The sequence below is a fragment of the Drosophila miranda genome, assembly GCF_003369915.1.
Source record: "Drosophila miranda strain MSH22 chromosome Y unlocalized genomic scaffold, D.miranda_PacBio2.1 Contig_Y1_pilon, whole genome shotgun sequence".
In the NCBI taxonomy this organism is placed as follows: domain Eukaryota; kingdom Metazoa; phylum Arthropoda; class Insecta; order Diptera; family Drosophilidae; genus Drosophila; species Drosophila miranda.
In genome coordinates, this window is record NW_022881603.1 from 42,508,536 (window position 1) to 42,620,586 (window position 112,051).

Below are 112,051 nucleotides of genomic sequence, written 5' to 3' on the forward strand. Positions count from 1 at the left end.
TATGGCATCGGAGAGGCGAATTTTCTGCTACCGGTGTGGAAAGCCCGATGCATATTGTCCAACCTGTCCGAATTGCGCGGGAAACGTGAAGAGGGGTGCGATCCAAGCAGGCGAATCACGCTCACAGAAGGGGCCTGCGCAGAGAAAGTAGATGAAAATAAAAATGAGTTAGATAGACGTAAATTGCATGCTAGGTTAAGGAACTTATCATATGAAGAGCGCTTAAGAAATTATTTAGAAACCAGAAATAGAATATTTTCTGAACTACGAGTGGATGGTATGCGAGCACTGTCGGTGCGGGTAAGAAAGGCGAGATCCCGTTTTAAGCAAAGGCGAGCTATGAGGAGGCAGGTGATTGCTTCAGTAAAGCGTTGGTGCAAGAAAGACCCGAGAGTTTTCGCAGAAATCTCGATAATGGGCGAGTCCGTGCGAGGCCTGTTGGATTCAGGCGCTACACACAGCATGCTAGGGTGTAATGGTCAGGAATTCCTGGAGAAGCTGGGCGTGGAGGCTCGTCGATATTCTTCTATAGTGAAGGTAGCGAATGGGGAAGATCGCGCAATCGTTGGCCGAGTAGAATTACCGGTGAAATACAAGGGAGAGGTAAAAAGATTAACGTTTTTCGTATGCTCTTTCTTGGAACAGGAAATTTACTTGGGGGTAGACTTTTGGCGGGTATTCTCATTGGCTCCTGAGGTGATTGGAGAAGGTCCAGTGAGGGCATCTCACAGATTAGTGGAAGAAGTGCTGGCTGATCAAGTCGCTCACTATGTGGAAGGCCCGGAGAAGGAGATAGTGCAGGAAGAATGGGAGTTGTCAGAAGAGCAAAGGGCAGCCTTGGATCAGGTGAAGGCAGAGTTTCTGACTTTCGAAGCCGTAGACCTGGGGAGGACGTCGAGAGAGACTCACAAAATTCAGTTGGTGGAGAAGGCCGAGCCTGTGAAGGATCGACATTACCCACTGTCGCCAGCGATGCAGGAAGTGGTGTGTGGTGAGGTGGACAAAATGTTGGCTTTGGGAGTCATCGAGTACAGTGATAGTCCGTGGAGCAACCGTACCACCGTGGTGCGAAGGCCGGGCAAAAATCGTTTTTGCCTCGATGCCCGAAAGCTCAACAAAGTAACCATCAAGGACGCTTACCCACTTCCTAGCATCGAGGGGATCTTGTCGCGTCTCGATCAGACGATATATATCTCCAGCGTCGACTTAAAATTCGCTTTTTGGCAAATCGAGCTGGACGAGCAGAGTCGACCATATACGGCGTTCACAGTGCCGGGACGGCCTCTGTACCAGTTCCGTATGATGCCCTTTGGCCTCTGCAACGCCGCACAACGCCTATGTAGACTGGTCGATAAGGTGATTCCGGTTGAGATGCGTTCAAACGTCTATGCGTATCTCGACGACTTGCTGATTATAGCTGAGGACTTCCAAACGCACGTGAAGATTCTGCGACAGGTTGCCGAGCGTCTACGAGAAGCAAATTTAACGATAGGGCTGAGCAAATCTCATTTTTGCTATAAAAACATTAAATACCTGGGATTTATAGTGGGAGGAGGAGCGCTGAAGATGGATCCGGATCGTGTGTCGGCCATTTTGCGCATTCCCGAGCCGCGATCTGTTCGAGAATTGCGTATTTTCCTGGGAACTGCGGGCTGGTACCGGCGCTTTATGAAAAACTATGCTGAGATGGCCGGTCCGCTCACAGACGCCCTGAAAAAGTCGGGAAATGGAAAGTTTAAATTGACGGAGGAGGCAAAACGAGCCATGGGGGAGCTAAAAGCTGCACTCACCTCGGCACCAGTCCTGGTACACGCGGATTTCAAGCGGCACTTCTACATACAGTGCGACGCCTCACATTATGGAGTAGGAGCCGTACTCTTCCAAAGGGATGACGAGCAGAACGAGAGGCCCATAGCGTTTTTCTCTGCCAAACTGAATTGCCACCAAAAAAACTACTCGGTGACAGAGAAGGAGTGTCTGGCAGCCCTCATGGCGATCCTTAAGTTCCGTCCTTACGTAGAGCTTATGCCGTTTACAGTCATAACTGACCACGCCAGTCTCAAATGGCTCATGACCATGAAGAACCTGGATGGTCGCTTAGCTCGTTGGTCCCTTCAACTGCAGGCCTTCGATTTCGGCATAGAACACCGGAAAGGAGCGGACAATGTAGTGGCAGATACATTGTCACGCAGTATTGAAGAGCTGGAAGTGGATCCGAGTAGTATCCTGGGTTTTGAAACGGTGGAGTTTGAATCTGGAGAATATCAGGAGTTAAGGAAGGAAATAACAGAGAACCAAGACCGCTTACCTGATCTTCAGATTGTTGACGGCATGATATTCAAGCGCATGCGCTTTGAACGATTGGATGATCAACTGGAGGGCGCCGTCTGGAAATTGTGGGTTCCGAGTTCGCTGACGGCCGCGTTGATAGACAAAGCACATTCGGAAGAGAAGACAGCGCACGGAGGAATCGCGAAAACCTTACACTTATTGCGTAGGCAGTTTTACTGGCCGAACATGGCGATAGAGGTGCGGGATTATATCCGACGGTGCACCGTGTGCAAGGAGTCGAAAGCGCCGAATTATCGGATGCAGGTCGGGATGGGGCAAGAAGTGGTCACTGAGCGCCCGTTCCAAAAACTTTATATTGATTTTTTGGGCAAATATCCGCGGTCAAAGAACGGTCAGGCGTGGATATTTATTGTAGTTGACCAGTTCTCTAAGTTCACATTCCTAAAGACCATGACCAAGGCCACAGCAAAGGAAGTTGTAAGATTCCTCGTTCACGAGGTGTTTTACAAGTTTGGAGTGCCGGAGATGATTCACTCGGACAATGGGGCTCAGTTCGTCTCGAAAACTTTTAAGGAGATGACCGATGCATTCGGAGTCACTCATATGAGGACGCCAGTGTATTCTCCGCAGAGTAACGCAGCCGAACGCGTGAATCGCACAGTACTCAGCGCGATTCGGGCGTATCTGGAAGACGATCACCGGGACTGGGATGTGCATCTGCCGGAGATAGAACTGGCTATTAGGAACTCGGTTCACGAGGCAACAGGCGTAACACCATTCTTTGCAGTCTTCGGGCACCAAATGTATTTGCATGGGTCATGCTACAAGCTGGCAAAGCGACTGCGGTCAATCGGCGAGCATGACATATCGCTGCTGGAGGGTCAGGACAAGCGACAACTCATCCAAGAGAGGATTCGCGCTAGTTTACATCAGGCATACGAGCGTAGTAGGGTAAGATACAACCAGCGAGCTCGGGTGTTTTACGCGAGGCCGGGACAAGAGGTATTCCGCCGAAATTTTGTCCTTAGTGACTTTGGAAAAGGCTTTAATGCCAAGTTCGCGCGCAAATTCATCCGATGCCGGGTAGTGAAGCCAGTAGGAGAGAACGCGTATGCTCTGGAGGACCTTAACGGCCGTCCCATAGGAGTGTACCACGCCAAAGACCTGAGAATGTAGAGAGGTGTGGGTGTGGCCTACGTTGGGCGCGGCAGAAGAATGGAGGGCACGCCGGCGTGTGCTCAATAGTGTTCCGGAATCCGGTGGGCATGCCCACGCGTATGTTGTCCCTCCTGGGACTGACGACATACTCGTGGTGGTGTTCCAGTCCCACCTGAACGATAGGTGGCCAGGGCTGAGGGCGACGCGCCATCTAGCGGAAGTCCAGGGAGGCTCGATGGTGTATGGTGACATCGGGGGGAGCTGGAGCCGTTACTGGGGATATAAGGAAGAGAATAGGATTAGATATATGTATTAGTAAGGGAAAAAGGGATAAATAGGAGTGAAAATATTAGAAAACGTGGATTGGATTATAGAAATCGTGGAGCGTGGACGGAGTAACGTCGAAATTGGAAATTTTGTGCTTAAAACAGAAAGTTTGAAGTGAGTACAGAAAAGGCGGGCGATAAAATAGGTTGTAATGCAGAAAATTTTACAAACAGCCGGCAAGGAATATAGCCACCAGAACCGGGCCAGAAGGTTTCCTGGAGAGGGACACTGGAGTTCAAGAAAGTCGACTGCAGAGAAGAAGACTGCCCAACGGAACCTGAGTGAGTTCGTTCCAGTTGCGCGTGTGTGAGCCAAGTAGCGCGGGACGTGTGAAGGGGGAGGGTGAAAGAGAACGATTTAGCTGCCAGGGCGATTCTAGCCACACCGCACGATCGTTGCATCGCCTTCCAGTGCGTGCCACACGTTTGGTCTCATTCACCAGGTAACGACCCCGAAACCCTATTCACACACACACACACGCGCACACGTATACTCGGACCTATATAAATTTAGGGCTGACCGGCCACGGCCAGCGATCGCCCACGTCGTTTGAACTTAAAGAAAAAAAACATAATCCGCACTCCAAACACCGTTCCACATTAAATGTCATTTTGTTCCGTGTGTTGTCCTTTATTTAGTAATTAGTATTAGCTTAAACCGTTTAACGTACATTGAAAAAAATTTTGTAAAAACACCAACACCTTTCACGAACCTAAATCTGCGATCAGCTGTTCAGTGCCAGAAGATTAACCCTTAGTGGGTGACGCGGGGGTCCCATCAGTCCACCGTATTTGGTCGAGCGATTTGTGAAAAAAATATTGTTCATTGTTTATGTCCCGGGGACCCTTAACAAGAGCTCTTGGTAGGTTAAGTCTCCGTAGGGGCCCGAGTTAAATTAACTCCCGTAAAACTGGATCCAGTCAACTACACATATTCCATTACGTATGGGTGAGGGTATCCCTGTTGGTTGAACGAAATTTCAGCAGTTATTTCCTTGTTTGCCTTTGTGTCGAACGTTTTGGTGTTTCTTAGTGGTTAGTGATAATTTTGAGTATAGCTATTTATTAATGAGAAAGATAAAATTGTCAATTTACGATTATTAAAGCTTGGATATATATTGAAGCATGATGCCTTAAATTTAAAATAGAGGGAGGACGCGTGGCGTAAGCCATGGATTAGGCCAGCCGTTACCGTTCCAGCAGAGGGTGGCCAAAATGAACGTTGTGTTTGGTCGCAGGTAGGGCGGGCGCGCGAAGTGATAACACCCAAGCTTCACCCACTTGATAGCCGTCTGTTTATGATTTTCTTTGTTGTTGTTAGGTTGTTGTTAGTTTTGATGTCCCGAGAAGTAGTATGTCTCCTTTTTTGTCTACATTTGGCGGGCAAGAGGAACTACCCAGCCCTGGGGTCGACAGCTAGCCGGCATTGCCCTCTGGGAAACAAGCCAAGTGTAACAAATGGCGCCCAATGTTATTTTCGAATTCGCATGCATCTGGACTGACGCAGGTTCGGGTGGTATTACAACAAATGTCACTCGTGCTGGTAAAGGCAGATGCGGGGAATGAAAAAAATAAATAAATGTTGTGGAGAAGACGACAGCTCGCGAAGTGCAGTTTAGCTGTCCCGGCAGAAGTCGCTGCTGCAGGCTTAAGGTGAGCGTAAAGCTGGTCCTTAATGGCGCGGGGTGATTGAGGCTAGGGATGGATAGACGGAGGCAGTTAACGGATATATAAAATTTGTGATAGGGACTTACGAATTACAGTTGAACATTTTGTCGCTATTCGATGTCGCAAGTGAACGTAAGTCACTGCCGTTCAACAAAAAAATGGACAGGGAGTTTGCGACGGACACATTGCCTGGTGGACTGTGATATCGAATAAATCTGTGATGGAATGTGATATTGGAATAAGTTAGAGTAAGTCAAGTAGGTAAATGTTCATTGTAGTTTCGCACCTGTTTGTTTAAAACAAAGCCGCTTTCGTGTTTTTGAACCTGTTGTCTGTCTGCCGAGAGGTGGTGAGGAGTAGGTGGCCCGGGAGTCGTAAAGACAACCCGCGATGCATCTGTTGTCATGGCAGATCGGTATGATGGATGACAGGAACAAATCACAAGCAAAGTGAGCTCATGCACCGTGAGGCTTCTCGTTTATCGGCCATCGCTTAGAGCGATGACTAGAGTAGATGACAGGCCACACAAAGGTGGTGTTCGTAATTGTAGGATATCCGTAGGGCGACTGTCAAGTGGAGCGCAGAAACTGGAGCGGTTGCTGGTCCCGGCTAGTCACGTGTCCCCCTCTTAATGAATCTTGTAAGAAGAAGAAGAACTGTTAGGAATTTTTGTTGTTAGGTTTTGTGTTGTGTTGAATGTGTTTGAAGTTTGAGTGTCTTAGGTGTCGATCGAATATACATGTATGTTATTATTTATTTATTCAAATATTTAATTGCATATATCTCGTTAACGGCGCTAGTTGGCGCAATATTTATATCGGTATTTATTTATTTATTTATCGGAGTATTTATTGGTCCGAAGCGTGGTGTTATTTATTCTTACTAGTTATTTCTTTGGGTATTTATTTCTTTATTTATATATATTATCGTAGTTTAGGAGTTTCCCTTTTTTTTTTTGTAATATTGGTGTTGCTCGGTGCATATGCCACAAGAAGGGGGTAGTCGACAGTATCATACGCGATCACGCGTACACAAAACAGGGGACCAGATAGGAGAAGTGTCAGGGGCGATGTTTGATCAAGATCGGGAGGAACTTGGAGCTGTGGGTGGGTTGCCAAGAACACCGGTCCAGGCCAGGTCAGAAGAATGGCCAATGTCCGATCCTACACCCACGCTTGCTTCCGAACTGGCATCAGCGCGACCTCGCTGACGTTCGCATTCGGCCCGCGACCATAGTTTGTGGCTTTGGGTGCTCCTCGCCACGAAGATCGAGCCTTCCTCTTCAGATGTGCCTCTATTTCCACGCACTCATCCCGCAGTTGGTCTAAGGAATAAACCCGTAAGCCGTAGACGAAACTCGCTATCTCATCTGTGAGTGCCTTTTTGACGATTTTTACCATCTCCTTTTCAGGTGGTGGCATCTCCAACCTCGACGCGAGCTTTCTCATGACATGGAAAAAGTCTTCCACACTCTCGTTTGACCGCTGCATTCTTTCTCGCAGTTCTCTCATGCGGTCGAACTCGGACGCCGTGCCTCGGAAACGAGCAATTAAGTCGCCCCTTAGTTCCTGCCAAACACCACCGCCATGATCACGGATGTACTGCCAGTACCATTCCCGCGCGTTTCCTGTAACCAGGTGATGAAATCCCTTTAGAACTTCATCCCACGGACAGCGGCATTGGGCTTGTAGGAATTCAATTCGGAACACAAAATCCTCGACTGTCATTTTGTTGCTGTCTCCGTCGAACGTCACGTCCCATTTTTCGACTCGGCCCCACCGTGGCCAAGGTCTATAACCCGGGGGATTTGGATGCGGATCTTCTCGAGGAATCCCACCAGCTCTCCTACCCTCGCCACGACCCTGACCCGAGTGTCTGAGTGCTATCGGGTTTCGCCAATTTCACGCTTGATGCCCACCCCGTTGATGCTGCTCACTAGATGCGGTCGGTCCTCCTCCTGAAGACGGTTCAGGACCAATACCACCTCGAGGTCGATTGGCGATGAAGAGGCAGAGGTCATTGAGGAAGCGCAAGTGACACAGCGAGTTCCACAGAAGTTGATTTGCTGGAACTGCGGGCAGACCGATCATGGCTTTAGGGACTGTATGGCATCGGAGAGGCGAATTTTCTGCTACCGGTGTGGAAAGCCCGATGCATATTGTCCAACCTGTCCGAATTGCGCGGGAAACGTGAAGAGGGGTGCGATCCAAGCAGGCGAATCACGCTCACAGAAGGGGCCTGCGCAGAGAAAGTTGATGAAAATAAAAATGAGTTAGATAGACGTAAATTGCATGCTAGGTTAAGGAACTTATCATATGAAGAGCGCTTAAGAAATTATTTAGAAACCAGAAATAGAATATTTTCTGAACTACGAGTGGATGGTAGCGAGCACTGTCGGTGCGGGTAAGAAAGGCGAGATCCCGTTTTAAGCAAATGCGAGCTATGAGGAGGCAGGTGATTGCTTCAGTAAAGCGTTGGTGCAAGAAAGACCCGAGAGTTTTCGCAGAAATCTCGATAATGGGCGAGTCCGTGCGAGGCCTGTTGGATTCAGGCGCTACACACAGCATGCTAGGGTGTAATGGTCAGGAATTCCTGGAGAAGCTGGGCGTGGAGGCTCGTCGATATTCTTCTATAGTGAAGGTAGCGAATGGGGAAGATCGCGCAATCGTTGGCCGAGTAGAATTACCGGTGAAATACAAGGGAGAGGTAAAAAGATTAACGTTTTTCGTATGCTCTTTCTTGGAACAGGAAATTTACTTGGGGGTAGACTTTTGGCGGGTATTCTCATTGGCTCCTGAGGTGATTGGAGAAGGTCCAGTAGGGGCATCTCACAGATTAGTGGAAGAAGTGCTGGCTGATCAAGTCGCTCACTATGTGGAAGGCCCGGAGAAGGAGATAGTGCAGGAAGAATGGGAGTTGTCAGAAGAGCAAAGGGCAGCCTTGGATCAGGTGAAGGCAGAGTTTCTGACTTTCGAAGCCGTAGGCCTGGGGAGGACGTCGAGAGAGACTCACAAAATTCAGTTGGTGGAGAAGGCCGAGCCTGTGAAGGATCGACATTACCCACTGACAAAATGTTGGCTTTGGGAGTCATCGAGTACAGTGATAGTCCGTGGAGCAACCGTACCCCCGTGGTGCGAAGGCCGGGCAAAAATCGTTTTTGCCTCGATGCCCGAAAGCTCAACAAAGTAACCATCAAGGACGCTTACCCACTTCCTAGCATCGAGGGGATCTTGTCGCGTCTCGATCAGACGATATATATCTCCAGCGTCGACTTAAAATTCGCTTTTTGGCAAATCGAGCTGGACGAGCAGAGTCGACCATATACGGCGTTCACGGTGCCGGGACGGCCTCTGTACCAGTTCCGTATGATGCCCTTTGGCCTCTGCAACGCCGCACAACGCCTATGTAGACTGGTCGATAAGGTGATTCCGGTTGAGATGCGTTCAAACGTCTATGCGTTTCTCGACGACTTGCTGATTATAGCTGAGGACTTCCAAACGCACGTGAAGATTCTGCGACAGGTTGCCGAGCGTCTACGAGAAGCAAATTTAACGATAGGGCTGAGCAAATCTCATTTTTGCTATAAAAACATTAAATACCTGGGATTTATAGTGGGAGGAGGAGCGCTGAAGATGGATCCGGATCGTGTGTCGGCCATTTTGCGCATTCCCGAGCCGCGATCTGTTCGAGAATTGCGTAGTTTCCTGGGAACTGCGGGCTGGTACCGGCGCTTTATGAAAAACTATGCTGAGATGGCCGGTCCGCTCACAGACGCCCTGAAAAAGTCGGGAAATGGAAAGTTTAAATTGACGGAGGAGGCAAAACGAGCCATGGGGGAGCTAAAAGCTGCACTCACCTCGGCACCAGTCCTGGTACACGCGGATTTCAAGCGGCACTTCTACATACAGTGCGACGCCTCACATTATGGAGTAGGAGCCGTACTCTTCCAAAGGGATGACGAGCAGAACGAGAGGCCCATAGCGTTTTTCTCTGCCAAACTGAATTGCCACCAAAAAAACTACTCGGTGACAGAGAAGGAGTGTCTGGCAGCCCTCATGGCGATCCTTAAGTTCCGTCCTTACGTAGAGCTTATGCCGTTTACAGTCATAACTGACCACGCCAGTCTCAAATGGCTCATGACCATGAAGAACCTGGATGGTCGCTTAGCTCGTTGGTCCCTTCAACTGCAGGCCTTCGATTTCGGCATAGAACACCGGAAAGGAGCGGACAATGTAGTGGCAGATACATTGTCACGCAGTATTGAAGAGCTGGAAGTGGATCCGAGTAGTATCCTGGGTTTTGAAACGGTGGAGTTTGAATCTGGAGAATATCAGGAGTTAAGGAAGGAAATAACAGAGAACCAAGACCGCTTACCTGATCTTCAGATTGTTGACGGCATGATATTCAAGCGCATGCGCTTTGAACGATTGGATGATCAACTGGAGGGCGCCGTCTGGAAATTGTGGGTTCCGAGTTCGCTGACGGCCGCGTTGATAGACAAAGCACATTCGGAAGAGAAGACAGCGCACGGAGGAATCGCGAAAACCTTACACTTATTGCGTAGGCTGTTTTACTGGCCGAACATGGCGATAGAGGTGCGGGATTATATCCGACGGTGCACCGTGTGCAAGGAGTCGAAAGCGCCGAATTATCGGATGCAGGTCGGGATGGGGCAAGAAGTGGTCACTGAGCGCCCGTTCCAAAAACTTTATATTGATTTTTTGGGCAAATATCCGCGGTCAAAGAACGGTCAGGCGTGGATATTTATTGTAGTTGACCAGTTCTCTAAGTTCACATTCCTAAAGACCATGACCAAGGCCACAGCAAAGGAAGTTGTAAGATTCCTCGTTCACGAGGTGTTTTACAAGTTTGGAGTGCCGGAGATGATTCACTCGGACAATGGGGCTCAGTTCGTCTCGAAAACTTTTAAGGAGATGACCGATGCATTCGGAGTCACTCATATGAGGCCGCCAGTGTATTCTCCGCAGAGTAACGCAGCCGATCGCGTGAATCGCCGAACGCGAATCAGCGCGATTCGGGCGTATCTGGAAGACGATCACCGGGACTGGGATGTGCATCTGCCGGAGATAGAACTGGCTATTAGGAACTCGGTTCACGAGGCAACAGGCGTAACACCATTCTTTGCAGTCTTCGGGCAGCAAATGTATTTGCATGGGTCATGCTACAAGCTGGCAAAGCGACTGCGGTCAATCGGCGAGCATGACATATCGCTGCTGGAGGGTCAGGACAAGCGACAACTCATCCAAGAGAGGATTCGCGCTAGTTTACATCAGGCATACGAGCGTAGTAGAGCGTAAGATACAACCAGCGAGCTCGGGTGTTTTACGCGAGGCCGGGACAAGAGGTATTCCGCCGAAATTTTGTCCTTAGTGACTTTGGAAAAGGCTTTAATGCCAAGTTCGCGCGCAAATTCATCCGATGCCGGGTAGTGAAGCCAGTAGGAGAGAACGCGTATGCTCTGGAGGACCTTAACGGCCGTCCCATAGGAGTGTACCACGCCAAAGACCTGAGAATGTAGAGAGGTGTGGGTGTGGCCTACGTTGGGCGCGGCAGAAGAATGGAGGGCACGCCGGCGTGTGCTCAATAGTGTTCCGGAATCCGGTGGGCATGCCCACGCGTATGTTGTCCCTCCTGGGACTGACGACATACTCGTGGTGGTGTTACAGTCCCACCTGAACGATAGGTGGCCAGGGCTGAGGGCGACGCGCCATCTAGCGGAAGTCCAGGGAGGCTCGATGGTGTATGGTGACATCGGGGGGAGCTGGAGCCGTTACTGGGGATATAAGGAAGAGAATAGGATTAGATATATGTATTAGTAAGGGAAAAAGGGATAAATAGGAGTGAAAATATTAGAAAACGTGGATTGGATTATAGAAATCGTGGAGCGTGGACGGAGTAACGTCGAAATTGGAAATTTTGTGCTTAAAACAGAAAGTTTGAAGTGAGTACAGAAAAGGCGGGCGATAAAATAGGTTGTAATGCAGAAAATTTTACAAACAGCCGGCAAGGAATATAGCCACCAGAACCGGGCCAGAAGGTTTCCTGGAGAGGGACATTGGAGTTCAAGAAAGTCGACTGCAGAGAAGAAGACTGCCCAACGGAACCTGAGTGAGTTCGTTCCAGTTGCGCGTGTGTGAGCCAAGTAGCGCGGGACGTGTGAAGGGGGAGGGTGAAAGAGAACGATTTAGCTGCCAGGGCGATTCTAGCCACACCGCACGATCGTTGCATCGCCTTCCAGTGCGTGCCACACGTTTGGTCTCATTCACACACACACGCGCACACGTATACTCGGACCTATATAAATTTAGGGCTAACCGGCCACGGCCAGCGATCGCCCACGTCGTTTGAACTTAAAGAAAAAAAACATAATCCGCACTCCAAACACCGTTCCACATTAAATGTTATTTTGTTCCGTGTGTTGTCCTTTATTTAGTAATTAGTATTAGCTTAAACCGTTTAACGTACATTGAAAAAAATTTTGTAAAAACACCAACACCTTTCACGAACCTAAATCTGCGATCAGCTGTTCAGTGCCAGAAGATTAACCCTTAGTGGGTGACGCGGGGGTCCCATCAGTCCACCGTATTTGGTCGAGCGATTTGTGAAAAAAATATTGTTCATTGTTTATGTCCCGGGGACCCTTAACAAGAGCTCTTGGTAGGTTAAGTCTCCGTAGGGGCCCGAGTTAAATTAACTCCCGTAAAACTGGATCCAGTCAACTACACATATTCCATTACGTATGGGTGAGGGTATCCCTGTTGGTTGAACGAAATTTCAGCAGTTATTTCCTTGTTTGCCTTTGTGTCGAACGTTTTGGTGTTTCTTAGTGGTTAGTGATAATTTTGAGTATAGCTATTTATTAATGAGAAAGATAAAATTGTCAATTTACGATTATTAAAGCTTGGATATATATTGAAGCATGATGCCTTAAATTTAAAATAGAGGGAGGACGCGTGGCGTAAGCCATGGATTAGGCCAGCCGTTACCGTTCCAGCAGAGGGTGGCCAAAATGAACGTTGTGTTTGGTCACAGGTAGGGCGGGCGCGCGAAGTGATAACATCCAAGCTTCACCCACTTGATAGCCGTCTGTTTATGATTTTCTTTGTTGTTGTTAGGTTGTTCTTAGTTTGATGTCCCGAGAAGTAGTATGTCTCCTTTTTTGTCTACATTTGGCGGGCAAGGAGAACTACCCAGCCCTGGGGTCGACAGCTAGCCGGCATTGCCCTCTGGGAAACAAGCCAAGTGTAACAACAAGTGAACCACAAAGAACAAGTGAACAAAAAAGAACAAGTGAACAACAAAGAACAAGTGAACAAAAAAGAACAACTTGGAAGGAACATGTTCAGTTGCTCACTTAAGTGAACAACTCTTTTTTGTTCACTCACTCATGAGCAACACAACACTACTCATGATACCCACCAGGATTTCATCTTGAAGATATGATTTATGCTTTCCCCTCGAAATAAAGAACAAAGCGAACATTCAAAAATTATTTTGTTGCTTTTACATTTTGAAGTCTGAATTAAATGGGGCGGGAAACGTCCGTCGTTACCCATATGTTCTGTTAAGCCACTAACCATACAGTATATAGATGTGCCAGTTCATACAACGAAAGCGTCACACACTGGCTAGCGCGATGCGTACCCCAGAGTGACGCAGAGTGACCCAGAGAGAGCGCAGAGAGAACATCTATGCATGTGTTAGTACACACGCAATATCCCAGCAAACCAAACGCTCACAAATGATATCGCGGGGGGATAACCCGACAAGACGCTCGCATTCGGACCCGCATATGATAGAAATATGATTCTTATGTCGTTCAGTTTGTGGCAGTGAAAGTATCATTTATGATAGCTCGCAAAGGAATCGTTTGCGAGCCTTTTGCGATATCATTTATGAGCCTTTTGCGATATCATTTGTGAGCCTTTTGCGATATCATTTATGAGTCGTTTTTGATATAAAATAATATCAAAAGAAATATTTGTTTCGAGCCCATAGCAGTATCAAAAAAGACTCATAAATGATATCGCAAAAGGCTGACAAATGATTCCTTTGCGAGCTATCATAAATCATATCGCAAAAGGCTCGCAAACGATGTCGCAAAAGGCTCGCAAGAAATAGTTTTTGCGAGAGTTTTTTTTTGACCCGTTCCCATTTTCTTCCGTAATAAAAAATATTTTTAAATTGTAATATGAAATGAATTTAATGTATATATGTAATATGTATGAACTATGTACTAAAATTTAAGTTTTTTTGCATTACTTTTTTCTAATCTGGCCTTCCGTTCCTGAGCATACTGGAAATATTTTTGAGTTGTATGGTCGAAATCCTGATCGTCGAGCGCAAACTTCTGTTTAAATGCATCTGTAGAAAATATAAAATATATTAAAAATTGGGGAATTACATGTTCGATATATGTTCGGCTTTTTCTTTTGTAAGACATTTTATTTCTTTTATTAATAATGTACTTACCGATTGGCAGAAATTTCTTTTAAATGCGTAAGAGATGGTAGAGATTTTTAACTTAGCACTGCACAGTTCGACGAAAATAATTGAAATGACGGCGCAAGGAACGCACGCTTTATTTGCACTTGTTTCTAATGCTCGACACATGTAAAAAAAGAAAAACACGAATGACTTTTCGACCACTAATCTGACGACACGTCATCTGTCGAGACGTGAACACAAAGCCGAAGGAGAATTGCCGGACCGAAGGCACACGAAGGCTTGCTTTGTTTTTGCTTTCGACCGGCAGCACAGTCGAAGCGCACTTTCCTATTGTAATACTCCCGCTCGCGAGCTCGTTTGCGAGCGTCTTGCGACACAAGAAGTAGAGCTCATTTTTGGCTCGCTTGAGAGCTCGTTTGCGAGCGTTTTGCGACACAAAACCATATCGCTCGTACACAAGCTCGCTTGCCAGCTCGTTTGCGAGCATTTTGCGGAACTCTCGCAAAAGGCACGTTAGTTGGTTTGCTGGGATGTTTCGACAAAAATATGTGATTGTATGCTTTTTCAGATTTTTTGAACTCTCTCAGGTCTGGTTCTGTTTTGCCACCAGCATGTTTTAGTGTATGGGTGCACATGCATTCTTTGCGTACTTTGCGTGTGTGTGTTTAGTATTGCTGGCCGCTAGAACTGAAATTTGAGTTTGGTTCTTGTTTTGGGTCTTTTGATGGACTGACCTACCCCACAAAATAAATGAAGAATGGGCAGGGGGTGGGGGTATGGTACACTAGGGCGCGGGAAATAAAATAAAAGCTGTTATTTGTTTGATTTATACCACAAAATATAAAATATTACAATAAAACGAGGGGGAACGTTGTGAGTTGCTGCGGACACCGCAACTCTACGGTTATATCCGATACTAAGTCAGTATGGCTCTCCTCCGGCAGACGCCGCTAATATTAAACGACACGACAAAGAGTGCGTGCGAGAGAGACAGAAAATCAGTCTGAGCGTGACGTCGGGCGCTGCGTAGCCACTGAAATTTGATTTCTTGCTTTTACAAAAATGATCCGATCTGATCCAGATTCAGCAATCTGATAGATATGGTCATTATCTATGATTCTGCGTTCTTAGTTTTCTCGAATGTGCAATATTGTGGATGCAACAGATTTTCGTCCTTTGTGTGGGCGGAAGGGGGTGGGGCGAAATTTTGAGATACACGTTTTATAGTTAGATCTAACAGGAGTGCGGATACCAAATTTGGTTACTCTAGCCTTAATAGTCTCTGAGATTTTTGAATATCCCCAGATTTTCGTCCTTTGCGGGGGCGGAAAGGGGTGTGGCGAAATTTTGAAACAAACTCGTCTCGGTCCGATATATTAGGAGTGTGGATACCAAATTTGGTTGCTCTAGCTTTTGTAGTCTCTGAGATCTAGGCGCTAATGTTTTACTCTAAGCAAAGCCGCCTATGCTACGTGTGTGTTAGAGAGAGACAGGGCGAGAAAAAATGAAATTGTTTTCTTGATGCTGGCTATAATAATAATACGATCCAATTCAGATTCCGCAGTCTTAAAGATATGGTCATTCTCTACAATTCTACGTTTCTGTTTTTCTCATATCTTTAAAATTGTGGATGCCACAGATTTTCGTCCTTTGTGGGGGCGGAAGGGGGTGGGGCGAAATTTTGAGATACACGTTTTATAGTAAGATCTAACAGGAGTGCGGATACCAAATTTGGTTACTCTAGCCTTAATAGTCTCTGAGATTTTTGAATATCCCCAGATTTTCGTCCTTTGCGTGGTCGGAAGGGGGTGTGGCGAAATTTTGAAACAGACTCGTCTCGGTCCGATATATTAGGAGGGTGGATACCAAATTTGGTTGCACTAGCTTTTGTAGTCTCTGAGATCTAGGCGCTAATGTTTTACTCTAAGCAAAGCCGCCTATGCTACGTGTGTGTTAGAGAGAGACAGGGCGAGAAAAAATGAACTTGTTTTCTTGATGCTGGCTATAATAATAATACGATCCAATTCAGATTCCGCAGTCTTAAAGATATGGTCATTCTCTACAATTCTACGTTTCTGTTTTTCTCATATCTTTAAAATTGTGGATGCCACAGATTTTCGTCCTTTGTGGGGGCGGAAGTGGGCGGGGCGAAGTTTTGAAATATTTTTGTAGCAGTGACATATCACAGAAGTCTGGATCCAAAACATCGTTGCTCTAGCTCTTATAGTCTTTGAGCACTAGGCGCTAATAGGGACGGACAGACGGACAGACGGACGGACGGACAGACGGACAGACAGACAGGGCTCAATCGACTCGGCTATTGATGCTGATCAAGAATATATATACTTTATGGGGTCGGAAACGATTCCTTCTGGACGTTACACACATCCACTTTTACCACAAATCTAATATACCCCAATACTCATTTTGAGTATCGGGTATAATAATAACACATTTATTTCCTTATCTTAAGCAGGTTGATTATAAATTATACAAATTATGCAAACGCCGTCGGTTCTCGACTTTTTTGTTTATTATAACTAAAACAATGATGTATCTAAATATGTATACAAAATAAGAAAAAATATATATGTATGTATATACTTAAATAAATATGCATAAATATAAATAGAATTGGTTTTACATACATACATATATTTCAAATCAATTGTCAATCGCGCGCATTCCGACGGGAATCTGCAAAGCAAAAATTTAGATGCCGGTCGCACCTTGAATACTCTCAAGGACAATACCCATAAATTTTCTAATTTAATTATAAAATATCTTATGTACATACATATGTACTTTAGATGCCGGTCGCACCTTGAATACTCTCATGGACAATACCCATAAATTTTCTAATTTAATTATAAAATATCTTATGTACATACATATGTACATAAATATTAAAGTTTATTACATTCGTATATTGCATGAGGGTTTTCAAAATTACTGTTGCTTTGATGTCTTGGTGGCAAGCTTCTTAGAAAAGTGTTAGTACTCTTAAAGGGCACGTAAGTGTGTGTGAGTATGAATGCGTGGAATGATGGATAGACAAAAAGCGCGCGCGAAGCTTGTGAGAAAGACAGGTGATACGTTTTTCCGCTGGTACGTGGCGTTTATTCCCCATTAATTACATTAATTATATTAGATTGCTTGTTTTTTTATATCTAAGTGGGTGTGAGTGTTTGTTAAGCAAGGCATTCTAGTAGAACTAAGAGGCCTGCAGAGTAAAACTCTACGTTTGGGTGGCTAGCCCGTTATCCCCGTTATCCCCGTTATCCCCGTTATCGGCCAGTGAATGCGTTGAGTGTGTGTGTAAAGTCAGTGCGCAGTGAAGTGCATTATATTAGCCATTATATTAAAATTAATATACTATTATAAATATTATTATTAACCTACATAGTTGGATTATTATAAAATACTATGTCGTCCGCTAATCAAAAAGATAACCGGAAAACCGGTAGAAAATGCATTATTTCTTCCTGTCTCAGTGGGTATAGAAAAAGTTCGTCCGATTTCCCTGTTAGATTATTTAAATTTCCACAGAATTTGTTAATGTTTAATAAATGGGTTGAGGTTTGTGATTTGGATAGCAATTTGCTGAAAAAAACTGCACGAATTTGTGACCGGCATTTTGATGTTAAGTATTTAGGAGTTTGTAAATTAAAGGCAAATGCAGTTCCAACATTAAACTTGTCTGAAAATACCTTATTAACTGCATTCAATGCAGATCTTTGTAATGATTACGAATTTTCAGAAAATAAACAAGATAATTAACCAATAGGACAATTTTTGCAGGCTAAGAGAATTAAACTGGCAGATTTGCATAAGATGATGATAAGAGGCCTATTTGAAAACTGGAAATACGTTTTAAGTTATACTGTAACTGCAAACGGTATAAAACACGAAGCCCTTTTAACTAAAGTGACAGCTAATATTGAACAAGCACAAGCCTTAGGACTTAATGGCCGAGCAGCTATTTGCGACCAGGGCTCAAATAATAGAGCTGTTTTCAGAAGACTGGGAGTCGAAATTAAGAACCCCAGCTTTAAAGTTCAAGATAAAGAAATATTTGCGATTTACGATGTTCCACATTTGAATAAATCGATAAGGAACATTGTCCGAAATATAAATCTTTATACCCCTGATGGCGTTGTTTCATGGAAAATAGTTGAAGAACTGTATGAAATCGATTCCAGAAATTCAACGCGACTCTGCCCGAAATTAACAACAAAGCATATACATATATCCAAATAGCTTTGAAAAAATGAAGGTCAAATATGCCACTCGAGTGTTTAGCCATAGTGTGGCCGCTGCTCTTCGAACAATGATTAGTTCTGGAGGCTTCTTAAAGTGCAAAGAAAATGCAGAAGCGACGGCTGTTACCATTAATTGAAAAAATGAATAGATTATTCGACTGTCTAAATAGTCATGTCCTCCACGATAGAAACCCATTTAGGAGTGCACTGCAAGACAAAAATCTTGTCAATGAGACCTTGTCAGATATGCGAAAATATTTAAATATCCACAGGAAGTCTTCTGCATAAAGGGTATGATTTTAACAATCAACTCCATACTATCATTGGCCCAAAATGTATGGAGTGAAAGTGCTGAAGTTTTTTATATTGCTACATCCAAATTAAACCAAGACCCATTAGAAAATTTATTTTATTTAATCAGATCTCGCGGTGTTACCAACAATAATCCAACTATGTATGAATTTAATGTAATTATTAGTAAAATGCTTTCTATGAAAGTTCTAACTTCCACTACAGTATCTGGGAACTGTTCGCCCGATGAAGATACGATGTTAATTAACATTATAAAAGATAATGTGTCAAGTGAGTCGGCATCAGAGTCTAAAACTTTTGATGACGATATCTTGACTTCCACTAACGAAAATGCTGAGTTAGAACTTTCGATAGAAGCAACAGATTTAAGTATCCAAGCCGCATTTAATGAGAATGCATTAAGATATTATGCAGGGTATTTATTGCATAAGCTGCTGAAAAAGTATGACTGCAATAAATGCTCTGAACTTTTAAAATCGTCCGATGAGGTCCGATGTTCTTCCGAGTATTTAATACTCAATAAAAATGTTGGCTATGTCAGCAGTAGTTTGAAACTTAAAGCTCCTTCTGAAGATTTTTTTTACATTAGTTAAAATTTATTTTGATATATTTAATCGGCATTTCGAGACAAAGTCTCACAAATTCAATTTAAAAAGAAGCATAGTCCAAAAATGTATAATTTTAACGTCAAAAATAGATAAATATGCAGACTGGTTTAAATTTTCCGATCCGTGCTTTGTACACCGAAATCATCTGCTCAATCAGTTTGTATTGATTTTGGTTAGAAAAAATTGTAAATGGTTAACAGATAGGATGATAGGGAATCAAAATGCAAAATCATACGAGAAGAAGCTCAAAATTTTGCGGCAGTAGGATTTTTTATTTCATTTTATAAAATGTATGTATAAGTTTATTATATTTTGCTTATTTTTTATTTTCATTTATATGTACATATATCTAACAGATTTAATTTTAGGCGGGGAACATGGATGTGACTTAATGATTCCTTTGCGAGCTATCATAAATGATATCGCAAAAGCCTCGCAAACGATGTCGCAAAAGGCTCGCAAGAAATAGTTTTTGCGAGAGTTTTTTTTTGACCCGTTCCCATTTTGTTCCGTAATAAAAAATATTTTTAAATTGTAATATGAAATGAATTTAATGTATATATGTAATATGTATGAACTATGTACTAAAATTTAGGTTTTTTTTGCATCACTTTTTTCTAATCTGGCCTTCCGTTCCTGAGCATACTGGAAATATTTTTGAGTTGTATGGTCGAAATCCTGATCGTCGAGCGCAAACTTCTGTTTAAATGCATTTTTAGAAAATATAAAATATATTAAAAATTGGGGAATTACATGTTCGATATATGTTCGGCTTTTTCTTTTGTAAGACATTTTATTTCTTTTATTAATAATGTACTTACCGATTGGCAGAAATTTCTTTTAAATGCGTAAGAGATGGTAGAGATTTTTAACTTAGCACTGCACAGTTCGACGAAAATAATTGAAATGACGGCGCAAGGAACGCACGCTTTATTTGCACTTGTTTCTAATGCTCGACACATGTAAAAAAAGAAAAACACGAATGACTTTTCGACCACTAATCTGTCGACACGTCATCTGTCGAGACGAAGGAGAATTGCCGGACCGAAGGCACACGAAGGCTTGCTTTTTTTTTGGCTTTCGACCGGCAGCACAGTCGAAGCGCACTTTCCTATTGTAAAACTCCCGCTCGCGAGCTCGTTTGCAAGCGTTTTGCGACACAAGAAGTAGAGCTCATTTTTGGCTCGCTTGCGAGCTCGTTTGCGAGCGTTTTGCGACACAAAACCATATCGCTCGTACACAAGCTCGCTTGCGAGCTCGTTTGCGAGCATTTTGCGGAACTCTCGCAAAAGGCACGTTAGTTGGTTTGCTGGGAATGCATGTGCACCCATACACTAAAACATGCTGGTGGCAAAACAGAACCAGACCTGAGAGAGTTCAAAAAATCTGAAAAAACATACAATCACATATTTTTGTCGAAACATACCCTCTAGTACCAGGAAACTAGTTCCGCACTGGTGCCGCACTAGCTACCCTCTAGTACCAGGCAACTAGTTCCGCACTGGTGCCGCACTAGCTACCATTCTCACCTCCCTGGTTCCAGATCGATTACCCGCAATGTATTTCAGCGGAGAATTTAACACATGCAAGTTAACGTACCCAATTCTATTGAGCTCTTATACGAGTTGTAAAAAATCTTTGGCTTTCCAAAACGAAAACAATTTCAATCTTGGGCCTCCGCCTAATTGATTTCTAAGATGTACAATCTCAAGGGCCCCCGCCGCAATCCCAATCTTTGACACTCGCCTAAATGGAAAACCAATGTTTGCCCGCACCCGGCTTCTCATAAACAATGTCACTACCGGCTTTCTGCAGATCCTGCACTTTAGGCATTTTACAGTTCTCTCTTTGGATGACGAAATCCAATACTCGGGATGGCGAAATCAATTGAAATTTTTATAGAAAAACTATTCCCGAAAGGGATCAACGATGCAAAGATCAGAAAGTTCAAGTCAGTCTTGATCCAGAAGCGACACCGCAAAGTCGAGCTAAAAATTAAGATCGCGCAAACCCTTTGTCCGGAATCCTTTGTGACCCTCTACTTAAATCTATATCAGTGAAGTTAGAAGTAAAATAAAAACTTTTTAAAAACACAATCCGCTACCGCAGTTATTTAATTGGCGCCCAACGTGGGGCGACGTTGTATAAAAAGCACCGAATAATAAAAGTGTTGCGTCGTGCCGAAACCCGAAGGACAATTAATTAATGGAATAAATCCTTCAGATATAAAAACGCGGAGTGACTGTGAGATATAAGATAAGAAAAAGTGAGATAAAAAGGAAACAAACCGGAGCTTAGGGTGTGCAAAAATAAATAGAATATACAATAAAAATACAAATACAAATACAATACAAAATACAAATAAATACAAAAGCTAATCAAGACAATTCAAAAATACAAAAAAACCAAAAAAACCAAAGTTTTTAAACAAAACCAACCAAACCAAAACACAAAGAAAGTGAAACTATCAGCTAAACCAAAGAAGGAAGACCCCCAGAAGATCCAATTAAACAAAGAAATTTAAGAAGGAAGACCCGTTCGAAGACCTGTCAGCCAAATCAAGAAGGAAGACCCGTTCAAAGATCTGTCAGCCAAACTAAGAAGGACGACCCCTACCGGATAGTTCGTGAGCAAAAGTTGTATTAATAAATATACAAGTTCAATTAGGTTATATTAGATTATAAAAACAAACATATAAGAAAAATTTAAGGTGGATCAACTAACTTTAGATTTTGAAAAACTAAAAATGATTAACTCACAAACAAGGACCGATCTCACTGCAGATCTGGTCAAACAATTGATAGCACTTCAAATTTCACAAGTACAGGAGCAAATTGTAAATTTAAAACAACAAATAGAAACTAAATCCGATCAGGTATCAGATTATCAGGCAGAAACAATAGACGAGACAATAAAAGATGACACCACATTAAAGGTAATAGAATCCCTACCAATTTTCAATGGTGGATTAAACCAATACGTAGGATGGAGGGAAGCTGCAGAAACTGCAGTGAAGTTATATAAGAAAGGAAGTAAGCAATATTATATTGCCTTAACAATTTTGAGAAACAAAATAACAGGACCAGCACATGACGCACTGACCAACCACGGGACAGTTTTAAATTTTGATGCCATACTTTCACGACTTGACTTTGTTTACAGTGACAAGAGACCAATTTACATAATAGAACAGGAGTTAAGCGTTCTCCGACAAGGGAACCTTTTAATAATAGATTTCTATAACGAGGTTAACAAGAAAATGACCTTGTTAATAAATAAGACAATAATGACTCACGGAAAGGACAGTGAAATCACGAAAGAATCAAATAAGAAAATTAGAGACAATGCCTTACGCATTTTTGTCACTGGCCTAAACGGCGGCATTGCAGAAATCCTATTTTCATTGAATCCCCCAGATTTACCGAATGCCTTGGCAAAGGTACAGGAATTGCAATCAAATAACATTCGGGCCCAATTTGCCTACCAATTCAGTGGCCCCAGAAATTCAGGGAATAATAACTACAATACATTAAGATTCAACCAATGACAACCAAGGACTAATAGTTCACCATTCGACCACAAAAGGGATCTTCAGAGGAATAACATGTCATGGGGACAACCCTATTTCTTGGGTAATAGAAAACAAAATCAGGCCCCAGAACCAATGGATGAAGACGAATCGATACAAATCAAGAACCGACAGAACAGCAATCAATTCAGGGGAAATAATAATAATAGAAATTATCGGGAGAATACTAACGGTTATTATAGGAGAAATAATAACAATTATAACCAAGCTCAGCATTTTAGGGCAAACGTAGTACCGAATAATCAGTATAACGAAAATCAGGCGCAGAAACGAAAGCCAAACGAAATGTCGGAACAACCGGCTAATAAAGCAATGCGGATAAATAACATTGAGGATGACCATTTTTTAGATCAGCCCCCGAAGTAGGTCTGCCCTACTTAAAAAGAGTAGATAAAAAAATAAACAGAGAATTAAAAGTTTTGATAGATACGGGAGCAACTTCCTGTTATATAAAAAAGGGAATTTACGAAAATAAAAAAGAATTATCAATTTATAAGAAAGTTGCTACAGTGAATGGGTTTTCAATAATTAAATATTTCCATAATATAACTATTTTCAACACAAAACAAGTGTTTTATGAAATAGATGGAATGGAGGCAGATTTACTAATAGGATTTAACCTATTAAAGAAAATCGGAGCTGTTATTGATACAGGAAAGGGGACTTTAAGTTATAAAGACAATGAGGAGAAACTAATATATGACGAGGTCCTTTCTTTAAACAAATTAACCTTTATAGAAGGAAAACCCATCCTTCCGTTGAAGGAAAATATAATAAAAAAATATTTTGAAGAAGAAAAAGAAATGAAAAGTGATTCAGTAAAGGTAGAAGGAAGTTTATATAGCTTGGGATCAAAAAATCCTGAGCACGCCGACGAAGAATTATCCGTCAATAGTTTGGGATTCAAATATCCTGAACCCGCCGTCGTTGAATTATCCGACATCCAAAGTTTTAATAGTTTGGGATTAAAATATCCTGAGCACGCCGTCGTTGAATCATCCGACACTAAAAGTTCGAATAGTTTGGGATTAAAGAATCCTGAACACGCCGTCGCTGAATTATCCGACAATGAACAATTTAAAAGTTTGGGATGCAAAAATCCTGAACGCGCCGTCGTAGAAATATCCGACATTCAAAATTATGCAAATTCTGAATTGAAAAAAATGAAATTATATAACACAATAACCTACAAAGAGGACAATTTAGAAAATCTCAGAGAGAAAATGGTATCTATCATCGAAGAAGACCATGCCAATATAAATTTACAGTTACCGTTCAGAACGGATATAAAAGGAGAGATTAACACTAAACATGATAGACCGGTATATGGCAAGCAGTATCCATACGCTTATTCGGTTAACGATTTCGTTAATAACGAAATAAGTAAAATGTTAGATGAAGGTATAATCAGACCTAGTAAAAGCCCATATAATTCACCGGTAATAGTAGTACCAAAGAAGGTAGTAAATGAGGACGGAACTCCTAAGCATAGATTAGTAATAGACTTTAAGAAACTTAATGAAAACACCATACCGGATAGATACCCTATGCAAGATCCTTCAGTAATCCTTGCCAATTTAGGTAAGGCAAAGTATTTCTCGGCCATTGACTTAGAGTCAGGTTTCTATCAGATTTTAATGAGGGAATCAGATATTGAAAAAACATCTTTTTCCATAAATAACGGCAAATATGAATTTCTAAGAATGCCTATGGGATTGACGAACGCTCCCAGAATTTTCCAAAGGTCAATGGACGATATACTTAGAGAACAAGCTGGGAAAACTTGTCACGTCTATATGGACGACATAATAATATTTTCAAAAACTATAGAACAACATTATAAAGATCTAGTTCATATAATACAGATATTGCAAAACGCTAACATGAAAATTTCCCTAGAAAAGTCTAAATTCTTTCAATTGGAAACCAAATTTCTGGGATGCATTGTTTCCCAAAATATCATTAAAACAGATCCAGACAAAATCTCCACAATACAAAACTATCCAATTCCTAAAAATATCAGAGAGCTACGTAGTTTCTTAGGACTAACAGGGTATTACAGAAAATTTGTTCGAAATTATGCTACAATTGCCAAACCATTAACCAAATATCTGAGTGGAGTAAATGGGAAAGTTTCAACGAAGGGCATCCAAGAAAACATTAATACAGCTGGATGAACCAGCAATGGGAGCATTTAATAATTTAAAGGACAGTTTAATAGCACATATTGAATTAGTACAACCAGATTACAATAAAAAATTCACATTAACCACAGATGCATCGGACATAGCAATAGGTGCAGTTTTGTCGCAAGATAGGAATCCCATAACATTTATTTCTAAAACTTTAAGTAAAACCGAGCAATTATATGCTACTAATAAAAAGGAATTATTAGCTATTGTATGGGCATTAAAAAATTTGCGAAATTATTTATACGGAGTGAGTGGAATTGAAATACATACAGATCACCAACCTTTGTCCTTTGCAATGTCGCAAAAAAATCCAAATGTTGAAATGAAACGTTGGTATTAGTTCATAGAAAGTTTCACACCGAAAATCATTTATAAACCAGGCTCAATTAACGTAGTAGCGGACGCTTTATCTCGGATTAAAATAAATCATATGACAGATAGTGATGTCAACCAGACAGATTCAGAATCAGACATAAATACTCAGCATTCAGCTGAGAGTAGTTTTGAAAACGTCATTCAAGAGACTAGCAAGCCTCTAAACCAATTTAAACAGCAGCTACTATTAGCGCAAGGGAGATTCACAGTTCATGAGTTAGTAAGAGTTTATGAAAATACCCGACATATTATTGAATTTGATACGGTAGACAATCTGCTAATCATTTAAAAAAAATTTATTCAGCCTCACTTAACCACAGGAATACACTGCACTTTACCTTATCCAAAATAAGCTAAAGGAAAACTTCATAAATAAATTTCTCTTCACGAGAAAGTTCCTCCAAGATGTAGTAAATCCAGAAGATAAAGCTATAATTATAGAAGAAACACATTGCAGAGCCCATAGAGGACTAGACGAAAATTACAAACAAATAACTAAGCTGTATTATTGGCCAAACCTGCACAAAAAATTAAAAGAATATATAAAAAATTGTGAGATCTGTAACAAAAACAAATATCACAGACACCCTGTAAAAATTCCAATTGGGGAAGCTCCCATTCCAGCAAAAGAAGGAGATCAATTACACTTAGACATATACTGTGCCCAAAACCTAACATTCATAACTTGTATAGATTCTTATTCCAAATACTTGGTGGTTAAGGAAATTCAAAGTAAATTAAACATTGAAAATAAGGTAATGGAAATTTTGCAACACTTTCCGTTAGCAACATCTTTAATGACTGACAACGAACCAAGCTTTACTTCAGCACAATTTAGATCATTCACACAAAGAAGTAACTTAACTATTTATTATGCTGATCCCAGACACAGCACCTCAAATGGTCAGGTAGAAAGGGTACATTCTAACAGAAATAGCGCGGTGCATCAAGGATGAACTAAATCTAACAGATTATTCAGAAATAATAATAAGGGCGGCACTGAAATATAACCTGACGATACATTCAACGACCAATCAAATGCCATATGACATATTGTATAACAAAATAGAACACAAGCATAATCCAATATTACTTAAGGAAGCTCAGACCAAAATGCTTAAGCTACATAACAAAGATAGAAGAGAAAAAGATTATAAAATAGGAGAAGTAGTTTATGAAAAGAAATTCGGGGAAAGAAATAAACTTCAATCCCGATACAAAAAGCAGGTAGTTAAGGAAAATCGACCGAATAAAATTATAATCAACAATAGAAACAGAATTATACATAAAGATAACATCAAATATTAAATATTTTTTTTTCCTGAAAATGTATGCGAATATACTAATACTGACTTTTGTTATATTGACGACTTCGGAAGTAATTGACTATACGCATAGTGACTATCTATTGCTCAAAGACGACAGAGACGTTTACACTTATGAAACATACGCTGAACTTTTCCATATTACTAATTTGAGTTTTTATAGAGAGATAATTGATAAAGAATCCAAATATGTCAACAAATCAATTAATTCAGACGATGATTGGGAAATATCAATGGACTTAAGTCTATTAAAATAATTGATTTCAGAATAAGTTCCAAAACGGAATGAAAGGGGAATAAATGAATTAGGTACCATTTGGAAATGGATAGCAGGCAGCCCTGATCATGACGACTTTTTGAAAATACAAAATAAAGTAAATGAATTAACTGAAAATAATAATAAACAATTTGTAATAAATTCCAAATTTTTCAAAGAAATTGAATTGCTATCAAATTCATTAAAAATGTCATCTTCAATGAAGAAACGATATTGAGAAAGCATCGTTTAAAATTAATAACTTTTGACCTACTAAATTTAGTTGACCCTCTTAAAAGTAAACATTTTCAATACAAAAATTTTAAATAAAAACGAAATAGAGGACATTTATAAGCATGAAAAACATCCTGTTGAACTGTCTGATCTGCTGGACATTGCAACAGGTAAAATAATTCGAAATGCTGATTTAATAATCATTTACATAAAATATCCTCAAATTGAAGATATTTGCAAGTTTTACCATGCAAGAGCCATCTCACAAAATGATGGAATGTTAGTTATAAGTGAAAAAGTTTGTGAATGTAAGGAGTAATACTATTTAATGAATAATTTTAAAAGTGAAACTTTTAACAATTACGCACAAATAAATTTAAAGAAGACCTGTTTCACCAATTTACTTAATGGCTTTAAAGCCAACTGCACTAAAAAAAGGGAAAAAAACAAAGAAATAGACATCATTCAGGATGGTGCCATATTAGTTTCAGGCAAAAATATCGTAGACAATACTACTTTGTTAGGATCGTATCTCCCTATATTCAACAACACAATTGTAATAAATAATATAACCCACATAAATGATAAGGGTAAAATTCTAAGATATATATCGCATCATAGATATAGCGATTTTGAATTAGTTGATTATATACAATCGAATGATAAGCAATTTTCTTTTGATAATGTTAATATTTTAAATCCCCTTATAACATTAGGTAATACGGCCTTACCATTAACAACATTATTCTTAATCATTTTGATATTGATAATGTTATTTTACTTCGGCTATAAATTAACCAAATTTGTACTTATTAAATCAATAAGATTACCGTCAGAAGAAATAGTGGAAAGCAACATTCAAATACTGTCAGAAGAAATTAGAGCTCTATCAGAACTTCAAAATGTATCGGGTCGAAACATTTAAGAAAGGGGGGAGTTAACGTACCCAATTCTATTGAGCTCTTATACGAGTTGTAAACAATCTTTGGCTTTCCAAAACGAAAACAATTTCAATCTTGGGCCTCCGCCTAATTGATTTCTAAGATGTACAATCTCAAGGGCTCCCGCCGCAATCCCAATCTTTGACACTCGCCTAAATGGAAAACCAATGTTTGCCCACACCCGGCTTCACATAAACAATCTCACTCCCGGCTTTCTGCAGATCCTGCACTTTAGGCATTTTACAGTTCTCTCTTTGGATGACGAAATCCAATACTCGGGATGGCGAAATCAATTGAAATGTTTATAGAAAAACTATTCCCGAAAGGGATCAACTATGCAAAGATCAGAAAGTTCAAGTCAGTCTTGATCCAGAAGCGACACCGCAAAGTCGAGCTAAAAATTAAGATCGCGCAAACCCTTTGTCCGGAATCCTTTGTGACCCTCTACTTAAATCTATATCAGTGAAGTTAGAAGTAAAATAAAAACTTTTTAAAAACACAATCCGCTACCGCAGTTATTTAATTTGCATGTCCTAGGGCGGAACCACCCCTGGTTCCCGCTCGATTACCCTTCGATTACCCGTAGCTAGTTGCTCAGGTGTACTACTCCGAACTAGTTACCAGTAGAAAGCCAGCAACTAGTTCCCCACTCGACTACCCTTCGATTACCTGTAGCTAGCTCTGACCTAGTTACCAGTAACTAGTTCCGAACTGACTATTGGTAGAAGTCAATCTGGCAGTCTGGAATAATAAAAAAATAAAAACACAATGTCTTTCATTATAACGAATAATTTTTAATTATATGATGCTTAGCCTCCTCCTGGTTTTTGGCAAGACACTTCTTCTTAAACACCCTTTTCTTCATCCTTTGCATTGCCTTCCGCACAGTGTTTTCGGGGGCTCATCGCCAGGCGGAATACATTCTGTAATTAATATTTGTTTTAATTTATATGAAAAATTTTTAAATCTCTAGAAGTGGAAATGGTATTTTACCTAGCAAAGCTGCAAAAAATTCTTTGTGGGTCCTAAGGGCCTTCTTCCCTTACGTTATAGGCTAGAACAATTTCCTCACTCAAAATAAAGTTTAAGCCGCTCAAAACGCCAGCTGGCTGGAGAATCGATTTCATTGCTGTTATCTGTTATCTTTCCTGCACAACGCTAACTTTGCAATGTTAGCTTCCCTTTCACTCTTACGGAGTCTACGCAAATGCCTTTTGCTCATCATTTTATTTGAAATATATAATATATATTTGCACGTACCTGTTTATATTAATTTGATTTATTTATTAATTCTTTTCCACTTTTTTAATAAATGTTTACACAAAAGACTCTTCCAGCGATTAGATGTTGTACAGAAGTGAACAAAATCAACGCATAAAGCAAACGAGGAAAACAAATGCATTTTGTTTGTGTAAATTCTTGTCTCTTTCATTCCACGAGCGCAACTACAGTAAAATATCACGATTAACTTACCATTTCGGTGCTTATTGCACGTCGTGGCTCGGTAAAAACTAGCTGAGTGGGCACTGTAACTCCACGGAATTGCGGTTATTTGCCGCCTTCAAAATCAAACCGAAGGCGGCTTCGTTTTTCGGTTCTTTTTCGACTGGTCCGCGTTCGCTTCCCGCGTAACTAGTTGCAGAACTAGTACATTGTAGTCGACGCAGACCTGGTCCGCGTTCGCTTCCCGCGTAAGTAGGTGCAGAACTAGTACATTGTAGTCGACGAAGACCTGGTCCGCGTTCGCTTCCCGCGTAACTAGTTGCGTAGCTAGTTGCCTAGTAGCCTACTCCTGGTTTTTGGCAAGACACTTCTTCTTAAACACCCTTTTCTTCATCCTTTGCATTGCCTTCCGCACAGTGTTTTCGGGGGGCTCATCGCCAGGCGGAATACATTCTGTAATTAATATTTGTTTTAATTTATATGAAAAATTTTTAAATCTCTAGAAGTGTAAATGGTATTTTACCTAGCAAAGCTGCAAAAAATTCTTTGTGGGTCCTAAGGGCCTTCTTCCCTTACGTTATAGGCTAGAACAATTTCCTCACTCAAAATAAAGTTTAAGCCGCTCAAAACGCCAGCTGGCTGGAGAATCGATTTCATTGCTGTTATCTGTTATCTTTCCTGCACAACGCTAACTCTGCAATGTTAGCTTCCCTTTCACTCTTACGGAGTCTACGCAAATGCCTTTTGCTCATCATTTTATTTGATGTACCTGTTTATATTAATTTGATTTATTTATTAATTCTTTTCCACTTTTTTAATAAATGTTTACACAAAAGACTCTTCCAGCGATTAGATGTTGTACAGAAGTGAACAAAATCAACGCATAAAGCAAACGAGGAAAACAAATGCATTTTGTTTGTGTAAATTCTTGTCTCTTTCATTCCACGAGCGCAACTACAGTAAAATATCACGATTAACTTACCATTTCGGTGCTTATTGCACATCGTGGCTCGGTAAAAACTAGCTGAGTGGGCACTGTAACTCCAAGGAATTGCGGTTATTTGCCGCCTTCAAAATCAAACCGAAGGCGGCTTCGTTTTTCGGTTCTTTTTCGACTGGTCCGCGTTAGCTTCCCGCGTAACTAGTTCAGAACTAGTACATTGTAGTCGACGCAGACCTGGTCCGCGTTCGCTTCCCGCGTAACTAGTTGCAGAACTAGTACATTGTAGTCGACGAAGACCTGGTCCGCGTTCTTTTCCCGCGTAACTAGTTGCGTAGCTAGTTGCGCGGTAAACAGCGCAGGACTAGTTCGAGAGGGGTCAATTGACCCCTTTGGTTCTACAGGGTACCATTCTCACCTCCCTGGTTCCAGATCGATTACCCGCAATGTATTTCAGCGGAGAATTTAACACATGCATGTCCTAGGGCGGAACCACCCCTGGTTCCCGCTCGATTACCCTTCGATTACCCGTAGCTAGTTGCTCAGAAGGTAGTTCCGAACTAGTTACCAGTAGAAAGCCAGCAACTAGTTAGCCACTCGACTACCCTTCTATTACCTGTAGCTAGCTCTGACCTAGTTACCAGTAACTAGTTCCGAACTGACTATTGGTAGAAGTCAATCTGGCAGTCTGGAATAATACAAAAATAAAAACACAATGTCTTTCATTATAACGAATAATTTTTAATTATATGATGCTTAGCCTACTCCTGGTTTTTGGCAAGACACTTCTTCTTAAACACCCTTTTCTTCATCCTTTGCATTGCCTTCCGCACAGTGTTTTCGGGGGGCTCATCGCCAGGCGGAATACATTCTGTAATTAATATTTGTTTTAATTTATATGAAAAATTTTTAAATCTCTAGAAGTGTAAATGGTATTTTACCTAGCAAAGCTGCAAAAAATTCTTTGTGGGTCCTAAGGGCCTTCTTCCCTTACGTTATAGGCTAGAACAATTTCCTCACTCAAAATAAAGTTTAAGCCGCTCAAAACGCCAGCTGGCTGGAGAATCGATTTCATTGCTGTTATCTGTTATCTTTCCTGCACAACGCAAACTTTGCAATGTTAGCTTCCCTTTCACTCTTACGGAGTCTACGCAAATGCCTTTTGCTCATCATTTTATTTGAAATATATAATATATATTTGCACGTACCTGTTTATATTAATTTGATTTATTTATTAATTCTTTTCCACTTTTTTAATAAATGTTTACACAAAAGACTCTTCCAGCGATTAGATGTTGTACAGAAGTGAACAAAATCAACGCATAAAGCAAACGAGGAAAACAAATGCATTTTGTTTGTGTAAATTCTTGTCTCTTTCATTCCACGAGCGCAACTACAGTAAAATATCACGATTAACTTACCATTTCGGTGCTTATTGCACGTCGTGGCTCGGTAAAAACTAGCTGAGTGGGCACTGTAACTCCACGGAATTGCGGTTATTTGCCGCCTTCAAAATCAAACCGAAGGCGGCTTCGTTTTTCGGTTCTTTTTCGACTGGTCCGCGTTCGCTTCCCGCGTAACTAGTTGCAGAACTAGTACATTGTAGTCGACGCAGACCTGGTCCGCGTTCGCTTCCCTCGTAACTAGTTTCGTAGCTAGTTGCACGGTAAACAGCGCAGGACTAGTTCGAGAGGGGTCAATTGACCCCTTTGGTTCTACAGGGTACCATTCTCACCTCCCTGGTTCCAGATCGACACATGCATGTCCTAGGGCGGAACCACCTCTGGTTCCCGCTCGATTACCCTTCGATTACCCGTAGCTAGTTGCTCAGAAGGTAGTTCCGAACTAGTTACCAGTAGAAAGCCAGCAACTAGTTAGCCACTCGACTACCCTTCTATTACCTGTAGCTAGCTCTGACCTAGTTACCAGTAACTAGTTCCGAACTGACTATTGGTAGAAGTCAATCTGGCAGTCTGGAATAATACAAAAATAAAAACACAATGTCTTTCATTATAACGAATAATTTTTAATTATATGATGCTTAGCCTACTTCTGGTTTTTGGCAAGACACTTCTTCTTAAACACCCTTTTCTTCATCCTTTGCATTGCCTTCCGCACAGTGTTTTCGGGGGGCTCATCGCCAGGCGGAATACATTCTGTAATTAATATTTGTTTTAATTTATATGAAAAATTTTTAAATCTCTAGAAGTGTAAATGGTATTTTACCTAGCAAAGCTGCAAAAAATTCTTTGTGGGTCCTAAGGGCCTTCTTCCCTTACGTTATAGGCTAGAACAATTTCCTCACTCAAAATAAAGTTTAAGCCGCTCAAAACGCCAGCTGGCTGGAGAATCGATTTCATTGCTGTTATCTGTTATCTTTCCTGCACAACGCTAACTTTGCAATGTTAGCTTCCCTTTCACTCTTACGGAGTCTACGCAAATGCCTTTTGCTCATCATTTTATTTGAAATATATAATATATATTTGCACGTACCTGTTTATATTAATTTGATTTATTTATTAATTCTTTTCCACTTTTTTAATAAATGTTTACACAAAAGACTCTTCCAGCGATTAGATGTTGTACAGAAGTGAACAAAATCAACGCATAAAGCAAACGAGGAAAACAAATGCATTTTGTTTGTGTAAATTCTTGTCTCTTTCATTCCACGAGCGCAACTACAGTAAAATATCACGATTAACTTACCATTTCGGTGCTTATTGCACGTCGTGGCTCGGTAAAAACTAGCTGAGTGGGCACTGTAACTCCACGGAATTGCGGTTATTTGCCGCCTTCAAAATCAAACCGAAGGCGGCTTCGTTTTTCGGTTCTTTTTCGACTGGTCCGCGTTCGCTTCCCGCGTAACTAGTTTCAGAACTAGTACATTGTAGTCGACGCAGACCTGGTCCGCGTTCGCTTCCCGCGTAACTAGTTGCGTAGCTAGTTGCACGGTAAACAGCGCAGGACTAGTTCGAGAGGGGTCAATTGACCCCTTTGGTTCTACAGGGTACCATTCTCACCTCTCTGGTTCCAGATCGATTACCCGCAATGTATTTCAGCGGAGAATTTAACACATGCATGTCCTAGGGCGGAACCACCCCTGGTTCCCGCTCGATTACCCTTCGATTACCCGTAGCTAGTTGCTCAGAAGGTAGTTCCGAACTAGTTACCAGTAGAAAGCCAGCAACTAGTTAGCCACTCGACTACCCTTCTATTACCTGTAGCTAGCTCTGACCTAGTTACAAGTAACTAGTTCCGAACTGACTATTGGTAGAAGTCAATCTGGCTAGCGCAACTACAGTAAAATATCACGATTAACTTACCATTTCGGTGCTTATTGCACGTCGTGGCTCGGTAAAAACTAGCTGAGTGGGCACTGTAACTCCACGGAATTGCGGTTATTTGCCGCCTTCAAAATCAAACCGAAGGCGGCTTCGTTTTTCGGTTCTTTTTCGACTGGTCCGCGTTAGCTTCCCGCGTAACTAGTTGCAGAACTAGTACATTGTAGTCGACGCAGACCTGGTCCGCGTTCGCTTCCCGCGTAACTAGTTGCAGAACTAGTACATTGTAGTCGACGAAGACCTGGTCCGCGTTCGCTTCCCGCGTAACTAGTTGCGTAGCTAGTTGCGCGGTAAACAGCGCAGGACTAGTTCGAGAGGGGTCAATTGACCCCTTTGGTTCTACAGGGTACCATTCTCACCTCCCTGGTTCCAGATCGATTACCCGCAATGTATTTCAGCGGAGAATTTAACACATGCATGTCCTAGGGCGGAACCACCCCTGGTTCCCGCTCGATTACCCTTCGATTACCCGTAGCTAGTTGCTCAGAAGGTAGTTCCGAACTAGTTACCAGTAGAAAGCCAGCAACTAGTTAGCCACTCGACTACCCTTCTATTACCTGTAGCTAGCTCTGACCTAGTTACCAGTAACTAGTTCCGAACTGACTATTGGTAGAAGTCAATCTGGCAGTCTGGAATAATACAAAAATAAAAACACAATGTCTTTCATTATAACGAATAATTTTTAATTATATGATGCTTAGCCTACTCCTGGTTTTTGGCAAGACACTTCTTCTTAAACACCCTTTTCTTCATCCTTTGCATTGCCTTCCGCACAGTGTTTTCGGGGGCTCATCGCCAGGCGGAATACATTCTGTAATTAATATTTGTTTTAATTTATATGAAAAATTTTTAAATCTCTAGAAGTGTAAATGGTATTTTACCTAGCAAAGCTGCAAAAAATTCTTTGTGGGTCCTAAGGGCCTTCTTCCCTTACGTTATAGGCTAGAACAATTTCCTCACTCAAAATAAAGTTTAAGCCGCTCAAAACGCCAGCTGGCTGGAGAATCGATTTCATTGCTGTTATCTGTTATCTTTCCTGCACAACGCTAACTTTGCAATGTTAGCTTCCCTTTCACTCTTACGGAGTCTACGCAAATGCCTTTTGCTCATCATTTTATTTGATGTACCTGTTTATATTAATTTGATTTATTTATTAATTCTTTTCCACTTTTTTAATAAATGTTTACACAAAAGACTCTTCCAGCGATTAGATGTTGTACAGAAGTGAACAAAATCAACGCATAAAGCAAACGAGGAAAACAAATGCATTTTGTTTGTGTAAATTCTTGTCTCTTTCATTCCACGAGCGCAACTACAGTAAAATATCACGATTAACTTACCATTTCGGTGCTTATTGCACATCGTGGCTCGGTAAAAACTAGCTGAGTGGGCACTGTAACTCCACGGAATTGCGGTTATTTGCCGCCTTCAAAATCAAACCGAAGGCGGCTTCGTTTTTCGGTTCTTTTTCGACTGGTCCGCGTTAGCTTCCCGCGTAACTAGTTCAGAACTAGTACATTGTAGTCGACGCAGACCTGGTCCGCGTTCGCTTCCCGCGTAACTAGTTGCAGAACTAGTACATTGTAGTCGACGAAGACCTGGTCCGCGTTCTTTTCCCGCGTAACTAGTTGCGTAGCTAGTTGCGCGGTAAACAGCGCAGGACTAGTTCGAGAGGGGTCCATTGACCCCTTTGGTTCTACAGGGTACCATTCTCACCTCCCTGGTTCCAGATCGATTACCCGCAATGTATTTCAGCGGAGAATTTAACACATGCATGTCCTAGGGCGGAACCACCCCTGGTTCCCGCTCGATTACCCTTCGATTACCCGTAGCTAGTTGCTCAGAAGGTAGTTCCGAACTAGTTACCAGTAGAAAGCCAGCAACTAGTTAGCCACTCGACTACCCTTCTATTACCTGTAGCTAGCTCTGACCTAGTTACCAGTAGCTAGTTCCGAACTGACTATTGGTAGAAGTCAATCTGGCAGTCTGGAATAATACAAAAATAAAAACACAATGTCTTTCATTATAACGAATAATTTTTAATTATATGATGCTTAGCCTACTCCTGGTTTTTGGCAAGACACTTCTTCTTAAACACCCTTTTCTTCATCCTTTGCATTGCCTTCCGCACAGTGTTTTCGGGGGGCTCATCGCCAGGCGGAATACATTCTGTAATTAATATTTGTTTTAATTTATATGAAAAATTTTTAAATCTCTAGAAGTGTAAATGGTATTTTACCTAGCAAAGCTGCAAAAAATTCTTTGTGGGTCCTAAGGGCCTTCTTCCCTTACGTTATAGGCTAGAACAATTTCCTCACTCAAAATAAAGTTTAAGCCGCTCAAAACGCCAGCTGGCTGGAGAATCGATTTCATTGCTGTTATCTGTTATCTTTCCTGCACAACGCTAACTTTGCAATGTTAGCTTCCCTTTCACTCTTACGGAGTCTACGCAAATGCCTTTTGCTCATCATTTTATTTGATGTACCTGTTTATATTAATTTGATTTATTTATTAATTCTTTTCCACTTTTTTAATAAATGTTTACACAAAAGACTCTTCCAGCGATTAGATGTTGTACAGAAGTGAACAAAATCAACGCATAAAGCAAACGAGGAAAACAAATGCATTTTGTTTGTGTAAATTCTTGTCTCTTTCATTCCACGAGCGCAACTACAGTAAAATATCACGATTAACTTACCATTTCGGTGCTTATTGCACATCGTGGCTCGGTAAAAACTAGCTGAGTGGGCACTGTAACTCCACGGAATTGCGGTTATTTGCCGCCTTCAAAATCAAACCGAAGGCGGCTTCGTTTTTCGGTTCTTTTTCGACTGGTCCGCGTTAGCTTCCCGCGTAACTAGTTCAGAACTAGTACATTGTAGTCGACGCAGACCTGGTCCGCGTTCGCTTCCCGCGTAACTAGTTGCAGAACTAGTACATTGTAGTCGACGAAGACCTGGTCCGCGTTCTTTTCCCGCGTAACTAGTTGCGTAGCTAGTTGCGCGGTAAACAGCGCAGGACTAGTTCGAGAGGGGTCCATTGACCCCTTTGGTTCTACAGGGTACCATTCTCACCTCCCTGGTTCCAGATCGATTACCCGCAATGTATTTCAGCGGAGAATTTAACACATGCATGTCCTAGGGCGGAACCACCCCTGGTTCCCGCTCGATTACCCTTCGATTACCCGTAGCTAGTTGCTCAGAAGGTAGTTCCGAACTAGTTACCAGTAGAAAGCCAGCAACTAGTTAGCCACTCGACTACCCTTCTATTACCTGTAGCTAGCTCTGACCTAGTTACCAGTAACTAGTTCCGAACTGACTATTGGTAGAAGTCAATCTGGCAGTCTGGAATAATACAAAAATAAAAACACAATGTCTTTCATTATAACGAATAATTTTTAATTATATGATGCTTAGCCTACTCCTGGTTTTTGGCAAGACACTTCTTCTTAAACACCCTTTTCTTCATCCTTTGCATTGCCTTCCGCACAGTGTTTTCGGGGGGCTCATCGCCAGGCGGAATACATTCTGTAATTAATATTTGTTTTAATTTATATGAAAAATTTTTAAATCTCTAGAAGTGTAAATGGTATTTTACCTAGCAAAGCTGCAAAAAATTCTTTGTGGGTCCTAAGGGCCTTCTTCCCTTACGTTATAGGCTAGAACAATTTCCTCACTCAAAATAAAGTTTAAGCCGCTCAAAACGCCAGCTGGCTGGAGAATCGATTTCATTGCTGTTATCTGTTATCTTTCCTGCACAACGCAAACTTTGCAATGTTAGCTTCCCTTTCACTCTTACGGAGTCTACGCAAATGCCTTTTGCTCATCATTTTATTTGAAATATATAATATATATTTGCACGTACCTGTTTATATTAATTTGATTTATTTATTAATTCTTTTCCACTTTTTTAATAAATGTTTACACAAAAGACTCTTCCAGCGATTAGATGTTGTACAGAAGTGAACAAAATCAACGCATAAAGCAAACGAGGAAAACAAATGCATTTTGTTTGTGTAAATTCTTGTCTCTTTCATTCCACGAGCGCAACTACAGTAAAATATCACGATTAACTTACCATTTCGGTGCTTATTGCACGTCGTGGCTCGTTAAAAACTAGCTGAGTGGGCACTGTAACTCCACGGAATTGCGGTTATTTGCCGCCTTCAAAATCAAACCGAAGGCGGCTTCGTTTTTCGGTTCTTTTTCGACTGGTCCGCGTTCGCTTCCCGCGTAACTAGTTGCAGAACTAGTACATTGTAGTCGACGCAGACCTGGTCCGCGTTCGCTTCCCGCGTAACTAGTTTCGTAGCTAGTTGCACGGTAAACAGCGCAGGACTAGTTCGAGAGGGGTCAATTGACCCCTTTGGTTCTACAGGGTACCATTCTCACCTCCCTGGTTCCAGATCGATTACCCGCAATGTATTTCAGCGGAGAATTTAACACATGCATGTCCTAGGGCGGAACCACCTCTGGTTCCCGCTCGATTACCCTTCGATTACCCGTAGCTAGTTGCTCAGAAGGTAGTTCCGAACTAGTTACCAGTAGAAAGCCAGCAACTAGTTAGCCACTCGACTACCCTTCTATTACCTGTAGCTAGCTCTGACCTAGTTACCAGTAACTAGTTCCGAACTGACTATTGGTAGAAGTCAATCTGGCAGTCTGGAATAATACAAAAATAAAAACACAATGTCTTTCATTATAACGAATAATTTTTAATTATATGATGCTTAGCCTACTCCTGGTTTTTGGCAAGACACTTCTTCTTAAACACCCTTTTCTTCATCCTTTGCATTGCCTTCCGCACAGTGTTTTCGGGGGCTCATCGCCAGGCGGAATACATTCTGTAATTAATATTTGTTTTAATTTATATGAAAAATTTTTAAATCTCTAGAAGTGTAAATGGTATTTTACCTAGCAAAGCTGCAAAAAATTCTTTGTGGGTCCTAAGGGCCTTCTTCCCTTACGTTATAGGCTAGAACAATTTCCTCACTCAAAATAAAGTTTAAGCCGCTCAAAACGCCAGCTGGCTGGAGAATCGATTTCATTGCTGTTATCTGTTATCTTTCCTGCACAACGCTAACTTTGCAATGTTAGCTTCCCTTTCACTCTTACGGAGTCTACGCAAATGCCTTTTGCTCATCATTTTATTTGAAATATATAATATATATTTGCACGTACCTGTTTATATTAATTTGATTTATTTATTAATTCTTTTCCACTTTTTTAATAAATGTTTACACAAAAGACTCTTCCAGCGATTAGATGTTGTACAGAAGTGAACAAAATCAACGCATAAAGCAAACGAGGAAAACAAATGCATTTTGTTTGTGTAAATTCTTGTCTCTTTCATTCCACGAGCGCAACTACAGTAAAATATCACGATTAACTTACCATTTCGGTGCTTATTGCACGTCGTGGCTCGGTAAAAACTAGCTGAGTGGGCACTGTAACTCCACGGAATTGCGGTTATTTGCCGCCTTCAAAATCAAACCGAAGGCGGCTTCGTTTTTCGGTTCTTTTTCGACTGGTCCGCGTTCGCTTCCCGCGTAACTAGTTTCAGAACTAGTACATTGTAGTCGACGCAGACCTGGTCCGCGTTCGCTTCCCGCGTAACTAGTTGCGTAGCTAGTTGCACGGTAAACAGCGCAGGACTAGTTCGAGAGGGGTCAATTGACCCCTTTGGTTCTACAGGGTACCATTCTCACCTCCCTGGTTCCAGATCGATTACCCGCAATGTATTTCAGCGGAGAATTTAACACATGCATGTCCTAGGGCGGAACCACCCCTGGTTCCCGCTCGATTACCCTTCGATTACCCGTAGCTAGTTGCTCAGAAGGTAGTTCCGAACTAGTTACCAGTAGAAAGCCAGCAACTAGTTAGCCACTCGACTACCCTTCTATTACCTGTAGCTAGCTCTGACCTAGTTACAAGTAACTAGTTCCGAACTGACTATTGGTAGAAGTCAATCTGGCTAGCGCAACTACAGTAAAATATCACGATTAACTTACCATTTCGGTGCTTATTGCACGTCGTGGCTCGGTAAAAACTAGCTGAGTGGGCACTGTAACTCCACGGAATTGCGGTTATTTGCCGCCTTCAAAATCAAACCGAAGGCGGCTTCGTTTTTCGGTTCTTTTTCGACTGGTCCGCGTTAGCTTCCCGCGTAACTAGTTGCAGAACTAGTACATTGTAGTCGACGCAGACCTGGTCCGCGTTCGCTTCCCGCGTAACTAGTTGCAGAACTAGTACATTGTAGTCGACGAAGACCTGGTCCGCGTTCGCTTCCCGCGTAACTAGTTGCGTAGCTAGTTGCGCGGTAAACAGCGCAGGACTAGTTCGAGAGGGGTCAATTGACCCCTTTGGTTCTACAGGGTACCATTCTCACCTCCCTGGTTCCAGATCGATTACCCGCAATGTATTTCAGCGGAGAATTTAACACATGCATGTCCTAGGGCGGAACCACCCCTGGTTCCCGCTCGATTACCCTTCGATTACCCGTAGCTAGTTGCTCAGAAGGTAGTTCCGAACTAGTTACCAGTAGAAAGCCAGCAACTAGTTAGCCACTCGACTACCCTTCTATTACCTGTAGCTAGCTCTGACCTAGTTACCAGTAACTAGTTCCGAACTGACTATTGGTAGAAGTCAATCTGGCAGTCTGGAATAATACAAAAATAAAAACACAATGTCTTTCATTATAACGAATAATTTTTAATTATATGATGCTTAGCCTACTCCTGGTTTTTGGCAAGACACTTCTTCTTAAACACCCTTTTCTTCATCCTTTGCATTGCCTTCCGCACAGTGTTTTCGGGGGGCTCATCGCCAGGCGGAATACATTCTGTAATTAATATTTGTTTTAATTTATATGAAAAATTTTTAAATCTCTAGAAGTGTAAATGGTATTTTACCTAGCAAAGCTGCAAAAAATTCTTTGTGGGTCCTAAGGGCCTTCTTCCCTTACGTTATAGGCTAGAACAATTTCCTCACTCAAAATAAAGTTTAAGCCGCTCAAAACGCCAGCTGGCTGGAGAATCGATTTCATTGCTGTTATCTGTTATCTTTCCTGCACAACGCTAACTTTGCAATGTTAGCTTCCCTTTCACTCTTACGGAGTCTACGCAAATGCCTTTTGCTCATCATTTTATTTGATGTACCTGTTTATATTAATTTGATTTATTTATTAATTCTTTTCCACTTTTTTAATAAATGTTTACACAAAAGACTCTTCCAGCGATTAGATGTTGTACAGAAGTGAACAAAATCAACGCATAAAGCAAACGAGGAAAACAAATGCATTTTGTTTGTGTAAATTCTTGTCTCTTTCATTCCACGAGCGCAACTACAGTAAAATATCACGATTAACTTACCATTTCGGTGCTTATTGCACATCGTGGCTCGGTAAAAACTAGCTGAGTGGGCACTGTAACTCCACGGAATTGCGGTTATTTGCCGCCTTCAAAATCAAACCGAAGGCGGCTTCGTTTTTCGGTTCTTTTTCGACTGGTCCGCGTTAGCTTCCCGCGTAACTAGTTCAGAACTAGTACATTGTAGTCGACGCAGACCTGGTCCGCGTTCGCTTCCCGCGTAACTAGTTGCAGAACTAGTACATTGTAGTCGACGAAGACCTGGTCCGCGTTCTTTTCCCGCGTAACTAGTTGCGTAGCTAGTTGCGCGGTAAACAGCGCAGGACTAGTTCGAGAGGGGTCCATTGACCCCTTTGGTTCTACAGGGTACCATTCTCACCTCCCTGGTTCCAGATCGATTACCCGCAATGTATTTCAGCGGAGAATTTAACACATGCATGTCCTAGGGCGGAACCACCCCTGGTTCCCGCTCGATTACCCTTCGATTACCCGTAGCTAGTTGCTCAGAAGGTAGTTCCGAACTAGTTACCAGTAGAAAGCCAGCAACTAGTTAGCCACTCGACTACCCTTCTATTACCTGTAGCTAGCTCTGACCTAGTTACCAGTAGCTAGTTCCGAACTGACTATTGGTAGAAGTCAATCTGGCAGTCTGGAATAATACAAAAATAAAAACACAATGTCTTTCATTATAACGAATAATTTTTAATTATATGATGCTTAGCCTACTCCTGGTTTTTGGCAAGACACTTCTTCTTAAACACCCTTTTCTTCATCCTTTGCATTGCCTTCCGCACAGTGTTTTCGGGGGGCTCATCGCCAGGCGGAATACATTCTGTAATTAATATTTGTTTTAATTTATATGAAAAATTTTTAAATCTCTAGAAGTGTAAATGGTATTTTACCTAGCAAAGCTGCAAAAAATTCTTTGTGGGTCCTAAGGGCCTTCTTCCCTTACGTTATAGGCTAGAACAATTTCCTCACTCAAAATAAAGTTTAAGCCGCTCAAAACGCCAGCTGGCTGGAGAATCGATTTCATTGCTGTTATCTGTTATCTTTCCTGCACAACGCTAACTTTGCAATGTTAGCTTCCCTTTCACTCTTACGGAGTCTACGCAAATGCCTTTTGCTCATCATTTTATTTGAAATATATAATATATATTTGCACGTACCTGTTTATATTAATTTGATTTATTTATTAATTCTTTTCCACTTTTTTAATAAATGTTTACACAAAAGACTCTTCCAGCGATTAGATGTTGTACAGAAGTGAACAAAATCAACGCATAAAGCAAACGAGGAAAACAAATGCATTTTGTTTGTGTAAATTCTTGTCTCTTTCATTCCACGAGCGCAACTACAGTAAAATATCACGATTAACTTACCATTTCGGTGCTTATTGCACGTCGTGGCTCGGTAAAAACTAGCTGAGTGGGCACTGTAACTCCACGGAATTGCGGTTATTTGCCGCCTTCAAAATCAAACCGAAGGCGGCTTCGTTTTTCGGTTCTTTTTCGACTGGTCCGCGTTCGCTTCCCGCGTAACTAGTTGCAGAACTAGTACATTGTAGTCGACGCAGACCTGGTCCGCGTTCGCTTCCCGCGTAACTAGTTGCGTAGCTAGTTGCACGGTAAACAGCGCAGGACTAGTTCGAGAGGGGTCAATTGACCCCTTTGGTTCTACAGGGTACCATTCTCACCTCCCTGGTTCCAGATCGATTACCCGCAATGTATTTCAGCGGAGAATTTAACACATGCATGTCCTAGGGCGGAACCACCCCTGGTTCCCGCTCGATTACCCTTCGATTACCCGTAGCTAGTTGCTCAGAAGGTAGTTCCGAACTAGTTACCAGTAGAAAGCCAGCAACTAGTTAGCCACTCGACTACCCTTCTATTACCTGTAGCTAGCTCTGACCTAGTTACCAGTAACTAGTTCCGAACTGACTATTGGTAGAAGTCAATCTGGCAGTCTGGAATAATACAAAAATAAAAACACAATGTCTTTCATTATAACGAATAATTTTTAATTATATGATGCTTAGCCTACTCCTGGTTTTTGGCAAGACACTTCTTCTTAAACACCCTTTTCTTCATCCTTTGCATTGCCTTCCGCACAGTGTTTTCGGGGGCTCATCGCCAGGCGGAATACATTCTTTAATTAATATTTGTTTTAATTTATATGAAAAATTTTTAAATCTCTAGAAGTGTAAATGGTATTTTACCTAGCAAAGCTGCAAAAAATTCTTTGTGGGTCCTAAGGGCCTTCTTCCCTTACGTTATAGGCTAGAACAATTTCCTCACTCAAAATAAAGTTTAAGCCGCTCAAAACGCCAGCTGGCTGGAGAATCGATTTCATTGCTGTTATCTGTTATCTTTCCTGCACAACGCTAACTTTGCAATGTTAGCTTCCCTTTCACTCTTACGGAGTCTACGCAAATGCCTTTTGCTCATCATTTTATTTGATGTACCTGTTTATATTAATTTGATTTATTTATTAATTCTTTTCCACTTTTTTAATAAATGTTTACACAAAAGACTCTTCCAGCGATTAGATGTTGTACAGAAGTGAACAAAATCAACGCATAAAGCAAACGAGGAAAACAAATGCATTTTGTTTGTGTAAATTCTTGTCTCTTTCATTCCACGAGCGCAACTACAGTAAAATATCACGATTAACTTACCATTTCGGTGCTTATTGCACATCGTGGCTCGGTAAAAACTAGCTGAGTGGGCACTGTAACTCCACGGAATTGCGGTTATTTGCCGCCTTCAAAATCAAACCGAAGGCGGCTTCGTTTTTCGGTTCTTTTTCGACTGGTCCGCGTTAGCTTCCCGCGTAACTAGTTGCAGAACTAGTACATTGTAGTCGACGCAGACCTGGTCCGCGTTCGCTTCCCGCGTAACTAGTTGCAGAACTAGTACATTGTAGTCGACGAAGACCTGGTCCGCGTTCTTTTCCCGCGTAACTAGTTGCGTAGCTAGTTGCGCGGTAAACAGCGCAGGACTAGTTCGAGAGGGGTCAATTGACCCCTTTGGTTCTACAGGGTACCATTCTCACCTCCCTGGTTCCAGATCGATTACCCGCAATGTATTTCAGCGGAGAATTTAACACATGCATGTCCTAGGGCGGAACCACCCCTGGTTCCCGCTCGATTACCCTTCGATTACCCGTAGCTAGTTGCTCAGAAGGTAGTTCCGAACTAGTTACCAGTAGAAAGCCAGCAACTAGTTAGCCACTCGACTACCCTTCTATTACCTGTAGCTAGCTCTGACCTAGTTACCAGTAACTAGTTCCGAACTGACTATTGGTAGAAGTCAATCTGGCAGTCTGGAATAATACAAAAATAAAAACACAATGTCTTTCATTATAACGAATAGTTTTTAATTATATGATGCTTAGCCTACTCCTGGTTTTTGGCAAGACACTTCTTCTTAAACACCCTTTTCTTCATCCTTTGCATTGCCTTCCGCACAGTGTTTTCGGGGGGCTCATCGCCAGGCGGAATACATTCTGTAATTAATATTTGTTTTAATTTATATGAAAAATTTTTAAATCTCTAGAAGTGTAAATGGTATTTTACCTAGCAAAGCTGCAAAAAATTCTTTGTGGGTCCTAAGGGCCTTCTTCCCTTACGTTATAGGCTAGAACAATTTCCTCACTCAAAATAAAGTTTAAGCCGCTCAAAACGCCAGCTGGATGGAGAATCGATTTCATTGCTGTTATCTGTTATCTTTCCTGCACAACGCTAACTTTGCAATGTTAGCTTCCCTTTCACTCTTACGGAGTCTACGCAAATGCCTTTTGCTCATCATTTTATTTGAAATATATAATATATATTTGCACGTACCTGTTTATATTAATTTGATTTATTTATTAATTCTTTTCCACTTTTTTAATAAATGTTTACACAAAAGACTCTTCCAGCGATTAGATGTTGTACAGAAGTGAACAAAATCAACGCATAAAGCAAACGAGGAAAACAAATGCATTTTGTTTGTGTAAATTCTTGTCTCTTTCATTCCACGAGCGCAACTACAGTAAAATATCACGATTAACTTACCATTTCGGTGCTTATTGCACATCGTGGCTCGGTAAAAACTAGCTGAGTGGGCACTGTAACTCCACGGAATTGCGGTTATTTGCCGCCTTCAAAATCAAACCGAAGGCGGCTTCGTTTTTCGGTTCTTTTTCGACTGGTCCGCGTTAGCTTCCCGCGTAACTAGTTGCAGAACTAGTACATTGTAGTCGACGCAGACCTGGTCCGCGTTCGCTTCCCGCGTAACTAGTTGCAGAACTAGTACATTGTAGTCGACGAAGACCTGGTCCGCGTTCTTTTCCCGCGTAACTAGTTGCGTAGCTAGTTGCGCGGTAAACAGCGCAGGACTAGTTCGAGAGGGGTCAATTGACCCCTTTGGTTCTACAGGGTACCATTCTCACCTCCCTGGTTCCAGATCGATTACCCGCAATGTATTTCAGCGGAGAATTTAACACATGCATGTCCTAGGGCGGAACCACCCCTGGTTCCCGCTCGATTACCCTTCGATTACCCGTAGCTAGTTGCTCAGAAGGTAGTTCCGAACTAGTTACCAGTAGAAAGCCAGCAACTAGTTAGCCACTCGACTACCCTTCTATTACCTGTAGCTAGCTCTGACCTAGTTACCAGTAACTAGTTCCGAACTGACTATTGGTAGAAGTCAATCTGGCAGTCTGGAATAATACAAAAATAAAAACACAATGTCTTTCATTATAACGAATAATTTTTAATTATATGATGCTTAGCCTACTCCTGGTTTTTGGCAAGACACTTCTTCTTAAACACCCTTTTCTTCATCCTTTGCATTGCCTTCCGCACAGTGTTTTCGGGGGGCTCATCGCCAGGCGGAATACATTCTGTAATTAATATTTGTTTTAATTTATATGAAAAATTTTTAAATCTCTAGAAGTGTAAATGGTATTTTACCTAGCAAAGCTGCAAAAAATTCTTTGTGGGTCCTAAGGGCCTTCTTCCCTTACGTTATAGGCTAGAACAATTTCCTCACTCAAAATAAAGTTTAAGCCGCTCAAAACGCCAGCTGGCTGGAGAATCGATTTCATTGCTGTTATCTGTTATCTTTCCTGCACAACGCTAACTTTGCAATGTTAGCTTCCCTTTCACTCTTACGGAGTCTACGCAAATGCCTTTTGCTCATCATTTTATTTGAAATATATAATATATATTTGCACGTACCTGCTTATATTAATTTGATTTATTTATTAATTCTTTTCCACTTTTTTAATAAATGTTTACACAAAAGACTCTTCCAGCGATTAGATGTTGTACAGAAGTGAACAAAATCAACGCATAAAGCAAACGAGGAAAACAAATGCATTTTGTTTGTGTAAATTCTTGTCTCTTTCATTCCACGAGCGCAACTACAGTAAAATATCACGATTAACTTACCATTTCGGTGCTTATTGCACGTCGTGGCTCGGTAAAAACTAGCTGAGTGGGCACTGTAACTCCACGGAATTGCGGTTATTTGCCGCCTTCAAAATCAAACCGAAGGCGGCTTCGTTTTTCGGTTCTTTTTCGACTGGTCCGCGTTAGCTTCCCGCGTAACTAGTTGCAGAACTAGTACATTGTAGTCGACGCAGACCTGGTCCGCGTTCGCTTCCCGCGTAACTAGTTGCAGAACTAGTACATTGTAGTCGACGAAGACCTGGTCCGCGTTCTTTTCCCGCGTAACTAGTTGCGTAGCTAGTTGCGCGGTAAACAGCGCAGGACTAGTTCGAGAGGGGTCAATTGACCCCTTTGGTTCTACAGGGTACCATTCTCACCTCCCTGGTTCCAGATCGATTACCCGCAATGTATTTCAGCGGAGAATTTAACACATGCATGTCCTAGGGCGGAACCACCCCTGGTTCCCGCTCGATTACCCTTCGATTACCCGTAGCTAGTTGCTCAGAAGGTAGTTCCGAACTAGTTACCAGTAGAAAGCCAGCAACTAGTTAGCCACTCGACTACCCTTCTATTACCTGTAGCTAGCTCTGACCTAGTTACCAGTAACTAGTTCCGAACTGACTATTGGTAGAAGTCAATCTGGCAGTCTGGAATAATACAAAAATAAAAACACAATGTCTTTCATTATAACGAATAATTTTTAATTATATGATGCTTAGCCTACTCCTGGTTTTTGGCAAGACACTTCTTCTTAAACACCCTTTTCTTCATCCTTTGCATTGCCTTCCGCACAGTGTTTTCGGGGGCTCATCGCCAGGCGGAATACATTCTGTAATTAATATTTGTTTTAATTTATATGAAAAATTTTTAAATCTCTAGAAGTGTAAATGGTATTTTACCTAGCAAAGCTGCAAAAAATTCTTTGTGGGTCCTAAGGGCCTTCTTCCCTTACGTTATAGGCTAGAACAATTTCCTCACTCAAAATAAAGTTTAAGCCGCTCAAAACGCCAGCTGGCTGGAGAATCGATTTCATTGCTGTTATCTGTTATCTTTCCTGCACAACGCTAACTTTGCAATGTTAGCTTCCCTTTCACTCTTACGGAGTCTACGCAAATGCCTTTTGCTCATCATTTTATTTGAAATATATAATATATATTTGCACGTACCTGTTTATATTAATTTGATTTATTTATTAATTCTTTTCCACTTTTTTAATAAATGTTTACACAAAAGACTCTTCCAGCGATTAGATGTTGTACAGAAGTGAACAAAATCAACGCATAAAGCAAACGAGGAAAACAAATGCATTTTGTTTGTGTAAATTCTTGTCTCTTTCATTCCACGAGCGCAACTACAGTAAAATATCACGATTAACTTACCATTTCGGTGCTTATTGCACGTCGTGGCTCGGTAAAAACTAGCTGAGTGGGCACTGTAACTCCACGGAATTGCGGTTATTTGCCGCCTTCAAAATCAAACCGAAGGCGGCTTCGTTTTTCGGTTCTTTTTCGACTGGTCCGCGTTCGCTTCCCGCGTAACTAGTTGCAGAACTAGTACATTGTAGTCGACGCAGACCTGGTCCGCGTTCGCTTCCCGCGTAACTAGTTGCGTAGCTAGTTGCACGGTAAACAGCGCAGGACTAGTTCGAGAGGGGTCAATTGACCCCTTTGGTTCTACAGGGTACCATTCTCACCTCCCTGGTTCCAGATCGATTACCCGCAATGTATTTCAGCGGAGAATTTAACACATGCATGTCCTAGGGCGGAACCACCCCTGGTTCCCGCTCGATTACCCTTCGATTACCCGTAGCTAGTTGCTCAGAAGGTAGTTCCGAACTAGTTACCAGTAGAAAGCCAGCAACTAGTTAGCCACTCGACTACCCTTCTATTACCTGTAGCTAGCTCTGACCTAGTTACCAGTAACTAGTTCCGAACTGACTATTGGTAGAAGTCAATCTGGCAGTCTGGAATAATACAAAAATAAAAACACAATGTCTTTCATTATAACGAATAATTTTTAATTATATGATGCTTAGCCTACTCCTGGTTTTTGGCAAGACACTTCTTCTTAAACACCCTTTTCTTCATCCTTTGCATTGCCTTCCGCACAGTGTTTTCGGGGGCTCATCGCCAGGCGGAATACATTCTGTAATTAATATTTGTTTTAATTTATATGAAAAATTTTTAAATCTCTAGAAGTGTAAATGGTATTTTACCTAGCAAAGCTGCAAAAAATTCTTTGTGGGTCCTAAGGGCCTTCTTCCCTTACGTTATAGGCTAGAACAATTTCCTCACTCAAAATAAAGTTTAAGCCGCTCAAAACGCCAGCTGGCTGGAGAATCGATTTCATTGCTGTTATCTGTTATCTTTCCTGCACAACGCTAACTTTGCAATGTTAGCTTCCCTTTCACTCTTACGGAGTCTACGCAAATGCCTTTTGCTCATCATTTTATTTGAAATATATAATATATATTTGCACGTACCTGTTTATATTAATTTGATTTATTTATTAATTCTTTTCCACTTTTTTAATAAATGTTTACACAAAAGACTCTTCCAGCGATTAGATGTTGTACAGAAGTGAACAAAATCAACGCATAAAGCAAACGAGGAAAACAAATGCATTTTGTTTGTGTAAATTCTTGTCTCTTTCATTCCACGAGCGCAACTACAGTAAAATATCACGATTAACTTACCATTTCGGTGCTTATTGCACATCGTGGCTCGGTAAAAACTAGCTGAGTGGGCACTGTAACTCCACGGAATTGCGGTTATTTGCCGCCTTCAAAATCAAACCGAAGGCGGCTTCGTTTTTCGGTTCTTTTTCGACTGGTCCGCGTTAGCTTCCCGCGTAACTAGTTGCAGAACTAGTACATTGTAGTCGACGCAGACCTGGTCCGCGTTCGCTTCCCGCGTAACTAGTTGCAGAACTAGTACATTGTAGTCGACGAAGACCTGGTCCGCGTTCTTTTCCCGCGTAACTAGTTGCGTAGCTAGTTGCGCGGTAAACAGCGCAGGACTAGTTCGAGAGGGGTCAATTGACCCCTTTGGTTCTACAGGGTACCATTCTCACCTATTTCAGCGGAGAATTTAACACATGCATGTCCTAGGGCGGAACCACCCCTGGTTCCCGCTCGATTACCCTTCGATTACCCGTAGCTAGTTGCTCAGAAGGTAGTTCCGAACTAGTTACCAGTAGAAAGCCAGCAACTAGTTAGCCACTCGACTACCCTTCTATTACCTGTAGCTAGCTCTGACCTAGTTACCAGTAACTAGTTCCGAACTGACTATTGGTAGAAGTCAATCTGGCAGTCTGGAATAATACAAAAATAAAAACACAATGTCTTTCATTATAACGAATAATTTTTAATTATATGATGCTTAGCCTACTCCTGGTTTTTGGCAAGACACTTCTTCTTAAACACCCTTTTCTTCATCCTTTGCATTGCCTTCCGCACAGTGTTTTCGGGGGCTCATCGCCAGGCGGAATACATTCTGTAATTAATATTTGTTTTAATTTATATGAAAAATTTTTAAATCTCTAGAAGTGTAAATGGTATTTTACCTAGCAAAGCTGCAAAAAATTCTTTGTGGGTCCTAAGGGCCTTCTTCCCTTACGTTATAGGCTAGAACAATTTCCTCACTCAAAATAAAGTTTAAGCCGCTCAAAACGCCAGCTGGCTGGAGAATCGATTTCATTGCTGTTATCTGTTATCTTTCCTGCACAACGCTAACTTTGCAATGTTAGCTTCCCTTTCACTCTTACGGAGTCTACGCAAATGCCTTTTGCTCATCATTTTATTTGAAATATATAATATATATTTGCACGTACCTGCTTATATTAATTTGATTTATTTATTAATTCTTTTCCACTTTTTTAATAAATGTTTACACAAAAGACTCTTCCAGCGATTAGATGTTGTACAGAAGTGAACAAAATCAACGCATAAAGCAAACGAGGAAAACAAATGCATTTTGTTTGTGTAAATTCTTGTCTCTTTCATTCCACGAGCGCAACTACAGTAAAATATCACGATTAACTTACCATTTCGGTGCTTATTGCACGTCGTGGCTCGGTAAAAACTAGCTGAGTGGGCACTGTAACTCCACGGAATTGCGGTTATTTGCCGCCTTCAAAATCAAACCGAAGGCGGCTTCGTTTTTCGGTTCTTTTTCGACTGGTCCGCGTTCGCTTCCCGCGTAACTAGTTGCAGAACTAGTACATTGTAGTCGACGCAGACCTGGTCCGCGTTCGCTTCCCGCGTAACTAGTTGCAGAACTAGTACATTGTAGTCGACGAAGACCTGGTCCGCGTTCGCTTCCCGCGTAACTAGTTGCGTAGCTAGTTGCACGGTAAACAGCGCAGGACTAGTTCGAGAGGGGTCAATTGACCCCTTTGGTTCTACAGGGTACCATTCTCACCTCCCTGGTTCCAGATCGATTACCCGCAATGTATTTCAGCGGAGAATTTAACACATGCATGTCCTAGGGCGGAACCACCCCTGGTTCCCGCTCGATTACCCTTCGATTACCCGTAGCTAGTTGCTCAGAAGGTAGTTCCGAACTAGTTACCAGTAGAAAGCCAGCAACTAGTTAGCCACTCGACTACCCTTCTATTACCTGTAGCTAGCTCTGACCTAGTTACCAGTAACTAGTTCCGAACTGACTATTGGTAGAAGTCAATCTGGCAGTCTGGAATAATACAAAAATAAAAACACAATGTCTTTCATTATAACGAATAATTTTTAATTATATGATGCTTAGCCTACTCCTGGTTTTTGGCAAGACACTTCTTCTTAAACACCCTTTTCTTCATCCTTTGCATTGCCTTCCGCACAGTGTTTTCGGGGGGCTCATCGCCAGGCGGAATACATTCTGTAATTAATATTTGTTTTAATTTATATGAAAAATTTTTAAATCTCTAGAAGTGTAAATGGTATTTTACCTAGCAAAGCTGCAAAAAATTCTTTGTGGGTCCTAAGGGCCTTCTTCCCTTACGTTATAGGCTAGAACAATTTCCTCACTCAAAATAAAGTTTAAGCCGCTCAAAACGCCAGCTGGCTGGAGAATCGATTTCATTGCTGTTATCTGTTATCTTTCCTGCACAACGCTAACTTTGCAATGTTAGCTTCCCTTTCACTCTTACGGAGTCTACGCAAATGCCTTTTGCTCATCATTTTATTTGATGTACCTGTTTATATTAATTTGATTTATTTATTAATTCTTTTCCACTTTTTTAATAAATGTTTACACAAAAGACTCTTCCAGCGATTAGATGTTGTACAGAAGTGAACAAAATCAACGCATAAAGCAAACGAGGAAAACAAATGCATTTTGTTTGTGTAAATTCTTGTCTCTTTCATTCCACGAGCGCAACTACAGTAAAATATCACGATTAACTTACCATTTCGGTGCTTATTGCACATCGTGGCTCGGTAAAAACTAGCTGAGTGGGCACTGTAACTCCACGGAATTGCGGTTATTTGCCGCCTTCAAAATCAAACCGAAGGCGGCTTCGTTTTTCGGTTCTTTTTCGACTGGTCCGCGTTAGCTTCCCGCGTAACTAGTTGCAGAACTAGTACATTGTAGTCGACGCAGACCTGGTCCGCGTTCGCTTCCCGCGTAACTAGTTGCAGAACTAGTACATTGTAGTCGACGAAGACCTGGTCCGCGTTCTTTTCCCGCGTAACTAGTTGCGTAGCTAGTTGCGCGGTAAACAGCGCAGGACTAGTTCGAGAGGGGTCAATTGACCCCTTTGGTTCTACAGGGTACCATTCTCACCTCCCTGGTTCCAGATCGATTACCCGCAATGTATTTCAGCGGAGAATTTAACACATGCATGTCCTAGGGCGGAACCACCCCTGGTTCCCGCTCGATTACCCTTCGATTACCCGTAGCTAGTTGCTCAGAAGGTAGTTCCGAACTAGTTACCAGTAGAAAGCCAGCAACTAGTTAGCCACTCGACTACCCTTCTATTACCTGTAGCTAGCTCTGACCTAGTTACCAGTAACTAGTTCCGAACTGACTATTGGTAGAAGTCAATCTGGCAGTCTGGAATAATACAAAAATAAAAACACAATGTCTTTCATTATAACGAATAATTTTTAATTATATGATGCTTAGCCTACTCCTGGTTTTTGGCAAGACACTTCTTCTTAAACACCCTTTTCTTCATCCTTTGCATTGCCTTCCGCACAGTGTTTTCGGGGGCTCATCGCCAGGCGGAATACATTCTGTAATTAATATTTGTTTTAATTTATATGAAAAATTTTTAAATCTCTAGAAGTGTAAATGGTATTTTACCTAGCAAAGCTGCAAAAAATTCTTTGTGGGTCCTAAGGGCCTTCTTCCCTTACGTTATAGGCTAGAACAATTTCCTCACTCAAAATAAAGTTTAAGCCGCTCAAAACGCCAGCTGGCTGGAGAATCGATTTCATTGCTGTTATCTGTTATCTTTCCTGCACAACGCTAACTTTGCAATGTTAGCTTCCCTTTCACTCTTACGGAGTCTACGCAAATGCCTTTTGCTCATCATTTTATTTGAAATATATAATATATATTTGCACGTACCTGCTTATATTAATTTGATTTATTTATTAATTCTTTTCCACTTTTTTAATAAATGTTTACACAAAAGACTCTTCCAGCGATTAGATGTTGTACAGAAGTGAACAAAATCAACGCATAAAGCAAACGAGGAAAACAAATGCATTTTGTTTGTGTAAATTCTTGTCTCTTTCATTCCACGAGCGCAACTACAGTAAAATATCACGATTAACTTACCATTTCGGTGCTTATTGCACGTCGTGGCTCGGTAAAAACTAGCTGAGTGGGCACTGTAACTCCACGGAATTGCGGTTATTTGCCGCCTTCAAAATCAAACCGAAGGCGGCTTCGTTTTTCGGTTCTTTTTCGACTGGTCCGCGTTCGCTTCCCGCGTAACTAGTTGCAGAACTAGTACATTGTAGTCGACGCAGACCTGGTCCGCGTTCGCTTCCCGCGTAACTAGTTGCAGAACTAGTACATTGTAGTCGACGAAGACCTGGTCCGCGTTCGCTTCCCGCGTAACTAGTTGCGTAGCTAGTTGCACGGTAAACAGCGCAGGACTAGTTCGAGAGGGGTCAATTGACCCCTTTGGTTCTACAGGGTACCATTCTCACCTCCCTGGTTCCAGATCGATTACCCGCAATGTATTTCAGCGGAGAATTTAACACATGCATGTCCTAGGGCGGAACCACCCCTGGTTCCCGCTCGATTACCCTTCGATTACCCGTAGCTAGTTGCTCAGAAGGTAGTTCCGAACTAGTTACCAGTAGAAAGCCAGCAACTAGTTAGCCACTCGACTACCCTTCTATTACCTGTAGCTAGCTCTGACCTAGTTACCAGTAACTAGTTCCGAACTGACTATTGGTAGAAGTCAATCTGGCAGTCTGGAATAATACAAAAATAAAAACACAATGTCTTTCATTATAACGAATAATTTTTAATTATATGATGCTTAGCCTACTCCTGGTTTTTGGCAAGACACTTCTTCTTAAACACCCTTTTCTTCATCCTTTGCATTGCCTTCCGCACAGTGTTTTCGGGGGCTCATCGCCAGGCGGAATACATTCTGTAATTAATATTTGTTTTAATTTATATGAAAAATTTTTAAATCTCTAGAAGTGTAAATGGTATTTTACCTAGCAAAGCTGCAAAAAATTCTTTGTGGGTCCTAAGGGCCTTCTTCCCTTACGTTATAGGCTAGAACAATTTCCTCACTCAAAATAAACTTTAAGCCGCTCAAAACGCCAGCTGGCTGGAGAATCGATTTCATTGCTGTTATCTGTTATCTTTCCTGCACAACGCTAACTTTGCAATGTTAGCTTCCCTTTCACTCTTACGGAGTCTACGCAAATGCCTTTTGCTCATCATTTTATTTGAAATATATAATATATATTTGCACGTACCTGTTTATATTAATTTGATTTATTTATTAATTCTTTTCCACTTTTTTAATAAATGTTTACACAAAAGACTCTTCCAGCGATTAGATGTTGTACAGAAGTGAACAAAATCAACGCATAAAGCAAACGAGGAAAACAAATGCATTTTGTTTGTGTAAATTCTTGTCTCTTTCATTCCACGAGCGCAACTACAGTAAAATATCACGATTAACTTACCATTTCGGTGCTTATTGCACGTCGTGGCTCGGTAAAAACTAGCTGAGTGGGCACTGTAACTCCACGGAATTGCGGTTATTTGCCGCCTTCAAAATCAAACCGAAGGCGGCTTCGTTTTTCGGTTCTTTTTCGACTGGTCCGCGTTCGCTTCCCGCGTAACTAGTTGCAGAACTAGTACATTGTAGTCGACGCAGACCTGGTCCGCGTTCGCTTCCCGCGTAACTAGTTGCAGAACTAGTACATTGTAGTCGACGAAGACCTGGTCCGCGTTCGCTTCCCGCGTAACTAGTTGCGTAGCTAGTTGCACGGTAAACAGCGCAGGACTAGTTCGAGAGGGGTCAATTGACCCCTTTGGTTCTACAGGGTACCATTCTCACCTCCCTGGTTCCAGATCGATTACCCGCAATGTATTTCAGCGGAGAATTTAACACATGCATGTCCTAGGGCGGAACCACCCCTGGTTCCCGCTCGATTACCCTTCGATTACCCGTAGCTAGTTGCTCAGAAGGTAGTTCCGAACTAGTTACCAGTAGAAAGCCAGCAACTAGTTAGCCACTCGACTACCCTTCTATTACCTGTAGCTAGCTCTGACCTAGTTACCAGTAACTAGTTCCGAACTGACTATTGGTAGAAGTCAATCTGGCAGTCTGGAATAATACAAAAATAAAAACACAATGTCTTTCATTATAACGAATAATTTTTAATTATATGATGCTTAGCCTACTCCTGGTTTTTGGCAAGACACTTCTTCTTAAACACCCTTTTCTTCATCCTTTGCATTGCCTTCCGCACAGTGTTTTCGGGGGCTCATCGCCAGGCGGAATACATTCTGTAATTAATATTTGTTTTAATTTATATGAAAAATTTTTAAATCTCTAGAAGTGTAAATGGTATTTTACCTAGCAAAGCTGCAAAAAATTCTTTGTGGGTCCTAAGGGCCTTCTTCCCTTACGTTATAGGCTAGAACAATTTCCTCACTCAAAATAAACTTTAAGCCGCTCAAAACGCCAGCTGGCTGGAGAATCGATTTCATTGCTGTTATCTGTTATCTTTCCTGCACAACGCTAACTTTGCAATGTTAGCTTCCCTTTCACTCTTACGGAGTCTACGCAAATGCCTTTTGCTCATCATTTTATTTGAAATATATAATATATATTTGCACGTACCTGTTTATATTAATTTGATTTATTTATTAATTCTTTTCCACTTTTTTAATAAATGTTTACACAAAAGACTCTTCCAGCGATTAGATGTTGTACAGAAGTGAACAAAATCAACGCATAAAGCAAACGAGGAAAACAAATGCATTTTGTTTGTGTAAATTCTTGTCTCTTTCATTCCACGAGCGCAACTACAGTAAAATATCACGATTAACTTACCATTTCGGTGCTTATTGCACGTCGTGGCTCGGTAAAAACTAGCTGAGTGGGCACTGTAACTCCACGGAATTGCGGTTATTTGCCGCCTTCAAAATCAAACCGAAGGCGGCTTCGTTTTTCGGTTCTTTTTCGACTGGTCCGCGTTCGCTTCCCGCGTAACTAGTTGCAGAACTAGTACATTGTAGTCGACGCAGACATGGTCCGCGTTCGCTTCCCGCGTAACTAGTTGCAGAACTAGTACATTGTAGTCGACGAAGACCTGGTCCGCGTTCGCTTCCCGCGTAACTAGTTGCGTAGCTAGTTGCGCGGTAAACAGCGCAGGACTAGTTCGAGAGGGGTCAATTGACCCCTTTGGTTCTACAGGGTACCATTCTCACCTCCCTGGTTCCAGATCGATTACCCGCAATGTATTTCAGCGGAGAATTTAACACATGCATGTCCTAGGGCGGAACCACCCCTGGTTCCCGCTCGATTACCCTTCGATTACCCGTAGCTAGTTGCTCAGAAGGTAGTTCCGAACTAGTTACCAGTAGAAAGCCAGCAACTAGTTAGCCACTCGACTACCCTTCTATTACCTGTAGCTAGCTCTGACCTAGTTACCAGTAACTAGTTCCGAACTGACTATTGGTAGAAGTCAATCTGGCAGTCTGGAATAATACAAAAATAAAAACACAATGTCTTTCATTATAACGAATAATTTTTAATTATATGATGCTTAGCCTACTCCTGGTTTTTGGCAAGACACTTCTTCTTAAACACCCTTTTCTTCATCCTTTGCATTGCCTTCCGCACAGTGTTTTCGGGGGCTCATCGCCAGGCGGAATACATTCTGTAATTAATATTTGTTTTAATTTATATGAAAAATTTTTAAATCTCTAGAAGTGTAAATGGTATTTTACCTAGCAAAGCTGCAAAAAATTCTTTGTGGGTCCTAAGGGCCTTCTTCCCTTACGTTATAGGCTAGAACAATTTCCTCACTCAAAATAAAGTTTAAGCCGCTCAAAACGCCAGCTGGCTGGAGAATCGATTTCATTGCTGTTATCTGTTATCTTTCCTGCACAACGCTAACTTTGCAATGTTAGCTTCCCTTTCACTCTTACGGAGTCTACGCAAATGCCTTTTGCTCATCATTTTATTTGAAATATATAATATATATTTGCACGTACCTGTTTATATTAATTTGATTTATTTATTAATTCTTTTCCACTTTTTTAATAAATGTTTACACAAAAGACTCTTCCAGCGATTAGATGTTGTACAGAAGTGAACAAAATCAACGCATAAAGCAAACGAGGAAAACAAATGCATTTTGTTTGTGTAAATTCTTGTCTCTTTCATTCCACGAGCGCAACTACAGTAAAATATCACGATTAACTTACCATTTCGGTGCTTATTGCACGTCGTGGCTCGGTAAAAACTAGCTGAGTGGGCACTGTAACTCCACGGAATTGCGGTTATTTGCCGCCTTCAAAATCAAACCGAAGGCGGCTTTGTTTTTCTGTTCTTTTTCGATTGGTCCGCGTTAGCTTCCCGCGTAACTAGTTGCAGAACTAGTACATTGTAGTCGACGCAGACCTGGTCCGCGTTCGCTTCCCGCGTAACTAGTTGCATAACTAGTACATTGTAGTCGACGAAGACCTGGTCCGCGTTCGCTTCCCGCGTAACTAGTTGCGTAGCTAGTTGCGCGGTAAACAGCGCAGGACTAGTTCGAGAGGGGTCAATTGACCCCTTTGGTTCTACAGGGTACCATTCTCACCTCCCTGGTTCCAGATCGATTACCCGCAATGTATTTCAGCGGAGAATTTAACACATGCATGTCCTAGGGCGGAACCACCCCTGGTTCCCGCTCGATTACCCTTCGATTACCCGTAGCTAGTTGCTCAGAAGGTAGTTCCGAACTAGTTACCAGTAGAAAGCCAGCAACTAGTTAGCCACTCGACTACCCTTCTATTACCTGTAGCTAGCTCTGACCTAGTTACCAGTAACTAGTTCCGAACTGACTATTGGTAGAAGTCAATCTGGCAGTCTGGAATAATACAAAAATAAAAACACAATGTCTTTCATTATAACGAATAATTTTTAATTATATGATGCTTAGCCTTCTCCTGGTTTTTGGCAAAACACTTCTTCTTAAACACCCTTTTCTTCATCCTTTGCATTGCCTTCCGCACAGTGTTTTCGGGGGCTCATCGCCAGGCGGAATACATTCTGTAATTAATATTTGTTTTAATTTATATGAAAAATTTTTAAATCTCTAGAAGTGTAAATGGTATCTTATTGCGTACATCTGCAAAAAATTCTTTGTGGGTCCTAAGGGCCTTCTTCCCTTACGTTATAGGCTAGAACAATTTCCTCACTCAAAATAAAGTTTAAGCCGCTCAAAACGCCAGCTGGCTGGAGAATCGATTTCATTGCTGTTATCTGTTATCTTTCCTGCACAACGCTAACTTTGCAATGTTAGCTTCCCTTTCACTCTTACGGAGTCTACGCAAATGCCTTTTGCTCATCATTTTATTTGAAATATATAATATATATTTGCACGTACCTGTTTATATTAATTTGATTTATTTATTAATTCTTTTCCACTTTTTTAATAAATGTTTACACAAAAGACTCTTCCAGCGATTAGATGTTGTACAGAAGTGAACAAAATCAACGCATAAAGCAAACGAGGAAAACAAATGCATTTTGTTTGTGTAAATTCTTGTCTCTTTCATTCCACGAGCGCAACTACAGTAAAATATCACGATTAACTTACCATTTCGGTGCTTATTGCACGTCGTGGCTCGGTAAAAACTAGCTGAGTGGGCACTGTAACTCCACGGAATTGCGGTTATTTGCCGCCTTCAAAATCAAACCGAAGGCGGCTTCGTTTTTCGGTTCTTTTTCGACTGGTCCGCGTTAGCTTCCCGCGTAACTAGTTGCAGAACTAGTACATTGTAGTCGACGCAGACCTGGTCCGCGTTCGCTTCCCGCGTAACTAGTTGCAGAACTAGTACATTGTAGTCGACGAAGACCTGGTCCGCGTTCGCTTCCCGCGTAACTAGTTGCGTAGCTAGTTGCGCGGTAAACAGCGCAGGACTAGTTCGAGAGGGGTCAATTGACCCCTTTGGTTCTACAGGGTACCATTCTCACCTCCCTGGTTCCAGATCGATTACCCGCAATGTATTTCAGCGGAGAATTTAACACATGCATGTCCTAGGGCGGAACCACCCCTAGTTCCCGCTCGATTACCCTTCGATTACCCGTAGCTAGTTGCTCAGAAGGTAGTTCCGAACTAGTTACCAGTAGAAAGCCAGCAACTAGTTAGCCACTCGACTACCCTTCTATTACCTGTAGCTAGCTCTGACCTAGTTACAAGTAACTAGTTCCGAACTGACTATTGGTAGAAGTCAATCTGGCAGTCTGGAATAATACAAAAATAAAAACACAATGTCTTTCATTATAACGAATAATTTTTAATTATATGATGCTTAGCCTACTCCTGGTTTTTGGCAAGACACTTCTTCTTAAACACCCTTTTCTTCATCCTTTGCATTGCCTTCCGCACAGTGTTTTCGGGGGCTCATCGCCAGGCGGAATACATTCTGTAATTAATATTTGTTTTAATTTATATGAAAAATTTTTAAATCTCTAGAAGTGTAAATGGTATTTTACCTAGCAAAGCTGCAAAAAATTCTTTGTGGGTCCTAAGGGCCTTCTTCCCTTACGTTATAGGCTAGAACAATTTCCTCACTCAAAATAAAGTTTAAGCCGCTCAAAACGCCAGCTGGCTGGAGAATCGATTTCATTGCTGTTATCTGTTATCTTTCCTGCACAACGCTAACTTTGCAATGTTAGCTTCCCTTTCACTCTTACGGAGTCTACGCAAATGCCTTTTGCTCATCATTTTATTTGAAATATATAATATATATTTGCACGTACCTGTTTATATTAATTTGATTTATTTATTAATTCTTTTCCACTTTTTTAATAAATGTTTACACAAAAGACTCTTCCAGCGATTAGATGTTGTACAGAAGTGAACGAAATCAACGCATAAAGCAAACGAGGAAAACAAATGCATTTTGTTTGTGTAAATTCTTGTCTCTTTCATTCCACGAGCGCAACTACAGTAAAATATCACGATTAACTTACCATTTCGGTGCTTATTGCACGTCGTGGCTCGGTAAAAACTAGCTGAGTGGGCACTGTAACTCCACGGAATTGCGGTTATTTGCCGCCTTCAAAATCAAACCGAAGGCGGCTTCGTTTTTCGGTTCTTTTTCGACTGGTCCGCGTTAGCTTCCCGCGTAACTAGTTGCAGAACTAGTACATTGTAGTCGACGCAGACCTGGTCCGCGTTCGCTTCCCGCGTAACTAGTTGCAGAACTAGTACATTGTAGTCGACGAAGACCTGGTCCGCGTTCGCTTCCCGCGTAACTAGTTGCGTAGCTAGTTGCGCGGTAAACAGCGCAGGACTAGTTCGAGAGGGGTCAATTGACCCCTTTGGTTCTACAGGGTACCATTCTCACCTCCCTGGTTCCAGATCGATTACCCGCAATGTATTTCAGCGGAGAATTTAACACATGCATGTCCTAGGGCGGAACCACCCCTGGTTCCCGCTCGATTACCCTTCGATTACCCGTAGCTAGTTGCTCAGAAGGTAGTTCCGAACTAGTTACCAGTAGAAAGCCAGCAACTAGTTAGCCACTCGACTACCCTTCTATTACCTGTAGCTAGCTCTGACCTAGTTACCAGTAACTAGTTCCGAACTGACTATTGGTAGAAGTCAATCTGGCAGTCTGGAATAATACAAAAATAAAAACACAATGTCTTTCATTATAACGAATAATTTTTAATTATATGATGCTTAGCCTTCTCCTGGTTTTTGGCAAGACACTTCTTCTTAAACACCCTTTTCTTCATCCTTTGCATTGCCTTCCGCACAGTGTTTTCGGGGGGCTCATCGCCAGGCGGAATACATTCTGTAATTAATATTTGTTTTAATTTATATGAAAAATTTTTAAATCTCTAGAAGTGTAAATGGTATTTTACCTAGCAAAGCTGCAAAAAATTCTTTGTGGGTCCTAAGGGCCTTCTTCCCTTACGTTATAGGCTAGAACAATTTCCTCACTCAAAATAAAGTTTAAGCCGCTCAAAACGCCAGCTGGCTGGAGAATCGATTTCATTGCTGTTATCTGTTATCTTTCCTGCACAACGCTAACTTTGCAATGTTAGCTTCCCTTTCACTCTTACGGAGTCTACGCAAATGCCTTTTGCTCATCATTTTATTTGAAATATATAATATATATTTGCACGTACCTGTTTATATTAATTTGATTTATTTATTAATTCTTTTCCACTTTTTTAATAAATGTTTACACAAAAGACTCTTCCAGCGATTAGATGTTGTACAGAAGTGAACAAAATCAACGCATAAAGCAAACGAGGAAAACAAATGCATTTTGTTTGTGTAAATTCTTGTCTCTTTCATTCCACGAGCGCAACTACAGTAAAATATCACGATTAACTTACCATTTCGGTGCTTATTGCACGTCGTGGCTCGGTAAAAACTAGCTGAGTGGGCACTGTAACTCCACGGAATTGCGGTTATTTGCCGCCTTCAAAATCAAACCGAAGGCGGCTTCGTTTTTCGGTTCTTTTTCGACTGGTCCGCGTTAGCTTCCCGCGTAACTAGTTGCAGAACTAGTACATTGTAGTCGACGCAGACCTGGTCCGCGTTCGCTTCCCGCGTAACTAGTTGCAGAACTAGTACATTGTAGTCGACGAAGACCTGGTCCGCGTTCGCTTCCCGCGTAACTAGTTGCGTAGCTAGTTGCGCGGTAAACAGCGCAGGACTAGTTCGAGAGGGGTCAATTGACCCCTTTGGTTCTACAGGGTACCATTCTCACCTCCCTGGTTCCAGATCGATTACCCGCAATGTATTTCAGCGGAGAATTTAACACATGCATGTCCTAGGGCGGAACCACCCCTAGTTCCCGCTCGATTACCCTTCGATTACCCGTAGCTAGTTGCTCAGAAGGTAGTTCCGAACTAGTTACCAGTAGAAAGCCAGCAACTAGTTAGCCACTCGACTACCCTTCTATTACCTGTAGCTAGCTCTGACCTAGTTACCAGTAACTAGTTCCGAACTGACTATTGGTAGAAGTCAATCTGGCAGTCTGGAATAATACAAAAATAAAAACACAATGTCTTTCATTATAACGAATAATTTTTAATTATATGATGCTTAGCCTACTCCTGGTTTTTGGCAAGACACTTCTTCTTAAACACCCTTTTCTTCATCCTTTGCATTTCCTTCCGCACAGTGTTTTCGGGGCGCTCATCGCCAGGCGGAATACATTCTGTAATTAATATTTGTTTTAATTTATATGAAAAATTTTTAAATCTCTAGAAGTGTAAATGGTATTTTACCTAGCAAAGCTGCAAAAAATTCTTTGTGGGTCCTAAGGGCCTTCTTCCCTTACGTTATAGGCTAGAACAATTTCCTCACTCAAAATAAAGTTTAAGCCGCTCAAAACGCCAGCTGGCTGGAGAATCGATTTCATTGCTGTTATCTGTTATCTTTCCTGCACAACGCTAACTTTGCAATGTTAGCTTCCCTTTCACTCTTACGGAGTCTACGCAAATGCCTTTTGCTCATCATTTTATTTGAAATATATAATATATATTTGCACGTACCTGTTTATATTAATTTGATTTATTTATTAATTCTTTTCCACTTTTTTAATAAATGTTTACACAAAAGACTCTTCCAGCGATTAGATGTTGTACAGAAGTGAACAAAATCAACGCATAAAGCAAACGAGGAAAACAAATGCATTTTGTTTGTGTAAATTCTTGTCTCTTTCATTCCACGAGCGCAACTACAGTAAAATATCACGATTAACTTACCATTTCGGTGCTTATTGCACGTCGTGGCTCGGTAAAAACTAGCTGAGTGGGCACTGTAACTCCACGGAATTGCGGTTATTTGCCGCCTTCAAAATCAAACCGAAGGCGGCTTCGTTTTTCGGTTCTTTTTCGACTGGTCCGCGTTAGCTTCCCGCGTAACTAGTTGCAGAACTAGTACATTGTAGTCGACGCAGACCTGGTCCGCGTTCGCTTCCCGCGTAACTAGTTGCAGAACTAGTACATTGTAGTCGACGAAGACCTGGTCCGCGTTCGCTTCCCGCGTAACTAGTTGCGTAGCTAGTTGCGCGGTAAACAGCGCAGGACTAGTTCGAGAGGGGTCAATTGACCCCTTTGGTTCTACAGGGTACCATTCTCACCTCCCTGGTTCCAGATCGATTACCCGCAATGTATTTCAGCGGAGAATTTAACACATGCATGTCCTAGGGCGGAACCACCCCTGGTTCCCGCTCGATTACCCTTCGATTACCCGTAGCTAGTTGCTCAGAAGGTAGTTCCGAACTAGTTACCAGTAGAAAGCCAGCAACTAGTTAGCCACTCGACTACCCTTCTATTACCTGTAGCTAGCTCTGACCTAGTTACCAGTAACTAGTTCCGAACTGACTATTGGTAGAAGTCAATCTGGCAGTCTGGAATAATACAAAAATAAAAACACAATGTCTTTCATTATAACGAATAATTTTTAATTATATGATGCTTAGCCTACTCCTGGTTTTTGGCAAGACACTTCTTCTTAAACACCCTTTTCTTCATCCTTTGCATTTCCTTCCGCACAGTGTTTTCGGGGCGCTCATCGCCAGGCGGAATACATTCTGTAATTAATATTTGTTTTAATTTATATGAAAAATTTTTAAATCTCTAGAAGTGTAAATGGTATTTTACCTAGCAAAGCTGCAAAAAATTCTTTGTGGGTCCTAAGGGCCTTCTTCCCTTACGTTATAGGCTAGAACAATTTCCTCACTCAAAATAAAGTTTAAGCCGCTCAAAACGCCAGCTGGCTGGAGAATCGATTTCATTGCTGTTATCTGTTATCTTTCCTGCACAACGCTAACTTTGCAATGTTAGCTTCCCTTTCACTCTTACGGAGTCTACGCAAATGCCTTTTGCTCATCATTTTATTTGAAATATATAATATATATTTGCACGTACCTGTTTATATTAATTTGATTTATTTATTAATTCTTTTCCACTTTTTTAATAAATGTTTACACAAAAGACTCTTCCAGCGATTAGATGTTGTACAGAAGTGAACAAAATCAACGCATAAAGCAAACGAGGAAAACAAATGCATTTTGTTTGTGTAAATTCTTGTCTCTTTCATTCCACGAGCGCAACTACAGTAAAATATCACGATTAACTTACCATTTCGGTGCTTATTGCACGTCGTGGCTCGGTAAAAACTAGCTGAGTGGGCACTGTAACTCCACGGAATTGCGGTTATTTGCCGCCTTCAAAATCAAACCGAAGGCGGCTTCGTTTTTCGGTTCTTTTTCGACTGGTCCTAGTTTTCGACTAACTAGTTGCAGAACTAGTACATTGTAGTCGACGAAGACCTGGTCCGCGTTCGCTTCCCGCGTAACTAGTTGCGTAGCTAGTTGCGCGGTAAACAGCGCAGGACTAGTTCGAGAGGGGTCAATTGACCCCTTTGGTTCTACAGGGTACCATTCTCACCTCCCTGGTTCCAGATCGATTACCCGCAATGTATTTCAGCGGAGAATTTAACACATGCATGTCCTAGGGCGGAACCACCCCTGGTTCCCGCTCGATTACCCTTCGATTACCCGTAGCTAGTTGCTCAGAAGGTAGTTCCGAACTAGTTACCAGTAGAAAGCCAGCAACTAGTTAGCCACTCGACTACCCTTCTATTACCTGTAGCTAGCTCTGACCTAGTTACCAGTAACTAGTTCCGAACTGACTATTGGTAGAAGTCAATCTGGCAGTCTGGAATAATACAAAAATAAAAACACAATGTCTTTCATTATAACGAATAATTTTTAATTATATGATGCTTAGCCTACTCCTGGTTTTTGGCAAGACACTTCTTCTTAAACACCCTTTTCTTCATCCTTTGCATTGCCTTCCGCACAGTGTTTTCGGGGGCTCATCGCCAGGCGGAATACATTCTGTAATTAATATTTGTTTTAATTTATATGAAAAATTTTTAAATCTCTAGAAGTGTAAATGGTATTTTACCTAGCAAAGCTGCAAAAAATTCTTTGTGGGTCCTAAGGGCCTTCTTCCCTTACGTTATAGGCTAGAACAATTTCCTCACTCAAAATAAAGTTTAAGCCGCTCAAAACGCCAGCTGGCTGGAGAATCGATTTCATTGCTGTTATCTGTTATCTTTCCTGCACAACGCTAACTTTGCAATGTTAGCTTCCCTTTCACTCTTACGGAGTCTACGCAAATGCCTTTTGCTCATCATTTTATTTGAAATATATAATATATATTTGCACGTACCTGTTTATATTAATTTGATTTATTTATTAATTCTTTTCCACTTTTTTAATAAATGTTTACACAAAAGACTCTTCCAGCGATTAGATGTTGTACAGAAGTGAACAAAATCAACGCATAAAGCAAACGAGGAAAACAAATGCATTTTGTTTGTGTAAATTCTTGTCTCTTTCATTCCACGAGCGCAACTACAGTAAAATATCACGATTAACTTACCATTTCGGTGCTTATTGCACGTCGTGGCTCGGTAAAAACTAGCTGAGTGGGCACTGTAACTCCACGGAATTGCGGTTATTTGCCGCCTTCAAAATCAAACCGAAGGCGGCTTCGTTTTTCGGTTCTTTTTCGACTGGTCCGCGTTAGCTTCCCGCGTAACTAGTTGCAGAACTAGTACATTGTAGTCGACGCAGACCTGGTCCGCGTTCGCTTCCCGCGTAACTAGTTGCAGAACTAGTACATTGTAGTCGACGAAGACCTGGTCCGCGTTCGCTTCCCGCGTAACTAGTTGCGTAGCTAGTTGCGCGGTAAACAGCGCAGGACTAGTTCGAGAGGGGTCAATTGACCCCTTTGGTTCTACAGGGTACCATTCTCACCTCCCTGGTTCCAGATCGATTACCCGCAATGTATTTCAGCGGAGAATTTAACACATGCATGTCCTAGGGCGGAACCACCCCTGGTTCCCGCTCGATTACCCGTAGCTAGTTGCTCAGAAGGTAGTTCCGAACTAGTTACCAGTAGAAAGCCAGCAACTAGTTAGCCACTCGACTACCCTTCTATTACCTGTAGCTAGCTCTGACCTAGTTACCAGTAACTAGTTCCGAACTGACTATTGGTAGAAGTCAATCTGGCAGTCTGGAATAATACAAAAATAAAAACACAATGTCTTTCATTATAACGAATAATTTTTAATTATATGATGCTTAGCCTTCTCCTGGTTTTTGGCAAGACACTTCTTCTTAAACACCCTTTTCTTCATCCTTTGCATTGCCTTCCGCACAGTGTTTTCGGGGGCTCATCGCCAGGCGGAATACATTCTGTAATTAATATTTGTTTTAATTTATATGAAAAATTTTTAAATCTCTAGAAGTGTAAATGGTATTTTACCTAGCAAAGCTGCAAAAAATTCTTTGTGGGTCCTAAGGGCCTTCTTCCCTTACGTTATAGGCTAGAACAATTTCCTCACTCAAAATAAAGTTTAAGCCGCTCAAAACGCCAGCTGGCTGGAGAATCGATTTCATTGCTGTTATCTGTTATCTTTCCTGCACAACGCTAACTTTGCAATGTTAGCTTCCCTTTCACTCTTACGGAGTCTACGCAAATGCCTTTTGCTCATCATTTTATTTGAAATATATAATATATATTTGCACGTACCTGTTTATATTAATTTGATTTATTTATTAATTCTTTTCCACTTTTTTAATAAATGTTTACACAAAAGACTCTTCCAGCGATTAGATGTTGTACAGAAGTGAACAAAATCAACGCATAAAGCAAACGAGGAAAACAAATGCATTTTGTTTGTGTAAATTCTTGTCTCTTTCATTCCACGAGCGCAACTACAGTAAAATATCACGATTAACTTACCATTTCGGTGCTTATTGCACGTCGTGGCTCGGTAAAAACTAGCTGAGTGGGCACTGTAACTCCACGGAATTGCGGTTATTTGCCGCCTACAAAATCAAACCGAAGGCGGCTTCGTTTTTCGGTTCTTTTTCGACTGGTCCGCGTTAGCTTCCCGCGTAACTAGTTGCAGAACTAGTACATTGTAGTCGACGCAGACCTGGTCCGCGTTCGCTTCCCGCGTAACTAGTTGCAGAACTAGTACATTGTAGTCGACGAAGACCTGGTCCGCGTTCGCTTCCCGCGTAACTAGTTGCGTAGCTAGTTGCGCGGTAAACAGCGCAGGACTAGTTCGAGAGGGGTCAATTGACCCCTTTGGTTCTACAGGGTACCATTCTCACCTCCCTGGTTCCAGATCGATTACCCGCAATGTATTTCAGCGGAGAATTTAACACATGCATGTCCTAGGGCGGAACCACCCCTAGTTCCCGCTCGATTACCCTTCGATTACCCGTAGCTAGTTGCTCAGAAGGTAGTTCCGAACTAGTTACCAGTAGAAAGCCAGCAACTAGTTAGCCACTCGACTACCCTTCTATTACCTGTAGCTAGCTCTGACCTAGTTACAAGTAACTAGTTCCGAACTGACTATTGGTAGAAGTCAATCTGGCAGTCTGGAATAATACAAAAATAAAAACACAATGTCTTTCATTATAACGAATAATTTTTAATTATATGATGCTTAGCCTACTCCTGGTTTTTGGCAAGACACTTCTTCTTAAACACCCTTTTCTTCATCCTTTGCATTGCCTTCCGCACAGTGTTTTCGGGGGGCTCATCGCCAGGCGGAATACATTCTGTAATTAATATTTGTTTTAATTTATATGAAAAATTTTTAAATCTCTAGAAGTGTAAATGGTATTTTACCTAGCAAAGCTGCAAAAAATTCTTTGTGGGTCCTAAGGGCCTTCTTCCCTTACGTTATAGGCTAGAACAATTTCCTCACTCAAAATAAAGTTTAAGCCGCTCAAAACGCCAGCTGGCTGGAGAATCGATTTCATTGCTGTTATCTGTTATCTTTCCTGCACAACGCTAACTTTGCAATGTTAGCTTCCCTTTCACTCTTACGGAGTCTACGCAAATGCCTTTTGCTCATCATTTTATTTGAAATATATAATATATATTTGCACGTACCTGTTTATATTAATTTGATTTATTTATTAATTCTTTTCCACTTTTTTAATAAATGTTTACACAAAAGACTCTTCCAGCGATTAGATGTTGTACAGAAGTGAACAAAATCAACGCATAAAGCAAACGAGGAAAACAAATGCATTTTGTTTGTGTAAATTCTTGTCTCTTTCATTCCACGAGCGCAACTACAGTAAAATATCACGATTAACTTACCATTTCGGTGCTTATTGCACGTCGTGGCTCGGTAAAAACTAGCTGAGTGGGCACTGTAACTCCACGGAATTGCGGTTATTTGCCGCCTTCAAAATCAAACCGAAGGCGGCTTCGTTTTTCGGTTCTTTTTCGACTGGTCCGCGTTAGCTTCCCGCGTAACTAGTTGCAGAACTAGTACATTGTAGTCGACGCAGACCTGGTCCGCGTTCGCTTCCCGCGTAACTAGTTGCAGAACTAGTACATTGTAGTCGACGAAGACCTGGTCCGCGTTCGCTTCCCGCGTAACTAGTTGCGTAGCTAGTTGCGCGGTAAACAGCGCAGGACTAGTTCGAGAGGGGTCAATTGACCCCTTTGGTTCTACAGGGTACCATTCTCACCTCCCTGGTTCCAGATCGATTACCCGCAATGTATTTCAGCGGAGAATTTAACACATGCATGTCCTAGGGCGGAACCACCCCTGGTTCCCGCTCGATTACCCTTCGATTACCCGTAGCTAGTTGCTCAGAAGGTAGTTCCGAACTAGTTACCAGTAGAAAGCCAGCAACTAGTTAGCCACTCGACTACCCTTCTATTACCTGTAGCTAGCTCTGACCTAGTTACCAGTAACTAGTTCCGAACTGACTATTGGTAGAAGTCAATCTGGCAGTCTGGAATAATACAAAAATAAAAACACAATGTCTTTCATTATAACGAATAATTTTTAATTATATGATGCTTAGCCTACTCCTGGTTTTTGGCAAGACACTTCTTCTTAAACACCCTTTTCTTCATCCTTTGCATTTCCTTCCGCACAGTGTTTTCGGGGCGCTCATCGCCAGGCGGAATACATTCTGTAATTAATATTTGTTTTAATTTATATGAAAAATTTTTAAATCTCTAGAAGTGTAAATGGTATTTTACCTAGCAAAGCTGCAAAAAATTCTTTGTGGGTCCTAAGGGCCTTCTTCCCTTACGTTATAGGCTAGAACAATTTCCTCACTCAAAATAAAGTTTAAGCCGCTCAAAACGCCAGCTGGCTGGAGAATCGATTTCATTGCTGTTATCTGTTATCTTTCCTGCACAACGCTAACTTTGCAATGTTAGCTTCCCTTTCACTCTTACGGAGTCTACGCAAATGCCTTTTGCTCATCATTTTATTTGAAATATATAATATATATTTGCACGTACCTGTTTATATTAATTTGATTTATTTATTAATTCTTTTCCACTTTTTTAATAAATGTTTACACAAAAGACTCTTCCAGCGATTAGATGTTGTACAGAAGTGAACAAAATCAACGCATAAAGCAAACGAGGAAAACAAATGCATTTTGTTTGTGTAAATTCTTGTCTCTTTCATTCCACGAGCGCAACTACAGTAAAATATCACGATTAACTTACCATTTCGGTGCTTATTGCACGTCGTGGCTCGGTAAAAACTAGCTGAGTGGGCACTGTAACTCCACGGAATTGCGGTTATTTGCCGCCTTCAAAATCAAACCGAAGGCGGCTTCGTTTTTCGGTTCTTTTTCGACTGGTCCGCGTTAGCTTCCCGCGTAACTAGTTGCGTAGCTAGTTGCGCGGTAAACAGCGCAGAACTAGTTCGAGAGGGGTCAATTGACCCCTTTGGTTATACAGGGTATTGTGTGTGTACTAACACATGCAAAGATGTTCTCTCTGCGCTCTCTCTCTCATGATGACGTCACTCTGGGGTATTGATCGCGCAAGCCAGTGTGTGACGCTTTTGTTGTATGAACTGGCACATCTACATACATATATACTGTATGGTTAGTGGTACAGTGTTAGTAAATTTTGAATATCAAGTGAATAATTTGGAAATTCTTGGCACAGTCTAATTATAAACAAATAATTATTTTTTTTCTTACAAGAATGGGCCGAAAGTCTTATTGTACAGCCCAATTGGCTCTTAGTCTGAAAAAAGAAGGCCAATCTCGTCGGGCCATTGCCAAATTAATGAAAAGGTCTCATAATTTTGTTGAAATGCTTTAAAAATTAAAACCTAGTTTGGAAACTCGCGGAAAGCCACAGAAAACAACTATAACACTGGACCACTACATACTTTTCTTTGAGGAAAAAGAACCCATTTAAGTCGTAAAAGGCTATTGCATCAGAAATCGGACTAGAAGTTAGTTAGACTCCAACGATCCGTAGACGGCTACAACAAGCAAACCTTCCAAGGAGAATAGAAAGAAAGGTCCCACTTACGCGTCAACAAAATTTAGCCATGGGGCAAACTTTTGCTAAAGATCATAAAGACGGCGTAGGATGCGGCGGAGAGAAAAAGTGGAGAAGCCTTTTATGGAGCGACGAAACTAAAATAAATTTATTAGGGAATGAATGTGAAAGCAATGTATGAAGCCCTAAACGAAAGAATTTTGATCCATGTTTTACAAAAAGAAATTGTCAAACATGGAGGTGCCAGTTAAAGATATGGGTCTGCTTATCCTGGTACGGCGTAGGTCCATTTTTCCTGACAACGAACAGAATGGACGCTGAGCAATACATACCCAGATTGGAGACAGTTATGTTACCTTATGCTGAAGAAAACATGACTTTCCATTGGGTATTTAAGTAATATAACCACCCAAGGCACACATCCAAGCTTTTGACCAAATTTGTTTAGGACTAAACAATAGGCGTTTTAAAGTTGCTTCTTAAATTTTCCGACTTAAATCCAATCGAAAACTTGTGGGGAGATTTATCTAAGTTTTCATTTTCAAATAATCAAAAATTATGCGAGGCGTCCAAAAATTGTGGTATGAGACACCTGCCAGACGCTTATTAAAAGTACGCCAAAAATAATTATAAAGGTGACACAAAATAAAGATGGATACATCGGATATTAACTATTGAATCCCATTTAGGCAACAAAAAAATAATAATAATCAGTTAACAAACTTTTTTCATGACAATACTTGAAGTGTACCTATTATTTTGAGCAGCCAGATATTGACTTTGAAGTACAAATGGATCTATTTTCTTTTATAACATTATCTTAGAATACAATCAAGTTGATTTGATTGAAAACAAATACTTAAGGAATAATTGAGAACTTCAGGGGCCTGAAATTTTTATGAAATATTCATTAATTTTGCGTACAATGATTGAAAATGTTTAAAGTGACCGCCACGATAATTAGATATTGATCTCTAACAACACTGCGCATGTGCCCTGCTGCATATCGATGTTCTCATATCGATGTTCTCATATCGATATTCTTCTTTCGGCGTCTGTCTCTTGCGTACTCGGAAGCACATATAATTCTGTATACTAATCTTCTGCTGTCTTACAAATAAAATAACTTTAACAGGTTATGGGCCCAGACACCAATTCACCCAGAAACAGTATAAAACAGAAACAGTGAGAAACAATAAACATTGTTTGGTGCTTAGTGAAAAGCAGTGCTAAAAAAATGGCATAGACTCATTAGTGTATGTGTGTACATAGAAAGGCAAAAGAACAAGTTGAACAAATTCGCATTGTGTTTTTTTGATTAGATTTTTGCAGCGAATCGGACCGTTGCCGTGGTTTAAAGTCCAAAATAAAGCAGTCCCAACGGATCAAGAAACACAAAAGCGAACGGAGACTCAAGTGTGTATACCAAAAAGTGCGTATGCCAAGCCGCACAAGACCGCGAGTGTGTATACCCAAAAGTGTGTATACCAAGCCTTAGAAAATCCCGAGTGTGTGTGTGTAAATAGCAACTCGGAGGGATACTTAAAAGAAAACGAAAAAACAAAAGAAAGACACGGACAACAGTATTGTCGTCGTAGTTGCTTTGTGCATGAGACGATCGACAGTTACAAATTTTGCACTGTGGGACAATAAGTATAAAAAATGAGTGGAAATATGAATTTCAATATTGAGAAACTGGACGAAAAGAATTATAGCACATGGGAAGTTTTGATGAGAAGTGTTCTCATACAAAATGATTTGTGGCCAATCGTCAGTGGTAAAATTGAGCTTAGTGAAAGTGCAACAAATGAGCAACGTGCAGCTTTTGAACTAAAGGATCAAAAGGCGTTGGCGTCAATTTTACTTTGTGTTAAATCGACCCAACTAAACAATAAAAATTGTGTATCGTCGTCACAGGCATGGCAAAAGCTAAATAAAATTCACAGGGCAAGCAGACCAGCAAGGGTAGTGCTTTTAATTAAACAATTGTTGACGTTAAAAATGTCGGATGGTATAATTGCACAGGAATATTTGCGGAAATTCCAGGTGGTACACGAGGCTTTAGCAGAGGTCAACATAAAGGTTGATGAAAAGATCTTATCAGTTGTGTTGCTAAATGGTTTGCCTAAATCGTATGAAAGTTTTGTTGTTGCGATTGAGACGCGAGATGATTTGCCGAGCCTGAGCATGCTAAAAATAAAAATTTCTGAAGAAGCGAATAGGCAGGAAGATAGCATTAGCAAGGAAATTACAAGTAGCGCGGAACTACACGTCAGTTATGACAACAACAATTTTAAGAAAAACTTGAAGAAGGGCAAAAAGTGTTTTAAGTGCGGAAAGGAAGGGCATTTTAAATCGGAATGCCGTGCTAAAAGCAAGCAGGAAGGAGCAAACAACAAGGGCGCAAACAGTAAAAGCGGGGAAAGATTGGGTACAATGCTTTGCGTAACCGAATATGCCAAAGTGGAACCAGAAAAATATGTACCAATCCTAAGTTTAGCTAAGCCAAATGACCAGATGTTAAATGCATGGTGCATAGACAGTGGCGCAACGGCGCATCTATGTTGTGACAAGGAGCGCTTTGTGTCGTTCACGGAAGATAATCAAAAAGTATTTTTAGCCGGCGGTAAATCACTTATTGCTGAAGGGCATGGAACTGTTCAAGTAAAGTTCGGTGATAGATCCGTTACGCTGGAAAAGGTTATCTTGGTACCAGATTTGCAGTACAATTTTATATCGGTCACAAAACTATTAAAACATGGAAAAAAAGTTGTGTTTGAGAAAAATCAAGCGATGATTTTTGAAAACGGAAAAATAGTTATAAAGGCACATCTGGAAAATGGATTGTTTATGTTTCAGGACAATCAGGAAAAGTGTATGAACATTGTAAATGTTGAGGCATATGCATTCAAATGGCACAATAGGTTCGGCCACGTACATTTTGACGCATTAAAGGAAATGGTTAACAAGGAGATGGTAATAGGTCTCAAGGGCATATACAAGCCAAAACAAGTGTGTGCAACATGCGCAAAAAGTAAAATTTGCGTGCAACCATTTCAATCGAGCACAAACAGGTCAAAGGGCGTTCTAGACTTAATATATACTGATGTATGCGGTCCAATGCAAAAGCAGTCAATGGGAGGCAATCGATATTTCGCCACATTTATTGATGATTGTTCAAGATATGTATCAGTAAGTTTCCTAAAAACCAAAGATCAGGTTTTCGAGGCTTTTAAAGAATTTAAAAGTCAAGTTGAGTGCCAAACTGGGAGAAAAGTCAAGGTTTTACGAAGCGACAATGGCCGAGAATACATATCAAACGTTTTTGATAATTACCTAAACCAAAATGGAATAAAGCGAAACTTAACAGTGCCATATACACCTCAACAAAACGGAGTTGCAGAAAGGGCCAACAGAACATTGGTAGAAATGGCAAGAAGTATGCTGCTGCATGCTGGGTTAAGTGAATGCTATTGGGCAGAAGAAATTCGAAATGCCACGTATTTGCAAAATATAGTGTCAAGCAGCTGCTTGAGCGGGGTGACACCTTTTGAAATATGGACAGGTAGAAAGCCAGTGGTATCGCATTTAAGAGTTTTTGGCTCAGTAGATAAAACAAAGAAATCAAAGTTCGCACAGAAAGGCTTAGAGTATATAATGGTGGGCTACTCGGATACGGCAAAAGCATACCGTTTGGTCAATAAAGAAACCAGGAAACTCGTAGAGAGTAGGGATGTCATTTTTGTAGAACCTGAAGGGGGCAAACTAGATGCATCATGTTCCAATGACATGGCATCAATTGAGGTTCAACAAAACCAGGACTCTGAACCCGAAATGGATAGCGAGCAATTTAAAGATCCAGAAAATGAGCCAGAAAATCAGGAGGAGATTAGGTCTAGTAATGACATTCTTGTAATTCCAGAACCAATAAGAGGACCAGGACGCCCAACCATAGTACGGACGGGCAAACCAGGACGACCAAGGAAGCAGTATCATATGCTCAATGCGATACTGGCAGCAGACGTACAAGTTCCACAAAACTACGCACAAGCTGAACGGTCTACTGAAGGCGAGATATGGAAAGCATCAATGAAGGACGAGTACGAATCTCTCGTGAAGAACGGCACGTGGTCGCTTACTAAATTGCATAGCGGGAAAAAGTCCATTGGATGCAGATGGGCTTATGCAGTTAAGTCCAATCCGGATGGAAGCGTGAACAGGCTCAAATCACGTCTGGTGGCGAAAGGTTGTAGCCAACGCTACGGGATCGACTACAAGGAAACATTTACACCAGTTGTACGCCACGCAACTATCAGGTTCATAATTGCACTTGCAGTCGAACATGGTCTCCACCTACATCAAATGGATGTTGTCACGGCGTATCTCAACGGCGAATTGGAAGATGAGGTTTTTATGAGACAACCTGAGGGCTTCATCAGCGAAGTTCACCCAAATCACGTTTTGAGGATTCACAAAAGTATATATGGCCTAAAACAATCAGGAAGAGTGTAGAACTCTACGTTGGATGCAACGCTGAGACGCATTGGTTTTATACCGACTGTCAACGAACCCTGTCTGTATTGTAAGCCAGGTAAAAATATGTGTCTAATAGCTGTCTACGTAGATGACATTATTTTGGCGTTTAAGGACCTAGATGATATATCAGATATCAAGATAAAGATCGCAGCAGAATTTGATGTGGTTGACATCGGGCCTATGCAATACTTTTTAGGTATTGAGATGAAACGTGAAGGCAGTACGGGTGCGATTTCAATCAGCCAACGGAAGTATATTAGAGAGTTGCTCGAACAGTACAATTTGAAAGATTGTCGACAGACGTCCACGCCTCTTGAAGCTGGTTACCAGGTGGCATGCAACAAAGAGGACTGCCGCAGGGTCGACATCACATCGTTCCAAAAGCTAACTGGAGAGTTATCGTATCTTGCTGTTATGACTCGTGCGGACATTGCGCATTCAGTGAACAAATTAGCACAACGTAACAAGGATCCTCATTCCGAGCATGAAGCGGCAGCCAAGCACATCCTTCGATATTTGGCAAAAACTATCGACTGGGAGATATGCTACACAAAGCAAGGAAAGGCAATTGAGTGTTTTGTTGATGCAGATTGGGCAAGTGATATGACGAACCGAAAGTCATTCACTGGCTATGTATGCATGTTGGCAGGAGGAGCGGTTTCTTGGGAGTCAAGAAAGCAATCGACGGTTGCCCTCAGTTCCACGGCGGCAGAGTACATAGCCTTATCATCTGCAGCAAAAGAGGCGATATACTTTCGCAGCCTACTGATTGACTTGAAGCTGATGTCCAAGGAGTCAGCTATTCAGATGTACGGCGACAACATTGGAGCACAGCAGCTTGCTAGAAACCCCATGTTTCATGCACGTACAAAGCACATCGACGTCAAGATACATCATATTCGAGAGGTTCTCAAGAGAGGTGAAGTCAACATTGCGTATCTGCCAACCGATGAGATGATAGCAGATGTCCTCACAAAGAACTTAGCCAAGGTTAAGCACCATAAATTTGTATTCGCATTTGGTTTAAAAGATCGTTTATAAGTGCTTGACATGTTATTGAATATTAGTTAAGTATATTTAAAGTTTGTAAACATGCGTTGTGTTGAGGAGGAGTGTTCAAAATGAGAGCCACGATAATTAGATATTGATCTCTAACAACACTGCGCATGTGCCCTGCTGCATATCGATGTTCTCATATCGATATTCTTCTTTCGGCGTCTGTCTCTTGCGTATGTTACTCGGAAGCACATATAATTCTGTATACTAATCTTCTGCTGTCTTACAAATAAAATAACTTTAACAGAAAAATACATTTTTCTTACCCCAATTTTAATCCATAGCGCATCTTTAAATATAAAGAACAGCGCTTTCTCATCCCAGTAGACCAAAACTTCGCAAACGAGAGTTAAGGGAAACTCAGCCGTATAAAACTATCGAATTAAGATCTGAAAACGATAAGAAAATGAATCACTAGTCGCTCAGCTTGTGGCAGTGAAAAACGAGCCTTTTATGATATCTTTTACGAGACTTTTGCGAGCCGTTTATGATATCTTTAGCGAGACTTTTGCGATCCTTTTATGATATCTTTTGCGAGACTTTTGCAATATCGTTTGGGAGCCTTTTGCAATATCGTTTGCGAGCTCTTTATGATATCTTTTGCGAGCCGAAAGTAATATGAAATGGCACGCACAATTTTTTTTTGTCTTATATAATTATACCCGGTACACTAAATGAGTATTGGGGTATATTAGATTTGTGGTAAAAGTGGATGTGTGTAACGTCCAGAAGGAATCGTTTCCGACCCCATAAAGTATATATATTCTTGATCAGCATCAATAGCCGAGTCGATTGAGCCCTGTCTGACTGTCCGTCCGTCCGTCTGTCCGTCTGTCCGTCCCCTTCAGCGCCTAGTGCTCAAAGACTATAAGAGCTAGAGCAACGATGTTTTGGATCCAGACTTCTGTGATATGTCACTGCTACAAAAATATTTCAAAATTTCGCCCCGCCCACTTCCGCCCCCACAAAGGACGAAAATCTGTGGCATCCACAATTTTAAAGATATGAGAAAACCAAAAACGTAGAGTTGTAGAGAATGACCATATCTTTAAGACTGCGGAATCTGAATTGGATCGTATTATTATTATAGCCAGCATCAAGAAAACAATTTAATTTTTTCTCGCCCTTTCTCTCTCTAACACACACGTAGCATAGGCGGCTTTGCTTAGAGTAAAACATTAGCGCCTAGATCTCAGAGACTACAAAAGCTATTGCAACCAAATTTGGTATCCACACTCCTAATATATCGGACCGAGACGAGTCTGTTTCAAAATTTCGCCACACCCCCTTACGACCCCGCAAAGGACGAAAATCTGGGGATATTCAAAAATCTCAGAGACTATTAAGGCTAGAGTAACCAAATTTGGTATCCGCACTCCTGTTAGATCTTACTATAAAACGTGTATCTCAAAATTTCGCCCCACCCCCTTCCGCCCACACAAAGAACGAAAATCTGTTGCATCCACAATATTGCACATTCGGGAAAACTAAAAACGCAGAATCATAGATAATGACCATATCTATCAGATTGCTGAATCTGGATCAGATAAGATCATTTTTATAGCCAATAGGAACAAATCAATTTGCAGTGGCTACGCAGCGCCCGACGTCACGCTCAGACTGATTTTCTGTCTCTCTCGCACGCACTCTTTGTCGTGTCGTTTAATATTAGCGGCGTCTGCCGGAGGAGAGCCATACTGACTTAGTATCGGGTATAACCGTAGAGTTGCGGTGTCCGCAGCAACTCACAACGTTCCCCCTCGTTTTGTAATCTATTTATGTACCACAAAAATTAAAAATTAAAATTAACTTAAAAACGAGGGGGAACGTTGTCTCCTCCGGACGGACGGACAGACAGACAGGGCTCAATCGACTCGGCTATTGATGCTGATCAAGAATATATATACTTTATGGGGTCGGAAACGATTCCTTCTGGACGTTACACACATCCACTTTTACCACAAATCTAATATACCCCAATACTCATTTTGAGTATCGGGTATAATATTATTAGTGAATTCAATTTAATTTGTTTTTGCCCCTTCGACACTCTGTCCTGGGCGTACTGGAAGAATTTTTTCGTGATTCGGTCGAAATCGTCGTCTTCTAACGAAAATCTTTCATTAAATCCCGCTGTAAAAAAATTATCATGTTTTTTATTACAATAAACAATATACATATTTATATTTAAGCTAACGTTTGCAGATTCATACAAAAAACTACTAAGAAAATCAGTTAGCGCGTCTTATACTCCGTAGTGCACATAGCTTCCTGGAGCCACATTCCTTTTAATAACCCCACGTGGCGTGCATTTCAAAGTTCGAACATCTCGTGGTAGCCCTGGAATTTTTTCGGACAAAAGCTGGAGCAAATCATTAGCTGGTCTCTTGCTAATATTATTTTCGGACATCCACTGACCTAGGCGCACATTAAAACTGGTTGATTCGAAATTCTGAACTAAACATTTGAAAAATCATTCCATGGCTCTGGAAAACTAAAGTCTGCTGCATTTTCTTCAATAATATTAATGTTCGATGTACTTTTATTGATATGCTTCGATTCGCATACATATATATTTCCGGCATTTAAATGGCATTTTTTATTAATATTAGTACTCCCCTGTGTATAAAAAAAATGGTGCGCAAAGTGAGTTCCAGCGAAAATTGTTATATTCGTTGACGCAGGTTGCCTTATGCACAAGAAGATGGCTTGAAAAAAATATATACACAGAATGTGTAGATTGTTGTCTTTTTGGGGTCTATACTGCTCACAAACTCAAATTTTGTGCACTATACTATTAAATAAATAATAATTTACTTACCGATTTTTACTTTTTTTCACTATTTTTTGGATTTAACTCCCCGTTTACGTCCTTCTGCTGCGGTTTGTAATCACAAAATAACACAAAACGAAAAAACGGCGGCGTTGTGCCGGGCCGCAGTTTGACATGTTCGTTCATGTTCTATTACGTGATCCGGCGTTTCTTGCGTATTGTGCCCGTTTTTAAGTCCGATTGTGATAGTTTTGCGGGACTTTGGTCGTCGCACAGTTTTCGTCCGGTAAACGCTCTTTTCTGAGTCCGTCTGCGAGCATTTTGTGAGACTTCTCCCGTACCTAGCTATTTTTTACGTTATGTTTCACTTTTCTGTCCATTTTTCACCCGTTTTTAAGTCCGTTTGTGATAGTTTTGCGAGACTTTGTCGTCACTCGGTTTTCGTCCAGTAAATGATCTTTTCTAAGTCCGTCTGCGAGCATTTTGCGAGACTTCACTCATCGCTCCCGGATTTTTATCATTTCTAAGTCCGTTTCCGGACATTTTATGATAGTTCCGTTTTACTATCGCTCTTTGGTCCACTGGGTCGATGTATCTTAATGTATCTTAAGCGGCTCGCCTTCTGTCCATGCTCTAAAATATATTTCTCAAATAATTTAATAATATTAGGCATTGCCATTGTCAAAAATATAATTGCACTTATCCGCAAAAAGTTTCACGACGACAGCTCGACATCAACTGATTTTCGCGCTTTTTTTGACTCGTGAGAGAGAGGGAAAAATAGGTCAATTTGTTTGAGTGTGTGGACAAAGATAGAGGGAGAGAACAACTCAAAGACATTTGACAAAATGTTAACTATTTATATTATTTTTTGTCGTGTTTATGTAAGAATAAACGCTTTCTTCATACATACGCTGTTACATATATTTTCATTACTTCAATATACCCTGTTTCCCTTTGAGTACCTCGTTCACACTCATGCACACACACACACAAAGGTTGCGCGCGGCAATGAGCAAAAGCAGAAAAATGGTAGAAGTCATAAACGCTTGAAAATCAAACAATAGGAAGGTAAGTAAAGTATACATTCAAATAAGCCCTGTATATATTTAAGCTTTATTTTAGCATGATCCGCTGCCACTGCTGCAACATCCACTGCCACTGCTACAGCCACTGCCACTGCAACTGCCAATGCCAATGCAACTGCCAATGCCAATGCCACTGCCACTGACAATGCCACCATTGCCACTGCAACTGCCAAGCCGCCAGCTCCGGGAAAATCCACGACGGTCAGCAAGGTGGCCTAGAGTTTCGAGCCCACCGCTTCAGCGGCGGTATCCACGGAAATAGCTCCTGTCTCTGGGGCAAGCGTCAAGTCTGGCTTAGCATCCGGGCGTACAGTCATCTTTGAAAACAAAGCTGGCGCTGGAGGGCCAGAGGAGGGCAGATGCAAGGAGGACACCGCTTCCAAAAGGATCCGTGCGAGCTGTCGCTGAAGGAGCGCATGAAGCTTTTCGAGACCGACAACAACAAGGCCATAATACCGAAGGCTCCAATAGCATCTGCAGCTAGCGTTAGTCAGATCAGACCCGAAGGTGAGTTCTGGTTGAAAACCCTTGGATCAGCGTGTGGTCGCAACTTATCTCATTGTCCTTTGCAGACTGTGCGCTATGTCGATCAGGATTTCTACTACAACCAGGACAGTTCGCTTAACTCGTCGCAGACCTCGGTCGGCATTGATGACTATTTAGATGAGCCTCTGATCGACGACTATGGAATCACTCAAAATGATGACAGCCATGATGACTTGGACAGCCACCTATCGAGGGGCGTAAGTTTTCTCTGTTTCCTCTTTTGTTCCACCTACTTATAATCCGTTTGTACAGAGCAAAGAAAACCCGGCCACAACGAGTTGCCTTACTATTGGCGATCAGGAGATCATGGACCGCAAAGACCTATTCGACAAGCAGCGGCAGGAAATATTACTTGCGCCAGAGCAGGGGCAGCTCGAAAAAGAGCGCCAAAAGATCAGGTCCAAAAAGGATTATCTTCAGCAATTGACATTTCAATGCCTAGGAAAACCACCCGAAGAAGAGAAATCCTTAATCCCTCTTATCCCTAAGAGGACCTATGAAGTACCAGCCGACAGCAGCAGCTCTATTACAAGTAACCGTCCTAACCGGTCCCCATGTCTAACAGACTATTGTACGGCGGACTCAATAAACATGTAGCACAAAAATTAAATTCCTTGTACTTTATTTATATTTGTAATTGGGAACAGTAAAAAATAAAAATACAATACAATTAATAATACAAATATTTTAGCATTTTTTCCTTTTCTTTTCCATTCTTCCTTCAAACTTAAACAAACTTATTCGGTTTGTTTTGCTCAAGCTCATATGTGTATGTATGAGTAAGTAAGGACAAAGTACAAAGCAAAGTGTAAAATTTTCAAAAATTTTAAATTTTTTGATCGATTTCAAAATAAAATTTTATTTACCTCTTATCAATAAAATATATTTTAAAACGAGGTGGAACGTTGTGAGTTGCTGCGGACACCGCAACTCTACAGTTATACCCGATACTAAGTCAGTATGGCTCTCTCCGGCAGACGCCGCTAATATTGAACGACACGACAAAGAGTGCGTGCGAGAGAGACAGAAAATCAGTCTGAGCGTGACGTCGGGGTCTGCGTAGCCACTGCAAATTGATTTGTTCCTTTTGGCTACAACAATGATCCGATCTGACCCAGATTCAGCAATCTGATAGCTATGGTCATTATCTATGATTCTTCGTTTTTAGTTTTCTCGAATGTGCAATATTGTGGATGCAACAGATTTTCAACTTTTGTGGGGGCGGAAGGGGGTGGGGCGAAATTCTGAGATATACGTTTTATAGTCAGATCTAACAGAAGTGCGGATACCAAATTTGGTTACTCTAACCTTAATAGTCTTTGAGATTTGTGGATGCCCCAGATTTTCGTCCTTTGCGTGGGCGGAAGGGGGTGTGGCGAAATTTGGACACGAAACGGTCAAGGTCCGATATCACAGGAGTGTGGATACCAAATTTGGTTGCTCTGGCTCTTATAGGTTCTGAGATCCTTGAACTCATATTTTGCAATTGGCAAAACCGACCATGAAACCTGTGTGTTAGAGAGAGACAGAGCGAGAAAGAATGAAATTGTTTTCTTGATTCTGGCTATAATAACTATACGATCTGGTTCAGATTTTGCACTCTAGAAGATATAGTCATCTTCTACGATTCGGCGTTTTTAGTTTTATCGTATCTTTAAAAATGTAGATGCCACAGATTTTCGTTCTTTGTGGGGGCGGAAGTGGGCGGGGCGAAGTTTTGAAATATTTTTGTAGCAGTGACATATCACAGAAATCTGGATCCAAAACATCGTTGCTCTAGCTCTTATAGTCTTTGAGCACTAGGCGCCGAAGGGGACGGACGGACGGACGGACAGACGGACAGACAGACAGGGCTCAATCGACTCGGCTATTGATGCTGATCAAGAATATATATACTTTATGGGGTCGGAAATGATTCCTTCTGGACGTTACACACATCCACTTTTACCACAAATCTAATATACCCCAATACTCATTTTGAGTATCGGGTATAAATACCGCAAATATATTGACGAATTCAAGTTATATTATACATATGCAGGCCTGTCACACTGGCTCCGGAAAACGAAACGACTATATTTTGCCTATAATAAATAGATTTAATATCATTTTTCAGTCTAGCAAAGCTGTAACACACATAATATATATAGTGACATATCTATAGTCCATGCTCCGCATACCCTTGTCTATGTCTATTACCCTGCACCCACAATACTATAAACAGTACGACACCCTCAGCTTCGAACCCTCATAAACAATCTCACACTCGAAATGGACCACGCGTAGCCGATTGCAGGCAATGTAAACAAACACCCTAAACTGGAAGTTGAACATAAAACAATAGATGCCGCACTAGAATCCAGCCGCACTAGAATCCACCAGAATCACGCCACTCTTCAGAGATCAATTACTAATCGATTCTCAAGAATCACACCATCCTAGCTGACCAATCAGAGGCCCTATTCTCAGCCACCCCCAAGTAATGCAACACCGCTCATACGCAGCGGAAGCCTTTCATCAAAAGCCGCCTTTCCCACATATCGATCGAGTCACGTACTCCATCTCCGAAGCCGAAGTCGAAGCCAACGCCTCCGAATCCAAATCCGAATCCCAAACCGAGCATCATAATATAAATAGTCTACATCTAAGAAGCCAACTCAGTTCTGTTCAAGACAAACGTCAATCGCGACACCGTCGGAGAATTCAACCAAAGTTAATTCCGTTCAAGACATCAGACCTCAGTCATCGTCGGGGAAATAACTAACCAATGTACGCTAAGTTTAAGTGAAAGAATAAAACCTTTTTTTAAAACTTAAACTGAAGTGTCGCATATTTAACTGGCGCAGTCGGTAGGATCTCAGTTAAAAGTGAATCCTTTTTTTAAGACGATCAATTGGCGTAGTGACAGTTACAGTGCGTAATAACCTACAGTGATCAGAGAAAAAGTAACGCTAATACTAAAGAGATCCGCCAAAGAATCTACACACGATTGAAACTCAATTAATATTAGAAAAAATAAATAAATAAAAAGAAATCAACATGCCGCTAACAGAAATACACCTGAACCAAGCTTTGAAGTCAATCAGGCAAATTCCACCATACGACGGATGCCAATAACGCCTAAGCTCGTTCATAAGCAGGATTGAGTACATCTCCGAAGTGTACCCAACAGAAGACATCCGGCAACAAAGCATCATGTACGGAGCCACTGAGGGTCAACTGTGCGGACGAGCACAACTTTTATCACAAAGCCTTCAACCCAACACCTGGACCGATCTAAAAGCAGCCCTAATCAGCAAATTCAACAACCACACTCCATACGAAACGCTGCTACAACAATTACACGACACCAAATTCAATGGGAATATTCGTAAGTTCGTAGAGGAACTAGAAATTAAGTCAAATGTTATAGTAAGTAAACTAAATCTGGAGACTAGCCCAGAAAATAAGATAATCTTTAAAAACGCTCTGGCAAATGCCACCAGTCATACCATAGAAGATGCTCTACCCAATAAACTATTCATCATTTTAGCAAAGAAAGACATTTCTACTATGGCTAATCTAGAAAAATCAGCTCAAGAGTTAGGAATCTACGAAAATTTCGTAACCGATAACAAGAATCACGAACACTCAAGAAACGGAAATAACAATCGTAGGAATGTTGGAACTTATTACCCTCGCTATAGTAGTAACGATTATAACAATCAAAACCCAAGTACTTCCAGAAATAATCATGGATCGAATCGAAATTATTCAGGAAATAATGCCGTAAATAATAAAGGATTATTTAACGAATATAGAAATTCCTTAAACCAGGGCAGAGTACAGAATCCCACTAACTATCAAATCAATCAGACTCAGGCAGGTAGCAGTGCACCAAATCAGCCAGTCAAACGATCTAGGGAAAGCCAAAGCGGACAAATGAAAATGGATGTAAATTTTCAGCAGAGTGCCTCGGAAGAAATCGAGAAAGAGCATATATAGAAATAATCGTAAATAATAAAAAATTAAGAGGTATCGCGGACTTGGGATCGTCAATAAATATAATAAAAGAAAACTATACAGATTCCAAAGTCGATAGCGGCAACCTCACCGTCCATACCATCAATGGACCCGTCCGTCTGACTCAGAGCATTACACGTAATGCAACCAAAAACTGTCCGACAAAACAAAAATTTTATATTCATAATTTTTCTGAAAATTATGACATACTCTTAGGCAGAGAATATTTGATGGCCAGCAAAGCCGTCATTGATTACCGAAATGAAACGGTAACGTTAGGAGAAAGGTCATACCCAATCATCCAAAGTGGAGAAGCAATTGCCGACGGCAAGACCGCACACAAAGGTGATAAGCCATCTTCAAAGGAAGATATAACTACAACTAAGTGCCTTGACCCATCTCCTGAAGGAGAGCAATACTTCGCTTCCGCATTAGAGAATGAATTAAGGGAATGCAACCAGCTAAGGTTGGAACATTTAAATGACGAAGAAAAGGAGAAACTAAAGAAAGTTATCTATGAATTTAAGGACGTGCAGTATAAAGAAGGTGACATTTTGACCTTCACTAGTACTATAAAGCACGAAATTAAAACCCATCACGAAGATCCTGTATATCGTCGACCATATAAATATGCTCAAATACACGATCAAGAAGTGACTCAACAAATCAAAGATATGATTAGACAGGAAATCATTCGTAAGTCGAACTCTCCCTATTGTGCACCCATCGCTATGATACCAAAGAAAATAGATGCTTCAGGAAAGCAGAAATATCGTATGGTAGTAGATTATAGAAGTCTAAACGAGGTGACAATCAAGGATAAATTTCCTACACCCAGAATGGACGAAATACTAGATAAACTAGGTAGGTGCCAATATTTCACAACAATCGATTTAGCTAAGGGATTCCATCAAATTCCTATGGAACCTAGCTCAATCCCAAAAACAGCTTTCTCCACGAAGCATGGTCATTACGAGTTCACTCGTATGCCCTTTGGGCTAACCACGTTACCTTCCAAAGATGTATGAACAATCTGCTAGAAGAGTTAATCTTCAAAGATTGCCTCGTATACTTAGACGACATCATTATATTTTCCACTTCATTGGAAGAACACCTGTTGTCACTAAGGAGAGTACTTGGAAAGTTGAGAGACGCCAACTTAAAGCTACAAATGGATAAGTGTGAATTCCAGAAGAAAGAAACGGAATTCCTAGGCCATGTAGTAACAACTAACGGCATAGTTCCTAATCCAAAGAAAATATCTGCCATAATAAACTTCCCAATACCCAATACAACCACAAAAATAAAATCATTCATAGGTTTATGTGGATTCTATAGGAAATTCATTCCCAACTTCGCTAATATAGCGAAACCTATGACACTCAAATTAAAGAAACGAGCAGTCATAGACCCAACAGAGGAAAAATACGTCGAGGCCTTCGAAAAATTGAAAGTACTTATCACCTCAGACCCCATCCTCGCATACCCAGATTTCAACAGAATGTTCACGGTAACAACCGATGCAAGTAACATTGCATTAGGATAAGTAACATTGCAGTGTTGTCGCAAGACCACAAACCAATCTGCTATGCAAGTAGAACCTTAAACGAACATGATGTAACTTACAGACGGATGTTATTTACACCGACTTTAGTAAAGCATTCGACTCTGTAAACCATTCCCTTTTAGCGCATAAACTTGACCTTTTAGGGTTTCCGCCCAACCTCCTGAGATGGATTTCTAGCTATCTTTGTTCTAGGTCTCAAAGAGTCCTTTTCAAAAACTCCCTCTCTTTACCAGTAAAGGTTTCTTCGGGAGTACCACAAGGCAGCCATCTAGGCCCCTTACTCTTCACACTCTTTATTAATGACTTACCTTCAGTATTAACATACTCTCGAGTACTTATGTATGCGGATGATGTTAAACTCTGTGTCCAGTACAAGGACATTTCATTTCATTCTCGCTTGCAATCCGATCTCAATAACTTTCAGTCATGGTGTTGTGCAAACTTGTTACACCTTAATGCCTCGAAATGCAAAGTTATGACATTTCATCGTTCTAGCCCTTTGTTGGCTCCCTACACCCTATTTGGTGGTTCTCTTGAGAGAATTACCCTGGTGGATGATCTGGGTGTTATGTTAGACCCCAAGTTAAAGTTTTCCGAACACATTTCTACCATGGTAAATAAGGCCATGGGCGTGCTTGGGTTTATAAAGAGGTGGTCAAAGGAATTTGACGACCCCTATATAACAAAGACTCTCTATACCTCGCTTGTTCGTCCGATCTTAGAATACGGCTCCTGTGTATGGTGCCCTCAGTACAAAGTACACCAGGACCGTATAGAATCAGTACAGAAAAACTTTTTACTTTTTGCTCTGCGGGGCCTTAACTGGGATGCGGGTGTAAGACTCCCATCTTAACCTAGTAGACTACTATTAGTAAACCTCCCATCCTTAGTTAACCGTAGAAAAATGCTTGGTGTGATATTTATGCACAACTTGATCAGGGGTGACATAGACAGCCCTGATCTGTTGAGCCGCATAAACTTTACGATTCCTATTAGACTGACTAGAAATTTTATACCGTTGTTCCTTCCACTTTGTAGATCGAATTATTCCTTGCATGAACCGTTTAGGGTCTTATGCTCGGATTATAATTCCCTCTACCATATTATATCCACCACTAATTCTCTTCCTCTTATTAAATTATTAATCCTTACACACCTTTCTATTAATTAGTAACTGTAGTGGTATTTGTACTTTGATTGCATGCTTAGTTTCTTAGTAAGTTTAGTACTAATTTTCCTCGAATGTTAGTCTAATAGCTATCTTTCTTGCATGTTCGCGTTGCATGAAAGATGCAGTCATTGCATGTCAACGTCGACAAAAAAAAAATATCAATTATTCAGCAATAGAAAAGGAATTACTAGCTATAGTTTGGGCAACTAAGTATTTCAGTTCATACCTGTTTGGTAGAACGTTCGAGATATTAAGTGATCACAAACCCTTGATTTGGTTGAATAACCTCAAAGAACCAAATATGAAGCTACAACGATGGAAGATCAAATTAAATGAATTTGACTTCAAAATAAAATATTTACCCGGAAAGGAGAACCATGTAGCCGGTGCGCTATCAAGAGTAAAGATTAACGAAAACCTACTCGGGGAAACCATTAATAGTGATTGTGCAACGGTCCATAGCGCGCAAGAAGATAATACAAATTATATTCCACTTACAGAGAGACCAATCAATTACTATAATAGGCAAATAGAACTGATTAAAGGTAATGAGGATAAGGTAGAAACATCCCACTATTTCCACAAGATACTGATAAAAATCACATATACCGAAATGACAGAATCATTAGCAAAAGATATAATAAAGCAATATGTGTGTACCAAAAAGAGTGCACTATATTTCCATAACGAAGTAGACTTCCCACTGTTCCAAAGGGCATTCCTGGAGATAATCAGTCCAAATCACTTCACTAAACTGATTAAATCCAGTACCAAACTCATAAATATTCCGAACTACTCCGAATTCAAAGAACAAATATTGAAGAATCATAAAGAGCTACTTCACCCAGGTATCGAAAAGACCACTAATTGGTTTAAAGGAAAATTCTACTACCCCGATTATCAAAAGTTAATCCAAAAATAGAGGGAGGAAAATCACCCACTATAAAACGAAATTCAAGAGAAAGAAAAAATCTAATAAAAGTAAATACGATAATTGCAGAGTACCCGAAGAGAGTACTGGGAATCCGGAGCTACAACATGATTAAGATTATAATCTTACTAATGTTCACCGTCCAACAGTCTACCGGACAGAATATAGATTTAGATCCCATCAACTCAAGGAATGGATATCTCATATTCAAAACAAATACCATTAACATACACATTAATTATGAATACCATTATCTAACAATTAATATAACAAGAACAGATGAAACATATCAGAGTTTACTAGAACAGGCAACCCAATTTAATAACGAAATCCAAGTTCAATATTTAGTCGAGAAATTGCAACGTGAATTCAACGGCATCAAAATAGCCAAAAGAAACAAAAGAGGCCTTATAAATGCAGTAGGCACAGTATATAAATATCTATTTGGAACATTAGAACAAGATGATAAAGTCGAATTAGAAGGGAAAATAAACAATCTGGCTAGCCACAGTGTTCAAACTAACGAATTAAACTTTGTAATTCAAGCAGTAAATTCTGGCATAGAAGTTGTCAATAAATTAAACAAGGATAATGATAGAAATAAGCAACTAGAGATATTAATATTTAACCTTCAAAATTTTACAGAGTACATAGAGGATATTGAATAAGGCATGCAGCTAACAAGATTAGGGATCTTTAATCCAAAATTATTGAGGCAGGATTACCTGAAACACATCGATTCAGAGAAATTATTAAATATCAAAACATCTACCTGGTTGAAAACAGACACTAACGAAATACTAATAATTTCCAACATCCCACGAGAGATCAGAAATATTCCTATACTTAAAATTGTCCCATATCCAGATGAAGATAATAACATCCTCACTGACCTAACGCAAAACAATTATTACGTTCTAGAAAACGAGGTACATATATGAAAAAGTATCAAAATGAAAAATAAATGACGAATGTATTTCAGGAATAGTCAAACAAGTAGAAACAAAATGTCCATACACCAAAGCACACGGAAACTTTCAAATAAGTTTCATAGAACCCAATATATTGTTAACTTGGAAATTACCAAAAACCATATTAAACCAAGATTGCCTAAACCAAGAAATAAAAGTAGAAGGTAACGCATTAATAACGAGGGGGAACGTTGTGAGTTGCTGCGGACACCGCAACTCTACAGTTATACCCGATACTAAGTCAGTATGGCTCTCCTCCGGCAGACGCCGCTAATATTAAACGACACGACAAAGAGTGCGTGCGAGAGAGACAGAAAATCAGTCTGAGCGTGACGTCGGGCGCTGCGTAGCCACTGCAAATTGATTTGTTCCTATTGACTATAAAAATGATTTGATCTGATCCAAATTCAACAATCTGATAGATATGGTCATTCTCTACAATTCTACGTTTTTGGTTTTCTTATATCTTTAAAATTGTGGATGCCACAGATTTTCGCCTTTTGTGGGAGCGGAAGTGGGCGGGGCAAAGTTTTGAAATATTCTTGTAGCAGTGACATATCACAGAAGTCTGGATCCAAAACATCGTTGCTCTAGCTCTTATAGTCTTTGAGCACTAGGCGCTGAAGGGGACGGACAGACGGACTGACGGACAGACGGACAGACGGACGGACGGACAGACGGACAGACAGACATGGCTCAATCGACTCGGCTATTGATGCTGATCAAGAATATATATACTTTATGGGGTCGGAAACGATTCCTTCTGGACGTTACACACATCCACTTTTACCACAAATATAATATACCCCAATACTCATTTTGAGTATCGGGTATAAAAATACATAATTGCAGTGTACAGTTAAATGAATTCTTAATATCCAACTCCATACCAGAATTTGCACAAAGCATCTACATCAACAATAACGTAACAAAAATTAAACCATTGTCTTATTTGCAAACCAAAGAAATAGTAATAGAAAATACGCGATTAAATATTGTATTACATGTAAGCTTAATACTACTATTTGTCATAATCATAATAGGATTAAGCTACAAATTGTTTAATCTAAGTAAAAGCAATAAGCCTAAAACCGACCCGCACATAGAAACACCTTCAGACGAAGACGAGGAATCCTTAGCAGGCACAGTTTTAGACGCACCTGAACTATATCCAAGGATAATCGCCTGAGGTCAGGCTTAAATCTAACAATGGGGGAGTGACATATCTATAGTCCATGCTCCGCATACCCTTGTCTATGTCTATTACCCTGCACCCACAATACTATAAACAATACGACCCCCTCAGCTTCGAACCCTCATAAACAATCTCACGCTCGAAATGGACCACGCGTAGCCGATTGCAGGCAATGTAAACAAACACCCTAAACTGGAAGTTGAACATAAAACAATAGATGCCGCACTAGAATCCAGCCGCACTAGAATCCAGCCGCACCAGAATCACGCCACTCTTCAGAGATCAATTACTAATCGATTCTCAAGAATCACACCATCCTAGCTGACCAATCAGAGGGCCTATTCTCAGCCACCCCCAAGTAATGCAACACCGCTCATACGCAGCGGAAGCCTTTCATCAAAAGCCGCCTTTCCCACATATCGATCGAGTCACGTACTCCATCTCCGAAGCCGAAGTCGAAGCCAACGCCTACGAATCCAAATCCGAATCCCAAACCGAGCATCATAATATAAATAGTCTACATCTAAGAAGCCAACTCAGTTCTGTTCAAGACAAACGTCAATCGCGACACCGTCGGAGAATTCAACCAAAGTTAATTCCGTTCAAGACATCAGACCTCAGTCATCGTCGGGGAAATAACTAACCAATGTACGCTAAGTTTAAGTGAAAGAATAAAACCTTTTTATACCCGATACTCAAAATGAGTATTGGGGTATATTAGATTTGTGGTAAAAGTGGATGTGTGTAACGTCCAGAAGGAATCGTTTCCGACCCCATAAAGTATATATATTCTTGATCAGCATCAATAGCCGAGTCGATTGAGCCCTGTCTGTCTGTCCGTCTGTCCGTCCGTCCGTCTGTCCGTCCCCTTCAGCGCCTAGTGCTCAAAGACTATAAGAGCTAGAGCAACGATGTTTTGGATCCAGACTTCTGTGATATGTCACTGCTACAAAAATATTTCAAAACTTCGCCCCGCCCACTTCCGCCCCCACAAAGGACGAAAATCTGTGGCATCCACATTTTTAAAGATACGATAAAACCAAAAACGCAGAATCGTAGAGGATGACTATATGTTTTAGAATGTAAGATCTCATCCAGATCGTAAAATTATTATAGCCAGAATCAAGAAAACAATTTCATTCTTTCTCGCTCTGTCTCTCTCTAACACACAGGTTTCATGGTCGGTTTTGCCAATTGCAAAAGATGAGTTCAAGGATCTCAGAACCTATAAGAGCCAGAGCAACCAAATTGTGTATCCACACTCCTGTGATATCGGACCTTGACCGTTTCGTGTCCAAATTTCGCCACACCCCCTTCCGCCCCCGCAAAGGACGAAAAACTGGGGCATCCACAAATCTCAGAGACTATTAAGGCTAGAGTAACCAAATTTGGTATCCGCACTTCTGTTAGATCTCACTATAAAACGTATATCTCCGAATTTCGCCCCACCCCTTCCGCCCCCACAAAGGACGAAAATCTGTTGCATGCACAATATTGCACATTTGAGAAAACTAAAAACGCAGAATCATAGATAATGACCATATCTATCAGATTGCTGAATCTGGACCAGATCAGATAATTTTTATAGCCAAAAGGAACAAATCAATTTGCACTGGCTTCGCAGCGCCCGACGTCACGCTCAGACTGATTTTCTGTCTCTCTCGCACGCACTCTTTGTCGTGTCGTTTAATATTAGCTGCGTCTGCCGGAGGAGAGCCATACTGACTTAGTATCGGGTATAACTGTAGAGTTGCGGTGTCCGCAGCAACTCACAACGTTCCCCCTCTTTTAAAACTTAAACTGAAGTGTCGCATATTTAACTATATAAATATATGTCTGAAACTTATAAGTTAATATTAAGCTGTTATTTGTTAGCAACGTTAGCAGCAATGTTAATTTGGTAGAATTCAAAAAAATTAATTTAGGCATTAATGTAAGCCTCGAAGTGTCAAAATTAGAAAGAAATGAAAAATATGCATTTTTCCAAAGAGCACAGTCATTTTTGATCGAGTTGAGTATACAATTAAAGAAAATGTTGCCTTTTAACTAGAAGGTTTTTTAACTTCTCTAATTTTTAAACCCTGAAGACATAGTCAATGGCCAATTTGCATGACCTGTATAAAAGATTTCCTCAACTTATTAAAGATCCGCGGGGAATCGATAGTGAATTTGTCCTCTTAAAAAATGATGAAGTTCTTTAGTTTATTAAAAACACACAAAAGTCCTGGCCATTTATGGTATACATTGGGACAAATAAAAGATTTCAACAATGAATTAAAATATGAAAAAATTTCAAAATTTGCACAAGTACTGCTTATATTGCCAGTTTCGAATGCATCATGTGAAAGAATTTTTTTAAAAACAAATACAAGAAATAGATTTAAGTATATAAATGTTTCAAATCCTTTATATGTGAGACAAGGTCTAAGGAAGAACAACGGTTGCGAGAACGTTGAACCGAACACTGAAATGCTGTTCAAAAATCCCAGCGACATCGTTAGTGACGATAGTGATGTTAGTGATTAGTATATTATTAAGTATTATAATAAAGTATTATTATTAATAAGTCTTATTAAGACTTATGATTATTAAATGAAATGAATGAAATAATTATTTCGAATAGTCCAATCAAGTAGGAAATAGATTCATCAATCGTATAAAATTATGATGGCATGGCTAAATGTTCTATATAGCTAGTAATATTCGACGGAATATCAAAAACGAGGAATATGTAAAATAAAACTTGAAGTCGTCAGTATATTGACGGTATATTTTTAAAATGAGACGGTATGTTTCGGTATATTTCTGAGGGTCGGACGGTATATTTTATCGATAAATCCGCGGTCACACTGGCTCCGGAAAACGAAATTAAAAGCAAAAAATATAAGATTAAAGGAAAATTTAATCTCGAAAATTCGTAGAAATCCGCGATCCTTAAAACTTAAAAACCATGAACGCCTTCCCAGGTACGTTCACGTTTGACGAATATGGTCGGCCTTTCATTATTTTGCGTGACCAGGAGAGCCAGAAGCGCATTACAGGAACAGATGCCATCAAGGTAAATGAAAACTAGGATCCCATTGTCCCAAGTGGACAAACCTCCTTTTAAAAGGAATGAATTACAAGAAAAGGACTCCAAAAGGTCTTTCCCAGTGAATTGTAGCATTGTCTTCCGCATCAAATGACGCATCGCCTGCCGAATGTTCCAGATGTTCATTACAGCCGGCATTTTTATGAGAGACAGTAAAATGCATTCAGAAAAGTGTTCAACTTATCCTGTCAGTGGAGTGGACAGGGATGTTGGAAACGAGTTTTTCCTTCAGCTATATTATTTAGTATAAAATGCATCAAACTGACGTCATTTTGTCAGTTTTGAGGTTAAAAAGTCGCCGTTAGAACGCCGCAGCGTGCCGCCGGCTGAGTCACGCGCACTGTGTAAACTTATGGTTGGTGAAAGATACGTAATTAATAATCTTTTCTGGGTATTGGTGTTATTTGCAGACGCATATCATGGCTGCACGTCAGATCGCCTCGACTGTGAAGACGTCTCTGGGACCCAAGGGTCTAGACAAGATCATGGTCAGCTCTGATGGCGATGTGACTGTCACAAATGACGGTGCCACTATTATGAAACTGATGGAGGTGGAGCACGAGATTGCCAAGCTAATGGTGCAGTTGTCTCAGTCGCAGGACGATGAAATTGGCGACGGCACCACTGGCGTTGTTGTCTTAGCCGGTGCACTGCTAGAGCAGGCAGAGAGCTTGATCGACCGTGGCATTCATCCCATTCGCATTGCAGATGGCTTCGAGCTGGCTGCTCAGTGCGCCATCAAGCAACTCGATGCAATTGCTGAACCCTTCCCCGTGGATCCTAACAATAAGGAGCCACTCATTCAGATAGCTATGACCACGCTGGGAAGCAAGATTGTGAACAAATGCCATCGTCAAATGGCCGAGATGGCAGTAGACGCTGTTCTCAATGTGGCCGATATTGAAAAGAAGGATGTTAACTTTGAGCTCATCAAGATCGAGACTAAGGTCGGAGGTCGCATGGAGGACTCGATGCTGGTGAAGGGCGTCATTGTGGACAAGACTCTTAGCCACTCGCAAATGCCCAAAGAGTTGAGAAATGTTAAGCTGGCCATCCTCACCTGCCCATTTGAGCCTCCCAAGCCCAAGACCAAGCATAAGTTGGACGTTACCTCTGCCGAGGACTACAGGGCGCTGCGCGAGTACGAGCAGGAGAAGTTTACGCTGATGGTCAAGCAAGTGAAAGACGCCGGCGCTACTCTGGCCATCTGTCAGTGGGGCTTTGACGACGAAGCCAACCATCTACTGCTGCAGCAGGATCTCCCCGCAGTACGCTGGGTGGGTGGTCCTGAGATCGAGGTCATCGCTATTGCAACTGGCGGTCGCATTGTTCCGCGGTTTGAGGAGCTGACTCCTGAAAAGCTCGGATCAGCCGGTCTCGTGCGTGAGATGGGTGAGTTTCGATGCTTGCGCATGTCTCGAACACTATAATTGATTTATGTTTTCACTTTTAGCTTTCGGCACGTCGAAGGACAAAATGCTTGTGATTGAGGAGTGCAAAAACTCAAAGGCAGTCACAATCTTTCTGCGTGGAGGCAACGCAATGATCATTGCCGAGGCCAAACGCTCTATCCACGATGCGATCTGTGTGGTGCGCTCGTTAGTCAAGGACTCGCGTATTGTGTACGGTGGTGGAGCCGCAGAGATCAGTTGCTCTCTGGCTGTGGCCAAGGAGGCCGATCAGCTGTCTACCCTGGAGCAGTACGCATTCCGCGCCTTTTCCGTGGCCTTGGAGAGCATTCCCCTGGCCCTGGCCGAGAACAGCGGTCTCCATCCGATTGAAACGCTGTCGGAATTGAAGGCCAGTCAGGTCGCTGAGAAGAAACCTAGCTTGGGTGTTGACTGCATGCTGACCGGCGATTCGGACATGAAGAGCCACAATGTTGTGGAGTCGTTGAACTCGAAGAAACAGCAAATCTTGTTGTCCACCCAGCTCGTCAAAATGATACTCAAGATCGATGACGTGCGATCCAAGAACGATGGTAGCATGTAGAGAACTTTCTGAGTGCCCTCGCCACGCAACACACATCAATCAGCACCCAGACATAGATTTTTCACACATCCCCTTCGCTTTGCTATTTTCTCACGAACACCCGCGAATCGCCTCATCTACTTATGTTTATCTGTATTAATTGTTTAAATTTATTAATCAACAACTAAATTCTTTTGAAAGGAACAAAAATTTTATAAACGAGGGGGAACGTTGTGAGTTGCTGCGGAGACCGCAACTCTACATTTATACCCGATACTTAGTCAGTATGGCTCTCCTCCGGCAGACGCCGCTAATATTAAACGACACGACAAAGAGTGCGTGCGAGAGAGACAGAAAATCAGTCTGAGCGTGACGTCGGGCGCTGCGTAGCCACTGCAAATTGATTTCTTGCTTTTGGCTACAAAAATGATCCGATCTGATCCAGATTCAGCAATCTGATAGATACGGTCATTATCTATGATTCTGCGTTTTTAGTTTTCTCGAATGTGCAATATTGTGGATGCAACAGATTTTCGTCCTTTGTGTGGGCGGAAGGGGGTGGGGCGAAATTCTGAGATATACGTTTTATAGTGAGATCTAACAGGGAGATCTCTTATAGGTTCTGAGATCCTTGAACTCATATTTTGCAATTGGCAAAACCGACCATGAAACCTGTGTGTTAGAGAGAGACAGAGCGAGAAAGAATGAAATTGTTTTCTTGATTCTATAATAATTAAACGATCTGATTGAGATTTTACACTCTAGAACATATAGTCATCCTCTACGATTCTGCGTTTTTGGTTTTATCGTATCTTTAAAAATGTGGATTCCACAGATTTTCGTCCTTTGTGGGGGCGGAAGTGGGCGGGGCGAAGTTTTGAAATATTTTTGTAGCAGTGACATATCACAGAAGTCTGGATCCAAAACATCGTTGCTCTAGCTCTTATAGTCTTTGAGCACTAGGCGCTGAAGGGGACGGACAGACGGACGGACGGACAGACGGACAGACAGACAGGGCTCAATCGACTCGGCTATTGATGCTGATCAAGAATATATATACTTTATGGGGTCGGAAACGATTCCTTCTGGACGTTACACACATCCACTTTTACCACAAATCCAATATACCCCAATACTCATTTTGAGTATCGGGTATAAAAAGGTGCTATCCTTGGTACACAAATACACTAAAATTCAACTAAACTTTGGCTCAAACTCAAACTTTCCTGCCGTTGATGCTGGCCAGCTGTTTTCTGTTAATCTGATCAAAGAAGAGCAGTCCGGCCGCCCGCTCCACCGTCTCTGGTGGTACCTGGAACACATTCAATGGGGTGACGTTGCTAATCACCTTGTTTGGCATTACGTATGCCTCCATGTGTAGTTTATGATCGGCCGCCTCGCCCACGATAACCTTATAGAAGTGAGTGGGTACGGCAACGGTGTTGGACCCGATGACTTCGTACTTGACATACATTTTGCCGTCATCCTCATTGTGGGGGAGGTACAGTGGACCCGTGCAGACATACACATTTGAGTAACTCTTGGTTAGCTTGCGCACGTGCATTTCCAGAGAGTTCCACGCGTCGCGATTGAACCCCTGGCCCACCTGGGGCGCCATGTTCGACAGGTAAAAGGTTTCCTCGCAGTGCTTCTGGTGCAGTCGATGGTTGCCAGCGGCAGCCATGTGACCACGATCAAAGCCAGACTTTCTATAGTCCGTGTTCTGTGATCGGAAAAAGGGATGTATGCTCTCATCTGGTTTGAAGTCGCATTTCGAACGATCCACAGAATCGTTTTTTGCCACTGACTCCGCTGTGAGGTGCTCAAACACCCAATGCGGAATACGATTGCGTCGGTCGTAGGAGAGCACATAGTCTGAATGGGAGCGCACGTTGTCCAGCCCTGGAAAGCCAAACTTCATGATCTCCGAGATTCGCGACGGCGTTGCAGTCAGGTTCACATTGGAGGCCACAAGACTATCGGCTGAAACTATCCCAAATGTCGGCAGTCCAGGCAAACGCGGAAAAACATCGCTGCTCTGTTGGAGACGTTCTGTTCGGGAGCCTAGGTAAAAAGCTCCCAAGGCAGTCGCACTGAGGGCCAACAAGCCGCGTACTCTAAGCCCACTCATATTAAAATTGTAATAGATAAAACGGAAAATATCAGAAGTTCCCGCTATTGCACAATTCAAGAGATGTTCAACAGCTGACCTAAAATATGCGATACTTATCGACAAATATACATATATCGGTTCAAGTATGGATCTTTCGCGTGGCAGCACCCGGTGGAACGGTGGGATTTTTTGACAGATGTGAAACCTCGATTAACACTGGCAGCTTCTACAATCTACAAGCCGTCAAAAAGCAGCTAACGAGCATATAATACACGAGGGGGAACGTTGTGAGTTGCTTCCGCGACCGCAACTCTACATTTATACCCGATACATAGTCAGTATGGCTACATTAAAAGACAAGGAGTGTGTGCGGGAGAGACAGAAAACGTGTTTGAACGTATCTGAACGTGTCGTCGGGCGCTGATTCAGATTCGGCAATCTGGTAGATGTGGTCATTCTCTCTGATTGTGCGCTTCTAGATTTCTCATATCTTCAATATGGTTACAAAATTTGGTCGATCTGGTTTAATTCTCTACGAATTCTGCGTTTCTGCGTTTTTGGTTTTCTCGTATCTTTAAAATTGTAGATGCCACAGATTTTTGTCCTTTGTGGGGTCGAAAAGGGGCGGGCCGAAGTTTTGAAATACACTTGTAACAGTGACATATCACAGAAGTCTGGATACAAAATGTCGTTGCTCTAGCTCTTATAGTCTCTGAGCACTAGTCGCTCATAGGGACGGACAGACAGATATGGTTCAGTCGATTCGGCTATTGATGCTGATCAAGAATATATATACCTTATGGGGTCGGAAACGCTTCCTTCCAGACGTTACACACATCCACTTTCACCACAAATCTAATACACCCCTATACTCATTGTTAGTAGTGGGGCGGATCGAAGCTCAACTCTCCCACAACGCAATTGATGATCCAGTGAACCTCCGAGTAGCCGTCATAAGAAATGAAAACCGTTGTGTTTCGTGGTATATATATATTTATGTGTGTGTATTTGGTTGGGTGGTCGCGCGGATCGGCCGTCTGAAGCGGGGGTTAAATCGTAACTAACTAACTCTATGCCTTATGATGCTTTTGCTGCCGTGAGCGCCGTGTGGATCGTGGATTGTGGATCCGAGCGCCCCTCCGAGCGCGCGAGAGCGAGTTGGGACCGGGGCGCACGGAGTTGGCACAGTGCGCGGAAATTGTTTACTGCTGGCCTGAACACTCATTTTGAGCATCGGTTATAAAAAGTTTTGGAATGATTTGAGAAATTTACACAATTTTAAATTAGTTAATTTTCTATTTTATTGGCTATAATGAAACAATCCATATACATAGAGTGAACGTTACTCTTTGGACTTCCTTGAAAATTGCAGAAGCTCTGCTTGGAAGTTGATTTGGCCCTGGCTGCTTCGCTTTTTATACCCGATACTCAAAATGAGTATTGGGGTATATTAGATTTGTGGTAAAAGTGGATGTGTATAACGTCCAGAAGGAATCGTTTCCGACCCCATAAAGTATATATATTCTTGATCAGCATCAATAGCCGATTCGATTGAGCCCTGTCTGTCTGTCCGTCTGTCCGTCCGTCCGTCCGTCCGTCCGTCCGTCTGTCCGTCTGTCCGTCCCCTTCAGCGCCCAGTGCTCAAAGACTATAAGAGCTAGAGTAACGATGTTTTGCATCCAGACTTCTGTGATATGTCACTGCTACAAAAATATTTCAAAACTTCGCGCCGCCCACTTCCGCCCCCACAAAGGACGAAAATCTGTGGCATTCACATTTTTAAAGATACGATAAAACCAAAAACTCAGAATCGTAGAGAACAACCATATCTTTTAGACTGCAGAATATGAATTTGATCGTATTATTATTATAGCCAGAATCAAGAAAACAATTTCATTCTTTCTCGCTCTGTCTCTCTATAACACACAGGTTTCATGGTCGGTTTTGCAAATTGCAAAATATGAGTTCAAGGATCTCAGAACCTATAAGAGATCTCCCTGTTAGATCTCACTATAAAACGTATATCTCCGAATTTCGCCCCACCCCCTTCCGCCACCACAAAGGACGAAAATCTGTTGCATCCACAATATTGCACATTCGAGAAAACTAAAAACGCAGAATCATAGATAATGACCGTATCTATCAGATTGCTGAATCTGGATCAGATCGGATCATTTTTGTAGCCAAAAGCAAGAAATCAATTTGCAGTGGCTACGCAGCGCCCGACGTCACGCTCAGACTGATTTTCTGTCTCTCTCGCACGCACTCTTTGTCGTGTCGTTTAATATTAGCGGCGTCTGCCGGAGGAGAGCCATACTGACTTAGTATCGGGTATAGCCGTAGAGTTGCGGTGTCCGCAGCAACTCACAACGTTCCCCCTCGTTATACCCGATACTCAAAATGAGTATTGGTGTTTATTAGATTTGTGGTAAAAGTGGATGTGTGTAACGTCCAGAAGGAATCGTTTCCGACCCCATAAAGTATATATATTCTTGATCAGCATCAATAGCCGAGTCGATAGAGCCCTGTCTGTCTGTCCGTCCGTCCGTCCGTCCGTCCGTAAGTCCGTCCGTCTGTCCGTCCCCTTCAGCGCCTAGTGCTCAAAGACTATAAGAGCTAGAGCAACGATGTTTTGGATCCAGACTTCTGTGATATGTCACTGCTACAAAAATATTTCAAAACTTCGCGCCGCCCACTTCCGCCCCCACAAAGGACGAAAATCTGTGGCATCCTCATTTTTAAAGATACGATAAAACCAAAAACTCAGAATCGTAAAGAACAACCATATCTTTTAGACTGCAGAATCCGAATTGGATCGTATTATTATTATAGCCAGCATCAAGAAAACAATTTCATTTTTTCTCGCCCTGTCTCTCTCTAACACACAGGTAGCATAGGCGGCTTTGCTTAGAGTAAAACATTAGCGCCTAGATCTCAGAGACTATAAAAGCTAGAGTAACCAAATTTAGTATCCACACTCCTAATATATCGGACCGAGACGAGTTTGTTTCAAAATTTCGCCACACCCCCTTCCGCCCCCGCAAAGGACGAAAATCTGGGGATATTCAAAAATCTCAGAGACTATTAAGGCTAGAGTAACCAAATTTGGTATCCGCACTTCTGTTAGATCTCACTATAAACCGTATATCTCAGAATTTCGCCCCACACCCTTCCGACCCCACTAAAGACGAAAATCTGTTGCATCCACAATATTGCAGATTCGAGAAAACTAAAAACGCAGAATCATAGATAATGACCACATCTATCAGATTGCTGAATCTGTATCAGATCGGATCATTTTTATACCCAAAAGGAACAAATCAATTTGCACTGGCTACGCAGCGCCCGACGTCAAGCTCAGACTGATTTTCTGTCTCTCTCGCACGCACTCTTTGTCGTGTCGTTCAATATTAGCGGCGTCTGCCGGAGGAGAGCCATACTGACTAAGTATCGGGTATAACTGTAGAGTTGCGGTGTCCGCAGCTCCCCCCTCGTTATACCCGATACTCAAAATGAGTATTGGGGTATATTAGATTTGTGGTAAAAGTGGATGTGTGTAACGTCCAGAAGGAATCGTTTCCGACCCCATAAAGTATATATATTCTTGATCAGCATCAATAGCCGAGTCGATTGAGCCATGTCCTTCTGTCCGTCTGTCCGTCCGTCTGTCTGTCCGTCCGTCTGTCCGTCTGTACGTCCCCTTCAGCGCCTAGTGCTCAAAGACTATAAGAGCTAGAGCAACGATGTTTTGGATCCAGACATCTGTGATTTGTCACTGCTACAAAAATATTTCAAAACTTCGCGCCGCCCACTTCCGCCCCCACAAAGGACGAAAATCTGTGGCATCCACATTTTTAAAGATACGATAAAACCAAAAACTCAGAATCGTAGAGAACAACCATATCTTTTAGACTGCAGAATCCGAATTGGATCGTATTATTATTATAGCCAGCATCAAAAAAACAATTTCATTTTTTCTCGCCCTGTCTCTCTCTAACACACAGGTAGCATAGGCGGCTTTGCTTAGAGTAAAACATTAGCGCCTAGATCTCAGAGACTATAAAAGCTAGAGTAACCAAATTTAGTATCCACACTCCTAATATATCGGACCGAGACGAGTTTGTTTCAAAATTTCGCCACACCCCCTTCCGCCCCGCAAAGGACGAAAATCTGGGGCATCCACAAATCTCAGAGACTATTAAGGCTAGAGTAACCAAATTTGGTATCCGCACTTCTGTTAGATCTCACTATAAACCGTATATCTCAGAATTTCGCCCCACACCCTTCCGCCCCACAAAAGACGAAAATCTGTTGCATCCACAATATTGCAGATTCAAGAAAACTAAAAACGCAGAATCATAGATAATGACCACATCTATCAGATTGCTGAATCTGTATCAGATCGGATCATTTTTATACCCAAAAGGAACAAATCAATTTGCACTGGCTACGCAGCGCCCGACGTCACGCTCAGACTGATTTTCTGTCTCTCTCGCACGCACTCTTTGTCGTGTCGTTCAATATTAGCGGCGTCTGCCGGAGGAGAGCCATACTGACTAAGTATCGGGTATAACTGTAGAGTTGCGGTGTCCGCAGCCCCCCCCTCGTTATACCCGATACTCAAAATGAGTATTGGGGTATATTAGATTTGTGGTAAAAGTGGATGTGTGTAACGTCCAGAAGGAATCGTTTCCGACCCCATAAAGTATATATATTCTTGATCAGCATCAATAGCCGAGTCGATTGAGCCATGTCTGTCTGTCCGTCTGTCCGTCCGTCTGTCTGTCCGTCCGTCTGTCCGTCCCCTTCAGCGCCTAGTGCTCAAAGACTATAAGAGCTAGAGCAACGATGTTTTGTATCCAGATTTCTATGATATGTCACTGCTACAAAAATATTTCAAAACTTCGCGCCGCCCACTTCCGCCCCCACAAAGGACGAAAATCTGTGGCATCCACATTTTTAAAGATACGATAAAGCCAAAAACGCAGAATCGTAGAGGATGCCTATATGTTCTAGAGTGTAAAATCTCAATCAGATCGTATAATTATTATAGCCAGAATCAAGAAAACAATTTCATTCTTTCTCGCTCTGTCTCTCTCTAACACACAGGTTTCATGGTCGGCTTTGCCAATTGCAAAATATGAGTTCAAGGATCTCAGAACCTATAAGAGCCATACAACCAAATTTGGTATCCACACTCCTGTGATATCGGACCTTGACCGTTTCGTGTCCAAATTTCGCCACACCCCCTTCCGCCCCCACAAAGGACGAAAATCTGGGGCATCCACAAATCTCAGGGACTATTAAAGCTAGAGTAACCAAATTTGATATCCGCACTTCTGTTAGATCTCACTATAAACCGTATATCTCAAAATTTCGCCCCACCCCCTTCCGCCCACACAAAGGACGAAAATCTGTTGCATCCACAATATTGCACATTCGAGAAAACTAAAAATGCAGAATCATAGATAATGACCATATCTATCAGATTGCTGAATCTGGATCAGATCAGATCATTTTTATAGCCAATAGGAACAAATCTATTTGCAGTGGCTACGCAGCGCCCGACGTCACGCTCAGACTGATTTTCTGTCTCTCTCGCACGCACTCTTTGTCGTGTCGTTTAATATTAGCGGCGTCTGCCGGAGGAGAGCCATACTGACTAAGTATCGGGTATAACCGTAGAGTTGCAACTCACAACGTTCCCCCTCGTTTTACCCGATACTCAAAATGAGTATTGGGGTATATTAGATTTGTGGTAATAGTGGATGTGTGTAACGTCCAAAAGGAATCGTTTCCGACCCCATAAAGTATATATATTCTTGATCAGCATCAATAGCCGAGTCGATAGAGCCCTGTCTGTCTGTCCGTCCGTCCGTCCGTCCGTCCGTCTGTCCGTCCCCTTCAGCGCCTAGTGCTCAAAGACTATAAGAGCTAGAGCAACGATGTTTTGGATCCAGACTTCTGTGATATGTCACTGCTACAAAAATATTTCAAAACTTCGCGCCGCCCACTTCCGCCCCCACTAAGGACGAAAATCTGTGGCATCCACATTTTTAAAGATACGAGAAAACCAAAAACTCAGAATCGTAGAGAACAACCATATCTTTTAGACTGCAGAATCTGAATTGGATCGTATTATTATTATAGCCAGCATCAAGAAAACAATTTAATTTTTTCTCGCCCTGTCTCTCTCTAACACACAGGTAGCATAGGCGGCTTTGCTTAGAGTAAAACATTAGCGCCGAGATCTCAGAGACTATAAAAGCTAGAGCAACCAAATTTGGTATCCACACTCCTTATATATCGGACCGAGACGAGTTTGTTTCAAAATTTCGCCACACCCCCTTCCGCCCCCGCAAAGGACGAAAATCTGGGGATATTCAAAAATCTCAGAGACTATTAAGGCTAGAGTAACCAAATTTGGTATCCGCACTTCTGTTAGATCTCACTATAAACCGTATATCTCAGAATTTCGCCCCACACCCTTCCGACCCCACTAAAGACGAAAATCTGTTGCATCCACAATATTGCAGATTCGAGAAAACTAAAAACGCAGAATCATAGATAATGACCACATCTATTAGATTGCTGAATCTGTATCAGATCGGAACATTTTTATACCAAAAGGAACAAATCAATTTGCACTGGCTACGCAGCGCCCGACGTCAAGCTCAGACTGATTTTCTGTCTCTCTCGCACGCACTCTTTGTCGTGTCGTTTAATATTAGCGGCGTCTGCCGGAGGAGAGCCATACTGACTTAGTATCGGGTATAACCGTAGAGTTGCGGTGTCCGCAGCAACTCACAACGTTCCCCCTCGTTTTTGTTATACCCGATACTCAAAATGAGTATTGGGGTATATTAGATTTGTGGTAAAAGTGGATGTGTGTAACGTCCAGAAGGAATCGTTTCGAACCCCATAAAGTATATATATTCTTGATCAGCATCAATAGCCGAGTCGATAGAGCCCTGTCTGTCTGTCTGTCCGTCCGTCCGTCCGTCCGTCCGTCTGTCCGTCCCCTTCAGCGCCTAGTGCTCAAAGACTATAAGAGCTAGAGCAACGATGTTTTGGATCCAGACTTCTGTGATATGTCACTGCTACAAAAATATTTCAAAACTTTGCGCCGCCCACTTCCGCCCCCACAAAGGACGAAAATCTGTGGCATCTACATTTTTAAAGATACGAGAAAACCATATCTTTTAGACTGCAGAATCTGAATTGGATCGTATTATTATTATAGCCAGCATCAAGAAAACAATTTCATTTTTTCTCGCCCTGTCTCTCTCTAACACACAGGTAGCATAGGCGGCTTTGCTTAGAGTAAAACATTAGCGCCTAGATCTCAGAGACTATAAAAGCTAGAGCAACCAAATTTAGTATCCACACTCCTAATATATCGGACCGAGACGAGTTTGTTTCAAAATTTCGCCACACCACCTTCCGCCCCCGCAAAGGGTGAAAATCTAGGGATATTCATAAATCTCAGAGACTATTAAGGCTAGAGTAACCAAATTTGGTATCCGCACTCCTGTTAGATCTTACTATAAAACGTGTATCTCAAAATTTCGCCCCACCCCCTTCCGCCCACACAAAGGACGAAAATCTGTTTCATCCACAATATTGCACATTCGAGAAAACTAAAAACGCAGAATCATAGATAATGACCATATCTATCAGATTGCTGAATCTGGATCAGATCAGATCATTTTTATAGCCAATAGGAACAAATCAATTTGCAGTGGCTACGCAGCGCCCGACGTCACGCTCAGACTGATTTTCTGTCTCTCTCGCACGCACTCTTTGTCGTGTCATTTAATATTAGCGGCGTCTGCCGGAGGAGAGCCATACCGACTTAGTATCGGGTATAACCGTAGAGTTGCGGTGTCCGCAGCAACTCACAACGTTCCCCCTCGTTTTTGTTATACCCGATACTCAAAATGAGTATTGGGGTATATTAGATTTGTGGTAAAAGTGGATGTGTGTAACGTCCAGAAGGAATCGTTTCCGACCCCATAAAGTATATATATTCTTGATCAGCATCAATAGCCGAGTCGATAGAGCCCTGTCTGTCTGTCCGTCCGTCCGTCCGTCCGTCTGTCCGTCCCCTTCAGCGCCTAGTGCTCAACGACTATAAGAGCTAGAGCAACGATGTTTTGGATCCAGACTTCTGTGATATGTCACTGCTACAAAAATATTTCAAAACTTCGCGCCGCCCACTTCCGCCCCCACAAAGGACGAAAATCTGTGGCATCCACATTTTTAAAGATACGAGAAAACCAAAAACTCAGAATCGTAGAGAACAACCATATCTTTTAGACTGCAGAATCTGAATTGGATCGTATTATTATTATAGCCAGCATCAAGAAAACAATTTCATTTTTTCTCGCCCTGTCTCTCTCTAACACACAGGTAGCATAGGCGGCTTTGCTTAGAGTAAAACATTAGCGCCTAGATCTCAGAGACTATAAAAGCTAGAGCAACCAAATTTGGTATTCACACTCCTTATATATCGGACCGAGACGAGTTTTCTTTTCAAAATTTCGCCCCACCCCCTTCCGCCCACACAAAGGACGAAAATCTGTTGCATCCACAATATTGCACATTCGAGAAAACTAAAAATGCAGAATCATAGATAATGACCATATCTATCAGATTGCTGAATCTGGATCAGATCAGATCAGTTTTATAGCCAATAGGAACAAATCAATTTGCAGTGGCTACGCAGCGCCCGACGTCACGCTCAGACTGATTTTCTGTCTCTCTCGCACGCACTCTTTGTCGTGTCGTTTAATATTAGCGGCGTCTGCCGGAGGAGAGCCATACTGACTTAGTATCGGGTATAACCGTAGAGTTGCGGTGTCCGCAGCAAATCACAACGTTCCCCCTCGTTTTTGTTATACCCGATACTCAAAATGAGTATTGGGGTATATTAGATTTGTGGTAAAAGTGGATGTGTGTAACGTCCAGAAGGAATCGTTTCCGACCCCATAAAGTATATATATTCTTGATCAGCATCAATAGCCGAGTCGATAGTGCCCTGTCTGTCTGTCCGTCCGTCCGTCCGTCCGTCCGTCCGTCCGTCCGTCCGCCCGTCTGTCCGTCCCCTTCAGCGCCTAGTGCTCAAAGACTATAAGAGCTAGAGCAACGATGTTTTGGATCCAGACTTCTGTGATATGTCACTGCTACAAAAATATTTCAAAACTTCGCGCCGCCCACTTCCGCCCCCACAAAGGACGAAAATCTGTGGCATCCACATTTTTAAAGATACGAGAAAACCAAAAACTCAGAATCAAGCATCAAGAAAACAATTTAATTTTTTCTCGCCCTGTCTCTCTCTAACACACAGGTAGCATAGGCGGCTTTGCTTAGAGTAAAACATTAGCGCCTAGATCTCAGAGACTATAAAAGCTAGAGCAACCAAATTTAGTATCCACACTCCTAATATATCGGACCGAGACGAGTTTGTTTCAAAATTTCGCCACACCACCTTCCGTCCGTCCGTCCGTCTGTCCGTCCCCACTTCCGCCCCCACAAAGGACGAAAATCTGTGGCATCCACATTTTTAAAGATACGAGAAAACCAAAAACTCAGAATCGTAGAGAACAACCATATCTTTTAGACTGCAGAATCTGAATTGGATCGTATTATTATTATAGCCAGCATCAAGAAAACAATTTAATTTTTTACTCGCCCTGTCTCTCTCTAACACACAGGTAGCATAGGCGGCTTTGCTTAGAGTAAAACATTAGCGCCTAGATCTCAGAGACTATAAAAGCTAGAGCAACCAAATTTGGTATTCACACTCCTTATATATCGGACCGAGACGAGTTTGTTTCAAAATTTCGCCAGACCCCTTCCGCCCCCGCAAAGGACGAAAATCTGGAGATATTCGAAAATCTCAGAGACTATTAAGGCTAGAGTAACCAAATTTGGTATCCGCACTCCTGTTAGATCTTACTATAAAACGTGTATCTCAAAATTTCGCCCCACCCCCTTCCGCCCACACAAAGGACGAAAATCTGTTGCATCCACAATATTGCACATTCGAGAAAACTAAAAACGCAGAATCATAGATAATGACCATATCTATCAGATTGCTGAATCTGGATCAGATCAGATCAGTTTTATAGCCAATAGGAACAAATCAATTTGCAGTGGCTACGCAGCGCCCGACGTCACGCTCAGACTGATTTTCTGTCTCTCTCGCACGCACTCTTTGTCGTGTCGTTTAATATTAGCGGCGTCTGCCGGAGGAGAGCCATACTGACTTAGTATCGGGTATAACCGTAGAGTTGCGGTGTCCGCAGCAACTCACAACGTTCCCCCTCGTTTTTGTTATACCCGATACTCAAAATGAGTATTGGGGTATATTAGATTTGTGGTAAAAGTGGATGTGTGTAACGTCCAGAAGGAATCGTTTCCGACCCCATAAAGTATATATATTCTTGATCAGCATCAATAGCCGAGTCGATAGAGCCCTGTCTGTCTGTCCGTCCGTCCGTCCGTCCGTCCGTCCGTCCGTCCGCCCGTCTGTCCGTCCCCTTCAGCGCCTAGTGCTCAAAGACTATAAGAGCTAGAGCAACGATGTTTTGGATCCAGACTTCTGTGATATGTCACTGCTACAAAAATATTTCAAAACTTCGCGCCGCCCACTTCCGCCCCCACTAAGGACGAAAATCTGTGGCATCCACATTTTTAAAGATACGAGAAAACCAAAAACTCAGAATCGTAGAGAACAACCATATCTTTTAGACTGCAGAATCTGAATTGGATCGTATTATTATTATAGCCAGCATCAAGAAAACAATTTCATTTTTTCTCGCCCTGTCTCTCTCTAACACACAGGTAGCATAGGCGGCTTTGCTTAGAGTAAAACATGAGCGCCTAGATCTCAGAGACTATAAAAGCTAGAGCAACCAAATTTAGTATCCACACTCCTAATATATCGGACCGAGACGAGTTTGTTTCAAAATTTCGCCACACCACCTTCCGCCCCCGCAAAGGATGAAAATCTGGGGATATTCATAAATCTCAGAGACTATTAAGGCTAGAGTAACCAAATTTAGTATCCGCACTCCTGTTAGATCTTACTATAAAACGTGTATCTCAAAATTTCGCCATACCCCCTTCCGCCCACACAAAGGACGAAAATCTGTTGCATCCACAATATTGCACATTCGAGAAAAATAAAAACGCAGAATCATAGATAATGACCATATCTATCAGATTGCTGAATCTGGATCAGATCAGATCATTTTTATAGCCAATAGGAACAAATCTATTTGCAGTGGCTACGCAGCGCCCGACGTCACGCTCAGACTGATTTTCTGTCTCTCTCGCACGCACTCTTTGTCGTGTCGTTTAATATTAGCGGCGTCTGCCGGAGGAGAGCCATACTGACTAAGTATCGGGTATAACCGTAGAGTTGTGCACAACTCACAACGTTCCCCCTCGTTTTTTATACCCGATACTCAAAATGAGTATTGGGGTATATTAGATTTGTGGTAATAGTGGATGTGTGTAACGTCCAAAAGGAATCGTTTCCGACCCCATAAAGTATATATATTCTTGATCAGCATCAATAGCCGAGTCGATAGAGCCCTGTCTGTCTGTCCGTCCGTCCGTCTGTCCGTCCCCTTCAGCGCCTAGTGCTCAAAGACTATAAGAGCTAGAGCAACGATGTTTTGGATCCAGACTTCTGTGATATGTCACTGCTACAAAAATATTTCAAAACTTCGCGCCGCCCACTTCCGCCCCCACAAAGGACGAAAATCTGTGGCATCCACATTTTTAAAGATACGAGAAAACCAAAAACTCAGAATCGTAGAGAACAACCATATCTTTTAGACTGCAGAATCTGAATTGGATCGTATTATTATTATAGCCAGCATCAAGAAAACAATTTCATTTTTTCTCGCCCTGTCTCTCTCTAACACACAGGTAGCATAGGCGGCTTTGCTTAGAGTAAAACATTAGCGCCTAGATCTCAGAGACTATAAAAGCTAGAGCAACCAAATTTGGTATTCACACTCCTTATATATCGGACCGAGACGAGTTTGTTTCAAAATTTCGCCAGACCCCTTCCGCCCCCGCAAAGGACGAAAATCTGGAGATATTCAAAATCTCAGAGACTATTAAGGCTAGAGTAACCAAATTTAGTATCCGCACTCCTGTTAGATCTTACTATAAAACGTGTATCTCAAAATTTCGCCATACCCCCTTCCGCCCACACAAAGGACGAAAATCTGTTGCATCCACAATATTGCACATTCGAGAAAAATAAAAACGCAGAATCATAGATAATGACCATATCTATCAGATTGCTGAATCTGGATCAGATCAGATCATTTTTATAGCCAATAGGAACAAATCAATTTGCAGTGGCTACGCAGCGCCCGACGTCACGCTCAGACTGATTTTCTGTCTCTCTCGCACGCACTCTTTGTCGTGTCGTTTAATATTAGCGGCGTCTGCCGGAGGAGAGCCATACTGACTTAGTATCGGGTATAACCGTAGAGTTGCGGTGTCCGCAGCAACTCACAACGTTCCCCCTCGTTTTTGTTATACCCGATACTCAAAATGAGTATTGGGGTATATTAGATTTGTGGTAAGAGTGGATGTGTGTAACGTCCAGAAGGAATCGTTTCCGACCCCATAAAGTATATATATTCTTGATCAGCATCAATAGCCGAGTCGATAGAGCCCTGTCTGTCTGTCCGTCCGTCCGTCTGTCCGTCCCCTTCAGCGCCTAGTGCTCAAAGACTATAAGAGCTAGAGCAACGATGTTTTGGATCCAGACTTCTGTGATATGTCACTGCTACAAAAATATTTCAAAACTTCGCGCCGCCCACTTCCGCCCCCACAAAGGACGAAAATCTGTGGCATCCACATTTTTAAAGATACGAGAAAACCAAAAACTCAGAATCAAGCATCAAGAAAACAATTTAATTTTTTCTCGCCCTGTCTCTCTCTAACACACAGGTAGCATAGCGGCTTTGCTTAGAGTAAAACATTAGCGCCTAGATCTCAGAGACTATAAAAGCTAGAGCAACCAAATTTAGTATCCACACTCCTAATATATCGACCGAGACGAGTTTGTTTCAAAATTTCGCCACACCACCTTCCGTCCGTCCGTCCGTCCGTCCGTCTGTCCGTCCCCACTTCCGCCCCCACAAAGGACGAAAATCTGTGGCATCCACATTTTTAAAGATACGAGAAAACCAAAAACTCAGAATCGTAGAGAACAACCATATCTTTTAGACTGCAGAATCTGAATTGGATCGTATTATTATTATAGCCAGCATCAAGAAAACAATTTAATTTTTTACTCGCCCTGTCTCTCTCTAACACACAGGTAGCATAGGCGGCTTTGCTTAGAGTAAAACATGAGCGCCTAGATCTCAGAGACTATAAAAGCTAGAGCAACCAAATTTGGTATTCACACTCCTTATATATCGGACCGAGACGAGTTTGTTTCAAAATTTCGCCAGACCCCCTTCCGCCCCCGCAAAGGACGAAAATCTGGAGATATTCGAAAATCTCAGAGACTATTAAGGCTAGAGTAACCAAATTTGGTATCCGCACTCCTGTTAGATCTTACTATAAAACGTGTATCTCAAAATTTCGCCCCACCCCCTTCCGCCCACACAAAGGACGAAAATCTGTTGCATCCACAATATTGCACATTCGAGAAAACTAAAAACGCAGAATCATAGATAATGACCATATCTATCAGATTGCTGAATCTGGATCAGATCAGATCAGTTTTATAGCCAATAGGAACAAATCAATTTGCAGTGGCTACGCAGCGCCCGACGTCACGCTCAGACTGATTTTTCTGTCTCTCTCGCACGCACTCTTTGTCGTGTCGTTTAATATTAGCGGCGTCTGCCGGAGGAGAGCCATACTGACTTAGTATCGGGTATAACCGTAGAGTTGCGGTGTCCGCAGCAACTCACAACGTTCCCCCTCGTTTTTGTTATACCCGATACTCAAAATGAGTATTGGGGTATAATAGATTTGTGGTAAAAGTGGATGTGTGTAACGTCCTGAAGGAATCGTTTCCGACCCCATAAAGTATATATATTCTTGATCAGCATCAATAGCCGAGTCGATAGAGCCCTGTCTGTCTGTCGTCCGTCCGTCCGTCCGTCCGTCCGCCCGTCTGTCCGTCTCCTTCAGCGCCTAGTGCTCAAAGACTATAAGAGCTAGAGCAACGATGTTTTGGATCCAGACTTCTGTGATATGTCACTGCTACAAAAATATTTCAAAACTTCGCGCCGCCCACTTCCGCCCCCACAAAGGACGAAAATCTGTGGCATCCACATTTTTAAAGATACGAGAAAACCAAAAACTCAGAATCGTAGAGATCAACCATATCTTTTAGACTGCAGAATCTGAATTGGATCGTATTATTATTATAGCCAGCATCAAGAAAACAATTTCATTTTTT

At 41.6% G+C, this 112,051-nt stretch overlaps 2 protein-coding genes and 31 long non-coding RNA genes across 73 annotated transcripts; 1 reads left to right on the forward strand and 32 right to left on the reverse strand.

Annotated features, from left to right (window-relative positions):
* Positions 1 to 1,439: 1,439 nt before the first annotated feature.
* LOC117191339 lies at positions 1,440 to 1,878 on the reverse strand. Of its 2 annotated transcripts, none has more exons than XR_004474009.1 (3): positions 1,841 to 1,878; positions 1,534 to 1,710; positions 1,440 to 1,467 (listed from the first exon to the last, which is right to left on the reverse strand). It is a non-coding gene; the product is annotated as an uncharacterized LOC117191339 (long non-coding RNA). The 2 variants fall into 2 exon arrangements; XR_004474008.1 differs by lacking the exon at positions 1,841 to 1,878 and adding an exon at positions 1,791 to 1,828.
* A 6,128-nt stretch (positions 1,879 to 8,006) lies between these two features.
* LOC117191345 lies at positions 8,007 to 8,233 on the reverse strand. The gene is made up of 2 exons (XR_004474014.1): positions 8,202 to 8,233; positions 8,007 to 8,073 (listed from the first exon to the last, which is right to left on the reverse strand). It is a non-coding gene; the product is annotated as an uncharacterized LOC117191345 (long non-coding RNA).
* Positions 8,234 to 28,827: 20,594 nt separating this feature from the next.
* LOC117191264 lies at positions 28,828 to 29,617 on the reverse strand. 2 transcript variants are annotated; one of them, XR_004473996.1, is made up of 3 exons: positions 29,481 to 29,617; positions 29,001 to 29,267; positions 28,828 to 28,930 (listed from the first exon to the last, which is right to left on the reverse strand). It is a non-coding gene; the product is annotated as an uncharacterized LOC117191264 (long non-coding RNA). The 2 variants fall into 2 exon arrangements; XR_004473995.1 differs by having other exon boundaries at positions 29,001 to 29,206; positions 29,268 to 29,614.
* Positions 29,618 to 29,824: 207 nt separating this feature from the next.
* On the reverse strand, positions 29,825 to 30,467 carry LOC117191260. Of its 5 annotated transcripts, none has more exons than XR_004473986.1 (3): positions 30,220 to 30,467; positions 29,974 to 30,089; positions 29,825 to 29,903 (listed from the first exon to the last, which is right to left on the reverse strand). It is a non-coding gene; the product is annotated as an uncharacterized LOC117191260 (long non-coding RNA). The 5 variants fall into 5 exon arrangements; XR_004473985.1 differs by having other exon boundaries at positions 29,974 to 30,128; XR_004473984.1 differs by having other exon boundaries at positions 29,974 to 30,142.
* A 643-nt stretch (positions 30,468 to 31,110) lies between these two features.
* LOC117191262 lies at positions 31,111 to 31,949 on the reverse strand. Of its 5 annotated transcripts, none has more exons than XR_004473989.1 (3): positions 31,812 to 31,949; positions 31,332 to 31,598; positions 31,111 to 31,261 (listed from the first exon to the last, which is right to left on the reverse strand). It is a non-coding gene; the product is annotated as an uncharacterized LOC117191262 (long non-coding RNA). The 5 variants fall into 5 exon arrangements; XR_004473988.1 differs by having other exon boundaries at positions 31,332 to 31,537; positions 31,599 to 31,943; XR_004473991.1 differs by having other exon boundaries at positions 31,332 to 31,447; positions 31,599 to 31,940.
* A 487-nt stretch (positions 31,950 to 32,436) lies between these two features.
* On the reverse strand, positions 32,437 to 33,839 carry LOC117191263. 2 transcript variants are annotated; one of them, XR_004473993.1, is made up of 3 exons: positions 33,714 to 33,839; positions 32,617 to 32,883; positions 32,437 to 32,546 (listed from the first exon to the last, which is right to left on the reverse strand). It is a non-coding gene; the product is annotated as an uncharacterized LOC117191263 (long non-coding RNA). The 2 variants fall into 2 exon arrangements; XR_004473994.1 differs by lacking the exon at positions 33,714 to 33,839 and adding an exon at positions 32,884 to 33,083 and having other exon boundaries at positions 32,617 to 32,822.
* Positions 33,840 to 34,392: 553 nt separating this feature from the next.
* LOC117192102 lies at positions 34,393 to 35,202 on the reverse strand. 2 transcript variants are annotated; one of them, XR_004474203.1, is made up of 3 exons: positions 35,072 to 35,202; positions 34,613 to 34,858; positions 34,393 to 34,542 (listed from the first exon to the last, which is right to left on the reverse strand). It is a non-coding gene; the product is annotated as an uncharacterized LOC117192102 (long non-coding RNA). The 2 variants fall into 2 exon arrangements; XR_004474202.1 differs by having other exon boundaries at positions 34,613 to 34,818; positions 34,859 to 35,200.
* A 547-nt stretch (positions 35,203 to 35,749) lies between these two features.
* Positions 35,750 to 36,552, reverse strand: LOC117191384. 2 transcript variants are annotated; one of them, XR_004474043.1, is made up of 3 exons: positions 36,430 to 36,552; positions 35,971 to 36,216; positions 35,750 to 35,900 (listed from the first exon to the last, which is right to left on the reverse strand). It is a non-coding gene; the product is annotated as an uncharacterized LOC117191384 (long non-coding RNA). The 2 variants fall into 2 exon arrangements; XR_004474044.1 differs by lacking the exon at positions 36,430 to 36,552 and adding an exon at positions 36,217 to 36,416 and having other exon boundaries at positions 35,971 to 36,176.
* Positions 36,553 to 37,107: 555 nt separating this feature from the next.
* LOC117191383 lies at positions 37,108 to 37,828 on the reverse strand. Of its 5 annotated transcripts, none has more exons than XR_004474039.1 (3): positions 37,809 to 37,828; positions 37,329 to 37,595; positions 37,108 to 37,258 (listed from the first exon to the last, which is right to left on the reverse strand). It is a non-coding gene; the product is annotated as an uncharacterized LOC117191383 (long non-coding RNA). The 5 variants fall into 5 exon arrangements; XR_004474041.1 differs by having other exon boundaries at positions 37,329 to 37,444; positions 37,809 to 37,826; XR_004474042.1 differs by lacking the exon at positions 37,809 to 37,828 and adding an exon at positions 37,596 to 37,795 and having other exon boundaries at positions 37,329 to 37,444.
* Positions 37,829 to 38,424: 596 nt separating this feature from the next.
* Positions 38,425 to 39,875, reverse strand: LOC117191385. Of its 3 annotated transcripts, none has more exons than XR_004474046.1 (3): positions 39,742 to 39,875; positions 38,645 to 38,911; positions 38,425 to 38,574 (listed from the first exon to the last, which is right to left on the reverse strand). It is a non-coding gene; the product is annotated as an uncharacterized LOC117191385 (long non-coding RNA). The 3 variants fall into 3 exon arrangements; XR_004474047.1 differs by lacking the exon at positions 39,742 to 39,875 and adding an exon at positions 38,912 to 39,255 and having other exon boundaries at positions 38,645 to 38,850; XR_004474045.1 differs by lacking the exon at positions 39,742 to 39,875 and having other exon boundaries at positions 38,645 to 39,261.
* A 545-nt stretch (positions 39,876 to 40,420) lies between these two features.
* Positions 40,421 to 41,222, reverse strand: LOC117190796. Of its 2 annotated transcripts, none has more exons than XR_004473833.1 (3): positions 41,101 to 41,222; positions 40,642 to 40,887; positions 40,421 to 40,571 (listed from the first exon to the last, which is right to left on the reverse strand). It is a non-coding gene; the product is annotated as an uncharacterized LOC117190796 (long non-coding RNA). The 2 variants fall into 2 exon arrangements; XR_004473834.1 differs by lacking the exon at positions 41,101 to 41,222 and adding an exon at positions 40,888 to 41,087 and having other exon boundaries at positions 40,642 to 40,847.
* A 556-nt stretch (positions 41,223 to 41,778) lies between these two features.
* On the reverse strand, positions 41,779 to 42,608 carry LOC117190794. Of its 2 annotated transcripts, none has more exons than XR_004473828.1 (3): positions 42,480 to 42,608; positions 42,000 to 42,266; positions 41,779 to 41,929 (listed from the first exon to the last, which is right to left on the reverse strand). It is a non-coding gene; the product is annotated as an uncharacterized LOC117190794 (long non-coding RNA). The 2 variants fall into 2 exon arrangements; XR_004473829.1 differs by lacking the exon at positions 42,480 to 42,608 and adding an exon at positions 42,267 to 42,466 and having other exon boundaries at positions 42,000 to 42,205.
* A 487-nt stretch (positions 42,609 to 43,095) lies between these two features.
* Positions 43,096 to 43,907, reverse strand: LOC117190800. 2 transcript variants are annotated; one of them, XR_004473841.1, is made up of 3 exons: positions 43,775 to 43,907; positions 43,316 to 43,561; positions 43,096 to 43,245 (listed from the first exon to the last, which is right to left on the reverse strand). It is a non-coding gene; the product is annotated as an uncharacterized LOC117190800 (long non-coding RNA). The 2 variants fall into 2 exon arrangements; XR_004473840.1 differs by having other exon boundaries at positions 43,316 to 43,521; positions 43,562 to 43,905.
* Positions 43,908 to 44,237: 330 nt separating this feature from the next.
* On the reverse strand, positions 44,238 to 45,289 carry LOC117190795. 3 transcript variants are annotated; one of them, XR_004473831.1, is made up of 3 exons: positions 45,155 to 45,289; positions 44,675 to 44,941; positions 44,238 to 44,604 (listed from the first exon to the last, which is right to left on the reverse strand). It is a non-coding gene; the product is annotated as an uncharacterized LOC117190795 (long non-coding RNA). The 3 variants fall into 3 exon arrangements; XR_004473830.1 differs by having other exon boundaries at positions 44,240 to 44,604; positions 44,675 to 44,880; positions 44,942 to 45,287; XR_004473832.1 differs by having other exon boundaries at positions 44,243 to 44,604; positions 44,675 to 44,786; positions 44,942 to 45,280.
* A 544-nt stretch (positions 45,290 to 45,833) lies between these two features.
* Positions 45,834 to 46,659, reverse strand: LOC117190797. Its single transcript, XR_004473835.1, has 3 exons — positions 46,535 to 46,659; positions 46,055 to 46,321; positions 45,834 to 45,984 (listed from the first exon to the last, which is right to left on the reverse strand). It is a non-coding gene; the product is annotated as an uncharacterized LOC117190797 (long non-coding RNA).
* Positions 46,660 to 47,213: 554 nt separating this feature from the next.
* Positions 47,214 to 48,051, reverse strand: LOC117190798. 2 transcript variants are annotated; one of them, XR_004473837.1, is made up of 3 exons: positions 47,914 to 48,051; positions 47,434 to 47,700; positions 47,214 to 47,363 (listed from the first exon to the last, which is right to left on the reverse strand). It is a non-coding gene; the product is annotated as an uncharacterized LOC117190798 (long non-coding RNA). The 2 variants fall into 2 exon arrangements; XR_004473836.1 differs by having other exon boundaries at positions 47,434 to 47,639; positions 47,701 to 48,049.
* A 478-nt stretch (positions 48,052 to 48,529) lies between these two features.
* LOC117190799 lies at positions 48,530 to 49,362 on the reverse strand. 2 transcript variants are annotated; one of them, XR_004473838.1, is made up of 3 exons: positions 49,230 to 49,362; positions 48,750 to 49,016; positions 48,530 to 48,679 (listed from the first exon to the last, which is right to left on the reverse strand). It is a non-coding gene; the product is annotated as an uncharacterized LOC117190799 (long non-coding RNA). The 2 variants fall into 2 exon arrangements; XR_004473839.1 differs by having other exon boundaries at positions 48,750 to 48,955; positions 49,017 to 49,360.
* A 516-nt stretch (positions 49,363 to 49,878) lies between these two features.
* Positions 49,879 to 50,714, reverse strand: LOC117190801. The gene is made up of 3 exons (XR_004473842.1): positions 50,579 to 50,714; positions 50,099 to 50,365; positions 49,879 to 50,028 (listed from the first exon to the last, which is right to left on the reverse strand). It is a non-coding gene; the product is annotated as an uncharacterized LOC117190801 (long non-coding RNA).
* A 543-nt stretch (positions 50,715 to 51,257) lies between these two features.
* On the reverse strand, positions 51,258 to 52,060 carry LOC117190524. Of its 2 annotated transcripts, none has more exons than XR_004473721.1 (3): positions 51,938 to 52,060; positions 51,479 to 51,724; positions 51,258 to 51,408 (listed from the first exon to the last, which is right to left on the reverse strand). It is a non-coding gene; the product is annotated as an uncharacterized LOC117190524 (long non-coding RNA). The 2 variants fall into 2 exon arrangements; XR_004473722.1 differs by lacking the exon at positions 51,938 to 52,060 and adding an exon at positions 51,725 to 51,924 and having other exon boundaries at positions 51,479 to 51,684.
* Positions 52,061 to 52,616: 556 nt separating this feature from the next.
* LOC117190534 lies at positions 52,617 to 53,452 on the reverse strand. Its single transcript, XR_004473743.1, has 3 exons — positions 53,317 to 53,452; positions 52,837 to 53,103; positions 52,617 to 52,766 (listed from the first exon to the last, which is right to left on the reverse strand). It is a non-coding gene; the product is annotated as an uncharacterized LOC117190534 (long non-coding RNA).
* A 543-nt stretch (positions 53,453 to 53,995) lies between these two features.
* Positions 53,996 to 54,841, reverse strand: LOC117190530. Of its 2 annotated transcripts, none has more exons than XR_004473734.1 (3): positions 54,696 to 54,841; positions 54,216 to 54,482; positions 53,996 to 54,145 (listed from the first exon to the last, which is right to left on the reverse strand). It is a non-coding gene; the product is annotated as an uncharacterized LOC117190530 (long non-coding RNA). The 2 variants fall into 2 exon arrangements; XR_004473733.1 differs by having other exon boundaries at positions 54,216 to 54,421; positions 54,483 to 54,840.
* Positions 54,842 to 55,374: 533 nt separating this feature from the next.
* LOC117190531 lies at positions 55,375 to 56,220 on the reverse strand. 2 transcript variants are annotated; one of them, XR_004473736.1, is made up of 3 exons: positions 56,075 to 56,220; positions 55,595 to 55,861; positions 55,375 to 55,524 (listed from the first exon to the last, which is right to left on the reverse strand). It is a non-coding gene; the product is annotated as an uncharacterized LOC117190531 (long non-coding RNA). The 2 variants fall into 2 exon arrangements; XR_004473735.1 differs by having other exon boundaries at positions 55,595 to 55,800; positions 55,862 to 56,219.
* A 533-nt stretch (positions 56,221 to 56,753) lies between these two features.
* On the reverse strand, positions 56,754 to 57,557 carry LOC117190528. Of its 2 annotated transcripts, none has more exons than XR_004473730.1 (3): positions 57,454 to 57,557; positions 56,974 to 57,240; positions 56,754 to 56,903 (listed from the first exon to the last, which is right to left on the reverse strand). It is a non-coding gene; the product is annotated as an uncharacterized LOC117190528 (long non-coding RNA). The 2 variants fall into 2 exon arrangements; XR_004473729.1 differs by having other exon boundaries at positions 56,974 to 57,179; positions 57,241 to 57,557.
* A 1,954-nt stretch (positions 57,558 to 59,511) lies between these two features.
* LOC117190529 lies at positions 59,512 to 60,345 on the reverse strand. 2 transcript variants are annotated; one of them, XR_004473731.1, is made up of 3 exons: positions 60,212 to 60,345; positions 59,732 to 59,998; positions 59,512 to 59,661 (listed from the first exon to the last, which is right to left on the reverse strand). It is a non-coding gene; the product is annotated as an uncharacterized LOC117190529 (long non-coding RNA). The 2 variants fall into 2 exon arrangements; XR_004473732.1 differs by lacking the exon at positions 60,212 to 60,345 and adding an exon at positions 59,999 to 60,095 and having other exon boundaries at positions 59,732 to 59,937.
* Positions 60,346 to 60,907: 562 nt separating this feature from the next.
* Positions 60,908 to 61,717, reverse strand: LOC117190523. Of its 2 annotated transcripts, none has more exons than XR_004473719.1 (3): positions 61,592 to 61,717; positions 61,112 to 61,378; positions 60,908 to 61,041 (listed from the first exon to the last, which is right to left on the reverse strand). It is a non-coding gene; the product is annotated as an uncharacterized LOC117190523 (long non-coding RNA). The 2 variants fall into 2 exon arrangements; XR_004473720.1 differs by lacking the exon at positions 61,592 to 61,717 and adding an exon at positions 61,379 to 61,578 and having other exon boundaries at positions 61,112 to 61,317.
* A 553-nt stretch (positions 61,718 to 62,270) lies between these two features.
* On the reverse strand, positions 62,271 to 63,113 carry LOC117190533. Of its 3 annotated transcripts, none has more exons than XR_004473741.1 (3): positions 62,972 to 63,106; positions 62,492 to 62,758; positions 62,271 to 62,421 (listed from the first exon to the last, which is right to left on the reverse strand). It is a non-coding gene; the product is annotated as an uncharacterized LOC117190533 (long non-coding RNA). The 3 variants fall into 3 exon arrangements; XR_004473740.1 differs by having other exon boundaries at positions 62,492 to 62,697; positions 62,759 to 63,104; XR_004473742.1 differs by lacking the exon at positions 62,492 to 62,758 and having other exon boundaries at positions 62,759 to 63,113.
* Positions 63,114 to 63,650: 537 nt separating this feature from the next.
* Positions 63,651 to 64,642, reverse strand: LOC117190532. 3 transcript variants are annotated; one of them, XR_004473738.1, is made up of 4 exons: positions 64,543 to 64,642; positions 64,352 to 64,484; positions 63,872 to 64,138; positions 63,651 to 63,801 (listed from the first exon to the last, which is right to left on the reverse strand). It is a non-coding gene; the product is annotated as an uncharacterized LOC117190532 (long non-coding RNA). The 3 variants fall into 3 exon arrangements; XR_004473737.1 differs by having other exon boundaries at positions 63,872 to 64,077; positions 64,139 to 64,484; XR_004473739.1 differs by lacking the exon at positions 63,872 to 64,138 and having other exon boundaries at positions 64,139 to 64,484.
* Positions 64,643 to 64,962: 320 nt separating this feature from the next.
* LOC117190527 lies at positions 64,963 to 65,796 on the reverse strand. Of its 2 annotated transcripts, none has more exons than XR_004473728.1 (3): positions 65,663 to 65,796; positions 65,183 to 65,449; positions 64,963 to 65,112 (listed from the first exon to the last, which is right to left on the reverse strand). It is a non-coding gene; the product is annotated as an uncharacterized LOC117190527 (long non-coding RNA). The 2 variants fall into 2 exon arrangements; XR_004473727.1 differs by having other exon boundaries at positions 65,183 to 65,388; positions 65,450 to 65,794.
* Positions 65,797 to 66,355: 559 nt separating this feature from the next.
* Positions 66,356 to 67,111, reverse strand: LOC117190526. Of its 2 annotated transcripts, none has more exons than XR_004473726.1 (3): positions 67,031 to 67,111; positions 66,551 to 66,817; positions 66,356 to 66,480 (listed from the first exon to the last, which is right to left on the reverse strand). It is a non-coding gene; the product is annotated as an uncharacterized LOC117190526 (long non-coding RNA). The 2 variants fall into 2 exon arrangements; XR_004473725.1 differs by having other exon boundaries at positions 66,551 to 66,756; positions 66,818 to 67,111.
* A 598-nt stretch (positions 67,112 to 67,709) lies between these two features.
* Positions 67,710 to 68,536, reverse strand: LOC117190522. 2 transcript variants are annotated; one of them, XR_004473717.1, is made up of 3 exons: positions 68,411 to 68,536; positions 67,931 to 68,197; positions 67,710 to 67,860 (listed from the first exon to the last, which is right to left on the reverse strand). It is a non-coding gene; the product is annotated as an uncharacterized LOC117190522 (long non-coding RNA). The 2 variants fall into 2 exon arrangements; XR_004473718.1 differs by lacking the exon at positions 68,411 to 68,536 and adding an exon at positions 68,198 to 68,397 and having other exon boundaries at positions 67,931 to 68,136.
* A 553-nt stretch (positions 68,537 to 69,089) lies between these two features.
* On the reverse strand, positions 69,090 to 69,924 carry LOC117190525. Of its 2 annotated transcripts, none has more exons than XR_004473723.1 (3): positions 69,791 to 69,924; positions 69,311 to 69,577; positions 69,090 to 69,240 (listed from the first exon to the last, which is right to left on the reverse strand). It is a non-coding gene; the product is annotated as an uncharacterized LOC117190525 (long non-coding RNA). The 2 variants fall into 2 exon arrangements; XR_004473724.1 differs by having other exon boundaries at positions 69,311 to 69,516; positions 69,578 to 69,922.
* Positions 69,925 to 93,277: 23,353 nt separating this feature from the next.
* LOC117190817 (T-complex protein 1 subunit epsilon-like) lies at positions 93,278 to 95,687 on the forward strand. The gene is made up of 3 exons (XM_033395857.1): positions 93,278 to 93,479; positions 93,923 to 94,904; positions 94,966 to 95,687. The coding sequence occupies exons 1-3, from the start codon at positions 93,372 to 93,374 to the stop codon at positions 95,502 to 95,504; spliced, it is 1,629 nt and encodes a 542-aa protein (XP_033251748.1). The 5' UTR covers positions 93,278 to 93,371; the 3' UTR covers positions 95,505 to 95,687.
* Positions 95,688 to 96,626: 939 nt separating this feature from the next.
* LOC108160412 (endonuclease G, mitochondrial) lies at positions 96,627 to 97,699 on the reverse strand. Its single transcript, XM_017294407.2, has one exon. The coding sequence runs from the start codon at positions 97,612 to 97,614 to the stop codon at positions 96,700 to 96,702; it is 915 nt and encodes a 304-aa protein (XP_017149896.2). The 5' UTR covers positions 97,615 to 97,699; the 3' UTR covers positions 96,627 to 96,699.
* Positions 97,700 to 112,051: the final 14,352 nt, after the last annotated feature.

Bases quoted from the DNA above. Each gene is read 5' to 3' on its own strand.
- LOC108160412 (XM_017294407.2), bottom strand. From the start codon at position 97,614: ATGAGTGGGCTTAGAGTACGCGGCTTGTTGGCCCTCAGTGCGACTGCC.
- LOC117190817 (XM_033395857.1), top strand. From the start codon at position 93,372: ATGAACGCCTTCCCAGGTACGTTCACGTTTGACGAATATGGTCGGCCT. The intron at 93,480-93,922 runs GTAAATGAAAAC...TGTTATTTGCAG, and splicing joins CAGGAACAGATGCCATCAAG to ACGCATATCATGGCTGCACG. The intron at 94,905-94,965 runs GTGAGTTTCGAT...TTTCACTTTTAG, and splicing joins CGGTCTCGTGCGTGAGATGG to CTTTCGGCACGTCGAAGGAC.